General features: G+C 54.5%; 5 protein-coding genes across 6 annotated transcripts; 3 read left to right on the top strand and 2 right to left on the bottom strand.

Moving 5' to 3' along the window:
- Positions 1-10,481: 10,481 nt before the first annotated feature.
- FANCA (FA complementation group A) lies at positions 10,482-59,875 on the top strand. Its single transcript, XM_065899572.1, has 43 exons — positions 10,482-10,560; positions 11,443-11,552; positions 11,911-12,004; positions 18,096-18,238; positions 18,329-18,424; positions 19,685-19,758; positions 22,687-22,799; positions 24,094-24,176; positions 24,503-24,536; positions 24,979-25,045; positions 26,398-26,510; positions 27,238-27,314; positions 27,581-27,722; positions 28,033-28,166; positions 29,420-29,530; positions 30,278-30,373; positions 30,467-30,526; positions 31,306-31,394; positions 32,010-32,070; positions 32,161-32,210; positions 40,102-40,178; positions 41,713-41,826; positions 43,476-43,612; positions 43,949-44,019; positions 44,370-44,466; positions 44,874-45,061; positions 46,352-46,448; positions 47,371-47,547; positions 48,628-48,701; positions 50,044-50,172; positions 52,361-52,445; positions 53,704-53,867; positions 54,328-54,433; positions 55,318-55,374; positions 55,507-55,611; positions 56,273-56,385; positions 57,101-57,239; positions 58,150-58,212; positions 58,512-58,614; positions 59,000-59,075; positions 59,213-59,372; positions 59,492-59,584; positions 59,768-59,875. The coding sequence occupies exons 1-43, from the start codon at positions 10,482-10,484 to the stop codon at positions 59,873-59,875; spliced, it is 4,359 nt and encodes a 1,452-aa protein (XP_065755644.1).
- Positions 59,876-60,207: 332 nt separating this feature from the next.
- Positions 60,208-75,086, bottom strand: ZNF276 (zinc finger protein 276). Its single transcript, XM_065898425.1, has 11 exons — positions 74,870-75,086; positions 70,080-70,383; positions 69,778-69,824; positions 69,239-69,685; positions 68,219-68,297; positions 66,940-67,023; positions 62,216-62,326; positions 62,060-62,135; positions 61,770-61,887; positions 60,523-60,622; positions 60,208-60,448 (listed from the first exon to the last, which is right to left on the bottom strand). The coding sequence occupies exons 1-11, from the start codon at positions 75,084-75,086 to the stop codon at positions 60,208-60,210; spliced, it is 1,824 nt and encodes a 607-aa protein (XP_065754497.1).
- An 818-nt stretch (positions 75,087-75,904) lies between these two features.
- Positions 75,905-86,493, top strand: VPS9D1 (VPS9 domain containing 1). The gene is made up of 15 exons (XM_065899321.1): positions 75,905-76,003; positions 77,283-77,358; positions 78,754-78,846; positions 79,299-79,461; positions 80,775-80,886; positions 80,961-81,023; positions 81,403-81,455; positions 81,559-81,646; positions 81,758-81,843; positions 82,259-82,767; positions 83,842-83,971; positions 84,160-84,368; positions 84,640-84,724; positions 86,009-86,113; positions 86,400-86,493. The coding sequence occupies exons 1-15, from the start codon at positions 75,905-75,907 to the stop codon at positions 86,491-86,493; spliced, it is 1,965 nt and encodes a 654-aa protein (XP_065755393.1).
- Positions 86,494-90,224: 3,731 nt separating this feature from the next.
- Positions 90,225-93,660, top strand: SPATA2L (spermatogenesis associated 2 like). The gene is made up of 3 exons (XM_065899240.1): positions 90,225-90,274; positions 90,499-90,802; positions 92,654-93,660. The coding sequence occupies exons 2-3, from the start codon at positions 90,500-90,502 to the stop codon at positions 93,566-93,568; spliced, it is 1,218 nt and encodes a 405-aa protein (XP_065755312.1). The 5' UTR covers positions 90,225-90,274; position 90,499; the 3' UTR covers positions 93,569-93,660.
- Positions 93,661-95,078: 1,418 nt separating this feature from the next.
- On the bottom strand, positions 95,079-102,866 carry CDK10 (cyclin dependent kinase 10). Of its 2 annotated transcripts, XM_065899241.1 has the most exons (13): positions 102,705-102,866; positions 100,419-100,491; positions 99,729-99,800; positions 98,807-98,909; positions 98,588-98,669; positions 98,420-98,487; positions 97,281-97,333; positions 97,055-97,124; positions 96,410-96,469; positions 95,907-96,030; positions 95,686-95,825; positions 95,395-95,447; positions 95,079-95,194 (listed from the first exon to the last, which is right to left on the bottom strand). In XM_065899241.1, the coding sequence occupies exons 1-13, from the start codon at positions 102,834-102,836 to the stop codon at positions 95,088-95,090; spliced, it is 1,137 nt and encodes a 378-aa protein (XP_065755313.1). In that variant the 5' UTR covers positions 102,837-102,866; the 3' UTR covers positions 95,079-95,087. The 2 variants fall into 2 exon arrangements, with proteins under 2 accessions (XP_065755313.1, XP_065755314.1); XM_065899242.1 differs by lacking the exons at positions 100,419-100,491; positions 102,705-102,866 and having other exon boundaries at positions 95,088-95,194; positions 95,704-95,825; positions 99,729-99,747.
- Positions 102,867-118,428: the final 15,562 nt, after the last annotated feature.

The raw sequence follows: 118,428 nt of genomic DNA, 5'->3' as shown, positions 1-118,428 counted from the left end.
GGACTTCCCTGGCCGTCCAGTGGTTAAGACTCTGCACTCCCAATGCAGGGGGCACGGGTTCAATCCCTGGTCAGGAAACTAAGGTCCTGCATGCCATGGGCGGGGCCACACACACACACACAAAAAAGTAGGCATGGGGTTTATCCCAGTAGGAAGTGGCTCTCGGGTTAATATATGGAGGTCTTTGTCTGCCAAGTACGCAACACAGAACATCAGCGTCAGAGAGATGTTAGTTCTTCCATGACTTGAAGTTGCCCCTTGGAGTTTAGAAAAGAAACAGGCTATTTCCAGCTGTTCAGAGTCTCAACAGAGAAACATGATAGAAACTGATTGTCAGTCATGGACCCAACCTGGAAAGCGTTGGATCCAGGGCATTTCTACATGACGGGATCATCAACAGACCACTCCTGAAGCCACGTCCTTTAGCCTTCATTTCCAGTACACGAGGAAGGCCCGGGGAAGGGAGGCTGTGCTTGGAAGCAGAATCGAAACATTTAGTGATGTGACTAATCCACCAGTGCTTGGAGTTGGAGAATCACTCTCAAGTCATCACATTAGCAAACACACTCCCCAAAGATTCATCTTACGGTGTAGGCTGTTCATTCACACGTATTTGCTGAGCACTGGGCGTTAATGTCTTATGCCTGGGAAAGACCAGTGAAAAACCTGCCCAGGTCCTCCCAAGGATCCACCAGTCTCTCAGGGGGAAACAGCCACGAGGAAACACAGTCTCTGCAGTCAGGGAAGGGCTACAGGTGGCTACATAACCCCACTGGTTATGTTGGTGTTTTCCCATGCTCTGTGTTTGATGCTTTGAGGGAATTAGAGATCATGTCCATGCCAGGGCAGTGCAATCAGAGGGGTGGTTGGCTCATGACTGCCTTTGGCCAGAGATTCAGATCTCCAGGAATTATACCTCTGAGCATCTTTGCGGACACCGAAACTAAAGGATCCTAATTTTTGGCCCCTGGAAGCCAAAAAGATAATTTAGGACTGGAAGCCCAGGTGCCCTGTGGAATATAGTTACCTGATTGCAGGAGGGGAGGGTGTAAGGCTCCAGGGTCCAAGATACCACACTGAGAGCACGCTGAGGGTTTTGAGACAAAGGTCAGAGTGAGTCAGGTGTATGAGTGATTGGGTTAAACATCAAAGACAATTTGAGATGAAAGGCCCTTGGACTCCCCTAGACACAGGTAGAACCACTTCACCTGCTGTGAGGGGAAGGCAGAGGCTCTCAGCCTGCACTGAATTCCACTTCAGCTTGAAAAACAGGTCGGCTTCTCCCAAGGGACCTGCACACTGAACGCTGTGAGCAACGAGGCCCTTGTGTCCACGACTCAGAGGTCCCTGAATGCTGTCTTTGTCACGATCCTTGCAGCGAGGTAGGGCTCAGGGGTCCGGGAGGAAAAGCTGAAACTCGAGAGGCTGTGGTTTTGTGCTTTAGGATTATTTTGGGATAATGATAAAGCCCATGAATCCCCAGGGATGCCAGATAGGCCCAGGCTGTGCTTGATCTCTAAAAGGGAGCCCAGTACAGCTCTGGGGAAAGGGCTCTGGGACTGGCATGGCCGCAGGATTTCTAGGCTGGTATTAGGAAGAGGTGGAGACAGGAGAAGAGGCGGGGACCCAGAGCTAAGCTAAGCCCAGGTGATGAGAGGAAATCCCACAAGATGATGGGAAGAGGAGGGGAGGCCGACAGGGCTGTCCTGTGAAGGAGGGAACGAGAAGTACTTACATGCTTACCCCGGATTCCTGATCAGGAGCCGAGAAAATACTCGAGAACACTGTTTGCTCCCCATTGATGACACTGGCGGTCATCTGCAGTTGTATTTATGTTGTGAAAATTAACAGAAGCCTCATTTAAAATGGAGTCGGGAGGCCAGAAGGGGGAACACTCACGCCCTACGACCCCACCTCAACTACAGACCCAAGAGGAAGAAGCTTACTACTTTCCTACCCATCAGGGGAGGGAAGAATTTCTCCCTGCCCGCAACAGCCCAGCCAATGAGAGACCACCACAGCTCAGCCAATGAAAAGCCACTACACTTCCAAGTCCCAGTTTCCTCCAATGGACCCTTTGTTTACAACATCCCCTCCCCAAACGCCTTTCTCTCCTCTATAAAAGAAGTTCCTCTCCGTTGTCCTCCGGACTTGCCTGGGGTTCGCCGTAGGTTGCGTGTCGTGAATTGCAATTCTTTGCTATTCCTGAGTAAACCCATTTTGCTGGTAAATAACTGGCCGTTTCATTGTTTTAGGTCAACAATGTTTTGAACAGGTAATGCAGGGAAGTTAAAAAGGAATCAAACGTTTTCCAGATGTACACACAGACTAGCTGCTGTATCAACTTCTCTGTTGTACCATGCCTTCCGCTGCACAGACTGGAGTGAAGCAAGCTTTACCTCAGAGCTGACATGTGATCTTGGATGGGGGGGTGAGCCTCAAATGCCTGTTGGGGCCTGAACTTGGTAAGATTGTAGAAATAACTGTGTAAATCGCTGTTGGCTAATTTGACATGGATCGATGTTCAAAAGTACAAAAAGGTATAAACTGCAAAATCTTCCACCAGACACTGGCCCCAGGGGTAGTCACTGTGTCTGGCTTTTTGTTTATCCTTCTAGAACTGTCATATGCCTGTTTCAAACACACATGTCCCCGAGGTCAGCACATCATACACCCTGTCCTGTGCTCTGCGTATTTACTCATCAGTGGGGGTGGGGGGTGGGGAATGGTTCGTATCGGCATGTGAAGAGCTTCTGCGTTCTCTGTACAGCTGCATATCCCCGCCGGGGGAGGGGGGGCAGGGGGAATAGGTTTTCTCCAGTCTTGAATGGATAACTTTGTACGCAGTGCTTTGTGAGGGCATAGATTTTTTTTTGGCTTAATTACTGCTGCCCCAAGTATCTTGGACAGTGTAAGAGCACAGCTGATACTTGTGCAGTATACATTCTAAGAAATGGACTTGCTGGGGCAAAGGATATGCCAATCTGTCATTTTAATAAATATTATCAAACCGCCCTTCACAGAGGCTGCACACTATACACTCCCACTAATGTGTGAGGGTCTTTATTTCCCTAAGCTCCCTTGACGCAGGGTGTGATCAAACTTTTGTATCTTTGATGCGTGAAAAATGGCTTAATTTGCATTTCTCTTATTGGAGTGAAGTTGAACAACAGATTCTTTTAAAAAATTATTTAACTCAAGTAGTATTTATCAATGCATTTCTAAATGCTGGACCGTGTTCTAACTGATAGGGGTATAGCAGTGAATGAAATAAACCTGACCTTTCCTCATTCACAAAGCAACAGCACGTTTTTAGTGATGACCCTGACCATTCGGGTAAAATTTATTTTATGTTAACCATTGCACTTGAGGTTTGCAGATCATCACAATTATTTTATATTCCTAGAGCAATGGCTCTGACACTTTAGCATGCATCGGAATCCACAGGAAGTCTTGTTAAGACCTAGGTGTCTGGAACCCTTCCCGGGTTATTTTCTGTCTCATTTGGTCTGAGGTGTGGCCCGAAAATTTGCATGTCTAACAAAACCTGGGTGATGCTGAGGCTCCTGCTGGTCTGGACACATTGAGAACACTGCCTAAAATCACCTTGTTCTGTGACGTAAACATCTCCCTACTCTTGTCTGATCAGTGTTATAAATTGTCAAATACAAACTACCCGCATGGAATAGCTTACTAGAAAAGAACTATCAATTCGCATAAAGACCATTTTATGTTTGGAAATCTCACCAATGAGTGTTTGGCGGGGCTGGGTCATGAGGTGGCTGGGTGCGGAACCTGGGTCTAGTGCTGGCTCACTGGTGGGCAGGGGCAGGGTCCAGGAGATCCCAGGGCTTCACCCACTGATGGGTGAAGCCAGGTCCTGGGGCTAGTACAGGCGCACTGGCGGACAGAGCCAGGCTCTGAGGTCTGGCTGCAGGGCCCAGGGGTCCCAGAGGTGGTGTCGGGCTGCTGATAGATGGGGCCAGTTCCTGACACAGCTGGCTGCGGGGTCCGGGGATGTCCCAAAGCTTGTGCCTGCTGGAGAGTGGGGCTGGGTCCTAGGTGGCTAGTTGAGGGGCCTAAGGTGTCTCAGAGCTGGGCTCGATCCTACCGAGGCCGGCTGTGGGGCCGCAGTTGTCCTGGGGCCGCTGTCTGCCTACTGATGGGTGAGGCTGGTCCAGAGTCTAGAGCAGGCTCACTGGTGGGCGGGGCCTGGGCCCAGGGGATTCCGGAGCTGGTGCCCGCCCACTGGTGGGTGGAGCTGGGTCCCAGGCTCTCCAGCTGCAGGGCTTTGGGGTATAAGGTCTAGTGCTCGTGCACTGGTATGCAGGGCCAGGTCCTGGGCTTTCTGGTGGGCAGGGATGTGTCCAGGGGCGGCTGTGGGTTCGGGGTCATAAGGCAGCCTGTCTGCTGGTGGATGGAGCCGCGTCCCTGCCTAGATAGCTGCTTGGCCAGTATTGGTTCCTACAGGCTGGTGGGCCCAGGTGGGGCTGGGTCCTGAGGCTAATAAGCTAGAGGAGGATTCCACAATGGCGTCTACCAGCACCAGAGCCTACATGGTAGAACGAGCTCCCACAGTGACCGCAGCCAGCGTCTGTGTCCCCTGGGTGAGCTGTAGGTGCCTCCCGCCTCTGCGAGAGGCTCTCCAAGATCAGCCAGTGGGTCTGACCCAGGCTCCTTTCAAATTACAGCTTCTGCCCTGGATCCTGGAGCGTGCGAGGTTTTGTGTGAGCTCTTTAAGAGTGGAGCCTCTCTTTCCCACTGCCCTCTGGCTCTCCCAAAATAAGCCCTGCTGGCCTTTAAAGCCAAATGCTCTGGGGTTTTGTCTTCCCGGTATAGACCCTTGGACTGGGGAGCCCGATGTGGGGCTCCCTCGCTCCTTAGGGAGAACCTCTGCGGTTGTAATTATCCTCCCATTTGTGGGTTGCCCACCTGGGGATATGGGTCTTGGCTAACCCACAACCCCGCGTGACTACCCATCTCGTAGAAGTTCCTTCTTTATGTCTTAGTCGTGGAAGATGTTTTCTAGTGGCTCAGTCTTTTTCATCAATAGCTGCTCTGTAAATAGTTGTAATTTTGGAGTGCCTTTGGGAGGAGGTGAGTTCAGGGTCTTCCTGCTCTGCCACCTTCAGTGATTCCCCCATGAGAGTTAAATTTTTAATTGAAGTATAACGTACAGACAGTAAAATTCACCCCTTTTAATGTATATGTTAATGATTTTTGACAAACACAGTCATATAACCACTGCCACAATTGATACGTTTCATGACCCTTAAAACTGTTCACTTCCAGTTCTTGTGTCCAATCCTCTGGGCTAGCACTGGCATACATTTTATTTTTACATATGCAAGAAACCTGCAATTCAGTGCTACTGTTTTTGCTTGAAACAGACAATTACCTTTTAGAGTGATTTATATTTACCTTCAATTTATGCGTTTGTGTGTAGATCCAAGCGTCTGATACATTCCTTCTGACTGGAGAGCTTTCTTGAATATTTATTCTAATGCAGGTCTGGTGATAAACTTGTTCACGTCTGAAAAAGTCTTTATTTTGCTTTTTATTTTTAAAAAGATGTCTTTGCTAGGTATAGAAATGTGGGTTGATTTCCCCCCCCAACCCTTTAAATATGTCACTTTGTTGTCTTCTGTTTGCATAGTTTCTCAAGAGGAATCTGCTGTAATTCTTATCTTTGTTATTCTGCATTTAAGGCACCTTTGTTTTCTAGCTGCCTTCAGGACTCTATTTCTTTGGTTTCAGCAGTTTGAATATGGGGTGCGTGAGTCTGTGTGTGTGTGTGTGTGCGCGCGCGTGTGTGTTTCATCCCGTGTTTACCCTATTTTGTGTCTTCTGAACTTCTTAGATCTGGTGTTTGCTGTCTCATTATTTTGGGAACATTCTTGGCCATTACCTTGCAAATATTTTTTCTGCATTGTTTTCTCTTTCTTCTTTTTTCGGGAGTCCTATGACATGTATGTTATACCATTTGGTAGTATCCCACAGCTCTTAGGTGCTTTTTCTTTTTCTTTTTTTTTTTTTTTTTTTGGTGGTACGTGGGCCTCTCACTGTTGTGGCCTCTCCCACTGCGGAGCGCAGGCTCCGGACGCGCAGGCTCAGTGGTCATGGCTCATGGGCCCAGCCGCTCCGCGGCATGTGGCATCCTCCCGGACCGGGGCACGAACCCGTGTCCCCTGCATCGGCAGGTGGACTCTCAACCACTGTGCCACCAGGGAAGCCCGGTGTTCTTTTTTTTTTCTTAAGTTCCTCTTTGTTTTCCGGTTAGAGTAATTTTTATTTCTCCTCACCTGTGTTGAGCCCGCTGATGAGCCATTGAAGGCACTCTTTATCTCTGTGACCATGTTTTTCTCTCTCATACTTTTCACGTGTCTGCTGAATCTCCTCATTCCTTCATGCACGTTACCCACCTTTTCCACCAGAGACTTTAGCATATGAACCATAGTTACTTAAAATTCCCTGTGTGACTGTTCCAACATCTGGGCCACATCTGGGTTTGGTTCTGTTACCTACCTTGCCTTTTAGGGATGGGTTGAATTTTTTCTCTTGCTTCTTCTGTCTGTCTCGTAATTTTTGATTGCATGCCCAACATTGTGTGTGGGCCAGGAGAGTCTGAGGTAGTGTTCATGCCTCCTTCTCTGCTCGGTCATTAGTGGGGTGGGGGGGTGAGTCAGTTTGGTCTGGAGTTGAGCTGGATTTGTGTTTCAGTGTGCTGTGGGCACCTTCCACACAAGACTCCTCCAGCACTGCCCTGTGCGTATGGTGGGGATGGGCTGCTGAGGGATTTTCTCAGTGCAGCTGCCCACTCCCCGCTTACAGCCTTCCTTGTCTGTGCACACTTTGGCCTCACCCGGAGTGGTGGCTGCTGTTACTATCACTCAGCACTTGTTAGCTTGGTGGTGATGGGAGCGGTGTTTTCTGTTGTCCCAATCCAGCCTCAACGATGGTCTTTGAAGCTTTCCACATCCTAGATGCAAGTTAAATTCACAAGGTGATTTCAGGTGAAACAAAGGCAAATTTTAAACAGATTTCTTTAAGTTGTTTCATATTTAGTTTATGATACAGGAGAATAATGGATTTCCATTTATATTGGCACGTACAGTTTTCTTTTAAATTAGATTTTGGTTTTTAATAAGTGATTAAATTTAACGGAAAATAGTCCCTAAATAATGCTGATTATCAGTGGATGTTGGGAAGGCACACGCACGAGCGATGTTTTGGAAACACTGAGCTATGGCCCATTTCTGATAGAAGTGCCTCCTCTCCTCCCGGCACAGGAGGCACGCAGGTCATGACAATGGCATGTTCGATGTGCTTCAAATAGCTGCTTTTCATCGTTCTTTGAAGCAGAAGGATGAGGACTGCGATGATGGGCAGGGAGGGATAGCTCTGGTGTGCCTGGGGCATGTGTACGCGTGTGTGGGTGTATGTACGTACGTGTGTGTTGAAGCTTCTACGACCTACTTCCCCTGGCAGCCCCATCCAGGGGTCTGGCATCTTGAATCTGACACACTCACGTTTGAACTCTGAGCCCCTCCTGTTATTGCCTCTCAAACCGTCCTCCCAGTGTCTCCACCTCTCAGGTGAGGCGTGTGTGTATGTATATGATGCACGTGTATATATGATGTATGCATGGGTATATGATATATGGATGTATGTATATGATGTGTGTGTACAGTGTATGTATGCATATGATGTATGTTTGTATGATGCACGTGGGTGCAGTGTATGTGTGCATATGACGTATGTGTGAATGATATGTGCATGTGTATGCATGATGTGCGTATATGATGTACGTGTATGTGTATGACGTGTGTGCGATGCATGTATGGTGCGTGTATGTATGATATATGTGTGTACATGATGTATGTCTGTATGATGCGTGTACGGTGTGTGTATGCACGATATATGTGTGTGTATGATGTATGTCTGTATGATGCGTGTACGGTGTGTGTATGCACGATATATGTGTGTGTATGATGTATGTCTGTATGATGCGTGTACGGTGTGTGTATGCACGATATATGTGTGTGTATGATGTATGTCTGTATGATGCGTGTACGGTGTGTGTATGCACGATATATGTGTGTGTATGATGTATGTCTGTATGATGCGTGTACGGTGTGTGTATGCACGATATATGTGTGTGTATGATGTATGTCTGTATGATGCATGTACGGTGTGTGTATGCACGATATATGTGTGTGTATGATGTATGTCTGTATGATGCGTGTACGGCGTGTGTATGCACGATATATGTGTGTGTATGATGTATGTCTGTATGATGCGTGTACGGTGTGTGTATGCACGATATATGTGTGTGTATGATGTATGTCTGTATGATGCGTGTACGGTGTGTGTATGCACGATATATGTGTGTGTATGATGTATGTCTGTATGATGCGTGTACGGTGTGTGTATGCACGATATGTGTGTGTATGATGTATGTCTTATGATGCGTGTACGGTGTGTGTATGCACGATATGTGTGTGTATGATGTATGTCTGTATGATGCGTGTACGGCGTGTGTATGCACGATATATGTGTGTATGATGTATGTCTGTATGATGCGTGTATGGTGTGTGTATGCACGATATATGTGTGTGTATGATGTATGTCTGTATGATGCGTGTATGGTGTGTGTATGTATGATATATGTGTGTGTGATGCGTGTGTATGTGTATATGATGTATGTTTGTATGATGTGTATCTCGGCCCTCCCAATGGCTTGGGTTAGAAAACTCTGCACTTCTTCCTCACCTGGCAGATCAACCTTCGAAGTAGGAACCGAGCTCATCACTTCTCTCCATCTCATGACCCCCGCGCTGGTCACGCCCCCTGTCCGTTGCCCAATAATGGCCTGAGGCCATCTCCCTGGCCTCTGCCCTGCCTTTGCCTCCCTACAGTCTCTTTTCAACCAGCTGCACAGCTCATGATGTGCACCCGCCGGGGCCCTGCTCCCTTGGCGCGGAGGCCGAGGGCTTCACAGCGCTTACAAGGCCACGTGGTTACTCCCCTCCCCTCCTAAACTGTTGCTTAGTGCACAGTCGTGTGGGTCTCTGGCAGTTCTGGTCTCAGCCAGCCTCTCCCCCTTGTTTACCTCACTGCTGGGTAGTCAGCAGCTGGACGGCCTGTGATGGCCTAATTTCCAGGTCTGGCAGCAGGCAGGCTGCTGGCCAGGGCATGGGACTGCTGGCTGGGCGGCCACCTCTCCTCCACGTGGGTGGTCCTCAGCAGGCTCGCTCACGTGTGTTCCTTGGAGGTACCTGGCTCTCAGCACCAGCTCTTTTCAAACTCCTGTTTGTGTCACGTCACTCCTGTGTCATTACCAGCCCAAACGGAAGGGACGGAGATGGGGGGAGGACTCGTGGCCGCTTTTTGCAATCCCCAAGGGCCACGTGCTGTCTAGCAGGGCCACCTCCAGTGGATCCTTGTTTACGCAAGTTTAGCAGCCCCCAACCTGGGTTGGGCAGCAGCAGTTATGCAGGGTGGTCATGGCGTGCATGCAAATGTGAAAACTTGGAGTTTCCAGCCACGTGGAAGCAGTCCAGGAGGTGGCAGTGGTGCTCTTTGAGGGCATCCTGCACCCGCAAGGTCTTCACGGCCGATGGGACCATGTTGTGTGAAAACCCGGACACTGAGACACGGGGCTGCACAGTGATTGTGAGATAACAGAAATGCATGTCGGTCTCTGTGCCTATCGTGGCACAGACCCCGTGAAACCCCTGTAAATTCCTAAGTGGGAAGAATGCTAGGAGCATCTTTTTCTCTAACAGGTGGACACTGGGTGGGCTCCTGGTTGGCTCCAGCACAGGGGCTGAAGGCCAGAAAGGCCAAGCCATGCTTACAAGCCTGGGATTTTCAGCCCTCCTTCCCCCTCATCCTCCAGAGAGGGGAGAGGGGCTGGAAATGGACTTCCTGTGTGTGACCCCTGTGGGTGCGACCCCTGGCTGTGCTCGGCCGGGGTGAGCGGCGCTGTCCACCAGGCGGCCTCTCGTTTACACTTAATTGAAGTCAAAGCAGAGCAAGCCTCAGCTCCGCAGTAACACCGCCGCCCCGGGTTCCACGGGCGCAGACTCGTCCTACAGGGTTTCCAACTGGCAGCGCGGTTTTAGCGTCTCCCTGGATTTGGGTTTGTCGGATTGCTTCTTCATGCCCAGCTCTGGGTCATCTCGACAGGACTAACGCACAAGGGATGGCACAGTTTTCTCGCCCGTGACGCCGTTTGAATCAGCACCGCAAACCTCCAACGTCAGTGCTACCTACCTGGCCCAGGAGTCAGTCATACCGCGCTCCCGCCACCACCAAGATGGCCGCCGTGCGGCGCCACCAAAATGGCTACCGAGGCTCCGCCCCGAAGGGTGCGGCCGGGCAGCTGGCAGCCAATGGGCGCGCGCGCCTGTCCGCGGCCAATGGGAAGGAAACGCGGGCCAGAAGCCGAGAGACGTCGCCCGTGGCTCGTTCGCGACATGTCGGCCTCCCAGGCGCGGGGTGCTGCCTCGGACCTGGGGCACGGGGGCTGCAGGCGGGCCTGGGTCGAGCTGCTGGGTAGGTGGGCGCGGGGCCCCAAGACCCCTTCCTGCCCCAGCCTCCTTCGGCCCGTCCCCGTCCCCCCCTCACTGCGCCCCGATCGCGGCCCGTCCCCCCTCACCTCGAACCCCGCCCGTCCCCCCCTCACCTCGACCCCCGCCCGTCCCCCCCTCACCTCGACCCCCGCCCGTCCCCCCCCACCCTGACCCCCGGCCCGTCCCCCGCTCACCCCCGACTCCCGGCCTGTCCCCGCCTCACGCCGACCCCCGCCCGTCTCCCCCCCATCCCGGCGCCCGGCCTGTCCCCACCTCATCCCCGCCCGTCCCGCCTCAACCCCCCCGCCCTCCTCCTCCCCCACGCCCACCCCGAGCTGTCCCCTCCTGGCAGCCCTCTGTCCACTCTGTCCAACGAGTGGCCAAGAGGGGTGTTTCCAGGAGGTAGGGAGTTAAGATTCACTGCCCCCCGCCCCCGGTAGCCTGGATGACCGTAACTGTTGAGCTCCGCTTAGCCCCAGAGTCGCGTAACCTCTTTGAAAGGATCAATCCCAGGAAACTAGCGTTGGTACCATCCTGCCCGCGATACTACACTTTACTCAGGTTTCACCAGTTTCCCCCATAATGCCCTTTTTCTGACCAGTCTCCCGCGTGGCAGTTACTCCCGTCAACTTGGTCTCCTCCAGAGGGTGACAGTTCCTGGGTCTTCCCGACCTGGATGTTTGGAGGAGTGTCCCTCAGTTGGATGTGTCTCAGGATTAGATTAAGCTTGTGTGGTTTTGACAGGAATCCCATGGAAGTGACATTCCCGGGTGCGTCACCTCCAGGGGTACAGGGTGTCACCGTGTCTCCTGGCTTGAGTTTTTAAAGAGTGCTGTAATTTTTTGAAACTGATTTTCTCCCCTAGCGGGAAGGGTCAAGAGGCAGAAATTGGGTCCTGAAGGTGAGCAGAAGGTCAGGGAGTCGGCTGTGCGCCTCCTGAGGAGCCACCTAAACCTGGGTGACCTTGTGCTGGAGGTGAGTGGAAGTTGGTTTCGCCTTTGCCAGCACGTTTGGGTTTGGGGATTTTGAGCCCAGCCAAGCATCATATTCATGAAAGACACCTGGCAAGCCTCGTGAGTATCTGGGAGAAGCACGCATTAAGTTTGCTGTCCAGGTGAGAAAAGTAACCGGGAACACGTATCTATTTGGAGGTAAAACAGTCGGGAGAGGAATCTGGTAGTTCTCAAAGGCTTCAGTAAGTTTCACCTTTTAAAATGCTTCTTTACCTCGGAATATTTGGGAATAGCGCAGTGGGCAAGCACTGTGGACACTCTGGGTGTTTTCAGGACATGGCTTGAATTTTAAAATGGAGTGCTTGGTGTTTGGTTTCTAGGTAGAAGGTCCTCCAGGTAAACAGCTGTGTCTCAGCCGCTTGATTGATTATGATGGCCCTGGGGCCCACATTGACCTTTCCAGTTCATTGATAGGTAAGTTAGAGCTTCATTTTCTCAACAGATTGAGTTACGGAAGAGCTTTATGTAAAGTGACTTTTTAAAAACAATTTTATTGCAGTATAGTTGCTTTACAATGTTGTGTTAGTTTTTGCTGTACGTAAAGTGACTTTGATTTGCTTATAACAAGCAGATGTGTAAATTCCCCCAGGTAATGGTTTTCTGCTTATATGTGTGGTCACCAGCCACAAGTTTTTGTGACTTGCTTGAGGCTTGTTATGAGGTTCTTGTTTAAAAACAGTGACTCAGCATCGGACTCAGAAGCAGTAGGAACCAAAGTTACCCTTGGAAAAACGGGACAGAAACATGCCCCTCGTTTCTGGAAGTGGTGAGAACAGGCTCTGCTGGGTAGGGAAGTGCAGCAGGCAGCCAGAGATACAGGCTGACCTGGGGAGACTGTGGTTTGGGTTCATACCACTGCTAGAAAGCGGATATTGCAGGAAAGCGAGTCCCACGAATGTTTCGGTTTCCTGATGCATATAAACTTCGTGTTTACACAATAAATACTGTAGTCTACTAAGTGTACAACAGCATTGTCTAAAAAAGTGTACATACCTTAATTTAAAAATGCTCTATTATTAAAATTCGAAAAACTGCTTTATTGGGGCTTCCCTGGTGGTGCAGTGGTTGGGAATCCGCCTGCCAATGCAGGGGACGTGGGTTCGAGCCCTGGTCCGGGAAGATCCCACATGCCGTGGAGCATCTAGGCCCATGCGCCATGACTGCTGAGCCTGCGCTCTAGAGCCCGTGCTCCACAACGGGAGAGGCCACCGCAATGAGAGGCCCGTGCACCGCAATGAAGAGTAACCCCTGCTTTCTGCAACTAGAGGAAGCCTGCGCACAGCGGCGAAGACCCAATGCAGCCAAAAATAAATAAATAAAATAAAAAACAAAAAAACCCCACTACTTTATGGCTAAAAATGCTAACCATCATCTAAGCCTTCAGAGATTCGTAATCGTTTTGCTCGTGGAGGGTCTTCCCTCAGTGTTGATGGCTGCTGACTGATTGGAGTGGAGGTTGCTGGAGGCTGGGGGGCTGTGGCCTTCTCTTAGAACAAGGCAGCGATGAAGTCTGCTGTGTCTTCCTTTCACAAATCCTCTCTCTGTAGCCTGCAATGCCGGCTGATAGCATTTTACCCACAGTAGAACTTTCAAAACTGGAGTCAGTCTCTTCAAACCCTGCTGCTGCTTTATCAATTAAGTTTATGTCATAGTCTAAATCCTTTGTTGTCATTTCAGCAGTCTTCCTGGCATCTTCATAAGGAGTATGTTCAATCTCAAGAAACCACATCCTTTGCTCAGACACGAGACGCAGCTCCTCATCCTTCAAATTTTATCATGAGGTTGTAGCAATTCAGTCACTTCTTCAGGCTCTACTTTTTCTTTCAATTTTTGTAATTTTTTAAATTGAAGTATAGTTGACAACAATGTTTCAGGTGTATAATAAAGTGATCCAGTTATACATATATGGATAGCGCGCACTCTCTCTCCCTCTCTCTCGATACACTTTTTCAGATTCTTTTCCATTATAGGGTATTACAAGACATCCAGTATAGTTCCCTGTGCTATACAGTAGGTCCTTGTTGTTTATCTGTGTTTTTTTGGTTTTTGTTTAAGATTTTTTGATGTGGACCATTTTTTAAAATTTATTTTTATGTATTTATTTTTGGTTGCATTGGGTCTTCGTTGCAGCACTTGGGCTTTCTCTAGTTGCGGTGAGCCGGGGCTACTCTTTGTTGCGGTGTGCGGGCTTCTCATTGTGGTGGCTTCTCTTGTTGTGTGGAGCACGGGCTCTAGGCACACGGGCTTCAGTAGTTGTGGCACGCGGGCTTCAGTAGTTGTGGCTCGTGGGCTCTAGAGCGCAGGCTCAGTAGTTGTGGTGCACGGGCTTAGTTGCTCCGTGGCATGTGGGATATTCCTGGACCAGGGCTCGAACCCATGTCCCCTGCATTGGCAGGTGGATTCTTAACCATTGTGCCACCAGGGAAGTCCCTGACGTGGATGATTTTTAAAGTCTTTCTTGAATTTGTTACAGTATTTTTTCTGTATTATGTTTTGGTTTTTTGGCCCCAAGGCATGTGGAATCTTAGCTCCCCAACCAGTGATTGAACCCGCATCCCCTGCATTGGAAGGCAAAATCTTAACCACCAGCCTGCCAGAGAAGTCCCTGTTTATCTGTTTTATATATAGTAGTGTGTGTATTTTAATCCCAAACTCCTAATTTATCCCACCCTGCCCCCCTTTCCCCTTTGGTAACCGTAAGTTTTCTATGTCTGTGAGTCTGTTTCTGTTTTGTAAATGGTTCATTTGTATCATTTTTTTAGATTCCACACGTAAGTGGTATCATACCACATTTGTCTGACTTACTTCACTTACTTTGATAATCTTTAGGTGCATCCATGTTGCTGCAAATGGCATTATTTCATTCTTTTTTATGACTGAGTCATATTCCATTGAGTATATGTACCACATCTTCTTTACCCATTCACCTGTTGTTGGGCACTTACATTGCTTAGGTTATTGTAAATGGTGTTCAGGCTCCACTTTTAATTCTAGTTCTCTTACTGTGTCCTCTGTAGTTACTTCCTTCACTGAATTTTTGAACCCCTCAAAGTCATCCATGATGGCTGGAATCAGCTTCTTCCAAATTCCTGTTAATGTCAACATTTTGATTTTGATACATCCTTCCCATGAATCACAAGTGTTCTTAAGTTCTTAATGGCATCTAGAATGGTGAATCCTTTCCAGAAGGCCATCAATTCACTTTGCCCAGATTCACCAGAGCAGTCCCCGTCTACGGTAGCTATAGCCTTACGAAGTGTATTATTTAAATGATAAGAGTAGAAAGTTGAAATTCTTCCTTGATCCATGGGCTGCAGGATGGGTGTTATGTCAGCAGCCATGAAAACAGCACGAATCTCATTGTCCATCTCCAACAGAGCTCTCGGGTGACCAGGTGCATTGTCAACGAGCAGTTGAAAGGACTCTTCTTTTTCTGAGAAGTAGGTCTCAACGGTTGTCAACAGATGTACTGTCATACCGGTTTGTTTTTCCATTTTTTTAGAGCACAGGCACAGTTGATTTACCATAATTCTTAAGCGCCCAAGGATTTTCAGATGGTAAATGAGAATTGGCTTCAACTTAGTCACCAGCTGCATTAGCCCCTAACAGGAGAGTCAGCCTCTTCCTTGAAGCCAGGCACTGACTTCTCCTCTCTGGCTATGAAAGTCCTGGACGGCGTCTTCTTCCAGTAGAAGGCTGTTTCCTCTACATTGAAAATCTGTGATTCAGTGTAGTCACCTTCATGGATGATCTGAGCTAGAGCTTCTGGAGGACTTGCTGCAGCTTCTCCATCAGCACCTGCTGCTTCACCTGGCACTTTCGTGCTGTGGAGATGGCTTCTGTCCTTCAACCTCATGAACCAACTCCTCCTGGCTTCAGACTTTGCTTCTGCGGCTTCCTCCCCTCTCTCATCCCTCATAGAATTGAAGAGAGTTAGGGCCTGGCCCTGAATCAGGCTCTGGCTGAAGGGAATGTTCTGGCTGGTGTGGTCTTCTGTCCAGACCACTCAGACTTTTTCCATATCAGCAATAAGCCTGTTTGGCTTCCTTATCATTCACGTGTTCACTGAAGTAGTGCTTTTAATTTCCTTAAGAACTTCTCCTTTGGCTTCGCAGCTTGGCTAACTGTTTGGTGCGAGGGGCTTCAGGTCTGTCTCAGCTTTTTTTTTTTTTTTTTTTTTTTTCTTTTTTGCGGTACGCGGGCCTCTCACTGTTGCGGCCTCTCCCGTTGCGGAGCACAGGCTCCGGACATGCAGTCCCAGCGGCCATGGCTCACGGGCCCAGCCGCTCCGCGGCATGTGGGATCCTCCCGGACCGGGGCACGAACCCATGCCCCCCGCACCGGCAGGTGGACTCCCAACCACTGCGCCACCAGGGAAGCCCTGTCTCAGCTTTTGACATGCCTTCCTCGCTAAGTCATTTCTAGCTTTTGAGTTAAAGTGAGAGATGTGCAACTCTTCTTTTCACTGGAACACTTAGAGGCCACTGTAGGGTTATTAATTGGCCTAATTTCAGTATTGTGTCTCAGGGAAGAGGGAGGCCCGAGAGACGGAGCGAGACAGGGGAGCGGCCGAGAGGTGGAGCAGTCAGCGCACACAGGATGTTTGTGGGTTAAGTTCACCATCATCTGTGGGTGTAGTTAGTGATGCCCCAAAACAGTTACAGTGGTAACATCGGAGATCACGCATCACAGATAACATGACAAATGTGATAATAATGAGAAAGCTTGAGATATTGCAAGAATTACCAAAATGTGACACAGGGACACCAAGTGCGCAAGTGCTGTTGGAAAAATGGTGCTGATAGACTTGCTGGGTGCTTACAGACCTTCAGTTTGTAAAAAGAGGCAATCTCTACAAAGTGCAATAAATCGAGGTCTGCTTGTCTGTTTCTAGGTCCCCCACCCCACTTTGAGAATACGAGACAGGGAGAGTTCTGTGGGAGTAACAAAAATAAGTTATTTTCTGGTCTTTCACATTTTTATTATGTAATGACTCATTTCAGAAAGATGCAGTCGGCCCTCTGTATCCATGGGTCCCACATCTGTGGATTAAACCAACCTTGGATGGAAATACTCCGGGGAAAAGAATTCCACAAAGTTCCAAAAAGCAAAACTTGAATTTGCTGTGTGCCAGCAACTATTTCCACAGCATTTACATTGCTTTAGGTATTATAAGTAATCTAGAGATGATTTAAAGTGTCCTTGAGGATGTGTGTAGGTTATATACAAACAGTACGCCATCTTGTGTAAGGAACTTGAGCACCTGCGGATTTTGGTATCCACGGGCGGCCCTGGAAGCAGTCCCCCTGGAATACTGAGGGACGACTGTATACTAATTCACTAATTTGTTTTAAATTGCTACTCTGAGAACCCTACACCCCAGGCTTATGTCGGCAGCTGATCCCTGAAGGCCACAGTGCTGCTTCTCTCGGCCGGAATTGTACGTGGATTTCACAGACTGTGCACGGTGCAGGGAGCCAGCTCATCCACACACTCTCTTGTGTGGACTTTTGGATCAGAGCATAAGAACTTAGATAAGAAGCTCTTCACCTTGACCACAGAAATATAAGTAGACTTGCAACTCGTGAATTTTTCAGTTTCTCCTGCTGAAGGTGGTGGCTACCATACGTATTGGTATTTGTATAAAAATAAAAGCCTTGTAAATAAAAACAGGGATAAACTTTCCCATGGGCACAAATTGGAAATGAATGGCTAGAAATGAGCATTTTCTACATTTCTGCCGTGAGTTATTTCTTGACCACAGTGGTGGATAGTATCTAGTACTGTCACTTGGAACCTTTAAAACTGTTGCACGTGTTTTCACTTCTGTAGTGGTCTGTCTTTCAAAGCCTTGAAGGTAATGGGCATGTGATACAGTTTCCTGGTTTTTTTAAATTAGTTTTGGAAGTCAAATAAGCTAGGAAACAGTTTTCTGGTGGCATCATCTATTTCCAGGCTGCACAGCATTTCTCTTTATTGAGTGCAGACCAGGGGCTGGTCCTCAGGGGGCAGGTGGCTGCCTGTGGGCCCAGCTTCCACCTGGCAGCCCAGGGACCGGCACATCTGTGGCACGCGATGCCTGCCATGTGTGTGGCTGGCATCAGGAAGCCAGACCCGTGTCCAGTCAAACATCATCGTACGGTTGTGGGAGTGGTAACTATAAAAAACTGGAATTTGTTAAAAGTTCCCAATTTATTGTGCTCCTTTGGAAAGAGTTGCTAAAGTTCTTGGTCAGAATGTATCTGCCAAGCTCCCTTGTTTTTGTCATACAAAACGCACAGATGTGTATCTGCAACCATGGGCTTCAGGTGCTGCCCTGATTCTCGTGAGCTTCTTCAATCAGACTGAAGTTGTCTTACTTTCATACCTCATGTTTCCCCCCAGATCTCTTCTCCCCTTCAAAAGGCAATTTTCTGTGGTGCTAGAGCTTCGGAGAAGGCATTTAACCAATCTGCTTCAGTTGTACATTTTGTTGTGTGTGTCTGTGTTTTGTCTCATCTTTAAGGCTCTGCTTTGCGCGACCAAGCCGCACAGCTGGGTGTTCCAGTGGCTGTCCTGTGCAGCCAGGTGGTGGCCTCTGGCCTCGTGCGGGTCTGTGAGGCAGATGCGGTGCCCCCTCCCAAGGTGCTGCTGACACCGGACCAGAGGGTAAGACACAGCACGAGTTGCTATTCAGCTGTTTGGGAAAGTTGGACATTTAATACTGTTTCTTAGAAAAGATTTAATCTCTCTTTTCAGAAGAAACTGTCTTCCTTGTTTGAGATCGCGCAGAATTTATTAGCACAAAGCATGTTCTCCCGTCTTTCCTTCTGTCAAGAATTATGGAAAGTACAGGTAAAGTTGAGATTGTAACTCTGACTCTAGGGTTTTCAAGCAGTGTTCTGTTGATTTTGCTGGAGCCAGTAAAATCCCCAGGTTTTGTTAGGAATTCCAGCAAGCATCGTATTAATTACAGAGACTGGGGTGCCTCTGTGGATGGGAAAGAAGGCCCATCAATCACCATGTTTGTCAATATTCACCCCTCATTAGTAATATTTATTAGAACAGACTATGCACAGAAACATCATGCTTTGCTTTCTTAGGTATATTATGATGAACGATTTCCCAGGGTAGCATAGTAAACTAGAAAGATGTGATTTAAAATCCTTCTCTTTTTTTTGGCCGTGCTGCGTGGCTTTGGGGATCTTATTTCCCCTATCAGGGATTGAACTCGGGCCCCTGCATTGGGAGCAAGTGGAGTCTTAACTGCTGAACTGCCAGGGAATTCCCTCATCTGTTCTGATTTGAAACATTTTGAATTCAGTAGGCCTATAGATTTTTTTTTAATTTTAATTTTATGTTGGAGTGTAGTTGATTTACTGATTTTTGAACACTTCAAAGCTATTGCTTAGTTACTAAATGAGATCAGTTAAGTATATAGGAGAAGGAAAGAAGAAAACCAAGATGATGGTGCATTCATGGTTTTTTTCCCCCCTTTTATCCAGCATACAGTGTAGAGCTCAGTTGACTATCAGGCGTTGGTATGGCCCCTGCGCCCGTTGGTAACTAGCTAAATGGCCCTGGTGTTTGCAGGTAGCAGAGAAGAGTGGGCGGCCATGGCTGATTGGGTGGTTAGGAAGGGCTTCCTGGAAGGAAGTTCCTGGGTGAGTTCCTGGGTGAAGAGGAGGGCACTGTGGGCATTGGGGCCGAGTCCGACGGGGGCTCCTTGTTCGAGGGGGTGGGCACATCAGTGCTGTAGCCTGGAGGGCCTCCCTGGGAGGACAGACAAGAGTCTGAACTTTGTCCTGAAAGCTGCGAGGAGCCACAGAAAGGGTTCTAAAGAAGAGGAGAGATTGGCCTGGCCAGTTACATTTTGGAATCTTGTGTTGGCCATAGTGGAGAAAGGCCTGGAAGTGGACTAAGCTAGAGGCTGGGCAGAGAGCAAGCCTGAGCCTGAACCTGGTTGCAGTGGCGGGGGGGCGGGGTGAAGGTGGTGATGTGAGTGTTGAGAGGCTTGGTTTTCAGGAGAGCACGTGCTTAAGCACACAGGCTGAACGTCTTGTAGGAAAATGTGTGCGTGAAGGACTGACTCATAGTTCCTGTCATTTTCTGCAGAATTCTTTGCTGCTTGAAGCTGTGTGGCGCCTTCACGTTCAAAACATTGTAAGCCTCCAAGAGCTGCTGGAAAGGTATACCAGTGATTATTTACCATTAAACTAAATCGAACATTTAAGTTAAAAATTAAAATTTTATGTAACATGAAATTTAATTAATATTACGTGATTTATTTTTTTCTAATTTAGTATGATTTATTTATATGTAAAGCCAAAAATCACCTAGAGAAGCAGTTGCTTTATTATTTAAAGAGAACATTTGTTATAATTGAAGTCTTCATCATGCACAGACTTGGTAATGTTTTCTTTGTATAAGATGTACAGTGCGATAAAATATTTTTAAAAGCTAAAAAAGAGACATTCAGGTAAATATGGCTGATAGAATGTGTGCAACTCTTACCTCCTGAAATCCCACCAGCAGTCAGAGAGGGGGTTTTATAAAAGGAATAACCCCACAAGGTTGGGAGAGTCTAGGGGAGGAGAAGCAGGAGGCGGAGGGACGGGTGGTGAATGACTTAGCAAGTGAGCAGGCGGTGCAGTGGCGCCCGGTGCCTCTGGGTGAGGGGGTGAAGGGGAGGGGGCTCAGGACGAGCTGACTGAGCACACACGTGAGGAGCATATGGAGCTGTGGGTGGATTGTCTTCTCTGCTCTAGGCAGCCAGGCAGTCAGTCCTCCCCTGGTCGACAGAAGGCTGGAGGTTTACGTGTTTATTCTCTGGTCAGGGAAAACAGACGGTGTCTAGTTTGGGGAACTGTCAAGCACAGTTGAAAATGTTGTATTGAAACCGGTGGCAGCATGACACGTGGGTCACATCCAGAAGTCGTGGAAGATTGATCAGTTTGACTGCGTGAAAACCGTATCTCCCAGCATACATGCCTGATGTCAGGGCTCCAGATACATGAAGCAAAACCTGACAACTGGAGGGAGAGATGGACTTTCAACTGTGGTCATTGGAGCCTTCAGTCCCCCACTTTCAGTAACGGGTGGATCACCTGCTCAGACCAGCAACGACCGGAGACGAGAGAGAGCAGCATTCGCAGCTGGTGCCCGCGGAGCGCCCCACCCGGCGGTGCCCAGCGCCAGGGGAGGCCACCCGCTTCAGGCCATAAGCCAGGCTGGAGTAAGTTTACAAGGGTTGAAACCATACACAGCGTGTTCTCAAGTCACAAAAGAACTGCATAGAATCAACAAGAAGATTTGGGAAATCCATAATATTGGGAATTAAGCAATAGACTTTTTTTTTGTTTTTAATAAATTTATTTATTTTCATCTTTGGCTGCATTGGGTCTTCGTTGCTGCACGAGGCCTTTCTTTAGTTGCGGTGAGCGGGGCTACTCTTCGTTGCTGTGTGCGTGCTTCTCATTGTGGTGGCTTTTCGTTGCAGAGCATGGGCTCTAGGTGTGCGGGCTGCAGTAGTTATGGCACTTGGGCTCAGTAGTTGTGGCTCGCGGGCTCTAGAGCGCAGGCTCAGTAGTAGTGGCGCACGGGCTTAGTTGCTCTGTGGCATGTGGGATCTTCCCGGACCGGGGCTCGAACCCGTGTCCCGTGCATCGGCAGGCGGACTCTCAACCACTGCGCCACCACGGAAGCCCCACACATCCTGTTTTTATTTTAATTAATTAGTTAATTATTTTTGGCCATGCCGTGAGGCATGCAGGATCTTAGTTCCCCGACCAGGGATCACACCTGTGCTCCCTGCAGTAGAAGTGTGGAGTCCTAACCACTGGGATGCCGGGGAATTCCCCACACATCCGGTTTTTAGAGCTTACTACAAGACTGTAATTATCAAGAAAGTGCAGTCCTGGCATAAGGATTGACATATAGATAAACAGTAGGATTGAGGATCCAGATGTAAACTCACACATTTATGGTCAGTTGATTTTTGACAACGGTGCTAAGACCATTTAATGGGGAAAAACAGTCTTTTCAACAATGGTGCTGGAACCACTGGACATCTACATGCAAAAGAGTGGTGTTGGACTCTACCTCACACTACAGATGGCAACTAACTCAGTGCATCAGAGACCTAAACCTGAGGGCTAAAACCATAAACCTCCTAGAAGAAGATCTGAGGGTAAATCTACATGACCTTGGATCAGGCAGGGGTTTCTTGGATATGACACCGAAAACTCATGCAACAAAAGAAAAAATGGATCATTTAGGCTTCATCAAGTTTTAAAACTTTAGTGTGTCGGCCCTATCGAAACAACGAAAAGACAATGCATAGAAATTGTTTGCAAATCACATATCTGATAAGAACCCTAGTATCTAGAATAAAAGAATTCTTAAACTTCAACAAGAAGAAAAATAATCCAATTAAAAAATGGACAAAGGATTTCAGTAGACATTTCTCTAAAGAAGATTTACAAATAGCCAAGCACATGAAAAGATGCTCATCATCCTTATTCTCCAGGGAAATACAAATGTGACAGGTGAGGGCTCCCCCACCCCGCTCTGTGCCCAGACAAGGACTGTCCTGCAGGGCTGCTGCCTTGCTGACGTCTAGAGCCCATTATCGCTGCTCTCGCTATTTATAATTACTGAAATTTCTTTTTTCCCCCAAGAATAGTAAGCTACTCCAAATAAATAAACTATTTGAAAAAAGTGATTTTTTTTTTTTTTTTTTTTTTTTTGCGGTACGCGGGCCTCTCACCGCCGTGGCCTCTCCCGTTGTAGAGCACAGGCTCCGGACGCGCAGGCTCAGCGGCCATGGCTCAGGCGCCCAGCCGCTCCGCGGCATGTGGGATCTTCCCGGACCGGGGCACTAACACGCGTCCCCCGCATCGGCAGGCGGACTCCCAACCACTGTGCCACCAGGGAAGCCCAAAAGGGATGATTTTTAACATCAGTGGCAGCCATTCCTGATGCCCCTTGTACATCTGCTGGCCCTGTTGTGGCTTGGGATGGGAAGGCTGAGGTAGTCGCTAGGTCGCTGTCAGTAGAGTGAGTGTGAAAGAAAGTGGAATAAGGGGGTCAGGTGAACTGTGTGCTTGTGCCCCCAGCCATGCCGACTCTCAGGCCGTGGTGGCCTGGCTCTCCAGGGACCTGCGCCTGCTGTGTGAGCAGACAGAGGCACCCTGTCAGCACGCAGACGTCGCCAGGGCTATGCTTGCTGGTAAGTTCACGGCAGAGGTGGGTTCCTGGGTACAATTGCTTTAGACCAGTGGGAATGCTTTCTGCTGTGACGATCTGTGGGAAGCAGAGCGGCCCACACACTCCAACAGGAAGGCATTGCAGTCCGTACCTGTCGTGGGTTTGCATGGAACTTGAGTTGTGGAAATGTCAGCTTGTTGACCCGATGGGTTGGGCCGGAGCTGGTGTGTTAAGGATGTGCACCTTGTGACCTGCTAGCAGAGGTAGGTGGCTCCCCCGGCATCCCAGCTCCCACTTTGGGGAAGCGAGAGTCCAGGGCTGATTTGACTGAAGACGCAGTTCCTAGACAATGCGCAAAGGACGTAGGGTCACAGATTGGTTATTTACATATCCCAGGGAGCTGGGGATGGGCCGTCCTCCGTCCAGGTCACAAGCGAGCAGGAGAGAGCACAGCAGAAGGCACCAGTGCTTGTATGGTGGCCACTGGCTTTCCACGGCTCAATTCTAGGCGGTGGTTTTACAAGGTGCCCAGGAGAAGCAAAGTGGGAGCTTGGGCAGGAATCCTTATTTGTATGTGGGGACTGTGGGTGAGCAGGGCTGCCCTGCTGTGGACACCTGGGCAGCGCCACACCCTGTTCTTCTGTCACCTTCCCTTTCTCTCCGAGTCAGCAGGCTCGCTGTCACACATACCGAAGGAATGCAGTCCACAAGTAAACGGAAACCTAGATGGGAGGGGTTCCCTACCGTTAGTTGGCTTGTGGACTGTTTTTCTTTGCAAAAGGTGCATTCCTTTTTCCTAAAACTTTCTTGGTGATGTGCATTATTTCCAATTCCTGAATCCTGTAATCTGGTCCCAGATTAAGTTTAAATTGAAATTTGACAAAATCTTTTTAATTTTACGACCTGAAAAGGTCGTAACCTTTTCAGAAGTTATGAGTCCATTTCCTGCCTCATTTCCCACAGTGTGATGCTTCCGAGCCCTAGAACCGTCCTTGTATGGTTGGTGTAGGAGATTGGCTGAGAGGAAGGCCACGTAAAACCCTTAGTAGATACTTTTTTGTTTTCAGTGAGAAAATCCTACCTATAAACTTGATGGATTGTGTTTCCTTTTCGCATAGAGTGTGGCTCGGGGAAGAGGCTGTCCTTGGCTGGGTTCAGTGGTGTGGTCGGTGGGCTCCCTGGGGCCAGGAGCCGGTGTCCTCTCAGCTCCATGCAGGTCCTCACTCTGCCGGCCCCTCTGAAGCTGGTGGTCTGTGTGATTCACAGCTGTTCAGAGACCACAGTGTATGTAAATGCTTTGGTTTTGTGGGTTTCAGATTTTGTGCAAATGCTTGTTTCGAGGGGATTCCAGAAGAACGCGGATGTGAGAGGAACCGTGGACCCGGAGTGGATGTCCCAGGTAGGAGGACACCGGGCCTCGTGGGGCAGCGGCTGCAGCACGAGAGGCCCACGCTGTAGTTGTCAGCTCTATACGGGGAAGTCCGCTTTGCTGTCACCACAGGGCGCTCCCTGAGTGCAGATGTGAGGGCACGGGCACGGGCCTGGACGGTGTGGTCTCTCCCCCACAGCTCTTGAGGGTAAAGGCCTCCCCATGGCCCAGATCCTGGGCCATGCCTGAGGGGGAGTCTGGAGATGAGCTCTTTGTAAAGTCGAGTCTTGCTTTACTTTGGGGTGACGGCTTGCTCGCTTGTGCTGCTGTGTAACTGCAGCGTTCTGTCCCCGCAGGTGGCCGTCGCTGTTCTCGAGAGGATGCTGGCTTGTGAGTGGCTCTGTGGCCGGGTGGCCAATGGCCTCCCTTGCTGCTTAGGACTTCCTGTGGTTCGCCGCCTTTGCAGCTCAGTGCTGCTCCGGGGAGGCCTCTTTCACGGTCGTGATTGGGTCTAAACTCACCAACTTGCTTGTTTCTCTCCTGCTGTCAGTTTTGGTGGCTTCACACTTGATCTCCAGAGCAGCAGAGGTGACCAGTTGAATGGTTCATTAGGGAAGCATTTTCTTGCCTACATATTGTGCTTGATTTTCAAGGCTTAAGTCTGGTACCACTGAGACACTTGGGATCTTGCAGGGCTTGTGCGTCGGGGGGTTCGGGGGCCTAGGAGGCCTGTGATGGCAAGGTGTCCGTTACCTGACTTGCCCAGAAGCAGTTGGTCGGGGCTGTTTATGATGGACGGTGATGCTGTGCTGATGTCTCTTTTCTGCCTCAGCCGCGCTCGAAGCTTTGGCGGCCGGGATACAGGAGGGGTCCGCAGCACACAAGGCAGTGAGCTGCTGGTAAGTTCTGGGGGTGGGCCTGCCGGCTGAGTGGTGCCAGGAATGCTGGTCGCCCCCGAAGGCCCAGTGATCCTTTGCCATTGTGGTGACATCAGGAGCTGGAAAGCACTAGAAGTCCTCTGAAGATGAGGCCCTTCCTGTGGGAACCATGCCACCTCCGGGTCTGAGGGGAGGGGGTCTGAGGGGTCCCAGCCAGGGAGACCTTGCCTGTCATGCCTGCCCCCGCAGGACCCTCCGCTTGCTCTCCTTGGTTCTGTGGAGGCGCATCCAGGTACTTGGGGACCGAACGTTGGGGTGTCGGGTTTGGGGTGAGGCCACCTGGACCTTGGCTCTGTCCTGGGAAGCCAGGAGATTTCCCAGCATTTCCAGGCTTTGCCACTCTTTCCATTTTTCCATTATTTTGCTGATTACCTCTTCTCCACGATTACTTTAATCGTCCTCAAACCTGCTGGGTGAGGACTTTACTCATCAGCATGTAAAACACTGCTCTGTTCTATGTTTTATGCACGTTCACGATGTGCTGAGTCCGTGCTCAGACTTGTCCCGAGAGTCAGATCACGACTTTTCACGATTTTTATTTAGTTGCCAGCACTTAGAGTCAGACGTCCCCTCCCAATCTGGGTGGCCATCCTGCCTGGAGCCTCCGCACTGCACGTGTGACATGGGCAGTTCATGTGGCTGCTAGGGCCCCGGATTCTCTCCCCTGAGGGGTCGGGTGGGGCTGATCATGACACCCTGCTGTCGGCCCCGGTCTCCCCCTTTGTCCCTCCTGACCTGTCAGTGACATCCTGCTCCCTCTCCTTTTCTTGCTTCTCCTGTCGGGAGAAGGACGTCCTTGGCTCCGGGTGGGGTTGAGAGCCTCCACGTGCCGGGGCAGGATCAGGTGCTCAGTGGGAACCATGGCCCTGCCACCTCTGGTTCCCATTTCACAGATGGGGAGACTGAGGCTTTGCGGCTGTGCTGGGCCTGGGTCCAGCCACTGGCTGTCGTCACCGTGGCCTCCGTCACCTCCTGCGAGGCCCAGCCTCCTGTGACCTCACTCTGACCTTCTAGCTTGTCCGTGTGACAGCGACTCCATTGCCTTTGATTCTGTCCTGTTGAAGCGACGCTCCCCTGGATTCCATTTCCATCTGAGGCACGGCCGCCTGGCTGCAGGCCTGGCTGGGGAAGCGTGGGCAGGGCCAGCCTGTGAGCCTGAGCTGGGGGTCTGGAGTCGGGGGCCTGCAGGTCCCTGGCTGCTCTGCCAGCGAGCCGCTCCTCGTGCGTGAGGTGCCGCTGTCGGGTGCGGACACTGTTGAGTGGCGGAAGCCTGCAGGGGTCTGCTCCCCTGAGACCCTCTGCTGCGTCTGCAGGTTCGGAGTGTTCAGCGGACACATGTACGGAAGTGTGATTTCAACCGAGTCTCCAAAGAGGTTCTTCTGTCACACTCTGACCCAGATCCTCACCCACAAGCCTGTGCTGAAAGGTGGGTCCTGGTGCCCTGGGTGCCTCCCTTGACAGAAGCTCGGGCCACGGATGTTAATGCTGGGAGGACAGTCCGTTTGTCATTAAATATCTTCTCGTTTGAAAGCAACACTTTCCCGTAAAGAAAATTTAGAATTAAAGAAGCGTCATCCATTATTGCCAAAGTAGAATATCTTTAATATGAAGCCCTTCCTGTCTTTCTAGATAGGTTTTTAAAACAGTGCTCGTACTGTGAATTCCAAGGTTCTGTTTCTGCGGCTCACGTCAGCATTTTCTGTGTGGGTGCATGGCTTTCTGAAGGGTGTCCGCCACCCGAGTCATCTTCTGCCTGACGCACTGTCCCGTGAGGGCTGGGCGGTCCGCGAGGCTCCTCATGGTGCCTTCTCTGTGGTGCTGTGTCCAGGGGCGCACGGAAGCCCCGGCCTGGCTGATGAATGCTTTCCAACTGTGTCCTTTCAACACGTCCTCACTGACTGCTTATTCTTAGTGAAAGTTTAAAAGCAGCAAAATTAAAGTGTAACTGATGGGTTGGAGGATATTTATAGCAGATATGATCAAGGATTACCAAAGACAGACAGTTCATGATGTAAAAAAATGGCTGGAAAATGGGGAAATGGTGAAGTTCACATACATTTGGAAAAGTGCAAATTAAAACAAGGTACTTTGTTGATACTGAACTTTTTGATGATTACTGATGTGACATTATGTGTATTTCCTCCTGAATGAAGTTTCCGACGCTGTTCAGATACAGAGAGAGTGGAGCTTTGCAAGGACCTCGCCTCTGCTCAGTGGCCTGTACCGTAGGGTAAGTGCACAGGGTGGGGTCCAAGACCTGCTGCACGGGCTCTGTGGGTCCCAGGAGATGCCACAGCCACGGCCGTCCACGGCTGGACCACCGTCCGGGTCCAGAGACTGAACTTTTCACTTGGGCAAAGCACCTTGTCCTCAGATGAGGACTCCCTGCAGCCACTGCTGGCCGTGGGGGTCAGGAGGGCAGGCGTCTCGAGTCTAGGCTGGGTCCGATGCGGAGTGGGAGGGAGTGGGGGTCCAGCTTTGACGCTTCGGTTTCAGCTCTTCGTGATCCTGAGCCCAGAGGAGCTGGTGGGCCACTTGCAAGAGGTTCTGGAGACACAGGAGGTGAACTGGCAGCACGTGCTGTCCTGCGTGTCCACACTGGTGATCTGCTTGCCAGACGCACAGCAGCTCGTTAATGGTGCGTGGGGATGGGAGCCCCGTTGTGTTCCGTGCATGCGTGTGCGTGTGATCCGTGGACCGGCGTTGGCGCGAGCCTGCGAGCGGAATCGCCGTGTCTGGCTCAGTGAGGATGGAAGCCCTTCCTGCCTACCCAGCCGGTGCCCTCTGGACCGCCCTCTGCTGTCGGCCTGCCTGTGTACCCGCTGCTCGGCTGCGTGTGGGCCGCCACCCAGGGCCTGGGGGTCGGTGTTGGGTGAGCAGACTGTCCTGCCTGCCCCCGCACCCCCGCCCCAGTCCCCGTCCACAGCCATGCCACTGTTCTCACCTAGGTTGGGTGTCGCGTTTGCTGACTCATGCATTCGAGAGCTGTGACCTGGACAGCATGGTCTTGGCGTTCCTGGTTGCACGGCAGGCCGCGCTGGAGGGCCCAGCTGCCTTCCCGTCCTATGCCGCCTGGTTCCAGGTGAGCCGCCTGCGCTCCCGCTGGGGTCGGCTCTGCCGAGGCTGCTCAGATTCCCATCTGCCTCATTGAGCCTCCTGCCGTCTCTCTCGAGAAAATGAGTGAAATCCAGCAGGAAAGGGTGAAAGCGAACACAGCTGCCTTTTTTTGCACAGTGTGCTGCGCTCTGATTGGTTTCACGTCTGTCGGGGAGCGCCCTCCTCTCTTCCCTGTTTCCCTCCACCTGCGCCTGTTTGCCCCTCTTCCCAGGCTGCTGAACCTGGCCGAGCCTGGGGGGCATCTTTGGGACATCAGCTTTGACGGTTGGGCGTGTGTGGATTTGGGTTTACGAGCCCTGTTCTTTGCAGAAGCTTTGGGTGGTGTAGCTGTGGCCTCTTTGGAGAGCCCGCCTCTCTCTGCATCCACTGGGCTCTGTGCCTGGTGTGCCGTAGAGATGGTGGGCGTGGTTCTTTCTTTCACGGAATGAAGCTCCCTCCTGGCCCCGTGCTTCCCCCAGCTCCACACAGCGGGCCAGGGGCTCCTGCTGGACGCACGTGGACTCGGTGGCTGCGTCCACAGTCCTGACACTGAGGGACTTACCAGGGTCCACTCGGTGCTCCGAGTGTAGGTCCAGTGCTGTTGGCCTTGTGTGCTCGTTCCGATGACTCTGTGCCTGTCGTCTGACGGCACGATTGTTAAGAAGAGCCACAGGGTATGCTTTGGACGAGGAGCTTCCGTGGGCCTCGCGGTGTTGCAGGTGGGCCTCTTGTGGCTGTCGTGGGGCGAGTGCTGGTCTCTGCAGGCTCACGGGGACATATTCAGGGCCGACACCTCGTCAGAACCTCCCTGCCCTGGGCACCCCCAGGCACCCCTGGGTGCCCTGGGTTCTGTAAGAGTCCACTGTCCCGCTGTGGCCTGGGCACTTTGCCCGAGGGCCCACCCCTGCAGGGATCTCATCCGCTCACACGGGCTTGGAGCTGGAGTGGACTGAATTCACCTGTGAGGAGGGACTCTCGCCGGGTGGTTAACAAATCCTGTCCCTAATGTTCATAGAAAGGCACCATATTTACCATTTTCTGCAGCAATATATTTGTAATTTTTAAAATAAATTTTCAGTCCATCTGTTTAGCTAGGCCACAGCCATGCCGTCCTAAAAACAAATGAACTGAAATGGCTTTGCTTCCCTTTTTCTGCTGTTTTTGAGGCCGGGATGTAGCCACGGCCACCACACGGCAGGTCCTCCCGTCGCCCCCACCTCATGCCCATTCTCCCCACAGGCCGCCTTCGGGAGCGCAAGGGGCTTCCACGGCTCCAGCAAGAAGGCGCTGGTCTTCCTCTTCAAGTTCCTGTCTGACCTCGTGCCCTTCGAGGCCCCGCGGTACCTGCAGGTGAGAGGCCGGCAGCACGTTCGGCTCAGGGAAGCCCCACAAGTGACAGTCACAGAATGCAGACGCCATCCTGGGGTGTTGGTGCACTTCTGGGGAGGCATGTTTCTTATAGTAAATGCCCAGAAACCGGCCGCATGTGGTCCTAGAAGCTGGTGAGTGAGCAAAGGGGGCCTGGTGCCTGCATGGAAAGGGGCCCCTACCACGGACACCGAAGCCAGCGAGTGCCCTGGGTCCCATGGTTGGTTTTTAAAAATAATATACTTTTATATACCTGGAAGCATCTGCCCCTAGAGGCTGTGGACGTTCCTTCCGGGAGTGGAAGACTTCACGCTCCAGTTTACGTTCTCTGTCACCACGTGCATTAGTCTCAGGATTAGAAGGTGCCTTGCAGGGAGCTTTCTTCTGTAATCAGATGACCGTAACCAGCATCCGCTTTGAGGGGTAGGGCACTTGGAAGGTGAATCTCACCTTCTTTCTTGAATTAAGAAATGCGTATTTCATTTCAAAGAATACACGTGACGTAACTCACGCAGCCTGGAGTCTGGTCTCCCCGTGCATCTCAGTCCCTGCCGCCCCTCCCGGCCCCGTGCCGAGACCCTCACCCAGGACTCCGTCTGTCCCACCTCCAGCTGTGGCCCTGGGGTCTTTGGCTAATTCTTCAACTTTGTTGCCGTCAGTCCGAGTGTCTCCCCCAGAAAGTCAGGACAGCTGACGGGCTGATGGACCTGCTCCGCCCTCTGCCCGCAGGTGCACATCCTCCACCCGCCACTGGTTCCCAGCAAGTACCGCACCCTCCTCACCGACTACGTGGCGCTGGCCAGGACGCGCCTGGCCGACCTCAAGGCGAGTCCCAGCCTCCCCTGCTGCCTGCCCCTCCTCTGTCTCCACGGAGGCCAGTGCCTATCTGGGTGCTCACATGCGCCCGTGTCTTTGCAGGTTTCTGTAGAAAACATGGGGCTCTATGAGGATTTGTCTTCAGCTGGGGACGTCACGGAGGTAATGTCCCGGGCTTGTCGCTGAGCGTCTCTGCGTGTCCGAGCCTTTTCTGTCTGGGCCCCGGTCCGTGTGCGGCAGCCGGGGTGAGCTATGCTCCAGGGCTTGTCCGTTCGTATCCACACTCTTCAGAGCAGCAGCGAGGGTCACCTTTTACAGGGATGCTTCTTCCAGGAGGTCCCCCTTCCCGTGGTTTCACGGACAAAGTGGTCTGTAAAACAGTTGGGGAAGGGCGGTGTCATGTTCTTCTAGGAATTACAGAAAAAAGTGTGAACTATATTTATGTAGACCGAATGTCGGATGGCCATATGCGGTGTGTGTGTGCTTTCCTAAGACACTCTTCAAAGTTGCGAGTCTCTGGAGAGCCCTGGCTGTTGGACTGTTAGGCGAATACTTTAAGTTTTCTATTTAAGGTTTATCGCTGTTCACAAGTTGCCATTTCATAATTTTTTTAAATCTCAAAAATTAGGTCTTGGCACCTTCCCACCTGAAAATCTTGCATTGGGATCCTTGTCTCTCCCAGAAGGGCAGTAGGGAGCGGGGTGGAGTGCACAGACAGATGGAACCTGGGGGTGGCTGTGGCTCCCCAGAGGTGCTGAGCTCTCTGGGGCCAGGGCAGCAAGCTGATCCCTCCTTGTGGTTTTGCTGGTATCAGGGCGTTTGTCTGCATGTCCGCTTGCTCTGTCATGCCTCTCGCCCGACCACAGAACCGTGGCCCCGCTGTGCTCCTGCCTTTGCTTTCAAATCTTCTGTTTTTTTCCATCCTCCCCACTTGGAGCCAGCCCCGCTGCCAAGCGGCCCAGGATGTTGAGAAAGCCATCATGGTGTTTGAACACACGGGGAAGATTCCCGCCGCCGTCCTGGAGGCCAGGTGGGGTTACGCTGCCGGAAGGGCTGGTGGGCAGGTGCTGCCGAGCCCCTGCTGTGACATGAGCTCCCTTGCGGAAAGCCCAGGTGCCCCGCAGCACAGACTGTTCAGAGGGACCAGACAGGCCCTCCCTGTGGCCACGATGACTTTTCTTGTTCATGCTTCAACGGTGACCGTGTGAAGCCAGCACAGGGAGTTGAATAGCAAAATTTTGTTGAATTTGGTGTGACGCCAAAACACGTTGAATTCTGGTTGCTACCAGTACGGGATAGCTGTGGGGTAGCTTTCTTAAGGCTTTGCCTCTGAGAAACGCTCACAGCTTCCAGCTCCCACGGTCGACCTCGTGGCCGCGGACGAACCCAGGCTCCAGGGCCGTGCATCTGGAATCCTCCGGACTCTCAGGGTGCAGGTGGTCACCAGCAGAGTTCCCTTTGTGTGAAATGTCCCAAAACAGTGGGAAAGAAAACTTGAAAACGTGATATAATGTCATAGCCTTGAAACGTGACACCACGTGGCCCACGCTCTGGCCTGCAGGGACGGCCCTGGACGGTCATTGCCCTCACTGAGGGTCCTGTGGTCGAGGTGGGGCACCCCTGAGCCTGGCCTTTTCTGTTGCAGCATATTCCGGAGGTCCTACTACCTGTCCCACTTTCTCCCCGCCCTGCTCACACCGCGAGTGGTCAGTACACGTCGCCGTGAACGTGGGGCTGGGTCGGCAGAGAGCGGGGTCCCTGTCGGCGTCTCACCCAAGTCCTGTCTTCCCTCTCAGCTCCCGAGGGTCCCTGATTCCCGGGCCGCTCTCATAGAGTCCCTGAGGAGGTATGCATGGCAGCGCGGCTCGTCTGGGGGCTAACAGCGCAAGGAGCTGTGGCTCTTCTGTAGAGAAATGTGTTTTGTCACATGTATGCTTTACTTATAAAAAGTTGGCTCAAAATTAGTCGGTTAAAATGTTAAAAAGAAAATTTCTTTGATTCTGAATATCACAACTTAGCATTTTTCGATGAACTTTTAGGATGATTAGGCTGGGAATTAAAGAAAATAGTGTTTTTGCTACATAATCATTGGGAAAGGAGGAGAATTTAAGGAAAGAAGGAAAAGGGAGAGGTGAAAGCCTTCCACTGTGATGATTTGGGGAGAGTGGAGACCACGTGTAGAACGGGGGTCCCATCGCCCGGCTCACACTGAGGACCTCCAGGAGCAGAGAGGTGGTAGAAACAGAAAACGATAAACCCTGTTTTCCAGTGTCTTATGGGAAGTAATGGGTCCTGTGAGAAGATTGAAAAGATAAAGGGCCTAGAAAGTAAAAATAAACTTTTTCATCTTATGATTAGGCCATTCTCTGGGATCCTTACTTCTATTTATTTTTGGCATAAGATATTCCAAAAGTAAAGAGACCAGTAAAAAAAAACACCCCTATGCCCCATTCGCATTAATATTTTTGCTATCTTTCCTTTTTTTTCTTGAAATAGTCCAGATACATCTTACCCCAGGTCTCCGATCCCCTCCCCTTTTCCTCCAAGAAAGTCATTATCCTGAAGTTGGTGCATAAATTTTTCCTCTATTTTTTATCCTTTTGTTTTATATGTTTGTAACTGTAAATCATGTCCACACACAAACACGCCACACAGTGTGCTCTTGTGTGTTTTCAAAGTGGATTTGATAGCAGTGTGTGTTGTTCTGTGACTTGCATTTTCACTCCCCCCGCTGGTCGTGTGCTCTGGTTTGTTTAATGCTGTGTGGAATTCTGTTGTGTCTGCAGACTGCCACGTCGCACCCCCCTGGGTGCAGGCCACATGCCTGCGGAATAAATAGTTGCACTCACCACCCTGGAGTTGGACCCTTGGGTTACTTCACGTTTATGTTCTGCTAGCGGTGCTTCAGTGAACACCCTTGGCTGTATCTCCGTGAAAGCTTGAAAATTTTGCGTGCAATTTCATTGATTCTATAGGTTAACTTGAGGGTATTTGGATTTATTATGGTACTGAGTTTTTCCTTCCAGGAACACAGTACATCTTTGTTTATTCAAGTCTTTTACTAGTGTTTTGTGTTTTTTCTTTATAAAACTCTTGTAAATTGTTGTCAGCCTTGCTACTCGGTACCTAGCTTTTGTTGTGAACTGCATGTTCTTTTCTGGCTTCTTCCTCAGCTGTTGTTGAGGTGTAGGTGCCCTTGTCTCCGTTAACTGTTGAACTTACTCCCGGTGGGTGGTGAGATTTTCTATGCAGTCACGCTGTCCACAAGATCATGTCTGATTATTATGCCTCTCGGTGTTTGTCACTCTGTATCGGGTAGGATTTTAGTATAATGAGCACTCGTAGGAGTGAGAGCTGGCCTCGCGTCTTGTCCCTGGCTGAAACAGGACTGCTTCTAGAGTGTTTCCATCTATCTATATATATATATATCCTCCTTACCATATTAAAAGAGTGCCCTCTGTGAATTCGCGAAGGACTTTTAGCAGGAATTCGTGCTTTTTTTTTTTTTTGGCAACCCTTAAGATGATTGTGCTGTTCTCCTGTCATCGGCTATGTGATAATTACATTGATAGGTTTTTCCACTGTCTTTGCGTTCCTGGAATACCCCCTAATTGGTAACAGTTTTTTGTTTTATGAACGGCTGAATTTGGTTTACTGATACTTTATTTAGGGTTCAGGCATCTGTGTCTCATTCTGTTACACTCCCCTTGGCTGCTTTGTCATTAAGGTATTTGGTTCCTCATGGAACGAACCAGGTAGCCTTCCCTCTTTCCTGTCCCCTGAAATAGTTTGTCACACAGGGATCATGTGTCCCTTAAGGTTGGGTAAAATCTGGCTGCAAAATCATCTGTTCCTGGTGTCTTTTGTGGAGGCAAAACTTTGGCTGCAGACTCAGTTTCTTGAATGGTTATTGGTTTAGTCAGGTTTTTTTATTCTCGAGTTAGCTTTTATATATATTTCTAGAAAATTGTCCGTTTCATCTAAGTTTGCAAATCTATCGATGTATCATTTTTCATGATATTCTATTGTGATTTAAAAAATTTGTCTACCTCATCTGTACTTTTCATACCTTAAAATTTTTTTCATGCTAGTGTTAATTTTTCCTTTTGTTATGACTCATTCATTACCTAAAGACTTGTCTGTTTTATTAATTTTATCACATAACCAGCTTTTAATATTGTGTCCTTCCTGCTGTTTTGGGTTTTTTTAATAAATTTATTTTATTATTTTTATCTTTGGCTGCATTGGGTCTTTGCTGCCGTGCATGGGCTTTTCTCTAGTTGTGGTGAGTTGGGGCTTCTCATTGAGGTGGCCTCTCCTGCTGCGGAGCACGGGCTCTAGGCACGCGGGCTGCAGTAGTTGTGGCACGTGGGCTCAGTAGTTGTGGCTCGCAGGCTCTAGACTTCAGGCTCATTAGTTGTGGTGAATGGGTTTAGCTGCTCTGTGGCATGTGAGATCCTCCCAGACCAGGGCTCGAACCCATGTCTCCTGCATTGGCAGGCGGATTCTTAACCACTGCGCCACCAGAGAAGCCCCCTCCCTGCTCTTTTGTGTTTTTTTTTTAATAAATTTATTTATTTTTGGCTGCGTTGGGTCTTCGTTGCTGCACGTGGGTTTTTCTCTGGTTGTGGCGAGCCAGGGCTACTCTTCGTTGCGGTGCGCAGGCTTCTCATTGCAGTGGCTTCTACTGTTGTGGAGCGTGGGCTCTAGGTGCGCGGGCTTCAGTAGTTGTGGCATACGGGCTCAGTAGTTGTGGCTTGCGGGCTCTAGAGCGCAGGCTCATTAGTTGTGGTGCATGGGTTTAGCTGCTTTGCGGCATGTGGGATCCTCCCGGACCAGGGCTCGAACCCATGTCCCCTGCATTGGCAGGCGGATTCTCAACCGCTGTGCCACCAGGGAAGCCCCTCCCTGCTGTTTTAAAAAATATCTTCTATTTGTTTTTAGATTTTAACTTTATTATTTACCTTTTGTTTTCTTTGGTTTTACTATGTTGTTCTTTTTATAACTTCTTAAAGTGGTGGTTTAATTTATTGTTTTATAACTTTCCTTGTGTTTTAAAACAGGCATATTTTAATAAGTTTTACCTCCAGATATCACTTTAGCCGCCTTCCAAAAGTTTCAATGTGTAGTTCTTACACTGTCGGTCAGTTCTAAGTAAATACTCAACCATTGTGCTATCATTTTCTCATAATTTGTAAGTTAGTTTTAAGTAAATTTAAAAAAATTTTAAACATTTAGGTGTTTGCCCATGAGTTTTTATTGTTGAATTCCAGTGTTAATTGCATGTTTCACAAAGAATATGATTCACTTTATATGGAGTTTTTTCTACTTGTCAAGACTTCCTTTCAGAATTTGCTTGGAATTTGCAGACATTCCACGCATCCTTGAAAACAACACATGTCCTTCAGTTTGGGACTGTAGGGTCTGTCTGTTAAATTGTGCTTATTCTCAAGTTTTCTGTATCCTGAATAGTTTTCTGTGTCTTTGGTTTATCAGTTTATTGTGGAGGTGGTTGTGATTTTGTCAGTTTCTCCTTATAATTCTGTCAGATTTGTCTTGTTGCAAGAAAGTTTGTAATTGTTAAAATACAGGCTTCTCTTGCTGGGTGTTTTTCCCTTTGTTATTATGTAATGTCTCTGTTAGGCTTTTTACCTTAATTTCTGTTTTGTCTGCTATTAAAACCAGCTTTTTTTTTTTTGGTATTTGTATGGTATACCTTCTTAATTTTTTTTTTATTGGCTGCGTTGGATCTTTGTTGCTGCACGCAGGCTATCTGTAGTTGTGGAGAGCAGGGGCTACTCTTCGTTGCAGTGCGTGGGCTTCTTATTGCGGTGGCTTCTCTTGTTGAGGAGCATGGGCTCTAGGCGCGCGGGCTTCTGTAGTTTTGGTACATGGGCTCAGTAGTTGTGGCTCACGGGCTTAGTTGATCTACGGCATGTGGGATCACATGTCCTGTGCATTGGTAGGTGGATTCCCAAGTACTGCGCCACCAGGGAAGTCCCTAATTTTTTGACATATTTATTTCTAATCTTTAAAAAAGAGTTTTGTCAGAGTTAAATATAGATATAGATTAAAGAGTCCTGGCAGCAACATGGATGGACCTGGAGATAATCATACTAAGCGAAGTAAGTCAGACAGAGAAAGACAAACACCATATGACGTCACTTATGTGTGGAATCTAAACTATGACACAAATGAAACAGTGACAGACTCACAGACATAGAGAACAGACTTGTTGCTGGGGAGTGCAGGGGTGTGGACGGGGAGGAATGGAGTGGGGGTTTGGGATTAGCAGATGCAAACCATTATATATGGAATTGATAAACAACAAGGTCCCACTTATAGCACAGGGAACTATATTCAGTATCCTGTGATAAACCATATTGGAAAAGCATATGAAAAAGAATATATATATATGTATTACTGGGTCACTTTGCTGTACAGCAGAAATTAACACACATCGTAATTCAACTATACTTGAATAAATTTTTTTTTTAAAGTTAGATTAAAGAGTCAGATACTTCTATGAAGTTTATTAAGAGAAATAGCCAGGGGCTTCCCTGGTGGCACAGTGGTTAAGAATCTGCCTGCCAGTGCAGGAGACACGGGTTCTAGCCCTGATCTGGGACGATCCCACATGCCGCGGAGCAACTAAGCCCGTGCGCCACAACTACTGAGCCTGCGCTCTAGAGCCCACGAGCCACAACTACTGAAGCCCGTGTGCCACAACTACTGAGCCTGAGCACCTAGAGCCTGTGCTCCCAACAAGAGAAGCCACTGCAATGAGAAGCCTGCTCACCACAACGAAGAGTAGCCCCCACTCGCCACAACTAGAGAAGGCCCGTGCACAGCAACAAAGACCCAGTGCAGCCAAAAATAAGATAAAATTTAAAAATTTATTTTTTAAAAAAAGAGAGAGAGAAATAGCCACTCCTCACCCATCCCTGCTACTTCACTTTCTTTCTGGAAACAAGCATTTTCAACTCAACTGATTTTTCGATATTTCGCCCCGAATCTCCATATAACATTATTATTTTGGTATTAATTTTTCTGTTTTAGTTTTCTTTCCTTTACCAATACACATAGCTGCCCTTCCTGTGTTGGTTTTGAAAAATTGCTTTTTAGGACTTCCCTGGTGGCGCAGTGGTTGAGAGTCCGCCTGCCGATGCAGGGGACACGGGTTCGTGCCCCGGTCCGGGAGGATCCCACATGCCGCGGAGCGGCCGGGCCCATGAGCCGTGGCCGCTGAGCCCGCGCATCCAGGGCCTGTGCTCCGCGGCGGGAGGGGCCACAACAGTGAGAGGCCTGCATACCGCAAAAAAAAAAAAAAAAAACCACAAAAAACCCTGTTTTTTAAGGCTATCTAAACAGTATTCAGAGTTGATCATTAGGAATCGTTACTGTCTGTTTTCTCTGGAGTTTATAATTATCTTTGTTTTATCTTAGTTTTCCTTGTATATATCATGATTCACTGGAAACTCTGCCAGTTTTCTAAATGTTCTCTTGTTCAGAATCATCAAGTATCCCAACGGTTGTATCTTTGGGAAATCTCTTCTAGAGCCTTCTGACCTGCTTCACTCTGACCCACCAGCTTGTTATGCCTCTAAGACTGCTGTCACCCTTGTATCTTCCTTCAGCATCACCTGGGGACTGACGTCCTTTGCTCTGGCTTGTGCTGGCTTCCCCTTTCTGTGCCCGAGATCATCCTCTTTCTTGGTTTACTCCTTTGTCTTGGTGGAAAACATCCTATTGAAGCTTCTTACAAAAGGATGGGTGTGAGGTAGATTTTTCGACACCTTATTTAGCCCTCACATTTGATAGGTAGTTTGGGTATAGAAATCTAAGTTGGAAATTATTTTCCCTCAAATTGTTAAGAGTTACTCCTTTGACTTCTAGCTTCCATTGTTGCGACTGAGATGTTAGAAACTTACAGTTTCTGACTCTTTGCATGGGAATCTGTGTTTTTCTTTCTGGAGGCCTGTAGTGCCTTTTCTTTGTTCCCTGTGTTCTGAAATTTTATAGCAGTGTATTTCATTGTGGGTCTAATTTTATTTCTGGGCTGGGCACATGGTGGGCCTTTTACTCTGGAAATTCATATCCTTCAGTACTAAGGGATTTTCTTGGATACTTAAAACCTTTTTTTTATGAAAAATTTAAGACAGAAAAGCAGAATAGAATCTATCACCCAGATTTGTTATCAATAAATGGGCAATCTTGTTTCATCTATAGCCTTCAAACTCACTTACCCACCCAGCATTCTGGATTATTTTGAAGCAAATCCCAGACGCTGATTATTTCTACTTGGTTTATTTCACTGCAGATGTGTCCTCTTTATGTCCTTTTTCTTCTTAGAACTGCTATGTTTTACGTATTAGATCTCCTGTATTGTCTTCTGATTTTTTTCTCTTTTGTCCTATTTTGCGTATCTGTTTTGTTTTGTTTTTTCCTCTCCTTTCTGAGAGATTTCTTCAAGTTTATCTGCAAGTTCTTTTACTGAGTGTTTCATTTCTGCCATCAGATATTCCTTTGTACAGCAGTCCATTCTTCCTTTAAAATTTTAATTTAATTAATTTATCTATTTAGGCTGTGTTGGGTCTTTGTTGTTGCACGCAGGCTTTCTCTGCTGGTGAGCGGGGGCTACTCTTCGTTGTGGTGTGCGGGCTTCTCACTGTGGTGGCTTCTCTTGTTGCAGAGCATGGGCTCTAGGCGTGCGGGCTGCAGTAGTTATGGCAGTTGGGCTCAGTAGTTGTGGCTTGTGGGCTCTAGAGCGCAGGCTCAGTAGTTGTGGTGCACGGGCTTAGTTGCTCCACGGCACGTGGGATCTTCCCAGACCAGGGCTCGAACCCATGTCCACTGCATTGGCAGGCAGATTCTTAACCACTGCGCCACCAGGGAAGCCCCCAGCAGTCCATTCTTGTTTCACAGCTGCAGTGTTTTGTCTTACCTCTCTGAAGATACTAATAAAAGTGATGACTGACAGTTTCTTTTCTGTGAATTTCTCCGTTTCCTTGAATTTGTTCTTTCTTTTTATTTGCATTGGTTTCTGTTTTTTCTTTTCTTCTTTTTGCTTTCTGTTTTTTAAACTGAAGGCTTTCCAGTCCCCAGGGCAGTGGGTGGTACCCTCAGTTCCTAGTCTCCAGCCAGATTCCCTGCCTCCCTCCAGTCCCGGTGTGGAGGTGTGGATTCTCACTCTGGACCACAGCTATGTCTCTGTTCTTCTGCTTGAATCTCGCTGTCACGGTTTGCAGCACTGATGGGGTTGGGGGGGATGCTCTGTGGCTCTCGTCCTTGAACTTGCTGCTGTGCCATGACAGTGTGCCAGCCGTGTCCGTGCCCTGCAGATGCCCCGTGTCCTCATCACAGGACTTGTATTTTTAATGACATTAATTGGATGTTTTCCTTAGTTAGCATTTTTCATTAAAAGTAATATAAGTTCACCTTTAAAATTGGGGAATTACCAAAACTTGAATGAGAGAAGTGAAAATCATTTATAATCTCACTACACAACAAAACCCACTGTTGGGAGATGTTTATATAGGACGTATGGAGTAGTCAGGGCCGTTTAAGTCCATATGGACAATGTTTTTCCTAAACATAGGGTCATGCTGTGGGGTGTTGTATAATTTATTTAGATTTACTCTGTTGCATATTTCTGTTTTATGATAGTCTTTGGGATTGTAAGCTTGAGAATTAATTTGAGTCATAGTTGACTATTTTAATGTTTTCTTCTGATCCAGAGCAGACAAAATTCCCCCCTCCTTATACTCCACCTACCGCCAAGCCTGCTCCACTGTCGGAGAGAAGAAGCCAGAAGGTAAGGTCAGTGGGTCGCTTGGTCCCCAGACGTGCCCACATCTCACCTCCACTTCCCTGACCACGAGACGTGTCGGTGGCACCTTGGTCCATCTGGTCTGCTTCTGTCGTGCTGGGTCTGGTCACAGCTGTGGCTTCAGAGACTGCCCAGCACCAGCCCTGGGACAGCTGTGACACCAGGAGGGCTGCCTGTGATGTCATTCCCAGAACACACATGCAGTACAAAATCCACTTGACCATTTCTCATCTTTGTGTGCCCCGCTGAGGCTGTCATGTGGCTTCTGTTTGCCTGTCTGAATTCGAGCTTTTTTTTTTTTTTTGCGTTACGCGGGCCTCTCACTGTTGTGGCCTCTCCCGTTGCGGAGCACAGGCTCCGGATGTGCAGGCTCAGCGGCCATGGCTCACAGGCCCAGCCGCTCTGCGGCATGTGGGATCTTCCCAGACTGGGGCACAAACCCGCGTCCCCTGCATCGGCAGGCAGACTCTCAACCACTGCGCCACCAGGGAAGCCCTGAATTCGAGCTTTAAAGTCAGGTGACCAGCCAGGCCCGAGGCCCGTGGTGCTTGTTCTGCACCGTGTCCTAGTAGGGGGTCTGCCATGGCTCTTTGGCCGTTTGGACGGTTGGGGATCTTTCTGCTTCTAGGGGACAGTGATGTAGACCTGGGCCAGTGTGGGAAAGCGTGCATCACTGCTTGGAGCAGCTGGGCAGGCTGTCTGCACCCCATTGCCGCAGGAGCGAGGCGCCATCCGGACAGGGCCTGTCTGTCGGTATTGAAATGGTGCAGCTGTTTGCTGGTCAATCCCTCTGACGCCTGCAGGGCCAGTTGGGCTGCATGAGCAACTGCAGCTCTGCTTTCTAATTCTATCTGCCAGGACCCTCCTTGCACAACCTTCCACGGTTTCTGACAGCCAGGGAGACCCACACCTGTTTGGACCAGTATTGAGACATCTTGCAGACAGGATGCCAAGGGGGCCGTAGGGCTGTGTCCACTGTTGAGTGAGGCCTTGCCCTCCTTTCCTAACCCCATGGTCCTGCTTTTGGGGGCTTCTAGAATGTTTTCTAATGCTGTATCTCATAGGGCTAATATTTTTTAGTAAACCTATTAAATGTGTGTTGAGGACTGGTAATCACCTCTAATATACTGATTTTAACATCCTGTTGTAAAAAACAATATCACAATGTTACTTAAAAGTTTGAGAAACAGGGACTAAACCATCATCTGTTCCTCATTCTGCTCTCCCCGCCCAGCCTCCCTGCACATGCATTTGGTCTTTATTCATTACATACCTGCTTTTTACACTTGTGGTGATAGTGTATATAGAACCGTGGTTTTTCTTAAACTTCCTTATGAATGTTTTAACTTTGATAGGACATTAACATCCGCCGTCCAGGGAGAGCGTTTCACTTCCCTCCTCATAGGGCCTCAGTCCTCTGTGTGCCCTCTGCAGGGAGAAGCCAGGGACAGCGTCAGTTTCGTGTGCTTCCTATCTGATCTAACCTGTTTAATTGTTAAAATTACCTCCTGTCTCTCAGATGCAGCCTCGCAAAGGGAGGTGGAGCCCAGCTGTAAGGAGGAGCCGCTGGGCCTGCTCACGACTGCCCTGCGAGAGCTCAGGGCCTCAGTGACAGATCCCACCCAGCGTGACGGTGAGGACAGGGCTGTGGGTTGGGCCGTCCGCAGTGGGTGCCCGTGGGTGCACAGGCCAGTCCTGACGTGCTCAGAGCTTGAGGCTGCTCTGTTGCCCATAGTGGCAGTGGTCAGTGCATTTTCCCTGCAGTTCAGCATCTGGTAGTGAACCCGACCACGGCCTGGTGGGTGTGGAGTGTGCCTCCTTTCTGACACTCAGGCTGTCCCAAAGTCTGGGTAGAATATGGTTATTCTGCTACTTGGCATCCCGGTGGGACAGGAGACATAGAGGAGGAAAGCTACGTTGTCTCCTTCCTTTACTGCCTGGGTGGCTGTGCTCTTCAGCACTGGGCCTCTGCTTCTGGGACTGTTTCCTGTGAGGGGACTGGAGGACAGGCGTGAGCAGTTCAAAGCGCTCAGTGGCCATAGCGGTCCACAAGTAAAATGTTAGGTTCCGGTGTTTTTAGAGTTTTGCTATGCTAAATGCAGAAACTAAAATACATAAGGCATGTTTTTGCCTAGTAACTTCAGTAGATGTTTATTTATTATGAATTCATTTAATTCCTATGAGAGTCTCACAGAGGAAATACAATTGACCCTTGAACAACACAGTTCAGTTTTTTAAAATTTTCTTTTGGCTGCGCTGGGTCTTCGTTGCTGCCCGTGGGCCTTCTCTAGTTGTGGCGAGTGGGGGCTGCTCTTCGTTGCGGTGCACGGGCTTCTCGTTGCGGTGACTTTGCTTGTTGCGGAGCACGGGCTCTAGGCACACGGGCTTCAGTAGTTGTGGCTCACGGGCTCTAGAGCGCAGGCTCAGTAGTTGTGGCGCACGGGGGCTTAGTTGCTCCGCGGCATGTGGAATCTTCCTGGACAGGGCTCGAACCCGTGTCCCCTGCATTGGCAGGCGGATTCTTAACCACTGCGCCACCAGGGAAGTCCGCAACACAGTTTTTAACTGTGTGGGTCCACTCAGTATATGCAGATTATTTTCAGTAAATATACTGGAAAAATTTTTGAGATAAATGACAATTGCAAAAATTTCAGATAAACCACATTGCCTAGAAATATTGAGAAAATTAGGTATGTCGTGAATGCATAAGATACACGTAGATGCACATGACATGCAAAATACACGGAAGGCTGTGAGGAGTTAAGCTTCGGGTCAGAAGTTACGCACAGATTTTCACCTGTGGTGGAGGGTCAGCAGCCCCAGCTCTGCACTGTTAGCTCTGCCTCCACCGTGGTCGTCCTGAGGGCCCAGGATGTCCCCTCATGGTCAGCGTGACCCTTCCAAACTCTGCTCCTGCAGTACATGGTTCTTGGGGAGGTCGAGGCCCGTGTGGGGCCCCAGCACTGCCGCAAGATGGTCAGCCAGCCAGGCCTGTGAGTCCCTGTGCTGGCAGAGCTGCTGAGGCCGGGCCAGGTGGCCGCAGCGGGCGTCAGTGTGTGCAGAGGTGGCGGGCGGACGAGGGGCGCGGGGTATAGACACAGGGGCTGTGGTGACGTGAAGAGCTATGCCAGCGCCTCGGAGAAGCCTGGCCACCTGGACTGCAGAAAAGTGGTTCCGCTGCTGGCCGGGTGGGGACGAGAGCGGGCCCAGGGTCAGTTGAGAGTGTGGCCCCTGAGGTGGCGGGTGGCGCCCCTGCTCACGGCGCCGGTCCCTGCCTTGCAGCGTTGTTGGCTCAGATGGCAGTGATCTCTGAACAGCTCCGCTCCGCCCTGGGCCTCGGCGAGGATGACAACGACTTCGAGGGGGCCCCGGTTCAGCTCAGCGTCCGGGCCCCCAAGCTGCAGCCGTGGGAGCAGAGGGTGAGTGTGGGGCACCAGGGAGACCACACGTGAGTTGAGGGTTTCGGGCCGGGGCTGCCGCTTGCGCACAGACTCTGTGTTTGAGAGGAAGTTGTGGCAGAGGCTGCTCGTGGCCCTTTGTGGGCAGGTTTGCTGACCCTGCTCTCTGCTGAGAAGCTCCGTGACGACCCCTGGGGGCCCCTCCCAGGGTTTGGGGATTCCTGTGCTGAGGCGTTGCGGCCTCTTCTCCGGATGGGGGCTCGTTTTCCAGTCTCGTCAGCTCCACTGTGGCCCTGTACGTCCAGGGTGGAAACACTGTGATGTGGGTTTGCGGCCCTGAGACCTCTCCTCTCTCAGGTCGTGGACCTCCTACTGACGTCTTTCTGTCAGAACCTCATGGCGGCCTCCAGCGTTGCCCCACCAGACAGGTAGAGGCTAGGCGGTCTCACCGGGTGGTTTGGAGCTGTCCTGGGGTAGCCTGGGTGCTCGTGATGAGAGTGGCCGTCATCCCTGGTCCAGCTCTGAGCCTTGGGCCCTGGTTCTGCCCCCCGACTTCGTGCTGCGCTGGGGAAGGGCCTGGCTGCGGGGCGGGGGGCGCTGACTTATCCAGCAGGGACGTGGCGACGGTCAGCGTCGCAACGGGAGACCCTCCTGGTTGGGGAACAGCCTGGTTCTTTCTTCAGTCTCTGGCGCCTGACTGCTCGTCCACCAGGCTCCAGGCGGGCAGTGCAGGGCCAGGCCTGGCTGCTGCCACTGTTCTCTGTGGCTCTCCCCACAGGCAGGGCCCCTGGGCCGCCCACTTCGTGAGGACCCTGTGCAGGAGCAGGCTCCTGCCGGCTCTACTCAGCAGGCTCTGCCAACTGCTCCATCACCAGGTAGGGCTGCGACCTCCTCCAGCCCCCACAGCGCTGAACCTCTCTTCTTTTTAAATATTTCTGTATTTATCTACGTATGTACGTATGTATGCATGTGGCTGCGCCCGGTCTTCATTGCGGCATGTGGGCTCTTAGTTGCGGCACGTAGGCTCTTTAGTTGCGGCACACGGGCTCTTAGTTGCAGCACACAGAATCTTTAGTTGCAGCACGCGGGCTCTTGCGGCATGCGGGATCTTTAGTTGAGGCACGCGGGCTCTTAGTTGCGGCATGTGGGCTCTTACTTGCGGCATGTGGGATCTCGTCCCCTGACCAGCGATTGAACCCTGGCCCCCTGCATTGGGAGCGCGGAGTCTTTAGTCACTGGACTACCAGGGAAGTCCCTGAACCACTCTTCTTTCCTATTTTAGGGCCCAAGCCTGAGTGCCTCACATGTGGTGGGGTTGGCTGCCCTGGCCGTCCACCTTGGCGAGTCCAGGTCTGCCCTCCCGGAGGTGCATGTGGGCCCTCCCACCCCTGCCAGGGGCCTGCCCGTCCCCGAGCTCTTCGACATCCTCCTGCCCTGTAGGACCCAGGAGTCCTCAGCCCTGTGTCTGAAGTGAGTGTCCCTCTTGTCAAAAGTAACACACGTTCACCAGACAAAATTAGCACAGACACACATGCTCTACAGATGACCAGTCTTTACCGTGTTGGTCTGTACCCTTCCAGAACCTTGTCTTGGGTGTATTTATGTGTGTGTTGGTATCTTCAGTTATAAAAGTGAGATCACCCTACTTTGCTACCTGCTTTTCAAGATGCTCACAGTGGGCTGCAGGTGCCCTTCTCCAGGTTAGGTGGCCAGCGGCTGGCTGGACCTGTCCCTCAGGTTAGGTTCCGGGGTCTCCCTGTGGTGAGCAGCTTTCTCTGGGGGATGTTTCTACACACACAGCTGTCCCATCCAGAGGGTTTTGAGACCCATCGTCCAGTTACGTGCTCATCCACTCGCTGCACACTGCGTGCTAGGCCCCCTCCCGGCACCTGGTGAGTCGCAGGGAGCCCGTAGCCTGGGGTCGGCGGGTGTGAGAGATGGGCGGGGGTTGGGTGAGAGTGGCCATCCCATGGGCAGAGCTCTGGGGAGTCCACGTGTGACTCGGGCCCGAAGGGCTTCCTGTGGCTGCTGAGGTCAGGACGGAAGCCGGAGGCTCTGGTGGGAGATGTTGGGACCAGGGTCGCGGCTCACGGACTGAGCTGGCATTAGGAGAGACAGGGAGAGCCGAGCACAGGAACGCGGCCTGGGACCAGTGCCCGCCAGCTGTCTGCGCCATCCACAGCAGCACCACTGACAAGTCCGCACTGGGAGTCGGGCCCCTTCCTCGCCACGGTCCTGACTCTCTGGGCCTCATGGTCACCTCTGTTCTTGGCAGCCTCTCCCTCCCACACATCACAGCCCGCCATGGGCAGGCAGAGGCTGAGTTGGAAACCGGACATGCTTCGCTCTGGCTCTGGGGCTCTTTTAGGCGGGAACAGTGAATAATTTGCCATCATGCAGATGAATGAGAGCCTTACGCAATCACACGGGGAACACCCACCTCGCACCTCCTCACTTCATTCCCTTGGTTCTGACCGTGGCTCTTGACACGCTGGGAAAGCAAGCCCTTACGTGCAGAGCCTGCGTGTTCATGTGTTTTCTGAGTCTCTCGTCAGCGTGGAAAGAGCTCAGGCCAGACGGCCTGACTGGGGGCTCTTCCCGAGGGCTCGGGGGAGCCGGCCTGGCTGGGCCTGAGGCTGAGCGCCGAGCGGCCGTCGGGCTGGGAGGCCCTCAGTTCACGTTGTGCAGTTCACGCTCTTCTTCCACCTGTTGTTTTGCGTGGATCCCATTTCTGTGTTATAATCTGTTTTCTATTTTCAGATTTTGTACAGCGGCAATTTCCTATTCTCTGTGTAAGTTTTCTTCCCAGTCACGTGACATCTCGTACAGCTGTTTGTCTCCAGGCCTTATAAAAAAGGTGAGTCTTGTGGGTTCCTTTTTCTGCTCTCCTGTAAGTTCCAGTCTTGTATGGGTTTCTGGCCTGAAGCCTGTGTGGCCTCCATCTCGGCACCGGCCTCGTTCGTAGCCGACTTGTCTCCTGGCGCCACCCTGCCGTCTGCTTGGGTTGAACACTGCCTTTTCCTTCCGTCTGAGTTAAGAGGAGGGGCTGGCAGGTGACAGCTACAGATGTCCCTCCTTATTTATGAAGTAGGCAAGTTAGAAGATTGACGTTCATAGAAAGTGTGTCAGCATTTAAAGAAGCACCCTGCGCTTCCTCTGAAGACGGCCTGGGAAGCCGCGTGTTAGAATCCTCAGCGTCAAAGGCGGCGGTGCCGTCACAGCGGGAACCGGTGTCGCTGCACCTGCAGAGCTTTAGGGCACATCTCCCATGAGGTTCGAGCCTGGTTCAGAGTTCCAGGCTCTGCGTCGGACTCCTGGGCGCTGCTGGGAGCTCCACCGCGTCAGGAGCAGCCTGGGGTCCAGGTGCCCCTGTGCTCCCGGTCCCAGGTGCCGACATTTTAAAGTGTGGGATAGAGATCCGGAGGAGCGGCCCAGAAGAGGAAGTCCTCGCCCTGTGTCCCTGTGTCCCCGAGGTCCCCTGGAGCAGCCTGTGGCCCTGTCAGCATGAGGGCGGGGGTGCGACCTCCTAAGGCGAAGATGTGCGGCCCAGTGCATCACTGAGGGAGCATCTCCTGCAGCCAGGGAGCGCACTTCTTAGAATGCCGGTGCCCGCGGCTCGCGGGGGACGGCCGTGCGCGGCTGCAGGGCGTGGCAGCTCAGATGTGTGGTAAGGGCTGGCTGCCCACTGAGACCAGGGGCTCCTCGCTGCCAGCCGAGCGCAGCCAGGCCCCTGCGTGTTTCCTCGGTCTCACAGCACACACGCCACTGTCTTTTTTCAGTTCCAGTTCATGGTGTTCAGATGGTTCTCAGAGGCCCGAGACCCTCCCTCTTGGGAAGACCCGGCCAGCTCTCCCTGGCGGCCCCTGTGCCTGCCCTCCGTGGACTGGCAGCGAGCCGCCCTCTGCCTGTGGAAGCAGAGGACCTTGCGGGAACTGCTGAAGCAGGAGGGACTCCATGTAGGTCCCACTGTCCCTTCCCCTGCTTTGCTCCTCCACGCTCTGGGCTCCGTGGGCACAGGACGTGGGCGGCGGGCCTGACCTGACAGAAATCACTCCTGGGATCGTCAGATTTTAAACACGCCTGCCAGGCTGCGAGCTGGGGCCGGGCGTCTCCAAGCACAGTCACCGGAAGCTTGGCCGCTCAGACAACGTGCCCATGTGACTGTTTCTGCCACCTCTTCATAACTTTCCATTTATCTCTTGGATGTTTGCCTGCCTGTTTTGGTCTTTAGAGAAGAAGTTGTGTCGTTTTATTGTGTGTGTTTTTCAGCTCTTTTATTGTTAATAGTCATACAAGAGTAGGTCCGATCATCTGCCTGATGCCAGGAGCAACGAGGCAGGAGCAGCCGTGCCTCGATCACTGTCTGCACACACGTCCCTGCTGGTGCCGCACAGCCCCGGCGTTTACACACACTGCGTGTGCTGCATGCGTGTCCCCGAGACACATTGTTACACACAGTGTGAGGTTTTTTTTGTTTTTGAATTCTGATATCATTTATTGGCACAAAAATTATTCAAATACAGCATGGTGTCTAGACGTGGCTACGCTTTATATTTTGTGCATTTAGTTTATATTTCTCTTGCTCCTAATTCCCAACATGTACGAGACCTTCCTTCTCTGTGTCAGCGGTGTGAGGTTTTGAGGTTAGTCTGTGTTGACGCGTGGAGCTGTGACTGTTGGAAGCGTGTTGTCACGTCAGGTTTATCTCTTGGTTGTTTGCACAACTCGGTGAGCTAGAAAGCGATCGTTGTGCAGAGGTTGCGGGCTGTCCAGGACCAGGCAGCAGTGTTGAGGACTGAGTTTAAAGACCAGTTTGAACAGTTTTGGTTAGCTTCACGTTCAGAGTTAAATGACTGATTCTTCATCTGGGCTTGGTGCCAGCCTCCCAGTCTAACCCTGGGAGATGGCATAGGACGATATTTCTGACAGACACACAGGAGACCTCCAGCTAATATGAGAGGGCAGCGTCACAGCCCCGACCCGTGGCTTCTGTGCTCTGTCCTTGCTGTGGTGGTCACTTGGTCCTTTTCTCTCAGTTGACTTACAGAGACTGGTTACAGCTGGAACTAGAAATTCAGCCTGAAGTTGATTCTCTTTCAGATACAGAAAGGTAAGTGCTTAAAGGATCTACCCTTTAAAATGTTAATACAGTTTTCTACACTGTCTTAAGTCTAAGTTTTGTCATTATATCCTCAGTTTAATGTTCAGTTTAACGTAAGTGTATGAGTACAATTTTATTCATTCTTTTATTCGAGAAACACTTATTGACCTACAGTTTGCCAGACACTTCTAGAATGTTCTAGAAGCTGGGGATGCAGTGTGAACAAGACAGATGGGGCACACGAGGCACATACAGGGCTTCCCACTTGCACTCTGCCCCAACGCCCCTAAGCCGTTCTTCACAGGAACTGTGCAGAACCGGGCCCTGTGTGAGCCTGGGGGCGGGCAGGGTGATAAATAAGGTGGATTAGAGGGCACTGAAGACACCAGATGGGGCTTTGGGAGCTGGTGCCGGCGGGCAAGGATCAGAGAAGGCTGCGCCTGGGGAGGGCCACAGTGGGGAAGCCCTGGAGGGTCTCAGCTGGTGTCGGCCAGCCAGGGAAGCAGAGGGGAGGGTGGGCAGCGCCTTGCCGAGTGCTGGCTTTGAGGCGTGTGGCAGCAGGGGTGAGCGAATCAGAGTCTGAGCCCCATGTGAGTCCCGGGGCTGGTGACTGAGACCGCCAAGACGTCAGGTGTGCTATCCTGGCCTCGAGCAGGTGCTGAGGGGCCGTGGGTTTGGGGGTGGGTCAGGGGGCACAGAAGCCAGAGGTGGCTTGTCCTCAAGCCACCGTACTTGGAGTGGTCAGAGACGTCCCTGAACACGGGGGTGCTGTGTCGTGGTGTCAGATTCTGACGGAACAAGTAGAATGAGGAAGGACAGTGATGGGCAATGGGAGGGATGACCCGCTTCCTTTCCCAGCTCAGTGGGCGCTTCCACCTTTCAGGTTTGTGCGCGGCCTGCCTCCTGTGCGCTTCCTTCCTTGCCAGGAGGGAAAGAAGGAACTAGTTTTCTGGCCTGCGGATCCATAGGACCCCTTCTTAACTCACCCTTAGGTCACTGTGTGTTGATGGTGTGGGTCCTGTTCAGGGCCTCCTTCCGTCTCTCCTGATTGCAGTTCCAAACAGGCTTTGGCGGCTCGCTCCCTGCCCCTCGTGGTCACATGGGGAGGTCCTGCTTGGGTCCTGTTATTCCTGCAGGAACAGACTGCAGTGTTGGTGGCTGTCTGTGCTGTGGTTTCAGCACCACGGAGCCTGGTCCATATGTGGATGCTTTGCTGGTGGACCTGGGACAGTGCAGGCACCCGCTTCACCCCCAGCTCAGCAGCTGTAGACCTGCAGTCCCCGTCATCCCTGGCTGAAGCAGACCCTGGCCCGTGCCTCCCTCAGCACAGACCCTGGCATTTGCATTGCAGGCAGGACTTCCACCAGTGGGCCATCCACCAGCACTTCCTCCCCGCGCCCTCTGCCACCGGGGGCTGCGATGGAGACCTGGAAGTCGCCTGTGCCACGCTTATCGACGTGCTCATGGACTTCTGCCAAAGGTTAGGAATGTTAGTGCCCAGAAGAGTCTGTCTTTTGATTTTGGTAGCTCTAAGAATGTTTTATTTCTCTCAGTCCAGTTTGTGTTATACAGAGCACAGTTGAACATATCCTGATCGCAAGTTTGGGTTTTCGAGATAAAGGCAAGCTTCCGGAATCAGCTTCCTCTCTGTGCATAGATTTGCCAGTGGCAGTGACCTGGTCTTTCTGCTTTGTCTCCTGGTATCAGGGTTATTAGCAAATGTGATGAGAATAAAAGGTCAAGCAAGTGGTGGGCGCCAGTGTTGTCACCCACAGTGCAGGGAGCACTGGCGTGGACTGCCTGCCATGAAAGGCAGGCGTTCCTGGCACCAAATGGGCTGTGCCAGGTGTGGCCTTCTGACGTGGCCTGTTTTTCTCATCGTCCTCGTGGTTGCTGTGTCGAGGTGGTACGTCGTGTTATCTCATTATGGTTTTGATTTGCTTTTCCCTGATGGCTTATGATGTTGAGCATCTTTTCACGTGCTGGTTGACCATTTATGTTATCTTTTTTGGACAAATGTCTAATCAGATCCTTTGCCTACTTAAAATTGGGTTATTTGCTTATTGAGTCAGAAGAGTTCTTTATATACTCTAGATACTTGGTCCTTACCAGATATATGAGTTGCAGATATTTTCTTTCATTCCATGAGTCATCGGTTCACTCCCTAGAAGGGGTACTTTGATGCACAAAAGTTTTAAATTTTGAAGAAGCCTTATTCATCTATTTTTAGATTTATCTCTTATTTTTAGGCCTTTGATCCATTCTGCATTAATTTTTTATATGGTGTGAGGTAGGGATCTGGCCCCATTCTTCTGTATGTGGATATCCAGTTGTCCCCTTTTGTTGAAGAGACTGTCCTTTCCCTGTTGAATGGTCTTGGTACTCCTGTGGAAAGTCCATTAGCCATACATGTGAGAGTTCACTCCTGGACTCCTCATTCTATTCTACTTATCTGTATGTCTATCCTTGTGCCAGGACCACACCATTTTGATTACTATAGCTTTGTAGTAAGTTTTAAAATTGGAAAATGTGGGGATTTCTTGGTGGTCCAGTGGTTAGGACTCTGCACTTTCACTGCTAAGGGCCTGGGTTCAATCCCTGGTCGGGTAACAAGTTCCAACGAGCCATGTGGCATGGCCAAAAATAAATAAATTTAAAAAATTGGAAAATGTGAAATCCTCCAACTTTGTCCTTTTTCAGGATTGTTTTTGGCTATTCTGGGTCCCTTGCACTTCCACCTGAATTTTAGGATCAACTTTCTGCAAAATGAGATGAGATTCTGATAATGACTGCATTGTATCTGTAGATCAGTTTGGGTAGCATTGCCATCTTCCTATCCATGAACATGGGGTGGCTTTCCATTTATTAAGGTCATCTTTAATATTTTCAACAATATCTTACAGTTTTTAGCACGCAACTCTTGCATCTCCCTGATTAAATTTATTAAGTATTTTATTCTTTTTAGCACCATAGGCTCATTGCTTTAATTTCACTTATTTGCTCTGGTGGTTTTTTATTGTGAATTCTTTAGGATTTTCTATATAAAAGGTCTTGAAATCTGCCAGTAGAGATGGTTTAACTTTTTCTTTTCCAATCTGGATGCCTTATATGTACTGATTTATTTATTTGCTGAATTGTCCCGGCCAGAACTTGACAGGGCAGTGTTGACTGGAAGTGGTATGAGTGGACAGTTGTCCTGGTCCTGATCTTAGGAGGACAGTTTTCATCATTAAGTACGGTGTGAACTGAGGGTTTTTCATAGATGCCCTCTGACAGGTTGAGGAAGGTCCCTTTTACTCCTAGTTTTTTTTTTTTGTTTGTTTGTTTTTAAATCATGAAAGGGTGTAGCATTTAATTTAATGCTTTATCTGTGTGGTTTTCGGTTTTTATTCTACTCATATGTTTATTGCATTAATTGATTCTTGCATGTTGAGCCAACCTTGCATTCTTGGGATAAATCCCACTTGGTCGTGGCATGTAATTGTTTTGATGTGTTGCTTGAGTTGGTTGCTGGCTTTTTGCGGCTGTGGGCACACGGTGAGTGTCCTGCAGTCTCCGGGTACCTCCTGGCCCTGTGACCACAGGCCACTCTGGAGGCAGGAGGAGAAGCAGGCAGCCCAGCACAGTTAGGAGACACTTAGGAGGCTTTCACTGTGTTTTCATTTCAGTTCAAGGAGTTATGATCACTCAGAGAATTCTGATTTGGTTCTTGGTGGCTGCACAGGAAATCGCGATATTTTTTCCAGATTGCAGGTGAGTTAGAAGATGTAAAACTCAAGAGTGTCCACTGCGTTTAAGCCGCGTGCTATTAAGGTATTTATTATGAATATCCAGTGAGTCCTAAGGAACCTGACCAGAACGAAAGCTTGAGTCACACACACAATGGCTGAGACCAGAGAGGCCACGTGCTCTGTGAACTCACCTCGCCGTGAACATCACAGGAACACGGAAGCGAAAACTGTAATACGGGAAGCATCTCCAGGCTTCAGGACGTTTAAAATTTGAGAACAGGAAGTAAAGATACTGACTTCGGCAGCAGCGTGGCTGCTACTCCTGTTCTCTGCTTTGTAGCTCCTGGTGCTGCGTTGGGAGGTCAGGCTCTGAGGATTGACATAAATGACCCTCCACTTGGCCGAGGATCAGGAGTTTGCACGTGTCGGAGGCTGGGAGACTCTCCCGTCTCCCGGCTCACTTGGCAGCAAGGCAGGAGCACTTTTAGGAGAGTGCAGAAACCGTGTTTCTCACGTTGAAGTGAAAGGGGCGTTTCTGTCAGCATGCTGCTCTCCCCAGATCTCTTGAGCGTGAACTCTGGGGTCAGAGTGCAGCGCAAGGCCCCATCCTGCATCCTCGTCCACTGTGTGCACTGGGGGTCTGTAACTTTGGAAGAGTACGTGCGATTTTGTATAATAGGAGTCGGCGTTCCCGCTTTCACTCTTAAAAAAGTGCCTGACTTTAGAACGTGTGGGGAATGAAAGAGAAATCATGGAGGATGTGGTCTGGAGCACTGGGAAAATGTACTTTAAAATGAGTAAAGCATCCCACAGAGAAAGGACCCGAGTCCCCCAAGCCCTCATCTTGACCTTTGTCCTCCACGTCTGTCATAACTGAACGTGGAAGAAAGTGACCTGTGAGGGCAGACACAGCGGGAGACGTGGGGTTGGGGTCACACGTGACGGGGCGATGATGAGACGGGTGCTCGGCATCTGGGGGGAGAACACACGTGTGCCTGCAGGCTGTGTGCGCGCCTCACTTGTGTGTTTCACCCTCGGGCTGTGCGCACACCCCCACCTGCACAGGGGAGCAGGTGACAAACGGGTGAAGCGTTAGCCAGGGGGAGTCTGGGGAAGGGTGTTCTTTGCACTGTTCTTTTTTCATTTTTGCAAAATCCTGCAGTTGTTCAGTCATTTCCAAGTGAAAAGGCCAGTTGCACTCACTCTGCTGGCCCCACCTCAGGGCCCTGCTGGGAGTGAGAGGCCCCAGGATTTCTGCCTCTGGCCGTGCTCTCTTCCAGGAGATGGCTGCTGACCTGGAGCAGGGCCCAGCGCCCCTCGGCCATGCTGCTCCCCGGGGCCACTTCGTCTTTGGGGTTTTCTGCAGACGCCTCCAGGCCCTGGCTCGAGGGTGGGACGTGGCCAGCCGCCTGCGGCGACAGCAGGAGCTGCTCACGTGCAAACGGTAACACGGCTGTGCCCCAGGGTCTGTCTTCACTTTGGCTTCTCTTCCCACTAGTCGCTCGTCTCTGGCCCCCGCCCCAGCCTGGTCGGCATCTTCCCCGGGTCCCCCTGGAGAGCAGGGTCTAGAGGTGTGAAAGCAACTGGGGGTGAAAGTTCTCCTCCTGGGCTTCAGAAACCCCTCAGTTCAAAGACCTCGTGTGGAATGTGCGCTCAGGGTCCTCACTGCATCACGGCCGGGCCGTGCTGTCCTTCCCGGTCTCGTGAGCTGGTTGGTTAACACGCTGCTCCCTGCCCTTGGTCATCGTGCAACATCACACCTGGTCTGGGGACACGCAGTGAGTGTCCGTCGGCCCAGCAGGGCAACAGGCCGCAGACCAGGGCCGGTTCCGAGCGGGCTGGGAGGGTTGGCTGCGCTCCGAGCGTAGCTCTCGGGGTCACCGTCCATGCCTCCCTCCTCCCAGCATCCTCCTCGGCCTGCCCCCCTCCGTGCTTGTCGGCAGCCCCCGCTTGGAGCAGCTGGCCGCCCCCGACTGCGATGACTTCTTCCACTTGGTCAACTCGGAGCTGGTAGGCGCAGGGCAAGTGAGCTGGGGTGTGGGGTCGAGGGGCTACGTGGGCACCTCAGGCTGGCTCTGGAAAACTCACCAGCACATCCGTGGTCACGTGGAGCCAACGCCTCGGCGCGTGTCCTGCCTGCCCACGCCGGGTCTCTGAGGGTAGGACGTGGCGCTCGGAGCTGCGGGTGAGCCCTTCACCTGGCTCGGCACCGGCCTGCGAGGCTAGCGACTGGGCAGCCTCGTCCTCCGGAGCACGACTCCTTCACGGAACCTTCCCCAGGGTGACCAGCTTGGGCCCTGCATGTGCAGACCATCCGGCCCGCCTTGCCTCCCCTCCGTCGGTTTCTTTTGGGGGCACGGAAGCCAGATGGTGCCCTATCTCTTGTCAGGGGCTCCAAAGGGTGACATCCCTGTGACCTGCATGCGGTCAGGGTCAGGGAGGTGCCGTGCATAAGTGCTCCCCTGCCCACTGCAGGGGAACGGCTTCTACACCAAAGATGGGTTCCCGCTTTCTAGAAATGCACACGTGACTAGAGCTTGACCTGAGGTTCTGTTCATTTGTGTGGAACTTTAAAAGGTAACTGGGGAAGCAGCAGAAATGAGATGAGATTTTCTTTAAGTTCGTTCTAAAGGCTGTTTCCCTTCGAGCCTTGAGAACGCCTGTGAAAGCAGCCAGGGAGGACACGGCAGGGACAGCACCTGGCCCGCCCGCCTGGGCCCATGGGGTTTGCGCCACGGCTGGCGGGCACGGGGGTGGACGCGAAGCCACACGGAGCCAGCCCTCCATGGATCGTGGCGGTGCCATCCTGCCGCGTGTCCTTACGTGCTGGAGCCCCCAGCAGCTGCCCGCCCTGTCCCGTGCGTGCTTCCTCACTGGCCTCTACCGTTGTGCAGAGAAACTTCTCCCACGACGGCGCCCTGACCCATGACATCACGGCCCACTTCTTCAGGGTAATTTCCTTTCCCTCTGCCCCTCCAGCGTCGCTGCTCACTCAGACCCCAGGGCTGGGCCCTTGCGTGCGCGGCAGCTCCCGGGGCCCTGGTCCACGTGCAAACCCTGCGTGCGGGCGTGTCTCCCCGCAGGGGCTCCTCAACGCCTGTTCACGAAGCAGAGACCCCTCCCTGGCAGCCGACCTGACCCTGACTGCCTGCCAGACCCAGTGCCCCTTGCTTCTGACCTCTGCTCTGGTAGGCTCCCCATCTTCTCAGGGGCGTTCCTGGACCTGGCGCAGCCGGGGTCCGCCCAGGGCTTCCTGGCAGCGTGATTCAGGGGAAGCTGCACCAGGAGCAGTTGGGACAGACCACAGGAGTTGGGGTGGGGCTCCTCAGGAGTCTCTGTGCCCGGAGCCGTTCACACTCCTACTTGCTCTGTGCTGACTGGAGCTGAGCGGGGACTGCTGCTCTGCTGGTCCGGCTGCTGGCCCGGCCTTCTCGTGACGTTCCACGGGTGGGGCTCCCACGCGGGCTTTCTCACCCCTTCTCAGTTTTGTCGGGAGGGAGGACGCAGCGCATTCCTTGCTGGCTCCCCGGGCGGCTGTGGCCTCTGCCTCACGGCTCTGCAGCTCAGCAGGGCCGTCCAAGGACCGGGCCATTCTCTGTCCACATCCTGCGTCCTCCGCGGATGAGGATGGGCACGCCTCACGGAGCTGCTTTGGGCCTTAAATGAGACGCTGTCCTTGCGGTTATGAAGCACTTGATGAGCGGGAGACAGGCTCTGGGGGTGTCGGCCTGCGGGCAGACGTTGCCCGCGCAGATCGCCAGCGTCACCCGAGGCTTCCCGGTCTTCTTGGTGGGGGGGGGGGGGGGGGGGGCGGGAACTGACCTGTCGGTGCCCGTTCTCTCCCATGAGCTGTGGTGGCCGCACCTGGAGCCCGAGCTTCACTGCCGCTGGAGGAGATGCTCCCAGAGCCCGCTGCCTGCAGAGCTGCGGAGGCTGCAGGAGGCCCGGCACTTTGCCGGGAGGTGAGTGCGGGCAGCGGGACCCCCTCTGGGTTACGTGCATCGTGTCTCGGGAGCTGGAGGGGGCCCTGGGGAGGCTCTGTGAGGCCCACGTGTGGAAGGGCGAAGCAGAGCCGAGCGGACAGGTTACCGTCAGACTGGTGTCCGGGGTCCACCTGCCCGTCTCCTCGCACATCCGAGTGGTGCTGTCCTCGGAGGTCACAGCAGGGATTGCTGGCCCCATCCAGCCTCCCTACATCTTCCTTTGTGACCCGTTTTTATCCGAGGCACCTGTGTCCCCCCCCACCCAAAGGGTCAGGGATGCTCGAAATCTCAGAAAACGAGGAAACCAAGTCTGCCCACAGAGTCTAATTCTGCAAAGAGCAGAGAACTTTCTTAAATCGCTGCATTATATTCCAGTTTTAACTTTCGGCCCAGTTCTAACCTTCTGGAGAACCGTGAACACCACAGTGCAGTCGGAGTGGGGGCTGAGTGGAAGGCGGGTGCAGACTCTGGGGGGAGGACTCCTTGCAAAGCTGAGGCTGCTGGGACCGGGCGCCCCCTCCAGGCATACCGCTTCCTGTGTCCGGGGCAGAGGGGCATGTTGACAGCCAAGGGCCAGCCTGTGGAGACCGGTTGGGAGGCCGGGGCGGGGGGGGGCGGGGGCGGGGTGCACTTTGGGTTCTGGCTGTGACGGGCGGGGGGCTCTTGTGGTGACACACACCTCCGTCTGCGGCAGCGTCCTCTCCCCCCTTGCGGCACCCCCCCCACCTGGCCCGGCCTGGCTCTGCGCGGCTGCCCTGCACTTTGTGATTCGACGGGCCGGGAAGGAGAGCATCCGGTGGGAGCTGGGGCAGCTGGAAAGCCAAGGAGAGGAGGTAAGAGTGAGATCCTTTCCCTGCGTGTCCTTTTCCAGCAGCCTCACTGGTTCTCAGGGTTCTGACCACACTGTGCTTTTCAAGGACAGACAAGAGTTTGGGGTGCTTGTAACTTTATTTGGAAGCAAAAACTTACTGGGTTTGTAGGTTTAGTAAGACTTAGGTTCTCAGGTTTGTCGATAAAAAGGGTACTTTACATTTCATTCTCAAGTGCTTTTATTCAGCCTGTTTATCAACGCAACCCCGGGGTGGGGGGTCAGGGCTGGCTGTCAGCTGTCCAGCGGGACCTTCCGTCTCATAGCCTCCAGGCACCCGCACCCCAGTTAGCTGCTGGCAGAGACCAAGGGTGGACAGAGGGCTGCTCGGATGGCAGGCTGGTGGCCCCACTGGGAGCTGTGGGACCCCCCAGGGCCCCCTACCCAGAGCTGTGGCGTGCTCCCCTGGGTCTCCCCCAGCTGAACCCCTGGTTCTGTGAAAGCCAGGGTCCCGCAGTAGCTCAGGCCGTACACACCTGCCTGAGAACAGTTGCTGAGCTGTGAGTTTTTGGTGATTATAATTTGAAGTAAGAAACTACCAGGGAGAGTCTATTTTTAAGAGTTTTCAGGTTGTTTTTGCTGGAAGGATTTTAGTGGCTCCAGAGCCTCCAGGCCACTGTCACCCCCACACACTCTGGCCTGGGGGATCAGCAGACAGGTCCCCAAGCAGTAATAGTTTATAACCCATTAAATTTTCTCTTTAAGAGTGAATGGAAAATTTTCTTTCTCTGGAGATCCACTTAAGAGAGATTTATAACCTAGGCCTGTAAATCGTTCAGTTAACGAGGAATGTGTTCTTTCCCCATTTAGAATTACTTTAAGGGAACGGAGCACAGGTAGTTTTATGTTGTCAGTGGACCTGTTTTTATTTGCAGCTGTTGGTTTTCCTGTTTTTTTTTTCCTTGATGGGCCTGCTCTCTTCACATCTGACCCCACAGGTAGGTCAGACCCTCTGCCGCCGTGGGCAGGGCGGCAAGCAGCTGGTACGACCCCCCAGGGCACTTGAAACCATGGGTCTCCCCGTCTCCCCCGAGACCTCCTGAGTTAGGGTCTCGTGGTGGGGGTGGGGGTGGGCGCACCTGGGACCTTTGTGTCGAAGGCTTTCTCAGGAGAGAAAACCCCAGGCCGTTGGCCTGCCTCTCGGTGTCTTATGTCCAGAGGCCCCAGGTGGACACCTCTTCCTTGCGCACTTGTCAGCTTAGGGTCCTTCTCCTCCTCCTCCTCCTGTGGGTAACAGGCCGCTGGCTCCCTGAAGCCTCTAGACGTCTGTGCCGAGGTCCTGGGGTGTCTGCAGAGGAAGAGGGTTTCCTGGCTGCCGCTCTTTCAGTTGACGGAGACGGGTGAGAAATCCGGAGACCGACTGGCCGGCCTGTGTCTGTCCTGGTTCCCAGCCCTCTGCTGGGAGCACAGGGGGCGGCAGGGTCAGACTGCGGCCCCGCTCTTTAGTCCTTCTCTTCAGAAGCAACTTTCAGGTGGTTAAACATGAGCCTCTCCTTGGGGCTCACTTTGAAAACTCAGTTTTGCAAGTTTCTGTTCTTGGTAAGTATGTAGACTCATTTAAGCAAAATAATTTAGTGGAGTATCGAGGATCCCAGGGACGCCGGCCCCCAAGCCCTCCTCGGCAGCACGAGGACGCCACCCCTGCGTCACAGGCACACGACGCCCGTGAAGACCCTGGCCCTGCAGGGAGGCACCTGCGCTGCTGACGGAGCCCCTCTGTTGCAGACCCCGGCCTGGGGCGCACCCTCCTCCGCCTGGCCCCCGACCACCAGGTCAGGCTGCTGCCGCTCGCCTTCTACAGGTAACCCCGGGGCCTGCTGGTCAGGGGAGGGGCGGCGGGGCTCCCTCGAGATGGGAACGGCTGCCCCTCTGCTGCCTGCACCGGCCTCAGTGAGGGCAGTGAGGTCCGGGTCACCTGACATCCCTCTCTGCTTTCAGCCTCCTGTCCTACTTTGACGAGGACGCCCTCCTCCAGGAAGACGCCTTCCTGCACGTTGCTGTTAACATGTACCTGAAGCTCGTGGGCCTCTTCGTGGCTGGGGAGACTGGTGCGGTTTGGACTCTGGCCCACGGTGGGGACCTCCAGGCCCAGGCAGGTGCAGGGCCAGGCCTGTCGCCAGACGGACCCGGGCGGCCAGCTCTTGGGGGCCCGTGCAGCCCCTCCTGGCGCAGCACGCAGCTGTGGGCACCCTGACCGCGGCTCTGTCTTCTCTCCAGGGCGACCCCGTAAGCCTGATTACAAACGCTCGTCTTTTTCTGCTGCAGTCGATACCTCGGTGCCCGAAAAGGAGCTTCTCAGACGTGGCAGAGGTAATGCCCAGATGCTCGCCTTGCTGTCCGTCTTTTTAAGTCCCCATCACTGTTCACTGTGAGGGTGCTGAAGGCCTTCGAGAAAGTGAGCACGCAGCGTCCAGCACTTGGCATCTCCCCGGGCCCTGGGTGTTTGGGGGCCATGGGCAGCAGCACGGGCCCAGCACACGGGCTTTCTTGCAGCTGCTGGGCACGAGTGCTGACTGTGACCCGGAAGTGCGTGCCGCCCTCCTCAGCAGGCAGCAGGCCGTGCTGGACCCTGACCTCTACCAGGAGCCCCGACTCTTCTGACAGGATCTGTGCAGGGCACGGCCCAACTCCTCGGTAAATAATTTATTACAAGCGTTAACGTGGAGCTCTCCGTTGCCCTGCAAAGTGGGTTACAAACCTCGACTGCATTAGTGGGGAAGAGGAATCATTTCTTTGAAGTCTGCCTCTGGCCCCAAGTCACTCTGTTTATAGAAGAAACTGCCGGTCCCGGAGCAGAAGCCACGAGGCCCCGTGAGCTGTGTGCTGAGCCCCTGCCACCCAGCACACGGGGTGGAGGCTCGTCGGGGTGCAGAGCTGTGCCGTCAGGCCTGAACCCCCATCACTGCCCACTGAGCTCGGGGGCGGGCGTGCCCTCAGGTGGGCTCAGCCTTCACGGCCTGCCCCGCTGCGGGCCCAGGCGGGGGCTCCGGGGCCTTGTCCGGGGTCTGCGTCAGGGGGTGCACCATGGACATGTGCACGTTGAGGTTGTGAGCCTTCTCGAACCGCCGGCCACACTGGTCGCAGGCAAAGTCCAGCTCCGTCTCGGCCTTGTGCTTGGTCATGTGGTACTTCAGGGATGCCCGCTGTCGGCACTGGAACCCGCAGACTTCGCACCTGGGGGCCGGGGGCAGGTGAGCCAGGGCACCGCTGGTGGGAGAAACCCCCCCCCAACCCCCCATCCCACTTACTGCAGGGGCTTGGCTCCTGAGTGGCGCATCTGGTGGACCAGGAGGTGCTTCCGCTGCTTGAAGGTCTGCCCACACTCGTCACAGATATAGTTCCGCACCTCTGGGGACCAGAGAGGCAGTGACCACAGGCCCTGACACCCTCCCCTCGGTGCCCAAGTGCCTTACAGGTGACACAGCTCTGATACAGAGCCCTCCGGGTCGCCTGAAAATTGTCACCTGGCTGCAGCTTCCTCTCCAACTACTGTGTACCTTTCACCTGGAGCCTGTTTTCTTGCCCTTTAGGCCGATTTCCTTGAGCACAAATTTTTAGAGGAAGCCAAAGCAGCAAAGTTTCATAGATGACTGACTGATGACAGCTGCTGCTACTCTAAGACCCACCGCCACGCTGGGCCCTCTGCGGGGTACCCACTGCAAAGGCAATCTTAACGCTCTTGAACAGAACTTGAACCGTCACGCCCCACGCCAGTGGTTCCACTGCAGGCCGTGCCAGTGGGGCAGCTGCCACACGCTTCCCGCCCCACGTCACTGCACGTCCCACTGCTCATCTACCAGTACCCGAACCAGCCTCCCAGGCAGGCTCCTCCCTCACTAGGGGCAACCGTCCCCATAGCACACGATCTAGCCTCTTTTGTGTTAAAAACAAAAACTGCTTGTGGTCACGACCGCTGGCATCCAGACTGAGAACAGCTTGACCCAAACCAAGAGAATTACTGTGTTTGTTAGAGACACAGACAAGAACACTTGGAGCAAAAAACACAAGGAAAACTGTTTCGCTGTGGAACCAACAAGTAAATGTGCGCCAACAATTAAACGGTCAACTCTGAGTGAAGTAACTCATTTTTACAAAGTTCAAAACGAGAAAAACTCTCTCTTAGGGATAGACACAGATGTAACAAATCTATCTAGAAGGGGGTGTGGTTTGGGAGAGCTGCCTTCTGTGCAGAAGCACTGACGACGCGCACCAGGCACGTAAGAGTCCAAGGTATGAACGCATGTTCAGAGAGAGAAGGGGGCGGTGGGCCTCACGTGCTGTTGGCGGTGATGACTAGGGCACTGTCTTCACTGTGCTTCCTCCCCCAGTTTCTACAACGGATGCGGGTCACTTGTAATCCAAAAAGCACACGTCATCTTCTTAAAGTAGTGATTTAAAAAAACACGACAGTATACCCACAGAGAGGTACCAGGATTCTTTGGCGCCGGTTTCCCAGGAGGCAGCCCTGTCCACGGGGGTGGGTGGGGGGACGCACCTGTGTGGATGAGCTTGACGTGGCGCTGCAGGTAGCGGTCGATCATGAACACCTTGTTGCAGCCGGGGTGCGGGCAGGGCCTCTCCCGGACCTCCTCGTGGTGCTCCTTGACGTGCTTCTGCGGGAGGGACCGGGGACCTGAGTGCCTCGGCCTGGCCGACACCCCTGGTCACAGCACGTGCCTCCCTCCCACAGGCCCCGCTCGGCACCCTCCTCTCCCCAGAGGAACAGATCCCAGCACTGCAGGCCTGTCCAGCCTCCCCCCAGTCCTCACGGGCCGGGGCCCTCACCTTCATGCCGTCAGCCCCACGGTACACGGCCGTGCAGCCCTGGTGAGGACACTTGTAGATGGTGGGCAGCTCCTCCCTGCAATGCAGAGCACACGTGGAGCTGCGGCCCCGACGGGCTGCGTGGCCCGGACGGGCTGCGCGGCCCCGGCCCCTCACCTCTCACAGCGCGGCTTGCCCTTCCAGCCCGGCTTGGGCCCAGGTTTCTTTCGAATTTTTGGTTCTTCTGACTTCTTGGCTTCTTTGCTTTCACTCTTCTTACCAGAGATCCTGGGGGAAAAAGAGGACGCCAGTCAGTGATGTTTCTGATTGTTTGCATATGCACTGCAGGAGGTGGGTCTCCTCGGGCCTCCAGGGCTAACCTGCTTCAGTCCCCGTGCTGACTGGCTGGCCCTCATATTGACCCTTGGCCGCCAAAGCTAGAACAGCTCTTCGGGGAGGTGGAGGCGCTGCACTGCCCCCTCGGGACACAGGAGTGGGCCTTCATGACAACTTTCACTCCCTGTCTGAAACATCAACACCATAATTTTGGAGACAGCATGGAAAAAGGTGGGGCAGGGGAGACTCGGGGGTCAGTCCCTCAACAAAACTATCGTTAAGCTAGAAAAGATCGGGATCCACTCTTCTGGAACCTGCTGGGAGACTCACGGCAGCCAGGAGAGAGCTCTGCGCCCACTGCCGTCCCCCACTCCACAGCCCCTGGGCAGCGGGGACCTTGTCCTCCACACGTGGGGTCATGCATTTCAGCCAGTCTCGCAGGCCCCAGAGGACCAGGCCAGACACAGTAACTTCCCCCCCCGCCCTGTGGTGTCCTTCAAAGACTTAAAGATACATGCACACTTTTCTTTCTAGATCCAGGAGTTTAAGGAAATCTGTCAGGAATAGAAGGAAACTTCTAGGGCCATAGCAACAAGCCCACAGCTGACACCATGCTTGGTGGTCAAAGACTGGAAGCTTTTCCTCTGAGATCAGGAACAGAGAGAGAGGGGGCGGTGGGCCTCACGTGCTGTTGGCGGTGATGACCAAGCAAGAACAAGACAAAGATGCTCATTTTCACCACTTCTCAACAGAACACTGGAAGTCCTAGCCACAGCAAGTAGGCAAAAAAAAAGAAAAGAAAAGGCATCTAAATTAGAAAGGAAAGAAAATTACCTCTTCACGATGTCATGATCTTATATGTAGAAAACCCTAAAGAACCCACACAGAAAAATAAATTCAGCAACGTTGCAGGGTAGAAAATCAACACACAAAAACCAGTTCTATCTCTATACACTAAAAATGAACAGTCCAAAAAGGAAATTAAGAAAACAATTCAGTTTTTAATAGCATCAAAAAGAATAAGACACTTAGGAATAAACTTAACCAAGGTGAAAGACTTGTACACTGAAAACTGCAAAATGCTGCTGAAAGAAGTTAAAGACCTAAATAAGTAGATATCTCATACCCATGGATTGTAAAGATGGAAGTAATCCCCCAAAGCAATCTATAGGTTCAATCCCTATCAAAATCCCAATGGTGTTTTTTACAAAAACAACAACAACAAAAAAACAAATTTTCACATAGAATTTCAAGGTACACTGAATAACCACACAATTTTGAAAGACAACAAAGCTGGAGAGTTCAAACTTCCTGATTCCAAAATTTACTACAAAGCTACAATAATCAAAACTGTGTGGTACTGGCAAAAAGACAGACATACAGACCAACTGAATAATTGAGCGACCAGAAATAAACCCTTGCAAGTACAATCAACTGATTTGACAAAGGTGCCAAGACCACTCACGGGGGAAAGGACAGTCTTTTCAACAAAAGGTGCTGGGACAACCAAATATCCACATACAAAAGAATGGAGCTGGATCCCTACCTCACACCCTACGTAGAAATTAACTCAAATGGATCAAAGATCTAAAACTAAAATTCTTAGGGGTAAATCCTCTAGGACCTTAGATTTGGGAATGGTTTCTCTTAAATATGACACCAAAAGCACAGCCAACAAAAGTAAAAACAGGTAAACTGGACTTCAAAATAATTTTTTGTGCACCAAAGGGCACTATGAAGAGAGTGAAAAAAGGGAGAATATATACAACTCAATGGCAAAAAAGCAAACAACTCAATTAAAAAGTGGGCAAAGGACTTGAATAGACATTTCTCCAAAGAAGATACAAGCACGTGAAAAGATGCTCTACATCACTCATCACTAGGGAAATGCCAATCAAAATGACGAGGTACCACTTCACACCCATTAGGATGACTATTAAAACACACACACACACCCAGAAAATAACAGATATTGGTGAGGATGTGTAGAAATCAGAACCCCTGTACACTGTTAGTAGGAAATGTAGAATGTGCAGCTGCTGTAGAAAACTGTATGGCAGTTCCCCAAAAAGTTCAAAGTACCATATGACCCAAAGAATTGAAAACAGGGTCTCACACAGATACTTGTTACAACAGCCTTTATACCACGATTCACAATAGCCAAAAAAAGTATAAACAACCAAAACTGACAGATGAATGGATCAACAAAACGTGGTCCATCCATACGATAGAATTTTTTTTTTTTTTTGACCATACCGTGCCACATGCAGGATCTTAGTTCCCCGACCAGGGATCAAACCCATGCCCACTGCAGTGGAAGAGTGCAGTCTTAACCACGAGACTGCCAGGGAAGTCCCTTTACAATAGAATATTACTCAAGTCATAGAAAGGAATCAAACTGACACATCACAACCTGGATGAATTTCAAAAACATTATTCTAAGTGGAAGAAGCCCGTAGCAAAAGGACACATAACATGTTATTGCACTTGTATGAAGTCCCCAGAATGGATACCTAGATTAGGAGTTGCCAGGGTCTGTGGGGAGGAGAGGGGAGGTCGTCGCTTCATGGGGACAGAGTTTCTACTTGGGATAGTAAAAGTCTGGAAATAGTGGTGACAGTCGCACAACACTGTGAAAGCACTTCAATGCCACCGAGTTGTACACTTTTAAAAACGGGGAAACAGTAAATGTTCTTACGTATATTTTACCACAATTGAAAACATAAACAGGGCTTCCCTGGAGGCGCAGTGGTTGAGAGTCTGCCTGCTAATGCAGGGGACACGGGTTCAAGCCCTGGTCCGGGAGGATCCCGTGTGCCACGGAGCGGCTGGGCCCGTGAGCCACAACTACCGAGCCTGCACTCCGCAGCGGGAGAGGCCGCGATAGTGAGAGAGGCCCGCGCACCGCGACAAAGAGTGGTCCCCACTTGCCACAACTAGAGAAAGCCCTCGCACAGAAACGAAGACCCAACACAGCAAAAATAAATAAATAAATTAAAAACATAAACAGCTGTCCTCCTCTTTAAACAGTGCATTAACAAGAACCTTCTCAACAACTGTACAGGCTGCTTCTCCCTTTGTCTAATAACTGCTCTTCCAGCCTGGCCACGGTCCTGGCCTCCACCCTCCTCCTCTGCTGTGTGGCTTGGGCACCCAGTCAGAGCTGAACCGTAACCAGTGCTTGCAGAGGATTACAGGTTTCTTGAGAGCAGGAGGCTTCAGCGAGCCCACAGGTGTCTCAGGTGAGTCCTTGAAGGACAAGGTGTTGAGGTCCCTGCGGACGCAGGAGGACTGTGCTCACAGCGCCCAACTCGGGGCTGCCGGCGCCCTTCCTTCCCATCGCCGCTCAGGCTCCTCCTCTCCCGCTTCCTGCTGGAGCCCTGGCCCCTGCCACCTGGCTGCGGACCCCGACAGGCACGGCTGCTCAGAGGCCCCATCCTAGGACGTCAGCCGGCACTCACATCATGGCACCTGAGGCACCAAGTGGCCGTCAGGGCTGAGCCCAGAGCTTCCGCCAGCCCACTGCTGCCCAGTCCCACCTCCCACAGGCCTCTGGACACATACCTTGTGTGTCCTGTCCTACAGCATGTGTCTGTGTGCCCTCCCAGGGACCTCCTGGAAACCGAGGGACACGGCAGGTGTCCCCGTCCCCACACCAGTGGCCCCAGGCCTGCTGGGCAGCAGGACGTAAGAGGTGGGTTCGTGGAGTTCAGGGTGGGGAGCGGGGGCTCCTGCCGCAGCCCCGGGCGGCACCATGGAAGCAGATGTGGTCTCCCCAACCTAGCCCGCCTGACGCCCCCCCTTTGCCCCAGGCAGCGTGTGTCCACTCAGGCCTGCTCGAGGGCTCGTGACTCAGCCAGCCCCACACGCTGACTGGGATCTCCTGAGCCGCCTCCTCTCCTGTCTCTCTACCCACACCGCCCACACGGGAGCTTAAAGCAGAAAAGGAAGCCATGCTTTTGCTTCTCTGTTTTGTTTTGTGCTTTCCCGGCTGATGGTGTGGTGCTCCTGAGATTTTGTTCCACATCAGAGGCCCAGGCTGGGCATCTACTAACTGGAGGTGTTTGGGGTGTTCCTGGGCACAGGGTGACACAAGTGAAAATCGGCCTTCTCTGCCATGACCCCGTGTTCTAATGGAGAGAGGACACAAAGCCGTGCAGGGGGCAGGCTGCCTCAGCGAGGAAGTGGCGTGGCAATCAGAGCCAGAGGCGGACCTGAGAGCAGATGATGAGCCGGGAAAGTGGGGCCGACAGCAGACGCGGGTGGGTGGCGGGGTCACATCCCCAGGGCTCCTCGCACAGCTGGCTGCTGCCCCCCAGGGTGACGCCAGGCCAGGTCCCTGCGCTGAACTGGGCAGGTCCTCCCGGGTCACCCAGAAGCCACACTGTGCCGAGCTTGGGAGGTCAGGCCATCAGAGAAGCAGAAAGCACGTGCTGAGCGAGGCAGACGGGGTCGGCGAGCTTCCGTCCAGTCCCCGCTGCCCCCCAGGACAGACGCACGTCTCCAGGTCACCCACTGGACACCTCCCACATCTCGCGACCTTACAGCACCACTGTCCCCCTTACTTCTTTTCTGGGTAGGGCTCAAAGGACTCGTCTGAGGACTGGGTATTCTGCTTCTTATCATTTTCGTCTTCACTCAGGAAGTCTCTAGGAGAGAAGAGAGAACCTTTAGCAAAGCTCTGGGGCCGGTGACGGAGCCAGTGAAACTTCCTGTCTAAAGGCACCCTGTGGATCCCCACACTGCACGTCTTAGCTCTCCTCAAAAGGCCTAAAATTCCCAAGTCTCCAATCCCATCTCCTAACAGCAAGGGCACGCCAGCCAGGGTCACAAGCTGACGATCCCGTGTAAGCCACACTTCTCATCATGCCACCAGGACCCCGATCTCCCAAAGAGCCTCTCTACCGGGGCCCGAGGCAGGGGGAGAAGACCCTCACAAGAGGCGGGCTTCTCAGGAAGTGGGCTTTTAGAATGTCACCTCACCCCCATAACTGTGAGCACCTGCCCAGATGAGAGGTCAGCTGTCAGTCATCTCAAAGGTCACAAAGGCCAAAAAAACATCTGTACGTCTGTAACCTTTACCCTGAAGTGTGAGTCACTACACAGGCTCTGCTGGGCAGCGGACAGAGCCCAGCTGTCACACTCCCCACAGAGAAAGGCCCAAGGCTGGCTGGTGGCTACGGAACAGCCACGGCCTCCTGACCCCGGGGGAGTTTGTGGCACACACAGTGGGGTTCCTCCAGCACCTGGGTCATCCGTCACTGGCACCAAAGTCACGCTGTCCTTCTACTTGTTTGGACAAAAGTGCATCTGCAGTCCAGCCAGAGCTCGCAGGGCAGGGTGGGAAGGCTGGCTGGCGTGCGGCCTCCATCCCGAAAGGTTTGGTCTTGGAGCCCGGGGGGTGGCCCCAGGAGCAAACAGGTGCCCCTTCCAGGAAGGTTTGTTCTCCTGTAGGGAGCCTCCACCCCCACGTCACCAACACATCATGATAGAGGGCCAGAGGCTGGTTTCTGTTCTAGCAATGTCTGGGGTTGGCTCAAAACTCAGGCCTTGGAGGGCGAGACAAGCGGCAGCAGCAAAGGACCAAGCCAGAGGACCATCTGAGCAGAGTAACTTCCATACCACCCTGGCCAGGCCCCCTGCAGCTCCATCAGGTCTGCGGTGCCCCGGGGACCCAGGAGCCCCCAATCAGGAACGGAAGCCTAGAAGCACCCCCCGCCACTCCCCTCCTCCCAACAGAGAACGCGGGGAGGCCGGCCGAGACCCAGGCTGCCGGCCCCTGGGATGGCGGAGTTTGGTTTCCAAGGAGGAATTTTAGGCTATGTAAACCCACTCTTCTCTCACCCCTCAGAAAGGTCACTGAACTCGTCTTTTACCCGATCATCCGAGGTTGGAGATGGAACCTGCTTCTCACCCAACTGCCCTGAGAAACAAAGAACAAGACTCCAGTCACCCGTCACCCCCAGACAGCCAGGGCCGCTCCCCGCAAGGACGATGGGGAGCCTGGGGTCCCCCTGCCTCCAAGTCACTCACCTCCCAACCCATCCCGCACATGGGGGTGGCCCCAGCACCGGGCCACCCCCATGTCCAGCCAACAGTAGCAACACCAGCAAGCCCAGCCCCTCCCCAGGGGTTCGGATCCAGCCGCTTTGGGATGGGATGCCTTGTACTTTGTGGATGTTTTGGGACATTTAAAAAAATCACTGTTATCCAAGTACTGCAGGCACACAGTTTAGAAACGCAAGCGATTCTAAGAACTGTGCATCACAAGTCTCTCCCCTCCAGCACCAGCGTCGCCCTCACTCTGAGCCGTCCGGTGGCTGAGGGTCAGCACACGGGGCAGCCTGGTGCCCACACGGCAACAGGCGCCCACATGGAGGCCGAGGGACGCGGCCGGAAGCCAGCCTGGCCCTCCGAACACGACGTCTGCGAACAGCTGCGCCCAACCCACAGTGCCGTGGGATCGGGCCCCGAAGAAGGGGCCGCCCAGAGCAGCCTGTCCACACTGGTCCCACTGGGCGCTGGTTGAGGCCCAGGGAGAGACCTGCAGCTGGCTCAGGACAGCCTCAGACACCAACCGCCATCGGGCCCCATGAGGCCCCCGTCCTCTTCCACCCTCTGTGCCCTGGGCCCATGCAGGCTTAGAGGAAGCCTGGAGGGCAGACGAGTGTGCCGTCACAGAAAGCGCTGGAACAGGGTCCTCGGCCTCTCTGCTGTCAGATGGCCGTGAGGCGGCCCCCGGCATTACCCTGGCCCCTCCACGCACGACACTGCAGCCACCGCCCCAACACATGCTTCCTGTCGAGGGCTCTGCCTGGCCCAGGACTAGGAATCCTGGTCAGACAGCCCAGAGGCGCCTCCTACCTGGGGCCCCGCTTTGGGGGAGGCTTGGCTGAGGCGGGGGGCCCGGCCCAGGCCCCACCGGGTCGCCATCTGAAGGAGGCCGGGCTGTGTCCGTGCTGGGCAGCGTCTCGGTCTCGGCCCCGGCGGCGGTCGCTCTGCCCTGGGAGCTCTGAGGGGCAGCCCCGCTGGGGCTGGACCCCCGATGCCGGGGGAGCCCTGGGGCCAAATCCTTGTCCCACGTCCGCCTGACGCCCAAGGTGCCGTCCAGCAAGAGGGCCCCGCAGCTGGAGTCGGCGTCCATGGTGTAGTCGTGCCCTCGGTCACAGCCCCACACGGCCCGGACGATGCCACAGTACTCGGAGGACAGGGTCCTCTGGAGGCTGGGCAGGGCCCCGCAGCTGGCCGCGTGTCCGTGCACCCACCCCACCAAGCCACGCAGGCCCTGGGGGCTCGAAGCGATCAGGTCCACTGAGGAGAGGCAGAGACGCCAGCCCATGGCCGGTGAGCACGCGCACCTCCCACCCCGCCCACCCCACGCCCCGCCCTGGGGGTGCACTCACCCACACACGCTCCCTCCTCCGCCCCCGTCCGAGGCTGCACACCGAACCTGCAAAGGAGCAGCGCCGCCCACTGAGAGCAGGAGTGGGCCCGGCCGCTCCGCGTGCAGTCTGAGCCCTCTCCTCCGAGGCCGCCCACCGGGCCCCCCTGCCCACACACCCGTCGCACTGGTGCTCACGAACGTCTCCCTCACCCGCCATGATGGGCTCCCCGTGAGGAGGCTCCCACCCGGGCCGCCCTGTGCCCACGCAGCCCGCTTGTGGGGTCTCCTGCACGCCCCTAGCGAACGAGGGAGGGCGCCTACTTTGCACAAGGCTTCCGGCGGCCCGTGGGGGGGGCGTTGACTCTCTGCAGGAAAGACGTGAGGAGGCCGTGGCACTGGTAGAACTGGGTGTGGCAGTTCTTGCAGACAAACTGGGACAGAGCCGGGTCCTGGTGGACGGCCACCCCCAGGAGGCGCTGGAAGTCCCGGACAAAAACACGGTCCCCAGGGGCCGGTCTTTCTGAGCTCTCCCCAGGCGCCCTGCCAGAGATGCTGCGGAGACTCCGGGAGGAGAACTTCCCGTGACAGAGGCGACAGTGCCCCATGGCCAGGGCCCGGGCCGTTCCTGGGCAAGCACAGGAAACATGAAGTCAGGCATGCAAGATAGCTCCCAGGGGAGGCGAGGCCCACACTCCGCCAGCCTCCCAGCTCCTGGAGCAGGGCCTACCCAGACATGCCCCTTAAACACAGGCGCAGGTCTGGGCCAAAGGCAGGCCTCTGGGTCCAGTCTCCCAGGCGAATACACAGCCTTTGGGGAGAATGGCCAGTGGAGGGCCTTCCGGGCTAGAAAACCTTTCAAAGAATTCTAAATGCCTCCAAAACAAGACTTTTTTTTTTTTTGCTCTGTTGGGTCTTCGTTGCTGTGCACGGCTTTCTCTAGTTGCAGCGAGCCGGGGGCGGCTCTCCGTTGCGGTGCGCGGGCTCTAGGCACACGGGCTTCGGAAATTGTGACACGTGGCCTTAGTAGTTGTGGCTTGCAGGCTCTAGAGCACAGGCTCAGTAGTTGTGGCACAAGGGCTGAGTTGCTCTGCAGCTTGTGGGATCTTCCCGGACCAGGGCTCAAACCTGTGTCCCCTGCTTTGGCAGGCAGATTCTTAACCGCTGTGCCACCAGGGAAGCCCAACAAGGCCCGTATTACTCTGATACTAAAACCAGACAAGGACACAACAAGAAAAGAAAATTACAGGCCAATATACCTAATGAATGTAGATGTAAAAATCTTCAACAAAACAACAGCAAACTGAATTCAACAATTAATTTAAAAGATCGTGGAAAAAAAAAAAAAAAAGATCGTGGAGACTTCCCTGCTGGTCCAGTGGTTAAGAATCCACCTTCCAATGCAGGGCACACGGGTTCGATCCCTGGTTGGGGAACTAAGATCCCACATGCCACGGGGCAACTAAGCCCGCTTACCACAACTACTGAGCCCGGCGCCACAACTACAGAGCCCACACGCTCTGAAGCCCACGCGCCACAACTACAGAATCCACGCACTCTGGAGCCTGCATGCCACAACTAGAGAGAAGCCCGCGCGTCACAACGAAAGATCCCGTGTGCCACAACCAAGACCCGATGCAACCAAAAAATATGTAAGTAAAATAAATAAATAAATAAGTAAATAAAAGATCATGCACAATGATCAGTTGGGATTTATTCCAGGGATGCAAGGCTGGCTCAACCTCCCCAAACCAATCCATGTGACACACATTAACAAAGTAAAAAATAAAAATCATACAATCATCTCAATAAATGCAGAAGAAATGTTTCACAAAATTCAACATCCATTCACAATAAAAACCTCAATAAATTGTGTACAGACAGAAAGTACCACAACATAATAAAAGCCATATATGACAAGCCCAGAGCTAACATCACACTCAATGGTGAAGAGCTAAAAGTTTTCCTCTAAGACCAGGAACAAAGCAAGGATGCCCACTCTCACCATTTTTATTCAACATAGTATTGGAAGTCCTGGCCAGAACAATTAGACAAGAAAAATAAAAACCACACAAATCATAAAGAAAGAAGTAAAACAACCTCTATTTGCACATGATATTATATATAGAAAACTCTGTAAGACCCCACCAAGAAAACTGTTAGAATAAACAAAGTCAGTGAAGTTGCAGAATATAAAATCGGTATACAAAAATCGGCTGACTTCTAAATACTCACAAACTATTAAAAATTAAGAAAACAACCAGATTTATAATTGTGTCAAAAAGAATAAAATCCTTAGGAATAAATTTAACCAAGGAGGTGAAAGACCTGTACACGGACAACTATAAGACACTGAAGAAAGAAACTGAAAACACAAATAAAGACAGTCCATGCTCGTGGGTTGGAAGAATTAATATTGCTAAAATGTTTACACTCCCCAAAGCCATCTACTAATTTAAAGCAACCCCTATCAAAATCCCACTGGTATTTTTCACAAAAATACAACAATCTTAAAATTTATATGGAACCCAAAAAAAAACAAAAACCATGAATAGCCAAAGCAATCCTGAGAAACAAGAACAAAGCTGGAGGCAACATTTCAAACTATATAGAGGCATGATCACGGAGGCATGACTTCAAAGTATACTACAAAGCTAGAGTAATCAAAACAGTACAGTGTTAACATAAAAATACACATGTAAGCTAATAAAACAGAATAGACAGCCCAGAAATAAATTCATGTGTACAGAGCCAATTAGTTTACAACAAATGAGCCAAGAACATACAATGGGGAAAGGACAGTCTCTTCAATAAATGGTGCTGGGACTGGGAGATTGGGATTGACATATATACACTAATATGTATAAAATGGATAACTAATAAGAACCTGCTGTATAAAAAAATAAAATTAAAAAAAAATGGTGTTGGGAAAACTGGACAGCCATATGCAAAAGAATGAAACTAGACCACCACCTTATACCTTACTCAAGATAAACTCAAATGTATTACAGATTTCAAAGACCTGAAAGCATAAAACTCCTTCATAGAAGAAAACATAAAGGTAAGCTCCTTGACATGGGTCTTGGAGATGACTTTTTGGATTGACACCAAAAGCAAAGGCAACAAAAGCAAAAATAAACAAATGGGCCTATGTCAAACTAAAAAGCTTCTGCACAGCAAAGGAAACCACCAACAAAATGAAAAGGCAACCTACCGAATAGGAAAAAAAGTTTGCCAATCATGTATCTGATAAGGGGTTAATAATCAAAATATGTAAAGAACTCATACAACACTATAATAAGAGCACAAATAATCTGATTTTAAAAATGAGCAGAGGATCTGAAGAGACCTCTTCCCAAAGAAGGCACAGATAACCAACAGGTGCACGGAAAGGTGCGCAACATCACTAGTCATCAGAGAAATGCAAATTAAAACCACAATGAGATATCACTCCCACCTGTCAGAATGGCCGTCACCAAAAAGTCAAGTAATAACAAGTGTCGGCGAGGGTGTGGAGAAAAGTGAACCTTTGCGCACTGCTGATCGGAATGTAAATTGGTGCAGCCACTATGGAAACAGTATAGAGGTTCCTCAAAAAATTAAAAACAGAACTACTACACGGTCCAGCAATTCCAGTTCTGGGTGTTTATCCTAAGGAAATGAAAACACTAACTTGAAAAGATATATGCACCCCTATACTCACTGCAGCATTATTTATAACTGCCAAGGTCTGGGAACAACCAAAGTGTCCACCAATGGGTAAATGTTTAAAGCAACTGTGGTACATATACACAATGGAATATTTACTCAGCCACAAAAAGGTGAGAAAATTCTGCCATTTCCAACAACGTGGATGGACCTTAATGGCATTACACCAAGTAAGTCAGATGGAGGAAGATGAATACCATGTGATCTTACTAATACGTGGAATCTAAAGAAACAAAAAATCCTGAACTAATAGTTACAGAAAACATATTAGTGGTTGCCAGAGAAGGGGAGTGGGGTGGTGAGTGAAAGGCATGAAGTGGTCAGAAGGTACCGACTTCCAGTTATAAGTCCTGGCATGTGCTACACAGTACGGTAACTACAGATACTTCAGCATAATACTGCGTTGTATATTTGAAAATTGCTGAGATCTTAAAAGCAGATCCTAAAAGTTCTCATCTTAGAGAACTTAGAAGGGAAAACAACTTCTAAGTACAAGTGGTGATGGTTGTTACCTAGTACACCTGAAACCAACATCATGTTATGTGCCAATTATACCTCAAAAAATACCCCCCCAATAAAAATGATAATAAAAAAGAAAGTTTGAGTAAATAAATAAATGCCTCCACAGCTATGGAACTTCATAAACTAAGCTGGAAACTTCATTCCTCTTCACATCACCCTCCTGCGACCAGAACTGAAAGAGCACGTCCATGCTCTGCTTCTCCGGGGGTCTCCGGTCTGCAAGTGTAGATGATGCCACCTCCCACTCTGCCCCGGGGGAGGACTACATGAGAGAAGCGTGAAGTCCTTCTCGAGGGGGCAAAGGCATTACACGAAGGCAAAGCGCATATTAACGCCCATACCGCCTGCCAGGAGGGGGCCCCGGCACTCCTACACTTAACCCTCTTAAACCCTCTTAGTTCTGTTCTAACGAAGAGGAAGCTGAGGCCCAGACCAGATGAAGCCATTATCCGAAGAGCACAGGGCAAAACCACGACTGAAACCCAGGCCTGCCCGACAGACGGCAGGACTTGAGCGCTAATTACTCAGTGAGCTCAGAGTCGGCGCCGAAGGGACAGCTGTCTTGCGAAACATCACCCAGCGCAGCTGCGGCGTCCGCCGCGGAGACCGCCTCACCCCCTCCAGGCGGGGAGGCCTAGTCCGCTTTCTGAGGAGCCAAGGCACCCTGGGCCAGGTTGTCGCGGGGGGCGGGGGCGAGCGGGTGGTCTCGGGGGGCCGGAGAGTCACGGCGGGCCGGTGCTCCCCGGGGGCCGGGTGGTCGCGGAGAGACGGGTGTTCATGGGGGGCTGGGTAGTCACCGGGAGCCGGGGGGGGGTCGCGGGGGCACTCGGCGGTCACGAGGGGCCCCCGCCCGCCGCCCCTCGAGCCCGGACGGCAGGACCCACCTGCCTCGTCGGCGCCGTCCTCGCCCGCGTCCGCGCAGGCCCGCGTCGGGCCCCAGCCCAGCCGCGCAGCCACCAGAGCCGCCGCCTCGGCCACGTCGGGACCGCTGCGGGACGGGCGGCCCCGGGCCCGGCCGCCGCCACAGCTGCCGCCACCGGAGCTCCCGCGCTGCCGGGACACCCCCGGCGACCGGAAGCGCCCGAGCCGGTCCCGCTTCATCGCTGTGGCGGCGGCTTGAGCTCGGCCCCGGAGCTCCGCCCCGTCCGATTCCGTTCGGCCCCGCTCGGCTCCGCTCGGCTCCGCCCGGCCCCGCCCGGCCCCGCCCGGCCCTGCTCGGCCCGGCGCTCCGCCCCGTTCCTCCTCTCTCGGCCCCGCTCGGCCCCGCTCGGCCCCGCTCGGTTAGCCGGGCCAAGAGGCAGGGCTAGGTGTTGCTCTGCCCGGAGTCTCTCGTCCGCTAGGTTGGACTGTGCTCGCTCGTTCAGTTCGACTCCGCCGTTCGGCTCCGCTGGACTCACTGGCAGCGGGGCGGGGCGATGAGGGAGAGGCGGGGCGAGTGATGGGGGCGAGGAGGGTGAGGAAACACGGATTGGACGGATTGACAGCGGGAGGGGAGTGGCGAGGAAAGGGAGGAGGGGATGGGAGAAGCGTAGCGAGGAGGGGCGGGGCGATGAGGGGAGGAGCGGACTGAGGAGGGCAGGGCAGCACTGCACAACGAGGGCAAGGGGCGGGGGCGTACGCGGTTGCCCTGTCACCGACAAGGAGTGATGGCATCGGTAGTTGCACTTACACTGTCGTGGCAACTGCGGGAGGAGGTTATTTGAGAGTTCCGTCCCCCCCACCTCCGCCCCTTCGGCTCCAGGAGCGGAGCGCGCCGCGCGTCGGGAGGCAGGGCTGCCGGAAGTGGCCTCACGTCGGTACCGCCTTTTCCGGCGGTCCGGGGCTCGGGCGGCACCCGCGCCCGCGCACGCCGCGTTCCGGTATCCGGGCCGCCCGCCCCGCCCCGCCCCTCGGCCGCCACGGCCTACCCCGCCGGCGCCATGGCCGCTGCGGTCGGGGACGGCGCGGTGAAACCGCTTCAGTGCGCCATGAAGCTGGCCAACGGGGCCATCGAGCTGGACACCGGCAACCGGCCCCGGGTGAGGCGGGCGGGGGCGAGGCGGGGGCGGTAGCCGACCCGCGGCAGCCCGGTGGGCGTGGGCGAGGGCGGGGCTGCGGCGTGGGCGCCTCCAGGCCTCTCCGAAGGCTCCGGGGCGCGGGCTCGGGCTTCGGCCGTGACCTTGGACAGCTCCCGTGGGTTCCAGCCCTCAGTTTTCCCGTCTGTTCATTAAGTCGGGAATATGAGAAGAGGTGTTTTCATTTGTGAAGGGGACTCAGGAGGGTCCGTGAAGCAGCCCTCCAAAGTGTATCTGGCAGACAATCCCGTGTGTTTGTATAGTTTGGGGGCGGGCCCTGTAGCTTTAGTCAGATTCCCGAAGGGGACGGTATCCATAAGAGGTTAGCTGCGGCTTTCCAGTCGCCTTCAACGCTTGTTTGGAAGGAAATGCCGGCGGGGGAGGGGTGTGGCTTGTCTCCAAGAACGAGTGTTAATCCTAAGGGTGGCGACCGCCTGGAAAAGCCGGCTGAGTCACACCGGGCCGCCCAAGGAGGGGAGGAGGCCGCGGGTGCCTCCGAAAGGCATTCCGGTCTTCCATCCGCTGCCTTCCCCAAGTCGGGATCCTAGGGCCAGCAAATGCCCCCACAAGTCAGAAATCCTTCCCGGAACCCATTTTATCCTTATCTGAGGTGTAGACTTAAAGGTGGGTAATTTGAGAACTGGGATGCAGCAAAACAAACAAAAAGCAAAGCACCATGCTATGGTTCCAAACGCCCTGAGCTCTATCAGGGAGCCCTGAACAGGGCGGCAGGGTCACCCTCTTGAAAATACTGACATTCTAGTGTCAGACTGCTGCGTGCCCAGGGAATACTTACTCTGGGGTTCGGGAAAGGATCTCCCAGAATCCGAGTCAGAAAGGCATTCTGAGATTTACAACACACTCCCTGATTCACCTTCCAAGAAATATTTTTCTAAAGCCACTGAGTGAATGGCCCCTGAGTTACACAGGAAGAGAACTTGTTGCATAGAGTGGAAAATGGCAGCACCTGCCAAGGCTCCTTACCCTGGCCCACTGACAGAACCTCCATTCCTTCCTGTACTGGAGAGAAAGGCAGTGATGCCAGCTTCAAGTCTAGAGAAGAGGGGTACTCTCCATGCCCCAGCAGAGCAGTTACCAGTGAACCGGCTCGGCCACTGCAGGTGTATCTCACAGATAAGCAGGCACCACTCTTGCTGTGTTTCCACAAGGGCACCGAGCAGGCATGATGGAATTATGCGCCTCTACTGGCCTGACCGCTGCCATTTCTCTTCCCTGGGCACAGGAGGCATATACAGAATACCTGAGGAGCGTCCACTACATCTCCCAGGTGCTGCTAGAAGAAGTGGAGACTTCCAAAGGTACAGCTCCTCCCAGGCCGGGCAGACCGTGGACAGCTTAGCCTTTGATGGGTCCCAGGGCCCCAGGCCTGGGGGTGTCCTGTGTCCTGCCTGTCGGGCCGTTAGTGGAAGGTGGACGGCTGAGCGCTCAGTAAGCATGAGCGCAGCGGGGAGCAGGAAGGGCCGGCTGCCGTGACCGAGGGGATGGAGATGGGCTGGGACGTGACCAAAGACTGGACGCTGAACCTCAGTCCAGGGACGAGTGAGCTGCAGGATGGTTGAGGGCTGGGGGCAGCATCCCAGCAGAGGGCGCTGCAAAGGCCCCGAGGCGAGAGGGTGCCAGACACAAGAAGGGAAGGCAGGCTGCAGAGGGGAAGGTGCAGTTGGGGCCGGCCGGTCCTTGGGATGGGCCTGGGGTTGTTCTGCCACGAGGCAAAGCTCATGGAGGCTTTGTGGGGAGAGGCCGGCATGGGAGCAGATCCTCCAGGAGGCTCCCACAGTGAGGACAGCAGTGGTGGGACTGCTTGGAGGTGGAAGGAGTGAAGGGCTTGGGGCATGTTCTCTAAAGATGGGCCTCACCAGACATTCTGAGCGGACAGTGAGCTGCCCGGAGTTGCGGGGGAGGGCCAGGGAGCACAGGAGGCAGTGCGGGAGGTGGCAGGAGCAGACATGAGGGAGGAATTGAGGTCTCTGTCAGGAGCACATTCTGCTCGAGGTGTCCAGCAGCCCGACAGCAGTCAGGGAGAGGTGGGAGTCTCCACCCTGGGGAGCTAGGGAGCTCAGCAGAGCTCTGGGCACTGGGAGGAGGGCACGGTGGGAGCAGCCGCGAGGGGTCGTCCTAGAGGAGAGACCTGTGAGGTCAGGGAGCCCTCAGAGAAGGGCAGGACTGAGTGGGTGAGGGCCACTGCAATGGGAGCAACGTGGCTGAACGAGGGTGTGGTGAGGGTCTGGCCGTCACGGGAGCGGGGGTGGATCAGGTCTGGTGAGGTCCAGGGGAGAGTGTCAAGGTGGCAGCTCCTACACCGTGAGTTTGCTGATAGGAGCGATTCCCAGAGGGAGTGCGGAACAGAAGTCCTCTAGCTGCACCAGGGGTGAGCTTGGACACAGCCAGGGGGCGGGAGATGGGTTTTGAAACTCTTTCTGTGAAACAGCTGTGCTGACTGCAGGGCCCACCTGGAGGAGGGGCTGTGAGTAAAGTGAAGCCGTCAGTGAGGAGAAAAGGCCCAGTTAGTTACAGAGAAGGCTCTGATGGTCCAGGCGAGAGGACAGGACAGCCACACACAGGGCCAGGAGGTAAACCCAGGGCAGATGGTCAGAGATGAGGAGGAAGTGGGCTCTCCTTTGTTTCTATCCCAGCAAGAATCTGACTAGTAATAGAGGTGATGGTGACCACCCTTCTTGTCGCTTGCTCCCCAGAAGCTGGGGAAACTGTGACCCCTGACACCTCGAAGATGCTGAAGCTGGCTGAGCAGTGTCTGGAGAGGGCCCAGTCGACAGCTGCCAAACTTGGTGGGTGTCCGGCAGAAAGCTTTCTTAGGACATCCCCACCCCCCAAGTCTGCATGTCCTTTTTTTTTTTTAATTAATTAATTTTCTGTCCGCGTTGGGTCTTCATTGCTGTGCACACGCTTCCTCTAGTTGCAGTGGGTGGGGGCTACTCTTTGTTGCAGTGCGCGGACTTCGCATTGCAGTGGCTTCTCTTTGTTGCGGAGCACAGACTCTAGGCACACAGGCTCAGTGGTTGTGGCTCGCGGGCCTTAGAGCGCAGGCTCAGTAGTTGTGGCACATGGGTTTAGTTGCTCCACAGCACATGGGATCTTCCCGGACCAGGGCTCAAACCCGTGTCCCCTGCATTGGCAGGCGGATTCTTAACCACTGAGCCACCAGGGAAGTCCCAAGTCTGCATCTCCTTTGTGGAATGTCAGGCCCCTGTGCAGACCCTTGGCTACGTATGTCTTACAGGGAAAACATGCCTGAGGCCAGCCATGCCTGTGGCTGCCCCCGTCCCCTCTCCTACCAGCCGACACCGCCGAGTGTACTCAGATGAGGGAGGGAAGCTCTCTCCATTTCTGCCGCCTGAGATCTTCCAGAAGCTTCAGGCTGTAGAGTCACAAAGCTCTAAGAAGTAAGATGGGTCAGAACAGAAGGTGGGCTAAGCCTGGGTTTAGAGGCAAAGTGAGCTAACCATGGTGGATTTAGTCAAAAGGGATCCCAGAATGGAAATACCTGGTGCCTGGCAGAAACAAATGCAAATTGTCTCTGGAGCAAAGCACCTTCAACTTTCATAAAATGAGTGGTACATAGTCAAAGATAACCAAGCACAGAAAGAATCAAGAAACTAAACGAGAGGTAGCAGAAACAGACTTGTAAAGTCTTCAGATAGAGTTATGGGACACGGATTATAATACAATCACGCTTTCTGTATTTAGAGAAATAAAAAGCAAGTTTGAAAATACCTGCAGGGAACAAGAAGCTATAAAATCTGACTTATAATAGGGGTCAAATAGAATTTATAATAGGGGTCAAATAAGAACCAAGTAGAAACAAAAATACTGAAATTATTTTTAAACACTAATCAGAAACGACAACAAATTATATCCTCCTGTAAACATACACACATGCACACAAAAAGAAGGGGACAAGTTTAAAACAGCAGAGTAGACCCAGCTGAAGACAGAATTAGAGAATTGGATAAAAGGTTAAAAGATACCCTGAATGGCGCACACACACAAAAAGACATGGAAGGTCTAAGGGGTTATTGGAATTCCAAAGAAAGATGAGAAAGAAAATGCGAGAGGAGCGTTACTTGAGGAGATGAAAGCAATTTTCTAGAACTGGTGAAAGACACTGAGACACAGATGCCAGAATCCCAGCAGGATAAGCAAGAGGATGGGCTCTTCCTGCTGCTGCTGCTGCCAGGCCTTGAGCCACAGCTACACCCTGTCTCTCCAAGTGCAGTTCTGGGGCAGGGCCAGGCACCAGACTTCCATCTCAGTATAGTCTTGTGTCCCCACGACTTACCTCCTCCCACCCATGAAAGCAGGAAGACGTGGGACCATAAGTTTTGATGGTGAGGGGGCTGTCGGTGGCTGTTACCAAGTAGCTGCGAAACACCCCCCACCCCTACCCCTCTTTCATGGGTTGCAAACTAATCTAGCTGTTTGGCTCACATGGTGGTGCCTTCACAGAGTTTCATGCTGTTAATAAACACATGTGACTGGTGTGCATAAAGGTCTGGAATCCAGGCAGTAGGGCCATGTTTCAAGGAGGCAGGTGTCTCCCACCCACCCCAGACCTCCTCCCTCCTTTACATTCCTGCCTGCCCCCATCACCACCTCCTCACCTTCCGGTCTCAGGGCAGGGCCAGGAAGGGACCTCAGGTGACCAGAGCGTTCCTGGGCTTCCTGGAGCCTGGACAGCAGCTTGTCACCATTCCAGGGAGCTGACACCCCTGGAGGAGGCCTCCCTGCAGAATCAGAAGCTGAAGGCTGCCTATGAGGCCAGGATGGCCCGTCTGGACCCCAGCCAGGCCGTGCAGAAGACATCCCTGGTGAGCGGAGTCCAGGAGGGTCTGGACTGAGGGCCGCGGGGGCAGTAGGCCTTACTCCATCCTTCCCGTCCTAGACCCTGTCCCTGCAGCGACACATGATGGAGAACCTGGTGATCGCTAAAGCCCGGGAGAAGACAGTATCCTTTCCGTCCATCCTTAGTGTGCAGAGGCTTCAGCTGAGGGAGGGGACAGGGAAGTAAAGATGCCAGCGTTCAGGTGTGGAAACAGAGTTCCTCCAGTTTCGGAGACACTTGTCCTCAGTGGGTGGTTCCTGCCCAGCCCCGCTTCCTCTCGCCTCCCGGCCTTTGCACAGGCCACCCTGCCCCTCCCAGCACCCACAGACTCCTCTCCACCCCTCAGGTCGACTAGGACTTGCCTTCCCTCCCCGAGCGGGCCTGTCCTCTGGCCCAGCCCCTCCTCCCACCCATCCCAACGGGCCCCGTGTCCGGCAGGGCGCTGGGACGCCGGGGGGTTCGTGCACGCCGCGTCAGAAGGGCCTTGACTCTGCCGCCCCAGCTGCAGAGGAAGATGGAGGAGCGCCGGCTGCGGCTCCAGGAGGCCGCCAACAGGTGCGCCTCCGCCTTCGGTCCCGGGACTACTGGGGGGGCCAGGTGGGGACTCCCGTGCCCGCCTGTCCAGCCCTGAGGCCCTCAGACCTGTCCTTTCTCCCAGGAGGTTCTGCAGCCAGGTTGCCCTGAGCCCCGAGGACCGGGAGCAGCGGGCCCTCTACGCCGCCATCCTCGAGTACGAGCAGGACCACGTGAGTGCGCAGGGCTGGGAGTCCGCAGGGAGGCCTGGGCCCCTGGGCGCGGCCTTGGCTTGGGAGGAGGGGCTTCCCGCGAGCTCTCCCCCAGGGTCTCCTGTCCTGCAGGACTGGCCAAAGCGCTGGAAGGCCAAGCTCAAGAGGAGTCCGGGGGACCTGTCCCTGGTGACCAGCCTGGTCTCCCACCTGCTCAGGTACCGGCCGTCGGCCCCTCCCCCGGCTGCAGGCTGACGGCGGAGGAAAGGATTAAGAAGGAGAGAGGAGCGAGGCAGTCTGGGGTGACCGCACGGGCAGCAGGCCACGCTGGCTCTCTCGGAGGCCCCCGCCTGTGACCCCGGGGTCTGCTGTCCGCGGATGGCCTTTCACGGGCCTCCTGGCTTCTCAGAGGGGCGGGACAGGCCTTACCAGCAACATTTAGCCGCGAGGACTAGTCCATGCGTCCCTTCTCTGAAATCCCTCACGGCGGGGCCACGTGGCCGTTGGGTGGGGGTCGGGTGAGGGCCTCGCAGGGCTGGCGGGCCTTCTCAGCCCCCGGGTCACCCAGCGAGGGGACTGCAGCCCCAGCCCGACGGGGCTGCCTTCACACACTGCCTCTCCCCCTACTCACAGCGTCCCCGACCACCCCATCTCGCAGCTCCTGAAGAAGCTCCAGTGCGCCGTGTACCGGGCGCTGTACCCCATCGTGAGCAGGGGCGCTGCCTCGGCCCTGGGCTGCCGTTCCCTGCCCCCCGATGCCGACGGGCTGCTGGCTCCTGGAAGCCGGCGGCTCCGGCCCTCTCAGAGCCTCTACTGCATGCCCTCCCCCCCGGAGCCCAGCCCAGCCCAAAGGCCCACAGACGGCGCCTCCACCAGCACCCCCATCCCCCCACCCCACCCCGGCAACCCGGACAGAGGGGCAGACGGCAGCCCCGCGGGGCCTCCCTCACCCCTGGCGGACACTTCATCCGACCTGCCGGGCAACGACAGCTCCTTCGGGGACCTGGAACAGTTCTTGGCTACTCCTGAGAGGAGGGGCCGGGGCCCTGGGGGGCAGCCTGAGCCCCAGCCCCCAGGGGTGAGGAAGGGGCCGTTGCTGGAGCAGCTGAAGGGCACCGTGCAGGACATACACGACGCCATCGGTGAGGTCCGCGCCACAGGCCGGGTGGGTGGTGGGGGAACTGCGCTGTCCGAAGCCCACATCCTCGGAAAGCTTGTCAGAGGCCTGGGATGGGCCCGGTCCGGTGGAGCCTTCCTGTGGGTGGCATCCAGGCCGGCCCTGGTCTGCAGAGCCCTCCCCTGGGGCCACGTGTCCAGTTCAGCAGAGAGGCACACACCCTGCCCAGAGAGCAGCTGGGGCTGGCAGTGGCCAGGGTCTCCCTCCATCCCTGGCTGTCTCCTCACGGGGCCACATAGGGAGGACAGCCGGGTCCATTTCAGTCTTGTGTTTGGGGGAGGGTCTGCCGTCAGGGCCTCTGGCTGCCAGGTGGTCCTAGCTGCCCCATTAGGTCCGACCCCCACCCTTCCAAACCCAGGGTTCTAGGTCTGTGCGGCCTGGTGGCGGCTCATCTTAGGTTTTTCCATTTTGAGAAGCGTGTGTGTGTTCCATAAGGAGCCCAGGGTGGCAGGGAACTTCACATCCCTTCCAAGGAGGAAGGCTGTGAGGGTTTCCTGAGAACCAGCGAGAGGCCCAGCAGTCAGGGGCCTGTGTTGTCTGGGAGACTCTGGGTGAGCACCCCTTCCTCCCCGGTGGGGGGCGGGTTCCTTCATCTCCCTGGGCCTCAGATTTCTTGTCTTCAGATATGCTTCTGACGGTCCTCTGGGTGCCCCAGTTTGGGGTACAGACCCTTTTCAGAAAGAAGCTGTCTATGCCCTCCCTTCCAGGCTTGTCTCCTTGGCCCCCTGGCGGAGCTGCATATGACCCTGTGACCCCCTAGGGATGAGGGCCCTGACTCCCTGCACCGACCTGGGCCGTAGCGTTTAGAAGTGGGGGGAGGCAGGGCCAGGCAGAGCCCCTCCTGCTGAGCCGGGAAGCTACCTGTGGCTCTGCCCATCCCAAGCCTGGCTCTGGGGCAGCGGGGAGGGGCAGGCAGGTGGGGACCCTACCTGGGCACCCCAGGTTGGCTGCGGGTGGGAGAGGCCTCCAGGAGCCGCCAGCGGGGCTAGAGGTCCCAGCTGTCCCCACAGTGCCTCTGTACCGGCTCTGCTCCCGGCAGACAGGCTGCTCTCGCTGACCCTCCTGGCTTTTGAAGGCCTGAACACGGCCGCCTCCAAAGACCGCTGCTTGGCCTGCATCGAGGAGCCCTTCTTCTCCCCGCTGTGGCCCCTGCTGCTGGCTGTGTACAGGTACGGCCCCGCCACGTGTGCGTCCCTGAGCTGCCTTCCTCCCACGCCTCCTCAGGTGTTGCGCGTGTGCAGGCGGTGCCACGCGCACCCTCCCACGGCTCGGGGCGTGGCCAGCTTTCCCCAGCCCCGCCCCTGTCCCCTCCCGGGCGGGGCCCTGGGCCGCTGAGCCTGGCCCCTCTCTGCCCCAGGAGCGTTCACCGCCTGCGGGAGGCCGCCCTGAGCAGGAGCATGGAGCTGTACGGGAACGCGCCCCCGGCGGCCGTCGGCGTCCCCACCAAGCTCCTCCCCCGGGACCCCGAGGCCACAGCGGGCGGCGCCTACCCGTATTGTGCTGCCGCCCAGGAGCTGGGGCTGCTGGTCCTGGAGAGCTGCCCCCAGAAGAAGCTGGAGTGCATTGGTGAGGGGGGACGGTTTGGTTGGGAGGAAAGGGAGAAGGGAGTCAGATGAGACAGAGTCGAGTCCCGTCCCGGAGGGCGACTGGAGTCTGCGCCTTCAGCCCTCAGCGGCAGGCCCTTCTCCAGTCCGGGGGGTGTGTGTCCCGTGAGACATGAGTGGTGGTGGTCCAGGCTCTGCCCAGACCTGCACGCGATGGGGGTGGGGCGGCGCCCGGGGCCGTACCGGGACGAGGTCCCCAGCCCCTCACCCGAAGCCTGGCTTCTGCGACGCAGTGCGGGCCCTGCGGGTCACCTGTGCCTGCGCGGAGGACTACTCCCGGGCTCGCGAGGCTGCGCCCCAGCCGGGCATCGCCGCCATGTGAGTCCCAGGAGGCCGCGGCCTGTGGTGGGGACTGGGCGGGAGGGGCTGCCTTCAGAGGCCAGGGGAGCGGGAACCCTGCCACCCAGGCCCCGGCCCCGGCGCCTCGGGTTCCCGCCCGGCGCCTGGCCCTGCTTCTCCTTGAGGAGAGTGCGGCCCATTTCCACCAAAGACCCCGGGCTCCAGCCCTGCTGACGACGCGGTCCGGCCCCTCGCTAACCCGGTGGCGTGTGCCCCCATCAGGTGCATGCTTGGGGAAGCCGCCCCGGTCCTGTCCTGGGGAAGAGCCCATCCCCTGTGCCGAGCCCCAGCCTGGGGTTCCTGCACTGCCCCTGCCCCAGCCTCCTGAGGTGGGCAGGGGTCTTCCCCACCTGGGTTCTGCCTTATCTCACCTGCACCAGCCTGTAGCCAGCAGCCTGCCCTGGCCCTGGCGCCCACCTGGGGCTGGCGACCCTCACCCTGTGCCAGAGACTGGGGTCACCCTGAAAGCACCTGTCCTTGCAGCCAGCTGGGTGGGCTGCGGGGTCAGGCCGGGGGACCCACCTGGCTCTCACCAGCCACCATCACTATTGTACCATCTGGTCTCCGAAAAAGTTGCAGCAGGTGAAAAGGCCCCAGAACTGAAAGCATTTCCGAGTCCCAGCTGCAACCCCACGCTAGCGCTCTCTCTCTCCTCAGGACATCCAGGGAGCGGGTGGGGGGGGGGGTCGCTGTGTGTCCCTGCAGGTGTGTGGCACCCAGGGAGGTGGGGGCAGGAGTCCCTGGTTGGTCATCAGGTTCAAACCAGTCTGCCTCTGTGCTCCTCGCCAAAAGTACTGGCCCGTGGGCCCTTCGCCAGGGTTTTGAGCATCCCCCAGGGCCTCCCTCCCTCACTTAGGTGCCTCTTGGGGAGGGTCTGGGGTACCTGGAGTGGTACGTGAGTGACCCTGATCCCAGGAGTGAGCAGGCTGCCTGGGACACGAGCTATGCTCTCCGTCCTCCCGTCCCAGGGCTCGGGCCAGCTCACGGGAGAGCTTCACTGTGGGGCCTCCCTGGTCCAGCCCTGGGCTCTGCGGCACAGGGTCCCCGTCAGGATGGCCTCAGCGATCCCGGCTGGTCTCTTGTCACGCTGACCCAAGCCCACCCCCAGCCCCCTGAGGCCGGTGGGCAGGAGAGGCACGGGGATAGCATCCAGCAAGCCCAAAGCTGCTCCAGGGACCTAGCTGGGAGGCTTCAGGGCTGTGGGGACTGAGCAGCGCCCCCGGTCCCTGGAGCCTCCTGGCCGGCTCTGCGTCTCCCCAACAGTGGCGCCGACGACCTGCTGCCCATCCTGTCCTTTGTGGCGCTGAGGAGTGGCCTCCCCCAGCTGGTGTCGGAGTGTGCAGCCCTGGAGGAGTTCATCCACGAGAGGTGGGAGCCTAGGGCCAGCGTGGGGGCTGAGCTCGTGCTCCCACCCATGCACGGGGCCCACGGCCCCTCTCCCTGCCCCTCACCCAGCACACCGCCCAGAGGAGCCAGGGGGCCATCCCCTGAGCAGCGTCTGCCTGGGGAGTGGGCCGTCCCCCAGCCCAGCGCCCTGACAGCCCGTGGGACCTCAGCATCCAGGTTCTGCCCCGCAAGGGCAGGTGCCCCTTCCAGAATGTCGGGGTCTCCTTGCACCCCTCCAGTGACAGGTGCTTGTGCCACCTCCGTGCAGGTACCTGATCGGAGAGGAGGGTTACTGCCTGACGTCGCTGCAGAGCGCCCTGAGCTACGTGGAGCTGCTGCCCCGGCGGGCCCTGGGCAAGTAGCAGAGGACGGGCTGGCCAAGGACTGGCCCAGAGGCACCTGCATGGGGCAGTGGGCTGGCCGAGGCGGGGCTCTCGCCCCCGCCTGACATCAGCCCCTAGGGCTCAAGGAGGCCCCTCTGCTCCGGATAGGATGGGGCTGACCCGAGTCAGCTCCCAGGAACCAGGCCCTTCTCTTTCCTGTCCCCACCTGTGAGAGGCCCCGTGCAGGGAAACTGGGCGCCCCTGGGGCCTGCACACTCCAACAGCTCAGTCCGCTGACACCCTGCAGGCCCCGCAAGCCCAAGGACAGAGGGGCCGTGGGCCTGACCGAGGGCAGGTCTGCTTCTCTCCCTTCCCGTCCCCCGTGACACGCGGAGCTCCCTGAGCCAGGTTCTTGTCTGAGTCGAGAAGAGAGCCTGTCACCCCACAAGAGGCCTGGGGCCCAGGTGGGTTTAGACTGTGCTGTTTATTGGTCACTGACCACTCTGTCCTGGAGACCCAGGTGTCCCCAGGGCACCCGCCCATGTGTGGGAGCTCTGAGCCACACTCCCACCCTTGGTAATGGGCACGGACATCCTGAGACCCCTGGCGAATCCCCACCCCCACTCAGCCACTTCAGGGTCGGTGTGAACCCAAGGGTTGGCGCCTGCCAGGAGCCCCACCACCTGCCCACCCTGACTGTTACAGGCCGCTGGGCAACCACTGACCCAGCTGGAAATAAAGAGGTCACTGGTGTCTCCGTCAGCGCGGCTCACCTGCTCCCCGTCCCACTGGCCGGGCGGAGGACTGGGCAGCACAGCCACTCCCAGCCAACCAGCCAGAGCCAGAGGGTCCCAGAGGCCCCTGGGGCCATCGCCAAGCCCAGCCCGCCTCCCAGACCTCTGCCCAGGAGTGGGATCTGTGGGGCTGCTCCTTCTAGCACTGGACACACTCTGGGGGGCCTAGCAGGTTGGCAGGGTCAGAGGTCATCACTGGGCAGGATCTGAGCCCGGACCACTCCTCCCGAAGGGTTCCCAGGAGTCATGTTGCTCTCCAGGTGGGCAACACACGCAGGTGGCCCGGCCCCAGCCCCAGGCAGCATCTGTCACCATGGCAGAAAGTGGTGTGGGAGCAGCGTGTGGGTCCCTGGGGAAGGCCCAGCTGGACCTGACTGTGTGTTCTGTGCACGCAGTGTCCCAAGGCTGTGCGGGAACCTCGTGAGGAAAGTGAGGCACAGAAGGGGAAACGCCTTCTCCAGGCCACAGCTCCCGGTGGCAGAGCTCTCTTCGAGCCCAGCAGGTTGACTCCGGAGGCCAGAGGGGGCCGGGGACGTGACCCCAAGGGAAGGCCAACCCAAGTTCCGGGGGCAGCTGCCTCTTTCGGGAGCCTTTGTGGGCAGGGGTCCCCTGCCCACCAGCACCCCAGGAACGACAGGCAGGCACCCGCCTGCTCACCCTGCCCTCAAAGCTCTCAGTCCTTGAGTCCCTGCCCTCTCCAAAGGAAGCCCTCCAGTCCTGGACACGAGGCCCAGCCAGCCATGAAGCCTGGGGAGGATGACCCCCCTGCTCCAGGCCTTGGCGGTCTCAAGGATAGGATTTTAAGCCCCCTTTTATAGAACAGGTGGACGATGGAGCGAAGCCTGACTGTGGGTGCTCCTGCTGGCTTTGGGGAGCTCTCTGGAGGCGCTGATCAGACGGCCTTCCTCCTGCTGGCTCTGGGCCAGTCCTTCAGCCTCTCCCAGCCTACAGCCTTTCGTAAGATGGTGAGTGATGGATTCTTCACACAGAAAATCCTCCAGATCAACACGAAAAAGGCAGGAGCCCCAGTCAGGAAAATAGCAAAGGCTGTGAACAGGCTGTCTTCAGAAGAACTTTAAAAAGCTCATCAGCATAAGAAGAGGTGTTTAAAGTCATTTTTAAAATCAAGAAATGCAAATTAAAACACTTACAAGACAGACCTTCCCTTGCGCTGAATTGGTGAAGATGAGAAAGCTGGATGATGGGGAGAGTGGTGTTGCCTGGGAGACTGGACCCAGCCACACAGTGTGCAGCGTGCTGGGCGGTGGTCCGGGGAGCTGCGGTCCTGGCCAAGGTAGGTATTAACTGACCCTGCCACCCATCTGCTCCACCCGGCTATAGCCCAGGGTCACAGGAGGACCCCTACGCAGCTGGCGCTGAGGCAGTGTGGCATCCACCCCCCTGCTGTGTAACAAACCAGCCCACTCACTGGCTTAAACATGCGACAGCCATTTGCTTTGCTTGTGAAACTCCCACCTCGGCAGGGTTCAGTGGGGACATCTTGTCTCTGCCCCACCTGCAGCATCAGCTAGGTCAGCTTCCAAGTTGGGGTGACCCAAGATCAAGGGGTTGGAGTCATCTGGAGATTTGTCTACAAGTCTGCCATCAGCGAGGGCCTCAGGGCTGTGGGAACAGCCGTGGGAGGCCTGCATTCGTTTCTTGTAACTAGCTACTGGGGAGGTTAAAACAACAAAAATTTACTCTCAAAGTCCTGAAGTCTGAAGTCAAGGCGTCCACAGGGCCGCGGCCCAGCAGAGTGCTAGACGAGAACCCTTTCCTGCCTCGTCCAGCTCCGGGGGCTCCTGCAGTCTCTGCCTGTAGCTGCAAGCCTCTGCATCCATCATATGCCTCCTCCCGAAGTATGTAACCTTGCTCCTTACAAAGACATCATTCTGACAGGGTTTAGGGTCCACCCTAATCCAGTCTGACTTCGTCTTAACTTGATTATATCTCCAAAGATCCTATTTCCAAATATGCTCACATTCCCGGGTTCCATGGATTTTGGACATTATTCAGCCTTCATCATTCGGCCCCTTCATGCAGCTGCTTTCCTCCCAGTATGTGGCTAGGTCCCAAAATTGAGCGTCTCAAGACAGCAAGGCAGTTTTATGACTTAACCTGGAAAGCCACGCAACGTCACTTCCATTCAACGGGTCTTCTATGGGACTACTCCTCTAAGGGAGGACGGTGCAAAGACCTGCTCAGGTTCAAGTGGCACACTGAGACAGAGCATGCTCCCTGGAGTAGCACACAACAGTTAACAGCAAACACCTGGGGCCACGCAAACAGCACTCAGAGCAGGAGCGGAGAAGCAGGGCTGGATACAGAGCAGAACATCGGATCCGGTGCCTGGAAGCGACTCTGACCTAGGCAGAAAGGCGCCTTCACGCCGCCTCAAAGAGGCCCGGGTTGCTGATTTGTTGGGTTTTTTTGGTGGGGCGAGGGGGGTGCGGCGCCCCCAGCAGTGGGAGCGCGGATTCCTAACGACTGGACCGCCAGGAAAGTCTCCTGAGGCTGCAGTTTTAAATGACGCTGAAACGCCCGGCCGGCTTCCACCTGGAGCGCTGGCCCCGCCAGAGGGCGACTCGACCCCTCCCTCCCTCCCGTATCTGGTCAATCCAGTTAGGCAACGAGAAGGGTCCTGTCACTGTTGGGGTAGCCCCGCCCCCAGGAGATTGCCCCGCCCCGCGTCCGGTCCCCGCTCCCGGCAGGCGCACGAAGAGCCACGGTACCTGCTTCCTCGGCACCCTGGCGCTCCCGAGGGTCCAGCTCGGCTGGTCGGCACCCGCCTCGGTGGGAGCGTCCGCGGTGTGCCCCCTGTCCTTGGCTCGGCAGGCCGTGGAGGTTCGTGTTCCCGGGCCCTCACCAGGCCCCGCCCTGTCCGCGTTGGCGGAGGGGGCGGTGCCCGAAGAGACCCCGCCCCTAACGTCACGGCCGAGGGGTGGAGCCGGCCCGACGGAAGCGTGGTGCTGCTGGAGAGGCCCGAACAGAGCAGCGGGCGTTCGGGGACTGCTGGTGAGAGACAGGTAGGGCTGTCGTCCTCCGGGCCCACAGCACGATCTGCTGGGCAAAGGGGTCTCTGTTCGGGAAGGGAGACTCAGGTGGCGTACGTCTCCAGGGAAGGGGGTGCTGTAGATACCAGGGGCGCACAGTTGGTGGGGGGACCTGTGGATGCAGGCGAGGGCTCTGGAGGCGCGCAGCGGGCAGGGAGGGGCCTCTGCGTCCTGATAACCCTATTCCCGCCCGCCAGCATGGGCAGCAGCTCGCTGTCCGAGGACTACCGTCTGTGCCTGGAGCGCGAACTTAGGCACGGCCGCGCGGGCGTGTGCGGGGACCCATCGCTACGCGCCGTGCTCTGGCACATCCTGGTGGAAGACTTCGACCTGCATGGGGCGCTGCAGGATGACGCGCTGGCACTACTCACCGATGGCCTGTGGGGCCGCGCCGACCTGGCCCCTGCGCTACGCGGCCTGGCCCGCGCCTTCGAGCTGCTGGAGTTGGCCGCCGTGCACCTGTATCTGCTGCCTTGGAGGAAAGAGTTCACCACCATCAAGGTAGGGCGCCGAGCCGAGTGGGGGCCCCTGCCCAGGCTACTGGGAGTTGGCTACCATCGGGACGGTGGCTACCGCCGGGCATAAGGGATTTCAGGTGTCCTCAGAGGCTGATAGGTTTGAGAGCTCAGTGTGCTGAGGGGTCCTGGGCGTGTTGGAGCATCTCTTGGCCGAGGTTCCCCTTTGTACTCCTGGGGCTGAGAACATGGGGTGGGTGGAGGTCACCTGTTTGGATACCTGCCTTCTGAGGGGGATCCTGGTCCTTAAAACTTGCATCACTGCCCTCCCCAAAGTGGCCTTGTGGCCCCAGTTACCATAGAAATCCTAGGACAGGCACACAGGATGGACTGGGCATTCCAGAGTCACCCTAATCTCTCCAGGAGAGATTTGTGGCTCCATTTGTGGAAGAGGACATGGTTATCCCCTATGAAGTAGGCAGGGGCTGGGGGTGCCCCTGCATGTCCTAGTGGAGCCGGGCTAAACAAGTACCTAGCTCACCCCACAGCCTGGGGAGAGCTGAGCCCAGGTCTGGCCGGGCCCCTCCAGGTGAGCTGCAGGCTGGCAGGAGGGGGCAGGCTGCCTTGTGCTCTGAGCTAATTCGGAAGAGTGGGAAGGTAATGATGTCACTGGGCACGTGGGCGTCCGCCTCCACTGGTTGCCATGGCAGCAGCAGCCTCTCTCAGCGAGGTGAGCCGTGGAGCCCACTGCTCCACTGGGACACCTGCTGTTCTGAGGCTCTAGGACTTTCATTCATCCGTTCAGACGAGGGCAGGATGCAGCCCCATGGGGGGCCAAGAGCAGAACAGACAGGCCTGATCTTGACACGCTCAAGGGCTTCAGCACTGGGCAGACCTGGATGGGGTCTGCTTCTGCCGGCTCTGTGGCTTGGGGCAAGTTACCTAATCTTTTGGAATCCATTCCTTCCTCCATGAAGCAAACACGAGGACAGTCTAGCGCAAGGTCCATTGTGAGGGGTGAGAGCACAGCCCTGAGCACAGTCTTACAGCAGTGCCCCATCCGTGGAGGTCCTCTCATCAGCTGTAAGCAAAGGTACACTCACAGGGTCCCAGGATCAAGGACCTGTAGACACGCGAGAGACACGTTATCACCATCCTAGGGACGCTTCTAGTTCCTTTGCAGCCTGGAGCCTCCAAAAACTACAGACGTTCCATCCGTGTGGTGGAAAGCTGCACAGCTGGAAAAGTGAATGGCTAGGCCTCTGTCGTGTTAGGGAAAGCTCTCAGAAACTGGAAAAGCAGAGTTCAGAATGAGGCGTTTAGGAGGCTACCTGCTCAGAGCAAATAAGCACCTGTATTCTTTGTGTGTTTGCATGACCACTCAGCAGGTACACGGGAAACTAACTAAAGTAGCAAACCCCCACAGGTGAGAGGAGGTGGAGGGGACCCGGAGGGCAGCGAGATTTCTCAACAGGGCCTCTTTATTTAGTTTGTTCTATGACCCAGGTGAAACGTGTTAGATTAAAAAATTGTGATGCCTGGGCCTACGTCAGCCAGTGAGATCAGAGTTTCTGGGGGTGGCCCTGAGCATCTATGGTTTTTTTGTTTTTGGCCGCACAGCTTGCGGGATTTCAGTTCCCCGACCGGGGACTGAACCCAGGCCCCGGCAGTGAAAGCGCCAAATCCTAACCACAAGACCACCAGGGAACTCCCAGCATGTGTGTTTTTAAACAGCTCCTCTGGAGGGAGCATCGGCACATCCCAGACCGCCTTGGGGCCATGCCGCCCCCGGGGTGAGGATGGTGGCCCCCAAAGCAAGCCGCTGCCGGAGTGCAGCTGAGGCGGGGGCAGGTCTGCGGGACGGTGGGCTGCCGCCGACCGGCCCCCTCCCTTGCAGACTTTCTCAGGGGGCTACGTGCACGTGCTGAAGGGCGCACTCTCGGAGGACCTCCTCATCCAGAGCTTCCAGAAGATGGGCTATGTGCGCAGGGACGACCACCGCCTTATGGTGGCCGCCCTGCCCCCCGCCCGCCAGCTTGTGCAGGTGGCCCTGGGCTGCTTCGCCCTGCGGCTGGAGTGTGAGATCCTGGGCGAGGTGCTGGCGCAGCTGGGCACCAGCATGCTGCCAGCCGAGGAGCTGCTGCAGGCGCGGCGGGCCAGCGCGGATGTGGCCTCCTGCGTGGCCTGGCTGCAGCAGCGACTAGCCCGCGAAGAAGAGCCACCACCTGTTCCCCCCCGTGGCTCCCCGGCCCGGTGCCAGGCCCAGCTGGACCTGTACCGGGACCTGCAGGAGGATGAGGGCTCAGATGAGACCAGCCTATACGGGGGACCCTCGCCAGGCCCCGACTCACCCCCCTCGGAGCTAGCCTGCCAGCCTCTGTTCTGGGAGCAGAGCGCCAGACTGTGGGGCGTGGGGGGCAGGGCCTGGGAGGCTGAGGCCAGCAGCCCGGCCTCGGAGGAGGAGCCCGAGGCCGAGGCCTTCTCCCTCCTCTCACTGCGTCAAGAGCTGCTCAGTCGGCCCGGAGACCTGGCCGCCCCCCAAGCCCCTGGCACCCCTGAGCAGGCCAGCCCCCCACGAGTCCCTGAGCCCCCCGGCTACCAGACACACAGCTGCCTGGGCCCTGGCGCCCTCCCCACCCTCTGCTGTGACACGTGTCGCCAGCTGCACACTTCCCACTGTGCCACCCTGGCCACCTGCCGCCCGGGCCACCCTTTGCGCGCCCTGCACGGAAACCACCAGCGGCGCCTGTGGCTGCAGCGAGCCCAGGTGGACACCTTGCTCTACGATGCCCCTAGGCCCGCCTGGCCCTAGGCCCAGGGCTTTCTGGAGACATGTTCCGTGGTGCTTTTCTGGGCCTCATCCCTCCTCAGACCCGGGCCACTGGCCACCCTGCTCCTCCTGCCCCCCAGGGGTGCTGAGCACAGCGGCAGGTCAGGGGGCATGGAGACTCAACCCCGCTACGTGAGAGGTGGGGGCTGTCTTCCTCGGAAAGCTGCCGGCCCGCCCCCAGGGAGCACCCTCTCCCTCCTCTCCCACCCCTCCCCGGCCCCACCACTGGCCCCAGCGCCGCAGCTCCTGACCTGCTCCCTGCAAGTGCCCAAAGGGGTGCTCCACAGAGGAGTGTCCTTAGGGGCTCAGGTGACCTCATGAGCCCTGGAGCTTTGCTAAGACCATTCTAGGGGCTCTGCCAGGTGCATGGCTGACCCGGCTGAGGGGACCTGGTCCCCCATGGGTGTCACAGACCAGCACTGAATGAGCTGAGTGCTGGCCTGAGACCAGCCCCATGGGCTCCAGTCAGAGCTGGGCGGGGAAGCTGGACCCAAGGACAGAAGAGAAATCATCTAGTCTCCAGCCAGAGTGAGTGCCCAAGAGTTCCAGAGAACAGCAGGCGGGAGACAGGGAGCCACGGAGCCCGAGAGGCTGTCACCCCACTTCCGGGTGGAGCATGGGGGCTTCTGAGCAATCAGTACCCCAGCAGCCTCCCTGCTACATCTTCCTGCTGTCCGGCTTCGGAAAGCAGGGTGAGAGATCTCCAAGGCTCCCACCCCAGAGCCCACCTGGGTACCGTGGTAAAGATGCACCAGCTGCCAGCCGCCAGCCCGCTCACAGGGCTGGAGGGGGTGGGTCTGCCCACCTGGGCCTGGGGTGGGGCCAGTCTTGTGTGTGGCCCCTCCCCCCACACCTGTCTGTCACGCGAATCACAACTTCAAAGTACATTAAAGGACACTGGATCCAGCTGCGTCTGTGAGGAAAGCGTTTATCTCTCCGAGGCCCAACCATGTCCCTCCCCAGGAGCCTCAGTGGGGAGTGGGGACAGGGCACAGCCCCCAACCCAGGGCTGTCCCTCTGGTGGGCTCAGAGCTGCCCAGACTCCAGTCCACCAAGCTGGCGGCACCCCACACCCCACCCCTCCTTCCCACTCTGAGTCCTGCAGCCCCAGCAGGGGGTCACTGTAGCCTCTCCCTTCCCAGGCCGACCCTGGGGATCAAGTGGGGACAAAAGTGACCACGTGGGGTCTGCTCGTCCCAAGCCAGAGACACCTCCTGAGATGGGCCCAGCCAAATTTCCTCCTGGGAAGTGAGGGTCTGAGGGCTTGGCGACAGGTGGACCCAGCCCAGCCACCACATGGCAGAGCCACGAGATGACAGAGCCACCAGGTGGTGCCCGGCAGGGTGTCTGGGCCTGCAGGACGCACCCACCGGCATCCCCCGTGTCCACACGCTGCCGTTCTGGGGCAGCGGCGGGCAGAGGTGCAGGAAGCGGTGCAGTCAGCTGGAGCAGCTGGTCGGTCCTGGCCGAGGGACAGGCCGGGCCGCAGGGGCCCCCACCCTCAGGGCTTGCAGCGCCGGCTCTGGCTCTCAGCGCCTGAGGATGTGGCCGGGGCAGCACGCTTGTTGCGGTGGTGGGGGAAAGTGGGCATGAGCTCCGGCTCGCAGGCTGCAGGGAGGGGGCTGCTCAGCGCCGGGTGGGGAGGGCCCCCCACGCCTCCCTCTGCTCCCCTCCTGGCCCTGCACGCGGTTCCTGTGGCACGAGCAGCCCGTGCCTGCTCGAGCCCCACTGCCCACCTGCCCAACAGCGGCCCCAGCCCGGACAGGGACCCCCAGCCAAGCGCCGGCCAGGGGGCGGGGGAGACTCACGCAGGGGCTTCTCCTTGAAGTAGGAGCTCTCCAGGCAGTCGCCGGCCGTCGCCCTGGAGAGAAGGCCTTGCCGTTCGTGGGGCCCGGGCCTGGCCGAGGCCCATCTCCCTCACACCCGCCCCGCACGGCAGACAGCTGGGTGGCAGGTAGGGACCGGGGGCCCAGAAACCGACAGGAGCCTCAGAAAGGGCTTCATGACCTGGGCGGGCAGAGGCCCGGGCCTCACAGGCACGTCTGGGAAGGGCCCTCTCGGTCACGGCGCCCCTGCCCGCCCGCGGGCCGGGTCAGCACCTTTTCTTGGGGTCATACATGAAGAGCAGGTTCAGCAGGCGCAGGCCGGCCTCCGAGAGCCACGGGAACTTGTGCTTCAGGTTGTTGTAGGGCTGCTTCCTCAGACTGTACTGGCTCACCAGTGGCAGCTGGGAGAAGCCCTGTGTGGGGGAGGGGGAGTGGCAGCTGCAGGCTGGCGGCCGGCAGGAGGCAGGAGAGGGGAGGGCAGGGCCGGCACTCACCGGCCAGATGTTCTCACTGGGTGTCCCCAGCAGCTGTACGATCAGGTCCACCTGGTGGATCTCGGAAGCGCCGGGCAGAAGGGGCTTATGGGCCAGCAGCTCGGCCAGGATGCAGCCCACGGCCCTGCAGAGGAGCACGAGGCCTCGCCTCAGCTCCTCCGGCCCCGCAGAGCACCACTCCGCCGGGCCTCGGCCCCCGGGTGCTGGGGTCAGAGGACGGGGGCAGAGCTGGGAGGAGGCCACGACGGGAAGGCAGGTGACCACTGGGTTCTCCCCCCGGGCCACGTGAGCTGGCACCAGCAGGCCTCTCTGAGTGGCCACAAGGGCGGGTCCTCAGTGATGGGGGCCGTGCACGCGTCTTACACTGCCTCTCGGGACCCCAGGCGCAGGCCCACCTTCCTGGGAGTTGGGAGGCTGGCGAGACCCCAGCCCCACTCCTGCCCCGCCAGCTCCCACAAGACCACCCCGCCCTGCCCAAGGCCCTGGGTGCATCCACCCCTCACCACATGTCGATGCTGGTGGTCTGCGTAGTGGTCCCCAGCAGCAGTTCAGGGGCTCGGTACCTGCGAATGGGAGCCCCCACCTTGGGTCTGGCAGTTCCTCTCCTCTGGCCCGGCCTCCACGAGGCACTGTGGCTCTGCACCAGCCTACCCACCGGCCACCACCGTCCCTGAGAGCCAGAGTCAGCCTGGACGATGGAGCATGAAGCCCAGCTCAGCTGTCCCCTCCACTAAACCCGACAAACACGATAGCACACGAGGCAGCAGCAGCTGCTGTCACTGGATGGCTCCCGCGTGCAGCAGTGTCCTGTGCTGGCCCGTTCTATACAGGTCGGGGCTGAGTGACATGGCAGAAAGCATCCTGCCCTAAAGCACAACCCCGTTCTTCAAAATGTCGAGTGAGAAATAGTTACAGAGGACATGCACTGTTCTGTCCTCGCGTCGGTGGAGCCACCGCCCCTTCCAAGCAGCTCAGAGCAGCGCCCCGTCTGGACGGGGCAGGTCCTTCCCAGTGGCAGCCCTGCTCGGCCTCAGGAGCCATCCACACCCAGCCTCTGAGTGTGTGCAGCCCCACAGCTTAAAATCCTCCAAAGTCCTTGAGCAGCTTCAGCGTGACCCCCCCACTTCCCATGGTCCCCAGGGACTCACCAGAGGGTGACCACCTTGGGGGTCATTGGCTTCAGCGGGATGCCATAGGCCCGGGCCAGGCCGAAATCCGCTGGACAGACGGGAGGGAGAGTGTCACCCAGTGAAGACTGTCCACTGACGTTTGCAAGCAGCTTGTAGCGTACAGGGTGTTATCGGGACCGGCCTGCCGCCACGTCGAGGTGGCGCTCATGGAGGCCCCCACCAGAAAGCCAGCACCTGCACCCACCTGTCTTCACGCAGCCCTTATCCGTCATGAGCAAGTTGGAGACCTTCAGATCCCTGTGACAGAAAGAGAAGACCAGCGCTTCCCAGGAAACTGCGTGGGGAAAGAGGCTGTCACCGTCGCAGTGACGGTTAGAACGTTTCCCCATACGTTTCCTCCTGTTTGCACTTTTTAATTTTTTTTATGTAGACCATTTTTAAAGTCTTTACTGAATTTGTTACAATATTGCTTCTGGGTATTTTTGGGTTTTTTTTGGCTGTACGCGGGCCTCTCACTGCTGTGGCCTCTCCCATTGCGGAGCACAGGCTCCGGACGCGCAGGCTCAGCGGTCATGGCTCACGGGCCCAGCCGCTCTGCGGCATGTGGGATCTTCCCGCACCGGGGCACGAACCCACGTCCCCTGCATCGGCAGGCGGACCCCCAACCACTGCGCCACCAGGGAAGCCCTACTGCTTCTTTTTTATGCTTTGGATTTTCTAGCCGCGAGGGATGTGGGATCTTAGCTCCCCGACCAGCGATCGACCCACACCCCCTGCATTGGAAGGCAAAGTCTAAACCACTGGACCGCCACGGAAGTCCCTGCACTTCTTAAAAATAAGGACGGCAGGCAGTGCAAGGCGATTTGGCAGCTGGGAACACCAGAGAGAGCTCTCAGTAACTTTCTGAGAAACTGGCAGAGGCGGCCTTGAGCCCAGCTCTGACTTCCATCCAGGGCTGTGTCTGATCCCCCACCCAGGCCATGCGAGCCACCGAGGGCACACGGAACTGCTGCCTGCAAGGTCCTGCCCAGGCCTGCAAGACCCTCGCCTCTGCCCCTCCAGTCTCTGCCCTTCCTGGCCTGCCTTCCAGTAAGGCAACACTGCCTCTCCAAGGCAGCACTTCTCAGAGCCTGACTCGCTCACACCATCGGCCCCCCAGAGAAGAAAACAGGTATTATCTGCTCCTGGACCATCCACCAGGAGCAGTCACAGAACCTCTACTGCATCGAGGCTGTGCCTGCTCCTCTCCTGGATACTGGGCAACGTCAACTGGCACTGGGTCAGTACTGGCAGTCACACTCCCCCCATGTCACAAACCAGCACTCCTCTGGAAAAATGTCTCCTGAGGCCCCGCCCCCTTCCAGGCCCGTGGACCCCGCCCACCTGTGGATGATGAAGTTCCGGTGCAGGTACTGGAGGCCCCGGAGCACCTGCAGCACGATGCACTTGACCTGTAGAGGGCCAGGATGCAGGGTCAGGGCAGCCTGCGTCTGCCACAGTGCGCCGAGCAAGGACTTGGGAAGCCCGCCACCAGAGCCCGCAGCCTCAAACCTGCGCCTCAGAGAAGGGTGTCGGCATGTTCTCCAGAAGGCTGGCCAGGTCCTGCTCACAGTAACCCATCACCAGGAAGATGCTGAAAAGAAGAGGGGGAAACGCAGGCCACCTCCCACCTCCTCCCAAGTGGGCCAAGGGACCCTCCTGGGGCAGCAGGAAGGGCAAGAGGGAGGGGCGGGCAGGACCCAATGCGGGGGCAGCAAGCGGCCCACTCACCTCTCCAGGTGGTTCCCCACAACCACCTCCTTCAGCTCCACGATGTTCGGATGGCGGAGGCGAAGGAGAAGCGTGATCTCTCGAAGGCTGCTGATGGGGACCCCTGCAACCCAGCGCGGCCTCAGCGAGCCCACCCCTGCAGTCAGGACCCCCTGACAGCCTCTGGGACCCCCACCCTTGCAGACAGGGACCCCTGACAGCCTCTGTGACCGCCCCCTGCAGACAGGGACCCCTGACAGCCTCTGTGACGCCCAGTCCTGCAGACAGGGACCCCTGACAGCCTCTGTGACCCCCCCTGCAGACAGGGACCCCTGACAGCCTCTGTGACGCTCCCCTGCAGACAGGGACCCCTGACAGCCAGCTACTCGGTGAGCCCCCAACCCCTGTCTACATCCCCTCTCAGGGACCCCCATGCCCGCCGCTGTCAGGGCTCTGCCTGCTACTTCAGGGAGAAGCAAGGCCATCCTAACCAGCACCTTTAACTCTTCCCTCCTTCATCAAATGCAAGCAGCACTCTGTACTGACCCCTGTGCATGGCAGGTGGCCCCCAGTGCGCCCAGCACAGCCCTGCCTGCACAGGCAGCCACGGGGCTGTCGGCAGGGCGGCATGGAGCACACAGGTGCTGCCGGCTCAGTCTTGGGTGGGAAAGCCCTGTGGAGGGGTGACGCTGAGCTGAGACAGAAGATGAGGCAGTCATTCAATGGGAGGGTGAAGGGGATGAACCGCACAGGGCTTGGGGGGGCTGAGGCCTAGACTGTGTGGCAGGGGCCAGGCTGCAGCCCCCAGAGATCAGCCTCCTTTGACCATCATGCAGACACCCTTGGGAAAGCCGGTGCGACTCGGGGGGGGCCTCAGGCAACTCACACCTTCCTCCCCCTCCCACGTGAGCTCAGAGTGGTCCGGCGGCCCCTCCGTGCTCACCATCCTTCTCCTTGTCCATCCGCACTTTCTTCAGGGCGACAATCTCATCCGTTTGGGTATCCCGGGCCCTGTCTGCAATGGAAACTCCTCCAGGACAGGATCCAAGCCCGACCCCACCGTGTGGCCTCCTGCCCCACAGGGGCTCCCTTCTCTTCCCCCTTGACTGCTGGGTAACCCGTGGCAGCCCGTCCACACTCCTCGCAAGCAGCACCCGACCCTGCGAGATGTGCTCCCTGGGGAGTCCTCTGGCTTGAGCTGGTACAGGGCCCCTGGTTGTGAGAAGCTCCCTGCAAGTTTTCCTTCTTAGAGCTGGTATGCAGATCACTGCTTTGTGCTCTGCGGTTACTATGTTCTAACAGCAAATAAGGTAGCTTATCTTGAGAAGGGAACTCTTATTTTGTCAAAGTTGGCTCCCAGAGCACTGTGTGCATCTCCCACACCCGCAGCAGCTTGACGCACACCGATGTCCCAGCTACTGTGGACGCAGCGCTGGCTGCTTCCCGCGGTGTACACTTTATGGCTGTAACAGCTACCTCTACTCACGGGTACACGTCAGCAGCCTGATGCCTGTGTTTATTCAGGAGTGCTGTGAAATCCACGGCAATTACACCTGTCCCCTCCTTCCAGCCCCGCCACAGCTGCTGCTGGGACAGTCCCTGGGCGCCCAGGCCTCCCACCGTGGCCACTCACACACAATGCCGTAGGTGCCTTCCCCAATGCGGTTCAGCTTCTCAAACTCCTTCACGCTCCGGCACCGTCCCAGCTGAAAGAGAGAGGTGCTGGCGGTGAGGGGATCCGGCAGCTAATGGAACCAGAGATGGATATGGACACACAATTGGTACCAAAAAGCCAGCTCGTGTCCTGCTCACCAAACAGAAAGGTCACCACACACCTGGGTTTGCAGGTGAGAAAATGGGGTGATGATGCTGGCCTCTTTGAATGTGATATCAAAGACGCTCTAACCACTCCCTTTCAATTCCATGGTCCAGATGTGTGCTGCCCAAAAGGAGGAACCGCCAGCCACATTTGGTTAAAATTAACTAAAATGAAAGTAAAAGTCCATTTCTTCAGCTGCATAAGCCACGTGAAGCGCTCGATGGCCCCACGCAGCTTGTGGTGACCATCCTGGACGATTCAGAAAACAGAACATTTCCACCATCACAGAAAGTCCCCTGAACAGCACCGCTCTAAATTATGCTGTGGGGTTTTCTCCGGCAGTCCACTGGATAGAACTCCGCACTCTCAGTGCCGAGGGCCTGGATTCAATCCCTGACTGGGGGAACTGAAATCCCACAGGCTGCAGGGGGAGGCCATAAATAAAGAAAGAAAGAAGCAAGCAAGCTCTGGACGTGGAAAAAGCCTGAAGGACTTCTCAAAGCATCTACCAAGCACAGTGGAAACACTTCTGCGGCAAAAACTGTCTCAATCATCCACACGTTACTTCTTCCTTTGGGTTATGAAACTGCCCAGGGGCACATAGCCACCCAGCTGGGGGCCATAGTTCCCAGCCTCCCTTGCAGCTGGGTGTGACCATGTGACTAAATCCTGGCCAATGGGATGCAGGCAGAAGGGACAAGTGCAACTTTCTGATCAAAGGAGGCTGCTTGCTGCTCACTCCTTCCTGCCCCTTGAGGCAGGCTGGGATTTGGGTGGGGCACAGGTGAAGCAAAGAGACAACCTGAGTGCCTGGCCCACCTGTGAGACGTTAGGGGAGCCAGAAATAAAGTCCTGTACTTACGCCACTGTATTTTGGGGTCTCCATATTCTAGCAGAGAGCCTGTACCCTAATACACCTTCAGTTGTAGCAGAATCAATGAGCACCTCCCCTTGGGTCGGAGAAGCACGTGCGGCAAGGTTCAAGTTCTAAGAGCCCTTCTCTGGACTCCCTGCCTCTATGTATCTTGCCCGCCATCCTGGGGAACGGAGTCAGAGTCACCTGGCCTGTACTGAAGGCCTTCCACGGTTTCAGCTCAACCTAGTTGTCCTCTCTCTCCCGTGAACCCCTGGTGCTTCTTGTGCGCTCTGTGCTTTGCGGGACTTTGCTCCTGCTGCTGCCCAGGTCTGGCAAGAACCCTCCTCGTCTCTGCGTGTCCAAAACGCACTCACACTTACCCGCGCAGCAGAAATGCTACCGCTTAGCAAAACTGCTTCCTGGCCCCCAGCTGAAAGCATTCTTTCTCTGAAAAATCCCGACACTTTCGTCTCACAGCACCTACTATTGTGCACTGTTCTCGTCCGGGTATGTCTTAACTCCCCACTGAGAGCAGCTGCTGCGTGTCTCGGTGATGAACGACGGCGGCGGACGGCTCAAGGCGGGGGTCCTGCGTTCACTCAGCCAGCATGTTAGGATCCTTACTGGTCACTGAGGCGGCCTCTCAGAGCACCAGCAAGTGTTTAAAACAATCCGCCGCCAGGCTTCACACCTGCCCCTGCACGAGCCGTCTACCTTGGAGAAACCACCCAACGCCCCTAAGCTTCACCCTCCTCACCTCTACAAAGGGTCCCCGAAAGGACTAAGTGACAGTTACACACGCAGAGGCCCCACACGGAGCCAGGCACAAACGAAGCTGCCGGGTCACAGGTGGGGCCCCGCGCCCAGTGCACCCACAGCCCGGTGGGAGACACGCCTACAACTCTTCCCATGGCTACTGTCTCCCGACACAAGGCGCCCGTCCCCGGCACAAAGCTAAGAAACGCCCGCGCTGCAGCGCGCTCTTGCTTAGGCGGCCGGAGACCAGAGAGCCGGCCCTTCCCTCGCGCGGGCGTCACACGCCCCGGGGTCTGCGGACCGGCCGGGACCGGAGTCCCGGGCGGCCGCCGCCGGCTTCCGCGCCTGTCGCGAGGAGCTCTGGGACTGTCGTTCCCGCTCTCGCCGGAAACCTGGCGCTTTAGCGCGACACTGAGGGCCCCAGTGCGTTTCGGCTCCGCCCTGCCGCCGGCGAGGACACAACTACCCCGAGCAGCCCGTCGTCGCACCCTGTGCTCTGGAGGCACCGTGAAGAAGCCTTCCTTACGGATACACTTCAGACGGATCTGTTCCGGCTCCGGCTCCGGCTCCCCCATGCCGAGCTCAGCCCCACCCCACCCCCACCCACCCCCACTTCCCATGTGCGCAGGCGCAGATGGGTGTTCCTCGGAGCAAGCACATGGCCTACTTCCGGGGCGTCCCCTCCTCAGCAACGGTTACCAAGGAAACCTCCGGAAGACCCCACCCCACCCACGAGGACCTCAACTCCTACGATGCACTCGGACTACCAAGGTTCTAGCTTTAATTTAGGTTTTTTTTTTTTTTTTTTTGCCGTACGCGGGCCTCTCACTGCTGTGGCCTCTCCCGTTGCGGAGCACAGGCTCCGGACGCGCAGGCTCAGCGGCCATGGCTCACGGGCCCAGCCGCTCCGCGACATGTGGGATCTTCCCGGACCGGGGCACGAACCCGCGTCCCCTGCATCGGCAGGCGGACTCTCAACCACTGCGCCACCAGGGAAACCCTACTTTAGTTTTAAGTGCGGGCACGTGACCGCGCTGGGGCGCTGAGTAACGGCCGCCGGAGGAGGAGGCCGAAGTCCGGGGGGCTGCAGTCGGCTGGGGGGTGGCTGCGGGGGCGGCTGCGGGGGCCGTGGCGGCCGCGGGGCCGCGGGAGCTGTGCTGTAGAGCTCTCCCTTGGAGCATTGGAGGGCTGACCTGGAGCCAGGGAGGGAGGAGGCTCGGGCAGGGCCAGTGGGGACCGAGAGCAGAGGGCGCGTCCGAGAGCTGTGGAAAGAACTGACAGGACGCGGCGACCGAGGGACTGTGGGACCAAAGGGTCGCCTAACACATCCGTGTTGAGCACCCACTACGTGCTCGGCCCTGTCGGGCTCTGCCCTGGCGGACCTTACATTCTAACTGGAGGCGGTAAACAAGGTAAGTAAAGCAGACGGCGTGCTAAGGAGAAAAACGAGGCAGGGCAGTGAGTGGCCCGTGTAGGAGGAGGGGTGCAGCTTCTCCTGTCACGGGGACTATACTGTAAATGGTAAAATGATGCGAATGTAAGTTCAGGGCGTTTGATAATTATGAAATTAAATAATCATGAGTCAAAAGTATTTAATTTAAACTAATTACCACATTCAGTTCATTCTGGTGGGTTTTGAATTCTGATAAGCTAAGCTCACGGCTAATAATGGGATTAGAATGAATGCCATGGTAAGTATAGTTTGGGGATTATTTGTTTGAGATGCTCAGGGCAGGGGTAGGAGGAGGGCAATTTCTAGGTCATATAATAGAAATGCAACAGCTACTAGAAACTTTATAGAGAAGGAGAGGCATGCTGACCCAATGGGTTCAAATTCACCTTTGTATGGGCTTGATTTTTCTGTATAAATATTTAGTCATGGCAGTCAGGATACATAAATAAACATAGTAAATAAATACAAATAAGGATGTTGATAATATGTTAGTAAACAATGTCAGTATGAGATTTCTTTTTTCTTGGGTTATACCAAAACTCATGGATTGAAAGTCACTTGTACTGTTTACTACTAAAGAACATGACCCTCATCAACAGACAGAGACAGACCATGTGTACGGCCTGCTGATCGTTCCAGGAACGAAGGAAGCTGACATACACTGTCATCAGACTAAACGTTTGAGCTCGGACGGGCAGGGCACTCTCTCCAGCCACCCCGGAGGAGAATGGACTCTGACCCAAGGGCTGCTGGTGAGGATGGACAGCTGAGGCTGGGGGTCCCCTGAACAGCCCCTCCCCACCAGGAGCCCTCAAACACAGCCAGAAAGAGGGGAAGTTGTCAGTTCAACTCACCTTCTCCCAGGGCAGCTCTGACAAAGCCACTTCCACAGTTCTAAGTGCCATGGCTGCCACCACTCCTGCATCCACATTCTTCTTCTGGATCCTATAATACCTTGCATCCCTAATACTCAAGCTAGGAGCCCTTGGACCCTCCAAGGTGACTGTGCACTTCCCTGTTCTGGGACCTAACCACCTGAAGGTTTCATCCTCAGAGTCCGACCTTTTGTTCAAGGGTGGGGGACACCTCCTCCACTGTAACTGCTGAGTGCTTACACCCCGCTCCTTCAGAAGCGAACAGGAAGGGTTCTAATGCCCATCCAGAGTCAGCAAGAGATGCTGCCTGCTACCAGTTCATCACTCTGCACGGCCAGACAGCTCCGACAGGGTCATCTCTTCACCGATTACCCCAGAGTCACTCTTGCCCTCTGCCAAGCTGCCTGCGGCTTTGGAGAAGCTGGGGAGAGCCTTGTTTACTGAAGGGGCACCTGCAGCTTTCCACAGGGTAGGGCAGCCCTTTGCCATCACCTCTGAGACTCAGAGCACAGGGAGTGACTGCAGCTACTGGGGTGCCTCTTTATTCTTTGGTCTGTGAATTATAGGCGTCTACCGTACTGGAGTTCCTGTGTCGGTAGAAGGGGCCCGGTTCAGCCCTTTCCCGAATGGTCCTCTGCTCCTCCATTCCTGTGGAACCGTAGCTGATCAGAGTCTCTTTTGAGGCTGTGGTGATGACAATCTGGGGGATGGCAAATTTCTTCTCTTCTGAATTTACATCAGGTTTCTCTAGAAGGAAGGAAACATCCGGGTATTTCATAAGTCTGTGGAAAAACTCTTCTGTAAAACAGACAATGTCTGTGTTAGGGCCAGAGCAAAGGAATTAGGTTCGTGGCTCAGGAAAAGAAATGGGTGAGGTTGAAAGCAGTCAAAACCGTAAGTGAACATTCCAAAGCTTACACCAACCGGCAACGCAGCCACGCAGTGGTGACCCTGGAGGCCTCCTTCCAGGAGGGGAACGGACAGACACCCGCACCGTCCCCGTGGAAAGCCTGAGCTGCCGGGCAGCCGGGGTGACAGACGCAGGAGCGGAACCTGGGAAAGGCAGGGTCTGCCCCAGAGGTGAAAGTTCAGACACACAGTGTGCAAAGGATTCTCTGCACAGAGCTTCATCAGGCAGGGCACTCTAGAAATGGACGCCACAGCGTTTTCTCAAACTTGTCAGGATTACCAGGAACACACGGGACGTGTGAAACGTTACAAAGTACAAAAGCGGAAGCCCCTTCGCTGCCTCCACCGCCTCACTTCCCGGCCTGCTCCCTCCGTTCAGGCCTGTGTGTCCCCGTGTGCACACACGTGTACTGCACAGAATTAGAACACTGAATACCCCAGGAACTCAGCTATACGGGGGATGAACAGGTGCCCGTCCTGTGCTAGACGTTGCTCTGAGCCCTAGAATAACAACCGCACGTTTCTGAGATAGGTCCTCTTAAGACCTACGTTTAACAGACGAAGGAACTGAGGCACAGAGGGTTGGTTCAGTCACATGCCCAGGGCTGGTGGGAGAGGGAGACGCCGGGTCCCAGGCGGTCGGGTCCAGAGCCACCTCAACCTTCAGCGCTGCAAGCATGGCTTCAGTCGTTCTAACCCGCTGTCGATGGCCCACGGCCTGCACTGAGCACTGACAGTATCCTTTCTTTTCATTTTTATCATTAAGCCACGTGTGCATTTCATCGTATTTTGGATTTAATTTATTTTTAAAATTTTATTTATTTAATTTATTTTTTGCCGCGTTGGGTCTTTGTTGCTGCACGTGGTGAGCAGGGGCTACTCTTCGTTGCGGTGCATGGGCTTCCCGTTGCGGTGGCTTCTCTTGTTGCGGAGCACGGGCTCTAGGCATGCAGGCTTCAGTAGTTGTGGCACAGGGGCTCAGTAGTTGTGGCACGCGGGCTCTAGAACACAGGCTCAGTAGTTGTGGCTCGTGGGCTTAGTTGCTTCGTGGCACGTGGGATCTTCCCGGACCAGGATTTGAACCTGCATCCCTTGCGTTGGCAGGCGGATTCTTAACCACTGTGCCACCAGGGAAGTCCCTTTTGAATTTAACTTAAATTGAGATCATTTTTTCATGTTGATTTACACAAGCATTTTTATATGTTAAGACTACTTAAAAGGTTACGAATATTTAATTTAAAAATAATACATGTTGGTTAAAGGGGGGAAAGTGATGGGGGGTGGGATGGATCGGGAGACTGGGATTGACATATATACACTAATATGCATAAAATAGATAACTAATAAGAACCTGCTGTATAAAAAATACAGTTAAAAAAATAATTTAAAAATAAAAATAATACATGTTGGTTAGAGACTGCACATGGAATGACGCTTCTCCTTGCGGACACTTCATACGCACACGCACATTTGCAGCTGGGATCACGCTGTGCAAGGCTGAGTGTTGCAGTGACCACGCAGTAGGCTGAGCCCCACGTCCACACAGGTGCGGCCCCTCCTCCACGGCAGCCTGCAGTTCACTGTCGGGGGCCCATCATGTGCGTAACCAGCTCCCTTTGATGAACATAATTTAGGTTATTTCCAATTTTCTTCTTTGGACAATGCTGCAATGAACATTCCTGCATTTATGTATTTATACACTTGTGGAGGTTTATCTGTCAGGTAAGTTACTAGGAAAATTTTGGCAAATATTGTCAAACTGTTTTCCATAACGATTATATCAATTTTGGGACTTGCCTGGTGGTCCAGTGGCTAAGACTCCACGCTCCCGATGCAGGGGGCCCAGGTTCAATCCCTGGTCAGGGAACTAGATCCCACATGCAGCAACTAAGAGTCCACATGCTGCAACAAAGATCCCATGTGCCTCAACTAAGACCCCGTGCAGGACTTCCCTGGTGGCGCAGTGGTTAAGAATCCACCTGCCAGTGCAGGGGACACGGGTTCGAGTCCTGGTCTGGGAAGATCCCACATGCCGCGGAGCAACTAAGCCCGTGCGCCACAACTACTGAGCCTGTGCTCTAGAGCTTGTGTGCCGCAACTACTGAGCCCCTGTGCCACAAATACTGAAGCCTGCGTGCAGCAACGAGGACCCAACACAGCGAAAAATAAATAAATACATTTATTTAAAAAAAGACCTTGTGCAGCCAAAAGATTATATAAATTTATCTTTCCTCTAGGGGGCTATCAGCAGAACTTTCCTCCACACTCTCCTGCTTCTCACTTTTCTAAACATTTTCCCAGGTTACACTGACAGTGGAAGTGCTGACTCCGCCCCCACTGGTCACCGGTCACCACCAGCTTCCCTGAGCTTTGGGCACCCCCGCCATGGGGAGGCTGAGCGTCTCATCTCGTCACTCGTTCATGGGCCCGTGGCACGTATCCTCCTGTGAATGCATGTCATTCCGCATTTTCTAGATTGACTGTTTTTTTTTCCTTTGGTGAGCTTTTTTATATTTGGGAAATTCACCCTTAGTGACTTATACTACAAGTAGCTCCTGGCTTTTAGCTTCCTTTGTTGCTTTCTGCAACAGATTCATCCATCTATTCCTTAATGGCTTTTAGAGTTTGTCAGACTGGAAAAGGCATCCCCTGCTCCAAACTTATAAAAACATTTACTCATTTCCATTTCATACTTTCATAGTTTTACTTTCCATGTTTAACTGTTTGTTTTCTCAGTTGTCGACTGAGTTGCCCCAGCACTCGGGGAACATCCGTCTTTCCCCCATGTCTGCAACATGGCACTTCTCTGGGACCCCATGCAAGCATGCTGTGCTATGTGTTCACCACAGTGAGACACACTTCCATGTCAGAGGACTCAATCCCTCTGCTTTTCCAGATGTTTCCTGCCATTCTTACATTTTTATCCTCTTAGGTGACCTTTGGGATAATTTGGTCTGGCTCCCAAATCGACCTGTGCTCTTTTGTTTGGGGTCATACTGATTTGTTAGAATCAGGGAGAATTAACAACTTTATGTTACTGAGACTTTGTAATCCAAAACAAGACTCCTTTTATCTTCCTCAGAGGTTTAAAGCTTCTTCATTTAGAAACATGAATCTTTGGGGACTTCCCTGGTGGTCCAGTGGTAAAGAATCTGCCTTCTGGGCTTCCCTGGTGGCGGAGTGGTTGGGGGTCTGCCTGCCAGTGCAAGGGACACAGGTTCGATCTCTGGTCCGGGAAGATCCTACATAACGTGGAGCAACTAAGCCCATGCACCACAACTACTGAGCCTGTGCTCTAGAGCCCGTAAGCCACAACTACTGAGCCTGTGTGCTGCAACTACTGAAGCCCGCACGCCTAGAGCCCATGCTCCGCAACAAGAGAAGCCACCGCAATGAGAAGCCCGCGCACCGCAATGAAGAGTAGCCCCCTCTCGCTGCAACTAGAGGAAGCCCGCACGCACCAACAAAGACCCAACACAGCCAAATATAAATAAATAAATTTATTAAAAAAAAGAAACATGAATCTTTTGGCACTTCCCTGGTGGTCCAGTGGTAAAGAATCCGCCTTCTGGGCTTCCCTGGTGGCGCAGTGGTTGGGGGTCTGCCTGCCAGTGCAGGGGACATGGGTTCGAGCCCTGGTCCAGGAAGATCCCACATGCTGCAGAGCGGCTGAGCCCGTGCACCACAACTACTGAGCCCACGAGCCACAACTACTGAAGCCAGTGCCACTAGAGCCCATGCTCCACAACATGAGAAGCCACCGCAGTGAGAGGCCTGCGCACCTCGGCGAAGAGCAGCCCCCGCTCGCCGCAACTGGAGATGGCCCATGCGCAGCAACGAAGACCCAACACAGCCAAAATTAAATAAATAAATTTTTTAAAAATTAAAAAAAAAAAAGACAAAAAAAAAAGAATCCGCCTTCCAATGCAGGGGACGCGGGTTCGATCTCTGGTCGGGGAACTAAGATCCCACATGCCGCGGGGCAACTAAGCCCACGTGCTGCAAACTACAGAGCCCATGCACCCTGGAACCCGTGCACCACAACTAGACAGAAGCCCACGTGCCGCAACAAAAGAGCCCACATGCCACCACGAAGATCCCACGTGTCACAACTAAGACCTGACACAGCCAAAAATAAAAACAAAAAATAAATAAATAAATATAAAAAGTAAAAATAAAATAAGAAACATGAATCCTTTTAGGGTTCTTAATACACAGGACGTGTACTATTTTTCAATTACTGCCTAATAAGTTACCTCATTTTAGTGGCCAACTTAAAACAGTGCACACATCACCTCGGGCTCCACGTGTCTGGAGTCTAAGCTACAATCCAGCTGTCGGCCCGGCCGCGCCCTCATCTGGACCTGGGGACCCTCCACGGCCACTCAGGTTGTAGGCAGAGTTCCTTTCTTTGTGTGCCAAGGACGAAGCCCCTTTCCTTGCTGGCTGGCGGCTCTCACATCATGGGAGCTGACTTCTTCACAGCCACGTCTCTGACACTTTCACCTTTTTCAAAGGCTTCTCTGATGAGGTCAGGCGTGCTCAGGAGAAGCTCCATTTTGATTAAGTCAAAACCAACGGGTTACTACCCTGATCCCAGGAGCCCAGCCCATTCCTCCTCACAGGCTCTGCCCACATGTAAGGGAGAGGCTCCTACAGCCTTGTTCAGAGGGCAGTGATGGGGCTCTGGAATGCTGCCTTCCACGCTACCACACTGCCTTCAGGAAGGAGTCTGACTTCCACCAACAGTGTGTCCAGGCTCTCCGTCTATCGTGTTATTCTCTGGCCTCTCGTTTTTGTTGCAAATACTTTTTGAGCTTACCATTTGTTTTACATTTGTTTATAGAGGGCTTAGGGAGATGTTTTACATTTTAATGTAGTCAAATCCTTCAACATTGCTCTGTAATATCTTTGCTTTGAGGAATCAGAATAAAATTTACGTCTTATTTTTTGCAGCCACCTTTTTTTTCCAGCAAGGAAGTTTTTTTTTAGATGACCACACACTGTCATCTGGAAGATGGTTCTAGCCGTTCTTTCCCTCTACCCTTTGAGTCACCTGTACCAGCTGATAGTAAGTCTACCTTTTTAAAAAATGTAAGTATAGTTGATGTACATGTAATCACTTTTTATATCCACTCTTAAACCATCTGGAATTTATCAGAGCATATAGCAGGAGGTTACAATCCAGCTTACGTTTTCTCTTAAAACGTTATGCCGTTTTTCTAGCACAATTTATTATATAATCCTTCCTTTTCCCACTTACTTTTGGTGCCAGTTGTATTGTACTCTGATTATATATAAACATACATAATGCTCACACACACACACTCTTGTCCATGTTTTCTATTGCATTGACCTGCTCTTCTTATATGGGAATCATGTTATTTTAATTATTATAATTTCTGACGTATTTTTATTTATTTTTAAAGAATCATCTTCTTTAAAAAATTTATTTTCGGCTGCATTGGGTCTTCTTTGCTGCACAGACCTCGTCTAGTTGCGGGGAGTGGGGTCCAGTCTTCGTTGCACTATGTGGGCTTCTCATTGCAGTGGCTTCTCTTGTTGTGGAGCACAGGCTCTGGGAGTGTGGGCTTCAGCAGTTGTGGCACACGGGCTCAGTAGTTGTGGCTCGCAGGCTCAGTAGTTGTGGCTCACGGGCTCTGGAGTGCAGGCTCAGTAGTTGTGGCTCACGGGTTTAGTTGCTCTGCGGCATGTGGGATCCTCCCAGACCGGGGCTCGAACCCGTGTCCCCCGCATTGGCAGGCGGATTCTTAACCACGGTGCCACCAGGGAAGTCCCTGATGTATTTTAAAACATTTTACTTTAATATTATAAATTCAGAGAAAGTTGCAAAAGTAGTCCAGAGAGATCCCCGTACCTCCGTCCCTTCTCCCTCAGTGGTAGCACCATAAGTAACTGCAGTAGAATAAGGCTCAGTGTGGCACAGTGTGTGTTCTGTGCCATGTGATCACATGTCACCAGGACTGCTCCAGCATCACAATGATCACGTTCATGCTAAAAGTCACACCCCCGGCCCCCGCCATCCCTAACCCCTGGCAGTCCCTAGTCTGTTCTTATCTGTATCATTTTGTCATTTGGAGAATGTTACATGAATAAAATCGTACAGCGTGTGACCTTTTGAAATTGGCTTTCTTCAGCATATTTTTTGACAGTTAAAAATGCAGTACTTTGGGCTTCCCTGGTGGCGCAGTGGTTGAGAGTCCGCCTGCCGATGCAGGGGACACGGGTTCGTGCCCCAGTCCGGGAAGATCCCACATGCCGCGGAGCGGCTGGGCCCGTGAGCCATGGCCGCTGAGCCCGCGCGTCCGGAGCCTGTGCTCCGCAACGGGAGAGGCCACAACGGTGAGAGGCCCGCGTACCGCAAAAAAAAAAAAAAAATGCAGTACTTCTTCAGAAAGAGAAGAACAAATATCGTATATTAACGCATGTATGTGGAACCTAGAAAAATGGTACAGATGAACCGGTTTGCAGGGCAGAAGTTGAGACACAGATGTAGAGAACAAACGTATGGACACCAAGGGGGGAAAGCCGCGGGGGGGTGGGGATGGTGGTGTGCTGAATTGGGCGATTGGGACTGACATGTATACACTGATGTGTATAAAATTGATGACTAATAAGAACCTGCTGTATAAAAAACCAAACACACAAACAAACAAGAAATGCAGTACTTCTATCAGATGAGGGTACTTCTTAGCATAACCACAACAGCACTGTCACATCTCAGGATATTATCGTCGATTCTTTGTTATCACCTAATACCCAATTGGATTCTCTCCAGAATGACTCAGCCCAGACCCACACACTGCTTTTTGCTCATAGGTCTCCCAAGTCCTCTCTGCTGTGACTGAAAGTCTGTATCCCCCGAATTCATATGTTGAAGGCCTAGTCCCCAGTGTGCTGGTATTTAGAAGTGGGGCCTTTGGGAATTAATCAGGTTTAGATGAGGCCATGGCCACGTGAGGACACAGCAATCGGGCAGCTGTCTGCGGGCCAGGGAGGGGTTCTCACAGGAGTACAGCCAGACTGAGGGCCTCCCCAGCCTCCAGAACGAGGAGAAACAAAGTCTGTTGTTTAAGCCCCGCAGCCCATGGTATTTGTTTTTTTTTTTTTTCTTTCTTTTGTTTTTTTTTTGCGGTACGCGGGCCTCTCACCATTGTGGCCTCTCCTGTTGCGGAGCACAGGCTCCAGACGTGCAGGCTCAGTGGCCATGGCTCACGGGCCCAGCCATTCCGTGGCATGTGGGATCTTCCCGGACCGGGGCACGAACCCGTGTCCCCTGCATCGGCAGGCGGACTGTCAACCACTGCGCCACCAGGGAAGCCCAAGCCACCACCTTTTTTGCAAGTCATTTATTTGTAGAAAAGTCAGAGTTCTTTTTTCAGAAGAACCTGCAGCGTTTTGGAATTGGCTGACTGCCAGCTTGTGGTGTTCGGTCTGTATAATGTATGTTTGTGGATTCTGTAATGCGAAATTTGAAGCACAGACAGAAGCAGTGGGACTAGTACAATACAACCCATCGCCCAACTGCCGAAGTCCTCATAAACCCCAGGCAAAGCTGACCTCACTCCAGCTCTTACCCTGTGTGCTGGTTCCTGCTGCTGAGTAGTGACTCACCCCTGACCTCAGCAGCTGAAACCACCATTTTCTTACGGCGTTACGGCTCAGGGATTCAGGAAAGGTTCTGCTGCAGTTATCACCTGTGGTTTCCCAGGGGCTGCAGTCAGATGCTGTCTGAAGGCTCAGCTGGGCTGGACACGTGGATGTCCACTCGCAGGGCTGCTCCGTGCTGTGCAGTGGCTCGGCTAGGGAGACTCCAAGCCTGGGGCTGGAGTCACGACAAGCTCGTCACAAGCCCGGCACCTGGGCTGGACGGGCTGCGAGATCAGGACCGCGGGCTGCGGCTCCCCTGTGGCCTGCCCAGCAGCCGAGCCCTTCCCAGCACGGTGGCTCCCAGCACAGCCAGCGTCCCCGTGAGCCCGGCCAGTCACTTCCACCACTCCACTGGTTACAGGAGAGTGTCGGGCCTTCAGAGATTTGGAGATGGGACGTAGACCCCCAGGTCACACCACAGGACCCGTGGGCTGAGAGGGGCTGTAGCACCTGCAGAGACAGGTGCACCCCTTCCCGTGGCAGCAAATCCCCACCCAGCGCGTCCATTTGCCCTTAAAATACTTCGGGTGCGGCTCTAAGAGACAAGGACTCATGCGTATTCCATGTTTTCCACGGCATAACTCACACTAGACAAAACGCAGGGTCCTTACTGTTCAGCGGGAGAGTTTTCCACAACTGTACGCACCCGTGTCGTCACGCAAACGAGATGCAGAACTTTCCTCCACCCCACAAAGCTCCCACGGGCCCTGTTCCAGTCTGCTAGCCTGCCCCGGCCCCAGCCCAGCAATCATTTTCTGATTTCTACCCAACAGTAGTAAAACCTACTTTTTAAATTGTATAACACAGAATTTTTGACTTGTTGACCTTTCTATTTCTCTGACGCTTTTATGGTATTAGGATGACTTAAAGAAACATGACTTCCGAAAGTTGTCACTTTCCCAAATCTAATAGGGGAATTCCTCAGCCTTAAAACCAGAATGTGGAAGAGAAGATGCTCCTGCCCTACTTGAGGTGTTGCTCCCGGCAGACCGGGTCCTGTCCTCACCCCCGACTCCCAGTGCCTCTCTCTGCAAGGCCAGCAAGACCAGCTGCTGGTCTCATTCGACAGTCTTCTCTGAGTTTACTCCACCTCGCTGCAGCATTCAACACTGCCAACTAGTTCTCCTTTCTGAACAGCTTTCTTCAGTACAATTTAAATACCACAAAATTTACCTGTTTAAAGCATGCAATTAAATGGAATTCAGTAAACTTTCAAAGTTGGGCAACCATTGATTCAGTTTTGAGACTACTTCCATCACCCTCAAAAGGGCCCTTGTGCCCTCCTGTGACCGATCCCTGTGCCTGCCCTTAGCCCAGGCTTCCCTCCATGTGGATTTGCCTTTGCAGGACTTTTCATATAAATGGAATAGGAATCTATATCTGGCTTCTTTCACTCGCGTCATGCTTTCGGGCGTCGTACACAGGGCAGCACATTCCTTGTGACTGCAGTCTCCACTCGCTTTCTTGAAACTCCATCCTCACTCCACCCCCGAAGTGAGAGTATGACACACACTGTTGGTGGAGTCCCCTGCCCACACCTTCCCTTGCTGGCAGAGGTCCAGCCCATCCTGGAGACACCGGGCACACAAGGCTTCTGGGGGAAGATTCTCCTTGCTGACACGAAGCAAGAAGTAACGCCTCTCACAAACTAGACGCAGTCCCACGTGTGTGACACCAAGAGCCGTCCAGCCCTCTGCGGACCGTGGACACAGAGGATGGCAGAGTGTAGACACACAGCCCTTGATGCTGCCACGCCGAGGGCCCTACCTCTGACCTCTCCTCTGTTTGGGGGGTACCGGGCCCCTCAGCACTAAAGCTGTGTCTGGATGGCTTTTCTGTGACTGACAGCCAAAAGCCTCCCGACAGACTAGTAGCAGTTTTCCAAACGTCCCCCCTAGGACTCTGGCCCTTCCTGCACCCTTCAGCCCTCAAGTAAGGGCTCTTAAGTTGGGATCTGAAGTCCAGGCCTTGCCCCCAAGGCAAGCGCCCTCATCTCAAACGTGTCCTGCCCTTGATGACCCCCAGGGGGCTCGATCTGAATGAAGCTGTCTGTGCCCAGCTCCTCTCCCCTGCCAGGCGGGCATCCGTCCTGCCCTTCCTTGTCTGACCCACCGGCCATGCGTCCTCACAGTCACCGAAGCCTACGGGCATGGCTCCCTGCTTTGCCCTCACACCCTATCACTCGGCAATTTCCGCTGCCTCAGCCTCACTGGTTCCTACCCAGTTACAGCAATGGGCCTGTGAGAGGCCTCTGTTCTGGAGACACAAACCCCATCGTTCCTCCCTTGGTTTAATTACCTAACAATTCCGTTTCCACGACCCACATGATAAAACTGACGAAAGACTTCACATTCTGCTGCTTCTGTGGCTTCAACCCCGACCCGCACCCAAAGGCTGTTACGGTGAGTAACTCTGCCCAGCTGTTTCACCAACATCCTATCCGCTCCGTGATCTCTGTGGCCAGGCAGAGGGCTCCCATGGAACCGTGCTCCGGCAGCTTCCCAGGCTCTGTCCCAGTCTGTGGAATGCCGAAGGAACGACACTGGGGCCAAAGGCGTCCAGCCCGCGGGAGGACAGCAGGCCTGCTTGGGATCCGCGCACTGCTTAGCCCTCTTGACTGTGTGTTCCGCATCTACCACGTGGGAACTCACCTAAACCTTGACTAAACTTATTACATCTTCCAACTAGAACTCTGATACTAAAGGTCCTAAAACTCCCTCCACCGTTAGGGCACGCCCCCTGCTACTAGCATCCCACCACAGGCTCCTGTGCGCCCCATCCCCAAACGCACCTCAGGTTCTGTACCCTCCTGGGTGTGTCCTACCTTCCACTTCAGATGAAGGCCACTGCCGCTTGGCTGCCCCTTTCTTCTCATGGAAGCTCTCTGCAGGCTTGGTGTCTAGAGGCTTCTCAGACTCTTGTGAAGGCCCGTCCACCGGCCTTTCCGTAGCCTCTGGGATTGGACAGGTGCGCCCCGACTTTGGCTCCTCACCTGAAATATATGGGTAATTAATTAGACCTATATTTTACTGAGTCTAGGGCAAAGGATTCCATCCTTCTTCAGTTGCCTGCTTTGGTCCGGAATGAAATAAGATAGCGTGAAAGACTTGGGTCAGTCCATTTCCCTACACGTGGATATTCCCCGGATGAAAAGGTCCCCGAGGCAAGATCATCAGAGAGGACCCGGCGCAGGAGGATTTGTGGGGGCGGGGCCGCGCCGCGGAGACTGCGGGGCGGCGGCCCTTTACCTTTCCGGAGTTTGTGTTTGCTTTTGGAAAGTCCCATAGGTGACTGCCCCGCGACGCAGGAGCGGACCCTGCACCTCAGTGGAAGCCCAGCCCACTGACTCACGAAAGGCCCGGCCGCCGCCTCCCCGGCCGCGCGGTCGCCACGGCAACGCCACCGCCCGCGATACCAACCCGTCCTCTCGCGAGAGCTCCAGGCCGCCGGAAGCAGCGGCGACCCGGCAGTACCTGCTCTCCAGCCCGCCAGCCCGCGCCGGTCGGTTCGGTTGACGCCGCCGGGAGATCCAGTCCGTCCGCCTCTGCCAGGGCTGCCGCTGCCGGACCGGCCATGGACGGTGAGAGGCCGCCGCCCTCCGGGGCCGCGCAGGGCGGGGCCGCCTCTCCCGTGGGCGGGGCTCAGGCGGGTGCCCCTGGCCTCGATCCCGGACCCTGGGCCCCGATCCCGGACCCTGGGCCCCGATCCCCGGTACCGGATCCCGGGGCCTCCACCCGGGACCCCGATCCCCGACACCATACCCCGGGACCCAGGACCCCGACCTCGACCCCGGGGCCTCGACCCAGGACTCCGATCCCCTTCCCTGATCCCCGACCCCCTTCCCCGGCCCTCCTCAGCTACCGTCTGCCCCTGCCCCACCTGCCCCTGCGGTACTGGTGAGGGACATCGGCCTTTGGGGGCCTTGGGATGCCGGGTCAGAGGGCACCCGAAAAGGAGACAGTTGCACCACTGCCCCCAGAACACCGCTAAGAGAAATAAGAAGAGCTCTGGCAGAAAGCCCTCACTATGTACAGGAACAACAGCTCTTGAGATAGGAACCGTATGCGCCCATTCTGCAGATGGGAAAACAGGTTGAGGAGTCCGTGCAGGCACAGGCCCCAGGAGGCCTGGTCCTCCACTGCCTGCAGCACCCCCTCAGGGCCCTCTGCCCTGCTCTCCTCCAGAACAGGAAGCATCAGTGATAAAATGAAGATACCGACATTTGCCAGGATATTTAAGTGCTAGTGTGGTAGAAAGGCTGTGCAATGTTATTGTCATGAAGGAAATCCTATGCAGATTGCCTCAGAGAGAAGATGAACAGCTATACCCCCACCCCACGCGCGCGCGCACGTTGGGTTTTCCCTCACAGCTCACTCGGCTTCAGCTCTCCAGGGAATTCTGTTTTGCCCGTATCCCTTTTCTCCGGGGTTAGGTTTTGCCCTTCAGAGTCTGTCCTTCCCACTCAAGTCTGGGCCACGCCCAGCCCAGCCTTGCTTTCCCGGCAGTGAGCACACTGCCTGCCACCTGTTTCTACGGAGATGCAGACAGCTCTGGCCTTGACTAGGGCCCGCAGTGACAGGTGAGAGCTGCACGGAGCTCCACTGGGCTCGCAGCTGGGAGCCTTCACATACCTTTGTGGTCCTGGATTCTGGTTGCAGGACTTCGTTTCTTCCTTCCGGGCTAGTGTGGTACACCCTTTCAGAAATCATTCCCCCAATTTAGGAATGGGATATACACTGAGGTAGTTTTAAGATGAAGCAGAATCTACCGAGCTCTTGAGTTTGGGTAAGTGAGCAGCAAGTTCAGAGACCGAGGGACTTAGCCAGTAACACACACAGGTCTCCAGTTCCTCATTGAGGGTAGGGCCTGATTCGATGGCTCAGAAATGGCAGCTCCCATGGAGAGCGGTCTCTGTGGGCCAGCTCATTTATGGCGTAAGAGTCATCGCCCTGCTGTTTTTATCCGTAAAGAATAGACTGTCAAGTACTAAACCTCATTCAATTGGGGAGGACTCCCAAGGGTCCTTTGTAAAGCTGCACTGATTACAGACCATCTCGAGTTTTCACCATGGGCCACACGCTACACCTATGACATTCCCCCGCACGCTAACCCTTAAGGTCAGCTGGTCAGCTGGTGTTTTCCTGAATTGGGGAGTCAGGGAGGCTAAGGAGGGGCAGAGCTTGTGTGAGTAGGCCTCCCTGAAGGCCCCAGTTCTGTTCCAGCTCTTCACGTCCAGGAGGGTCGTAGTGCCCCCACCAGCTGGTTAGGAGCGTTGCTTCTCACATTTCTTAAAATCCTCAAACC

Source organism: Phocoena phocoena, chromosome 20 (assembly GCF_963924675.1).
Source record: "Phocoena phocoena chromosome 20, mPhoPho1.1, whole genome shotgun sequence".
NCBI classification, from domain to species: Eukaryota; Metazoa; Chordata; class Mammalia; order Artiodactyla; family Phocoenidae; genus Phocoena; species Phocoena phocoena.
Note: the sequence above shows the minus strand (reverse complement) of the source record. Positions and strands in the feature narration are given on the sequence as shown.

Coding starts and splice junctions, on each gene's coding strand:
- FANCA (XM_065899572.1), top strand. CDS start 10,482: ATGTCGGCCTCCCAGGCGCGGGGTGCTGCCTCGGACCTGGGGCACGGG. Junction 40,179..41,712: donor CGGAGAGAAGAAGCCAGAAG/GTAAGGTCAGTG, acceptor CCTGTCTCTCAG/ATGCAGCCTCGCAAAGGGAG. Junction 55,375..55,506: donor TCACGGCCCACTTCTTCAGG/GTAATTTCCTTT, acceptor GTCTCCCCGCAG/GGGCTCCTCAACGCCTGTTC.
- ZNF276 (XM_065898425.1), bottom strand. CDS start 75,086: ATGAAGCGGGACCGGCTCGGGCGCTTCCGGTCGCCGGGGGTGTCCCGG. Junction 70,384..74,869: donor GGACGGCGCCGACGAGGCAG/GTGGGTCCTGCC, acceptor GTGCTTGCCCAG/GAACGGCCCGGGCCCTGGCC. Junction 61,888..62,059: donor GTGGGGCTGACGGCATGAAG/GTGAGGGCCCCG, acceptor TCCCTCCCGCAG/AAGCACGTCAAGGAGCACCA.
- VPS9D1 (XM_065899321.1), top strand. CDS start 75,905: ATGGCCGCTGCGGTCGGGGACGGCGCGGTGAAACCGCTTCAGTGCGCC. Junction 81,456..81,558: donor CTCCAGGAGGCCGCCAACAG/GTGCGCCTCCGC, acceptor CCTTTCTCCCAG/GAGGTTCTGCAGCCAGGTTG. Junction 81,647..81,757: donor TCGAGTACGAGCAGGACCAC/GTGAGTGCGCAG, acceptor CCTGTCCTGCAG/GACTGGCCAAAGCGCTGGAA.
- SPATA2L (XM_065899240.1), top strand. CDS start 90,500: ATGGGCAGCAGCTCGCTGTCCGAGGACTACCGTCTGTGCCTGGAGCGC. Junction 90,803..92,653: donor AAGAGTTCACCACCATCAAG/GTAGGGCGCCGA, acceptor CCTCCCTTGCAG/ACTTTCTCAGGGGGCTACGT.
- CDK10 (XM_065899241.1), bottom strand. CDS start 102,836: ATGGGAAGTGGGGGTGGGTGGGGGTGGGGTGGGGCTGAGCTCGGCATG. Junction 98,488..98,587: donor CACCCTTCTCTGAGGCGCAG/GTTTGAGGCTGC, acceptor GGCCCTCTACAG/GTCAAGTGCATCGTGCTGCA. Junction 95,448..95,685: donor ATGTATGACCCCAAGAAAAG/GTGCTGACCCGG, acceptor CCTTCTCTCCAG/GGCGACGGCCGGCGACTGCC.